Source organism: Cervus canadensis, chromosome 27, assembly GCF_019320065.1.
Source record: "Cervus canadensis isolate Bull #8, Minnesota chromosome 27, ASM1932006v1, whole genome shotgun sequence".
Lineage (NCBI taxonomy): Eukaryota > Metazoa > Chordata > Mammalia > Artiodactyla > Cervidae > Cervus > Cervus canadensis.
In genome coordinates, this window is record NC_057412.1 from 47,927,971 (window position 1) to 48,072,149 (window position 144,179).

Sequence of the window (144,179 nt, forward strand, 5' to 3'; positions counted from 1 at the left end):
GGTCGTGAAGATCTTTTTTGTATAGTTCTTCTGTGTATTCTTGTCACTTCTTCCAAATATCTTCTGCTTCTGTTAGGTCCATGCCATTTCTGTCCTTTATTGAGCCCATCTTTGCATGAAATGTTCCCTTGGTATCTCTAATTTTCTTGAAGAAATCTCTAGTCTTTCCTATTCTACTCTTTTCCTCTGTTTCTTTGCACTGATCACTGAGGAAGGCTTTCTTATGTCTCCTTGCTATTCTTTGGAACTCTGCATTCAAATGGGAATATCTTTCCTTTTCTCCTTTGCTTTTCACTTCTCTTCTTTTCACAGCTATTTGTAAGGCCTCCTCAGACAGCCATTTGGCTTTTTTTGCATTTCTTTTTCCTTGGGATGGTTTTTATCCCTGTCTCCTGTACAATGTCACGAACCTCTGTCCATATTTCATCAGGCACTCTGTGTATCAGATCTAACCCCTTGAATCTATTTCTCACTTCCACTGTATATGCAGAGTGAAAGTGGGAGTGACGTTGCTCAGTCGTGTCTGAATCTTTGCCACCCCATGGACCTACCAGTCTCCTCCGTCCATGGGATTTTCCAGGCAAGAGTACTGGGGTGGGCTGCCATTTCATTCTGCCAAATGCTGGGTTTGATGAAACACAGACTGGAATCAAGACTGCCAGGAGAAATAACAATAACCTCAGATATGCAGGTGATACTACCCTTACGGCAGAAAGTGAAGAGGAACTAAAGAACCTCTTGGTGAAAGTGAAAGAGGAGAGTGAAAAAGTTGGCTTAAAACTCAACATTCAGGAAGCTAAGATCAAGGCATCTGGTCCCATCGCTTCATGGCAAATAGATGGGGAAACAATGGAAACAGTGACAAACTTTTTCTTGGGCTCCAAAATCACTGCAGATGGTGATTGCAGTCAAGAAATTAAAAGACACTTGCTCCTTGGAAGATAAGGTATGACAAACCTAGACAGCATATTAGAAAGCAGAGATATTACTTTACCAACAAAACTCCATCTACTCAAAGCTATGTTTTTTCCAGTAGTCATGTATGGGTGTGAGAGTTGGACTGTGAAGAAAGCTTAGCATGGAAGAATTGATGCTTTTGAACTTGGTTTTGGGGAAGACTGTTGAGAGTCCCTTGGACTGCAAGGAGATCCAACCAATGAATCCTAAAGGAAATCAATCCTGAATATTCAGTGGAAGGAGTGATACTGAAGCTGAAACTCTAATGCTTTGACCACTGATGCCAAGAAGTGACTCATTGGAAAAGACCCTGATACTGCGAAAGATTGAAGGCAGGAGGAGAAGGTGATGACAGAGGATGAGATGTTGGATGACATCACCAACTCAATGGACAAGAGTTTGAACAAGCTCTGGGAGTTGGTGATGGACAGGGAAGCCTGGCATGCTGCAGTCCGTGGGTTGCAAAGAGTGGTACATGACTGAGGGTCTGAACTAAACTGAATTGATCCCAAGCCCGAATCCCTTTGCCTTATCAGCTCCGCACAAATTTATTGTTTCTTTCTCTAAAAGGTATAAAAGCTGCCTGCTTTGGTCAGTTCTTTGAGTCTCATATTTTTATGAGTTTCTGTACATATGTGCAATTAAATTAGGTTTTACTGCCGTTGATCTATCGTATGTCAGTTTAATTATTAGGCCAGCCAAAAAACCTAGAAGGGAAGAAAGAGTTTTTCTCCTTTACAGTGACAACTAAGAAATGGAAACACACATGCCCAGACATGCACTGCTACTTCCCCAGCTGACAATCTCCTCTAAGAGAAAAGTCTGTACTTCTTACCATGGTCTGCAAAGCCCCCAGAGACCCCCGTACCTAGACCCCTGGCCTCCTCACCGCACACTTGGCTGCCTGTTAACTGTGACCGCTGTGCTCTGCCACCTCTGTGCCAGCTCTTCCAAGCCCTCACCCAGCGACCTGCTCACTGCAGAGTCTTGTCCTCCCAGAAGCCTTCCTTGAACACCCCCCTTTACTTGCTCCTCTTTGCCCCTTCCCTCTTGCCCCCACCCCCATTCTGGCACTGCCTGGACGAGAGTTTCTCCTCTGGGTACATGCTGCATCCTGAGAATACTCTCCCAACACCCAGGCTATCAGGTTACCCAGACCTCTTAATGCTTGAAGGCTCCGCGAACGTCTTTGCGGACAGTGCGGAAGAAGACAGATGGGCATCCCAGGTCTTTCTTCAAGGAAGCACTTGCTGTTTGTAAGACTGTCCTAAGGCTGCTGAAACAAAGTCCCCGGTACTAGGTAACTTAAATCAATAGAAATGTGCTCTCTCACAGTTCTGGAGGCCGGAAGTCAGAAATCAAGGTGTCAGCAGGACAACACGCCCTCTGAAGGCTCTAGGTGGAGTCCATCCGGGCCTCTTCCAGCCGCTGTTGGCTCAGGCTTGTGTCTGCATAACTCCAATCTGCGTGTATGTCTTCACGGGGCCTTCTCCTCTCTGTCTTGTCTGCTTTTCTGTCCCTTATATGGACATGTCATCAGATTTAAGACCAACCTGCATAATCCAGGATGATCTCATATCATGATCCTTAGTTACGTCTGTGATACCCTTTTTCTGAAAAAAAGGCATAACCGCGGGTTTAGGAGGTGGACATTCTTTCCTCGTGGGACCATTATTCACCCTGTTCCCCTGTCTAGCTATGAAGAGTGTGCTCAGCAAATAGCCTCTGGCCGTCAGCTCCTTCAGAAGCCAAGGAACCAGCCTGTAGGAGTGTTGTGTTAGACCAGGTTGCCTGGTGGTTGAAAGCTGGGATGGGTCCCTGAAAATTAGGCCACTCGTTACCTGGCAGTGATTGGAAAGACCCACAGTCAGATTGTTTCTCCTGCAATTTTATTACCTTACACGTGCTGTGACCCGCTTTCTCTGTGTTTCTTTCAATAGGAGTCACTTACTGAGAGCCTTTTAACCCTGCCCCAGAGTAGGGAGTTGAGGTTGTGACAGAAGGAGCCTCATAGATCCCTTGTCCTCTTGGAGCCAGGCTGCTTGGTCGGGAAGACGGGAAGCGGTGAGAACACAGGTGGGATGATGACTAAGCACCTTGACAAGCCACTAAGGAAAAGCGACAGCTTCAGAAAGGGAGCTGCGTCTCTGGCCATCGGCCCCATTTTCCCGAGCTGCAAAGAGGGCCGCGTTCTGAAGTCTAGGTTCTCGCAACACCCAGTCTGCTGTGTGAGCTGAGATAGTTAAGGGATTTTTATGAAAGCCTTGAGACTCAAGCTGACCTGTGAAGTATAGAAGACATCAAACAGGAGAAAGAGAAGGGAAGACAGTCTGGCCTGAACAAGAGGCTGGAGGGCCTGGGCATCTGGAAGGAGAGGGCAGGATTTGCCCGCCCTGGAGGAGGAGGAGAAACGGGCTGGGAGGGTGTCAGGGCTTGGATGTGAAGCTGAAAGAGACAGGCTTGATGAGACAGGACAGGACCTGCGGGGCTGCAGGACCCTCTGCTGACAGTGTGCTGGGAGGGTGTCAGAAGAGGAAGGAGATGAGATTGTAAAAGTGATACTGGGACTTCCCTGGCGGTCCAGTGGTTAAGATTCTGAGCTTCCACTGCAGGGAGCAAGGATTTGATCCCTGGTGGGGAACTAAGATCCTTCATGCCACTTGGAATGGCCAAAATAATAATAATAATAAGTTGCATGTGGGTGTTTTTTTTTTAAGTTGCACTGTGCAGTGAGCATGTGGGATCTTAGTTCGCTGACCAAAGATCAAACCCGCGTCCCCTGTATTAGAAGCGGGAAATCTTAACCACTGTACCTCCCAGGAGCCCGGGTATTTGTTTTTGAAGAAAAGAGCTTGAGATTCAGTATAGACAAGAAAAGGGTTTCCCCTGCAGCTCAGCAATAAAAAATCCGCCTGCAAGGCAGGAGACACAGGAGATGTGGGTTCAATCCCTGGGTGGAGACGATCCCCTGGAGGAGGGCATGGCAACCCACTCCAGGATTCTGGCCTGGAGACTCCCATGGACAGAGGAGGCTGGCGGGCTGCAGTCCATGGCGTCACAAAGAATTGGATACGGCTGAAGCAACTGAGCGCACACACATGTAGGTAAGAAAAAGTGAGAGGCCAGAAACTGGAAGGTATCAAGACGCTTTTTGCAGTTGCCCAGGTGGGGGACTTGATGTGACTTGGAATTCAGGCAGCAGTAATACGAGAAACCCACCTCAGCATTTGCTTTATCAACTGGTATGATCTTAAGACCGAGCAATCTTAACTCCAGAGTTAGGATCCTGGGAAACACCCAGCAATAAGAACACTTGGAGGTCATAGAGATCATAAAGGACTGCGCGCTTGCTCTGGGACCTGCAGCGTGTGGCATGGTCAGGACGTGCAGACAGAAGCGTCTGACTGTCTGTTAGGGCCGCCTGATTGACGCCCTGTCACCGCCGCGGTCCTGTCCTGTCACCACTGGGCTCTCATGGGCTGTCTCTCCGAGGCTCCTGGGAAGACAGCTTCCTGTTAGCTCTACAAAGGCATCTCTGCTATCTTGAATGTGACCTTTCTTTTAATTTATACTATCTACTCTTGAATCTTTTGGTGTGTTAGCATCTGTTTTCCACTCTCCAGCGTGGAAAAGATGATGAAAAGAAGCGTGAGGGGTGATCAGGATAGTGTCCATTTTCTCATTTGTTCAATAAATTTTCATCGAGTACCTACTTTATGCCAGTTATTATGCCAGGCACCGGGCATCTAAAAATGAGTAAAACTCCACTGGTTCCTCTCGTGGTGGGAAAGATGCCAAAAGAGGGTGAAGAGTGCAACAAAGGAAAGTGCAGGATACTTCAAACAAAAAGCAGGGATGTCTAAAGAATGCTGAAGGGTTACAGAAGGCTTTTAAAAGAAGCAGCATTTAAGTGACACCCTGAAGAAGGCTTGGGGGTGACCCGGGGCAGCACTGCAGGGCTGTCCGGCTCCAAAGGCACCTTGCAGGGTGTACTGTGTGTGAATGGGAGGGGATGTGCGAGGACATGGCCCAGAATGAGGGCTGGGACAGGTGCTGGGGCTGGGGGACAGAGGAGGGGATCGGTGTTTAGACACTGACTCAGCCTAAAGAAACTCATAAGGCATTAACCAGCATAACTGGTTTGCTAATTTTCATGAGAAATTAGAGTATATATCTTGCACACAGACCGGATTGACAGCTTTGAGGTGCTGACTCATGCCAACGAAACTCTCCAGGCATTAACATATGCAAGTCCACACTCCGGTTTGTTAATTTTCTCTGAGACACAGAGTCGATCTGTCAAGCGGACCCAAGATTGACAGCCCGTCCCCCTCCCTGCATGGGGCCTCCCTGGGAAGCCCAATTATCCCCGGGTTTCACGGCAAGCCTGGAATCAGAGGAAAGAGCAGTTAGTTACATGACCTGAGGACTGCAGGACCTCAGGCTATGTGTCTGATGTGTCCATCTCTTCTCGGGGACGAGCTCGGTGGATTTGTCGGGGGAAAGAGGGCTGGTGAGGGCCCGGCCCACCCTGACCTCTTTGCACCTCTCCTCTCCAAAGCTCATTAACCTTCCCCACTCTGACAGTCTTCCTTGATGTGTGTGAGTGCTAGCTATAGCTTGGGATGAACTGCTTACTGCATCCCTTGATTCAAGCAACTGTGCTGAGGTGTTAGTCATTGCTTGCCAGGGGCACGCCTGGTGTTCAGGTCCTCTGTGTCACCTCTTTGCTGTCTTTTGGTCCATGGGTACAAGCTAATTTGGTATCTTGGGCCATTGTAGTCATTGCTACATGAATGGTTTTAGGGCAAGATGAATGCAAATCAACTTTTAACCAAGGTAAAAAGCAAGGCAGGCCTTGGGATATACTTAAGTCCTCTAACCAAGAGTAGAACTCACACCTCCTGACTTCTACTCTCGCCCCTCTCCCTGGGGCCTGGTTCAGGACTGGTGAAACATGCCCTGCCACCGGGGCAGCTCGGGCCTGACCTACACTGTCTTTTATTCGATCTGGATACTTCGTGCAAAAGGTAGAAGAGTGTCCCCCCCAGGAGAAGTCCACATCCTAATCTCTGAACCTGTGACTATGTACCAAGGGACTGATGTGGTTAAGAATCTTGAGATGGAAGATTGTTGGGGATTATCTGAACCCAATATAATCACAAAGCTTCTTGGAAGAAAAGCAGGGAGGCAGGAAAGCGAGAGAAAGGGTTAAAGTGACAGAAGCAAGAGGTCAGAGAAAGAGATTGGAAGATGCTTCTCTGCTGGCTTTTCAGGGAGGGAAGAGACAGGAGCCTCCAGAAGCAATGGATTGTGCCCTAGAGCACTGCGAAGAAATGCAGCCCTACTCCCAACCGGACAGAGGATTTCTAAAACAGAGAACTCTAAGACAGTAAGTTTGTGTGCTATGACATCACTAAGCTGGTGGTAATCTGTTACAGCCGTGATAAGAAGATGACACAGTCAGCTTCTCCTGTCTCCAGCAGACTAGATGTCTCCTATCTAGTCATGTCCACCCTCCCGTGTAGAGCCCGTCACTCTGGAGAGCCTGCTGGCGGGAGAGAAGGCGCGCGGGGCCTGCGCAGAGTGGGGGATACACTTCTCACAAATGGTGCAACCTTTAAAGCTCTGGTTTATTGCTGCCCATGCGGAAGTGTCGATTCCATGCTCTGGGCCGAAAACGCAGCTGCCCTGTCACTGCCTGCGCTGTGACACAGCCCTCCTAGGGCGCTGGTGGAGACGCGGCTTCCTTTGAAGCTACTCATTCAGATCAGCTCTACGGGAGGCCTCAAGCAGGATGAGAAATAGGTCCAAGATTCTCATCATGATGCAAGTTTCATATCAAAAATGCACAATCAGTTGACTGGAACAGGAAATAATTAATCAGGACATTATAGAGCAGTTAAGTATAATTAATTCAAACAAAAGAATCTGAGTGTGCAGTCTTAGCTACCAGAGTAATTTTATTTCCTTGCAAATTTAGTTCAAGGTAAACAAACATCAGAATAATCTTTTCAGGTTTTTCATGACTCATGGGTTATTTCCTCCTTTCTAGTTATCAAAAATATTATTAAACTCACACGCCAGTACCTCTAGGTTGATCATACTCTGTAGAAAACGCTCCAGACTCCTGGTAAATGAGAAATTAACTCTGACATTAGGAATCAGTTTCCATGTGTGTATGCGTGAGTTTGTATGTGAGGGGATGGTGCTGAATAAAAGCTGGAGGGAAATTTGATTTCTTATCAAATATCTTAAAATCTAAGCACAAATGCATAAAACATTTATGTTGTGAAAACGCCATCTGAGAAAGTGACTTAATCTCAAGGGTAAACTTATTGATACTGTGTAGGTTTTCCTTTCCTCTTATCTTTATTTTGCCCCTAGAGCTGAGAGCTCTTATAAGGAAAGAGGTGAAAAATGTAAGGCAATATGAGCTGGCTGCAGCACAGCATTATTGTTCTCCTGCCCAGGTTTTTTTTCTTTCTTTTTTTGTCATTGTTGGGACATTCAAAAAGCCCATAAGACAGGCCTGTAAGCATGGCTTTATGTAGAGGTGGAAGAATTCATCATGCAGAAAGATTGGAGGGAGTATTTTCTCCCCTTTGTAGCTTCAGAGATCACCCTGAGCCCTGCTGAGCTAGAAAAATAGAATTGGGTTCATGTGATGGGTGATTACTGTTTGGAAGTGCAGATCCATCACGGTAACAATGGGAGAGGAAGGGCTTCCCGGCAGCTCGCAGGCCTGCAGGGCTTCTCTCTCCCTGATAGATTCACTCCCCAGATTAACCTGATCACAAAGTGCAGCCACAGGGCTGTCCGGTCACCTAAGGTGGAGCCAGTAGTGTGCTATTACGTGACAAATGTAAACAGGTTCTAATTTCTGATTTAATTCACAGCGTAATAACAAATCAGTCAAGCTCCCGAGAACTTTTCTCTGTTGCCTTTGATCTCTACCTTCACTGTAGGGGATGGTTTTTGAGATGAAAGCTATGACCCATCGACAGGTTTTGAAATACATTTAGTGTTACTGCACATGAGCATGCCAAGTTGCTTCAGTCATGGCCCACTCTTTGCGACCCTGTGGCCTGACCGTAGCCTGCTTCTGTGCCCAGAAGGGTTGCCATGCCCTCCTCCAGGGGATCTTCCCGACTCAAGGATCGAACCCAAGTCTCAGTCTCCTGCATTGTCAATGAGCTCTTTACCACTCAGTGCTACCTGGGAAGCCATTAGTGGATTATAACCAGCTTTTTTTTTTTTAAATAAAAGAATAGAAAAGAAAACATCAAAGTATATCACACAAAGTAAGATGATGGTGTTTAGTTAGATGACATTGAGTTTGAAAGATTAGTTGGGTGCGTAACTATATATCTATATTACAGCATGTACGTTCACCTCCATACCTGCGTGTTTGTGTGTACTTAGTTACAGTGAAAGTCTATTCAACAGTGGCCAGAAACGTTTGAAAGCATTTGCTGACTGTGTTAGACACTTGAATGCCTATTTCACCCACAGAGAGGTGCAGGGTGGAGCCTCTACGAGCATAACAAAGCTAGTCTCCACTGGGAAAGAGAAATGGACAGAGCTGGGAAGAACTGATGGCGCAGAGGCACACTGATAGTGACGGCTCTGGTCCGGCAGCTGCCCTGGACCCTGTCGAGATTTTCAGGAGGTCTGCTCACCCCTGGGCCCCTTACCAGGGCGCTGGGTGCCTGTGAGAGCCCCGCTTCCCATGCTGCCCTGGGCGCACACAGCGTGAGTTTTCAAACCACAAATGGGACTTAATACGATTGACTAACTAGGGGAAATGAGCTGACACCCAGTATAAAAGTAGCCTGGCTGACACCCAGTATAAAAGTAGCTTGCTGGGGCAGAGGGAAAGACCTGCTGCTTGAGGTCACCACTCTTTGTGCTGCTCAAAGTAATGGAAATGCAGAAGAAATGCTGCCCATTGAGCACATAACACGTGATCCTTGAGCAAGAGCCAGAGGGACTCTCACACTGCATGTTTATGTGTACATTTAAGTATTCTAGCAGCACACATAAAACTATAGCAATGACTATTTTACAGCAATTCCTACAACCCTTGGAGTTCACCCAAGTTCATGTCCATTGAATTAGTGATGCTTTCTGGGAGATGGTGAAGGACAGGAAGGCCTGGCATGCTGCCGTCCCTGGGAGTCACAAAAAGTTGGACACAATTCAGCAACTGAACAACAACAACGGCCCCCATTCCTCCTCTCTTTTGTAAAGATACAAGTTTGTATGATGCTGCCTTTGTTAAGGGAAGATTGCCCAGGCACACAGCTCCCATATCCCTGTAGACAGCTGTCCTGGGGCCCCTGTTATTTGGGCCAAGCCAAGGGAATCACTCTGACTAGTAACCGATGGGATCTTTGACTCAATAGTAACATATCCAATGTCTCAGATTCTTGATTTTTGATGTATATTTTGGGGGGTAGTTCTAGTAAATGAGAAAGTCATCTCAAAAGTGATGGTATGACCTAAGCAATTATCATCGTAGCTCTTGACATCCAAAGATAGAGACAGCCAGGAATGATGAACCTCTTGATGGAAATACTACAAACCCCAAACTAAGTCTGCACAAACCTCCAACTCTAAACACCACTTTATAAGAAACCGGGGAGAAAAGGAAGCTTACCAAACAACATCATGGGTATGCCACCCACAGAGCCAAACTGTGGGGAATTCAACCAGACAATAGACCTGGGTTCTTCAACAACAACAACACAACCAACAGAAAAAAAGTATAACCCTTGTTTGGATCCTGGGGCAAATAAACTACCACAAAAGGAAAATCGAGAGGGACTCTCAGCATTAAAAAATTTGCCTGCAATGCAGGAGACATAGATTTAATCTCTGGCTTGGGAATATCCCCTGGAGTAGGAAATGGCAACCTACTCCAGTATTCTTGCCTGGGAAATCCCATGGACAGAGGAGCCTGGCGGGCTACAGTCCGTGGGGTCACAAAAGAGTCAGACACGACTTAGTGACTCAGCAACAGCAACGGGGAACTGTAGACACTAAACGGGTGTGAGATGATGTTCAGGAATTGTCAGTAGTGATTTTAGGAAGGGTGATGATGCTGGCATCATTGTTTTTTAAAAGCATAAGTCTTGGTTGTTTACAAATATATACAGATACATTTATCACTGAAATGCCCTGACGTCTGTGATTTTCTTCAAAATGACCTGGGTTGGGGAGGGAATGGAGGAGGAAACAAAATCACCTGAGTTGAAAATCCTGACATTGGGTGATGGGAGTTCACTACAGTACACTATCTACTTTGGTATACGTTTGAAACTTTTTCTAATTAAAAAAAATGTCAGTGTCTGTTTTGTTGAGATATTCGTCCTTCTCACAAACATATTGAAATCATACTGCCCACTATATATTGGGGATATAGAAACAAACTAGTGTTCTGGCTAGACTTATCATCATTTCATATTTTCTATTTCTAAGATACCATTGGTTTTAAAACACACAATTATTTTTACTGCAACTTTTGCTATCTCTTGATTAAAGCTCAAAGCCCACTTGGGGTGGGGAGGAGAAAAGACAGCCCCGTTAAATGACACATTGACTTTGAGACACCCAGCTTTCAGACTTCCCCAACTACCTATCTTAGAATCAAGAAAGGATGGTGATTCTTATTTTTCTTTTGGTTCTGAGGAAATATTTGGTTGTACAGCCTGAAGGTTTCCTAAGAGGAAACATTACCGTGTTCAGTGTAACTGTAGGTTTTTGTCCTTTATATACTTTCTTCCCCGCCGTGTGTCAGAATCCAGCCATCAGGTTGAAACAGGTTAATCTGGTCTTATCAGACGTGTCTCAGTCATCCGGAAGAAGATATCGACACAAGGAGTGAGTATGGGTACATTCTTTAGAAACCGTGTTTGCAGTTGGTTGAAAACACTTCCAAGAATTCAAGGTGAATTCAACAGTATGAGACCAAAAAATGTTTCCACAGCACCATCTTTGCAGGCATGCAGAGAACAGAGGGGGCTTTGAGCCAGAAGGAACTGGGCTGAATCCCAGGTGGATCAGTTAGCAACTGAGTGACCTTGGAAGTGTTTCTCACCCTCTCCAAGCCTCACAGGACTCAGGAATAAAATATGTCTGGAGAAACTACCCTTGAGTTCTGGAAGTAAATAGAATAACAACACATAGAAGAGCACCTATGCAGTATTAGAACTTGGAAACTCAAGTTCTGACCGTTTTCCTGGTCAGGCCCCTATATACTCTGGATGGAAGATGTGAGCCCAGGCTTCTGACTGGTTCTCACAGGTTAGTGCTCATTCTGCAAAATGATCATTTGGTGGATTTGTTGCTGAAGAATTCAATTGGGGAGGTATCTTAGCTCAGGCTGCCATAACAAAAATACCACAACTGGGTAGTTTAAATAACAAACATCTACTTCTCACAGTTATGGATATCCTGTGAAGTCCAAGATCTGGGGTCCACCAGATTTCCCAGATCTGATGTCTAGTGAGACCCAGCTTCCTGGTTTGCTGAGGCCTACACAGACTTTATCTTTTTGGGCTCCAAAATAACTGCAGATGGTGACTGAAGCCGTGAAATTAAAAGATACTTACTCCTTGGAAGGAAAGTTATGACCAACCTAGATAGCATATTAAAAAGCAGAGACATTACTTTGCCAACAAAGGTCTGTCTGGTCAAGGCTATGGTTTTTCCAGTAGTCATGTACGGACGTGAGAGTTGGACTGTGAAGAAAGCTGAGAGCCGAAGAATTGATGCTCCTGAACTGTGGTGTTGGAGAAGACTCTTGAGAGTCCCTTGGACTGCAAGGAGATCCAACCAGTCCATCCTAAAGGAGATCTGTCCTGGGTGTTCATTGGAAGGACTGATGCTGAAGCTGAAACTCCAATACTTTGGCCACCTCATGCCAAGAGTTGACTCATTAGAAAAGACCCTGATGCTGGGAGGGATTGGGGGCAGGAGGAGAAGGAGATAACAGAGGATGAGATGGCTGGATGGCATCACTGACTCGATGGACATGAGTAAATTCCAGGAGTTGGTGATGGACAGGGAGGCCTGGCGTGCTGCGATTCATGGGGTTGCAAAGAGTCAGACACGACTGAGTGACTGAACTGAACTGACACTGACCTTCCCCTTTTTTGAAGGCGCTAATCCCATCATGAGGGCCCCATCCTCGTTATCTAATCTAACTCTAGCCACCTCCCAAGGCCCCACCTCCAAATACCATTACAGGGGGATCAAGGCTTCAACGTAGAAATTTTGGGGAGACACATTCAGTCCATAGGAACTGAATCTGCTGCTTCCACGCTGACTTGGAACTTCAGACATAGAAAACCTTGGAACTTTCTTCGGATCTGGCCCATGGTCAGCAAACAAACTCCTCTGTGGCTCCTGTGGCCTCATCCAGGGATGCTGAGGACTGTATATTTTCTGGGTACCTAGTACAGAGTAGACACTCATCAGATAGGGGTTGAGTAGATGATCACCACTGAAGCAAGGCCGCCCAGAGTCCACATCAGGGGCTCTAACGTTGCTGCACCCACACCAGTGGGTGTGATGTTTTGCTAGGATGTTTATGCACCCTCTGAGCGTCATGATGCACTGATTTGGCGTCTGCTCTCAGTTCCACTTCAGAGCTGGGATAAATGTTTACCCGCTTCCCAATGCCCTCTGGACCGGGGTCCAGGCAGCACCGAGCAGCCCAGCCTAGAAGCCTGGGCGAGCTCTGGCCCATCCTTGTCCACGCCTGCTGAGGGCTCCAGGCCCCGGCTCTCAGCGCTCAGCCTCAGGTGCTGGCGGCTGGCAGCGGCCATCCCACGGGCAGCAGATCCACAGCAGGCAGAGGGCAGCTGGCTCCTCTCCCAGCACCACCCCATCTGCTCAATGAGGGTGTCACCAGGAGAGGGTGGGAGGAGCTGGCCAGCTCACAGCCTTACAATCTGTGTTTGTTCATGTTGCCTCTGAGCTGGGAGAACAAGGAAGGGCTGGGTTGGAAGGGCACCCCACTGTCCCCAGGAAAAGGAGCAAGGAAAAGTTCCCTTCTCAATCCCCTTTCTAGACCAGCTGATACTGGGATGCCACCCTTGGGGTATGATACTTACCTGTCTGAGCCTAAATTTCCTCATTTGTGTGAAAGACAGAGAAAGTCATCAGAGAAAGCCCTGTTATTAGTATCAAGCAAACGAACTATGGATTAATTTCCTAGATTCCTACCTGCCCTAAGGCTGATGGATGAGATTTGTCAAGTTTGCTGCAGATGATGACAAAGCAAGGGCTTAAGACAAGAGGACTCCTGCTAAGGTTAGGTGCCGAGCCCACCCCACCATGACCTTACACACCTCCGGAAGAGGAAGGTCTGGAAGAAAGCTGCAGACCATCTGCAGATTTCCATCTTCCCAGTTTTCCAGGGAGAGAAGAAATTCACTGTCTTTGTGAGTCGGGCAGGTAGCGGAAATAGAGTATGCTTGGGGTCTGCAGAGTAAGCATTAACTACCTCCCCCACTTTCACAACAATGCTTTCTCTACTTGCTGGTAAAACAAGTGGTCTTCTGTGTATATGCTTTGTTTTCTGATTTTTCATGAATGTGTGATCATAGGGAAATTATTTCTCTAGTACAAGCAAATTCTAAACCACAGGATCACATTGCACCCTGTGGAAACCCGGGCGCTGGGCCACCGAGCCCGTTGTTGGGGGGTGGGCATGGGAACCAGTGTAGCCAGATCTTCTACTGTGTTTATTTAACAAATGCTGGAAATACAGATTTTTTTTTTTTTTAAATGGAGAGCCTCCTGTTTTTGCAGTTTCGGTTTCTTCTTTTCTTTTAATAGTGCACATGTTGTTTAAATCTTTGTGTACACCACATAAAACCTACCCGTCTGTGCTCTGTTTGTATCCCAGCTTCTGCCTGGTACTCTGAAGTGTTCTTGCTAAATTATTCCAAATTTAGCATTCCACGTGTGCCTCCTCTTGCACCTGGGAAGTTGGGAGTTTTGGGAATCCTCATTGACTAGGTGGCTCAGACGGTAAAGCGTCTGCCTACCATGCGGGAGACCTGGGTTAGATCCCTGGGTCGGGAAGATCCCTTGGAGAAGGAAATGGCAACCCACTCCAGTATTCTTGCCTGGAAAATCCCCTGGATGGAGGAACCTGGTAGGCTACAGTCCATGGGGTCGCAAACTGTTGGACACGACTGAGCGACTTCACTATCGACTAGGGAAGCTGTCTTTGACCTTAACTTGGGCCTCGTGTCCTTAGGGGATGTCAGGGGCTGGTATGGGCTGGACAGAGGTACAGTCTCCTTTACACAGCAGAATTTCTTTCCTGGGGTCTTTCTATCACCCTGAGGCATTGGTTCCTTCTGTGGGCCACCTCCTGGCTTCTCGTACGATGGATACTGAAAAAGGAACACTGCCCTGCTATTTGCACTGACTTCCCAGGAGAGATGTCAGACCAGTAGTGCTAGGGTGAGCCCTTCAGGCATGGAGGCCAAGTCCCTCACTTTACACATAAGGAAGAAGAGAGGCGGAAACCTCCCAACACCTCCGCCAGGCCCACAGCCTGTGGATGACAGCTGAGGATGAATCCCAGGGCTCCTGCCTCACTGCCCACCACTGTTTACTGTCTCCTGCTGTGCCTGGCCACACAGGACACGCTTAGCCCCCCGGGCCTTCTCTGGAGGCTATGGGCATTGCATGCGTGCGGAGTCGTTTCAGTCGTGCCTGACTCTTGGCCATCCCATGGACTGTAGCCCGCCAGGCTCCTCTGTCCACAGAATTCTCCAGACGAGAATGCTGGACTGGCTTGTCATGGCCTCCTCCAGGGGATCTTCCCAACCCAGGGGTCCGCTGTCATCTCCTGCAACTCCTGCACTGCAGGGTGATTCTTTACCACTGAGCCATCGGGGAAACCAGATTGGAGCTGCATAAAATAGCAAACTTTAGAGCAGAGGCTGGGAAAAGTGGGAAGGCCGGAGGGAAACAGAGGTGGGGAGGAACTTTGGAGTATTCTCTCCTGGAAGTGAACAAAATTTTCCTGAGATCTCTCCAAAAGAGGCTTCTTGCTTATTTTGTCCCCAGAGCCTGGGGTTTTTCTTGAGATGAAAAACCACACACTTCTGACTCAGACGAATGATTTGCTTCTTCTAATAGAATGTATCCTAGGAAGGAAAGAGTGGCTTGAAGATTCTGGTCCTGTGATCTCTAACCTGTGATCTGCTGTTTCATCCTAAATGACGCATTCTTTTAAATGAAGAGCTTGAACTTTCTATGAAACAACAATCTATTTTTAAAAAATTGTTAAGAAATGGGGAAATGTGTGAATTTAGTTGTTTTTTTTTTTTTTTTTTCCTTTTCTTGCTTATGATGGGGGTGGGGGAAGTAACATGATTAAACTCTTAGTTATATTCCACTAGACAATTTTATATACACTATCTCAAGTAATCCTCAAAAAATTTCTGGAAGGCATGATACCTATTTAAAAAAAAATTTTTTTTTTTTCCTATGTTACAAATGAGGGGATCATGGCTCAGAGAAAGTGAGAAACTTACTAAATATATAGTCCAGTTTGGAGGATTGTGTTTGTCATTGCAGCTGTATCCTTAGGCCTTTGCGTGGTGCCTGGCCGGGAATAAGTGCTCAGTAGAGTTGCCAATAATGTCATTTCCCCTGTGGAAACCAGTGAGCAATGAGACCTTCACGAAAGATGAAAAAAGACCTTGTAGGATGAAGAAAAGAAAGAGGTTTGCATAATTAATACTGAAATAAGAAATGACTTTGATTTATACCACAGCTTCTTTCTTCCAAGGATTTTGAGGTATTTGACAGTTATCTCACTTGTCTCTTCACCAGTCCTGGCAATATTCCTGCCAAGTGAGAGGCCACGAAGCACGGAATGATTTAGAGAGGACCACACACAGCGCCCCAGGGCCAGACACAGCCACTTCCTGCTCTGTGAGCATCCGGCGCCCCCTGGAATCTCCAGGGCACCCCCGCTTCAGTACCTCTGCGGAGAGGGACTTCTGCCGCCTATTCCACTCCATCGCCTAGGAGATGAACTCAGCAAAGAGGAGCAACTCAAGTTCACCTTGGACTCTCAGCAGGTACAGAGAAAACAGCTTAGGAGAATTGATGTAGAGAAGTGTTTACCAGCAGTCTTCACACTTTTTGGCACCAGGGATTAGTCTTGTGGAAGACAATTTTTCCACGGACTGGGTAGGGGTGGGGGGTTGATTTGGGAGTGATTTAAGCACACTGCATTTATCGTGCACTTTGCTTCTATCATTATTACATCAGGCTCCACTCAGATTATCAGGCCTTACATCGGGAACAACACAGCTGAGAAATGACCTCCCAGACCTGTCTTCTTCCCAAAATCTGATCTTTAATACTTTCTGTAAGACCTAAAACATTGCAGGAAATTGAGCTGAATTGAAGCAAAACCTCATGTAAACATATTGCTGAACATTTCTGTGTTGCTTTTATTATTAGAAAAAAAAAGAACATTCCAATAATTTTAGCTATAGCTATAAGCTTTGCTTTTTTAAGTCTGATATGGTATATTTTTATCAAAATGACAAAGTGAAGGTAATAGAGGAAGGGGCTTTACAGTCTCAATACTATTAGGAGATTTCTGTACCCAAACAGGAAATCTAAAGACCTGTAAACTGGAAGCCGAAGCGAGTTCATTTGAGACTCAAGTACACACACTTGCCACTACCTGTCTCAAAAGCTTGTCTGAGACACAGAAGTCTTAATTAAATGCAGATGAAAAGGTGTCCTGAGTTGATTTTCTCGTTTAACATTAGACTTTCTTGAATTAAGCAGCTCAGTAAGAAACGAGACATAATTGAGTCTTGCTTTTAATTAAACATATAGAGATATATTTATTTATTTACTTGTTCCACTAAGATATTGCTAAATTTTCATTAACGCTGCTGATTTTTTTTCTTTCCATAGAAAAATACTCTTGTTAATCTTGCTTGAATGCAATTAATTGTGCTGTGTTTATCTTCCTGGCTTCACCATTAATTCCAGTGTAGAACCAATTATTTTCCAGTGTAGAACCAATTATTTATATTTTTCACTGCTCCTAACATCCTCCCTACTGAACATTCATCAATAATGCCATGACTCACAGTACACTTTTATTTTGGGTGGAAGGAAGTGAGGAATCAGTTTGGAGGAAGAAATGAGAGAGAGGTGTCTATAAAAGACGTTTCATTGGGTAGCATGGATTGGAAATGTCCCTGATGAAGGACACAAGTGCCTACTTTTGGATATAATTACGGTGCTGTGATTGGCTTTCTGCCTTACTCTTTCTTTCTCCAGATGCAGATGACAGGCTAAGAAAAGACTCCTATAGTTACTGCACCTCTAAACACCCAAAAAACAGGAAGAGTAAAACACCTTAAGAGACTGTGACATATTGATTCACTACACACCTCTGGCCAGGTCGGGAGTCAGGACCTGAAACAACATACGGGGACAGCTCAGATTCTGTCTCTGTGGGAAGTGCCTACCAGTCTGAGCATCCAAGGCTTAATAGAAAACCAAGCCTTCAAACGAACTGGGGGCTTTTAATCAAGCACTCTCTGAAGCACGTTTTGTACTCCACTCAAAGGACTGCAGCCAGACAGCCCCACTTGGCTTTTGATTCCCCCTTGAACTGGGCATCATCCGTGGCCATATGAGTAGGCGGAGAAGAAGTAAATAGAAGTCACTTCCAATTCACAGCATGTCTCCGGCTGCCTTTTTTGCTCTCTGCAGACACCCGGGAACACTGGTAGAGCAGAGACTCTCATCATTTTAGAGAAGAGAGTGAGCTGATTACATATCACCTAAGCCTTATTAAAACCCCTGACTGAAATACTTCCACTGGTGAAATAATATTTACCAGGCCTCTATATTTTCAACATGCACCTTCACGTCCATGTATCAATACTTGGCTTTAGTCTCTGGTAGTTACTAGCCTAAAGGTAGCTCTGAGTTCTCCCATGAATCTAGTGATTAAGGGTCTTGCTCTTAACACACTTTCAGAGTCATGAGCATCAGCCTCTGATATTAATGAATAAATGGGTGAGTTGAGTATTGCTGGCAGGCAAAGTGGGTTCTAAAGACCCTCCACGTGTTTATGAGGACAAGCTCCTGTCTCCACTCCAGGAAAGGGCAAATCAGATCTTCCAAAGCCTTTCTCTTTCCCACTTGCCATCCTCTGGTTTCACTGAAGGATCTGGCATGCATGCATGCGTGCTAAGTCACTTCAGTTGTACTCGACTCTTCGCAACCCCGTGGACTGTGGCCCTCCAGGCTCCTCTGTCCATGGGATTCTCCAGGCAAGTGTACCGGAATGGTTGCCACGCTCCTCCTCCAGGGGATCTTCCCAACCCAGGAATCGAAACTGTGGTTCTTACCTCTCCTGCACTGGCGGGCGAGTTCTTCACCACTAGCGCCACCTGGGAAGGCCCGAGGGAACCAGAGGGCATACCTAACAAGAACATTGTGTTTGGATGGGTCAGGTCTGCAGGGTAGCAGTGCTTGTCCTATCACTTTGTACGCCGAGTCGGTTTACGTTTGATTGGCTTCTTTGGCAGTAACCCAACATAGGGAAGTATAAATTCCATGATATGTTATGCTCATCTCTAGACTATCATGCTAAGTTGTTTTCCTCCCCAGCCAAAGTTTAATAAGAAGGGGAAAGAGAGAAATAGTTGACAGTTCCTGAGCACCTACCATGGGCCAGGTACTGTGCTAAATACTTCACATGCATTATCTTATTTCATCTTCATGTGTAAAAGGGAGACCCAGAGGGCCCAAAGAAGTTAGGTTACTTGCTCAGGACCACACAGCTGATGACGCGCAGGGTGTGGGGCCCTCTGACTGCATACTGCCTCTCCTTTAAGCACCTGCCTGGGGAGCTGGCCCTAAGGTTTACCTGGTGATAGGAAGAGATGAAATCTAGAAGCGTCGGCAGCATCTCTACTCCAAAGAAAAAGGAACTATTGTCAGAAAACACTGCAACCGCTGTGGCCTTCTTTCCAGGATAAGAATAAATTTGCTGAATTCTCCTTTAAGGCACTAATGACTGGGCTGCTGAACTCCACGAGCTATTATTGTTTTCCAGCTGACACTAGGCTGGCTCTCTCTTCTTTACTTTCAGGCTAATAATTAGATCTAAATCCCTGACAGGACTTTAACCACCACCCCAGGGGGTTCTAGATTTCTTTACTATTGCTTGTAAAGATTTCATTAAAAAAAAAAAAAGCCCTTTGAAGCTATAAGTTACACTCAGGCACAGCTTAAAAAAAAAATCTATTATCTATTTGAGTCTTTTGAAGAACACACACTACCATCTCTCTCCTCACCTTGAGAGATCAAATCTTATTTTTATCTCCAATTTGAAGACCAAAGATCCCCAGGAGGACCAGAGAAGGGAGCTTCATCAAATGTCATTTCCATCAGTACCTGTGTCTTTGAGAGGCTCACTGGGGTAGCATCCAGGCTATTGGAATGTCTTAACTATACATTTTCTACATATATGTGAAAATTATGGCGGCGGCTTTGCTCCTCAGGGGGAGAAATATGAAACCGCTTTTTATATGAACAAATGAATCTTGGCCTCGCGCGAGGTCGCTCTGAGCCAGGCCTCGGGGCCTTGCTGTTTACCCAACGCTGCCCTGCTCTCCTCCCCTCCCACGCTGATCTGCAACCGCGCTTGAGTGGCTGTGATCATAGAAAGCAGCCATCTGACCCAAATGGGGCACTCCAAATCCTTGGAGGAGCAAGAAAAGCCACACAAATGTGAAGCTGGCTCAGGTGGGGGATCGTGGGCCTCATTAATGTGTGTTAAAGCCACTGAGTGGCTTCTCGGGGGACCCAGTCACTCAGGAAAAACCTGTTCTGAGACCGTCTCATCATTTTATATGATGACTCCTTTGGAGAATCCCTGGTGCCTTTGAGGAGGGAGGCAAAGCGCCGGCTGGTCTCTCTTGACTAAGTCTGGTCTGTTCACACAGTAAATGATTCCAGCCAGAAGGCCCAAGGAAGAGATTTGGTAAATATTCCAGCCACACATTTCAACCAAGTGTTTTCTGGGAGATTGCATCGAAGACTTTTTCAGAGGCATAAAATCATATGAGTGTTTAATTTTACCAAACTTGTTACTTTTGAAAAAGTTGAAAAAAATGTTTTGTGTAATTTCAAGCACAATGGTTTTAAGGCCATTAATAAATAAACCACTGTCTGTCAATCAGCTTAAAGAATAAAGATTCAATAATTTTTTTTAACAACTTCCCTTGAATGGGAGTGAGAACAACTGATATTTGTTGATGCTTTCAAATATATCCCTGCACAGGACCCAGAGTAGTATTTTCTGTTCCACTCAGTGATAGTTGTTGAGCAGCAACCCCAGGTGATAGTTAGGCATATAGTTAAAGATATGAGGAGGCATGAGTTCTGTTGAATCAAGGATAATAAAACTTAAAAAAACCCAATATATATGCCTACCCATTCAACTGCAAGAATTAAATGACTGTTAACATTGCAATAAAGAAACGTTTCTTGGGATAACCATATTTGCATCCTCTAACTTGCAGAGAGATTTATGAACATTACATGCTAAAAATGTCTGGTGGAGCTGGGGGTGGAGACTCCCTGGAGAGGGAGCAGCATTCCTAGAACGACTTACCTGGGAGGTGGGTAAGTCATTCTAGCAGAGGGCTTCCACGGAGGCGGTGGGCCAGCTACTGCTACACAACTGTTGGAGAAAGAGATGTAGCAGTGGGGACGGCAAAGTGTTCAGTGCCTCCTGGTTGCCCTCAGTAATGAGTGCATGAGCGAAAAATTACCCCACAGAATTTACACAGTGATTGCTATGCACACAAAAACTTCACCCAGAATGCAACCTAACCACAGCACCCCCAAAACAAACACTTTTTAAATAAAAATGACTCAGAAGGCCTTTATGGACTGGCTTAAAAAGCTTAATTATCATTTATTTAAGAGATTAATAAGCAGAGAGTATATCCATGGAAGATATAATCCACGTTTTAAGCAAATACTCTTTAACTCTGAAAATACATTTGTTTAGAATGGAAGTCCACCAGGTTTTATGTTGTCAGTTTGACCTTGAAGAATTTAGCAGGCAATTCAAAGAAAATTAGGAAGCAAACGATAGTGGGTCTTTTTTTGGAAGACAAGTCTATGATTAAATAAGGTCATTTTAAGAGGGGGATCTGGGCGCCCGGTACCGTGCATGCTGTTGCAACATCTGTAAGGGAAAAGCAGTGGCAGATCCGTGAATCCGCCAGATTTGCCTGCTGTCTGGCCTCCAGACTGACATCGGATGGGTTTTCCGACATATAAATCATTTCTCTCCAAACCGGACTCTTTACCAAACATTTCTCATCCTCCAAATTGGGAAGACATGCCTGGTCTTCCACAAGTGACTATGAACAGAGTTGAGTTGAAAAGCTGCTGTCTTATCGCCAAATGACTAAATAAATAAGTGCTGAATAAGTGGAGTTCTAATCATTTAATCCACGATCACTTCTATGCAGTCTCCAGTGCTGTCTTTGGCATTAAATAATCAATCCAATTATCCATAACTTAAATACTTCATTTCCCTCTGATTTGATGAATGGGTCCTTGAGCATGAAGCTTAAATACTCAAAATAAACACCAGGGGTGGAGCCCCAGTATAGTCTCACTTCTAACACCCAACTCTGTCAATTGTGTGGAAATCTCTGAGCTACTGGTGAAATCATGTCCTCCATGGATGGTGTTACCATAATACATTGTTTTCTAAAGCTGTCAGACTTGAGGCCTTGAGCTGGAAGGGTTGCCACACAAAAACGAAATCCAGTTGCATCTGGCAGCCTACACCTCCGTGGGAGTTTGAAACAAGTTGAGTGTTGCTCTGGCTACACAGAACCGCTTTCTGTACTGGAGGCAGGCTATTAGACGCTTTCTGAACTCCATTAGTTACTCCCGCTGAGTGAAAAAAGTCCTCATAAATGCAAGAAAATTAAATTGCCTATGAGGTAAGGAATGAGATGGTACTTCACTGCCAAATATTATTTCCTGTTCAAATGGTTTACAATCACACATAGAATGCAGAATCACAGCACATATCTGCAAGGAACAGGCCTAAAATCTAATGCCATCTCAGTTTGGTTACAATCCCGGTTTTGTTTCATTTAACTCCCTCTCTGACCCCCATCCCTACCCCGGATGGAGTCCACAGCTCCATTCCCTCCAGGCCAGACAGACATGAGGTTCAGACTGGCCCAACCTGGGTGTCAGAGATGCTGGGCCCCAGGGATTGAGAGGCCCATGGCCCAGGCAGAGCTCCGAGCTGCAACCTTGGGTGGATAGGACTATTCAGAAAGGGAGAGACACTGTTTTTTTCTCCCCTCTCCCCTCCCTGAACTCAGGAGAAGGTGGGTACTGGATTGCAGTCAGCCATTCTGCCATCACACACACGCTCTGAAGAAGGCAACAGGAAGGAGACTGAAGCTGAGAGCTGCAGACTCTGATCCTGAGGACACTGCTGGGAGGCCCTCTCTAGCTGGACATGTGAATTGTCAGTTATATGAGCCAATAAATCCCACTTTTCTTAGGTTTAGTTTTACTTTCACTTGCAATCAAACTAGACCTAGCTGATAACCAATTAACATGGAGAACCATTTCAATTTGCATTTCAGTCTTAAAGAGGCTGATCTGATTCTACAGATAAGGTGGGACACAGAGGCAGCTCAGTTGGCTTGCTGAGGTCCTCTGCTAGTCCGGAGTATGTATACCCAGGATTAGGAAAGTGAAGTATTCACTCTACCATGGGGAAGACTAATGCATTAGACTTGCTTGGAACTTTCAGTTAAAACTCTGCTCTGATCAAACATTTACTTATTGGATACTGTTATACTTTAAAAAAAAGAACTTATAAATTAATATTTTAAGTCATCACTTGCATTGGTATGTAGGATATGGACCTGAAAATACATTGATAAACTAAAATTTCTCAGTAATGCACTTGTGGCCTGCTGAGGCAGCAATAGAAATAAGCCCAACAAAAATAGCTTAAAATGTTTTATTAAGTATATATAATATTACAGGGTAATATTTACAAAGTTATGTTTTTTAAATAAAAAAGTATCTTGGCAAAGATTGCAGATATTCAAAGCTTCAAACAGTGATAAATTGATTTAATACATATAAAAAGAAAACCTTTAACGGTAACACAGCTGTAAAACAACTTTGGTTTTTAAATCACTGCAAAAAATGGCTACTGACAAACAGCACACCTTTAATTGCTATGGAAAAAAGCCCCCAGGAGAGGATCTCACACATAGCAACACCAGAGTTTCCTTTATTTAGAATGGTTAATGGATATTTATATGGTGTGGAATCTAATTGTCAACAATGGCTCTTTGTAAATAATGCTCTGTTTAATAAAAACAAAAATGCTTCCGTCTCCCACCAACCCTGATAACAACATTTAAGATTCCACTGATACTGCCTTACAGAGAAGTTCATTACAGATGCTCTCTTCTTTTCAAAAGACTAAATTTATGGGAAAGCTGTTCTTAAATATTAAGGAAGGGCTGTCAAAAGCCAAAGGCAGGAAAGCTTCCTGTTCACTGCTCATCTCTGAAAAGTTACCTGGATTATCCCTATCAGCCATGGAAGATAACAAAGGACCCCGGTGGGTGATGGCAGTTAGTGGCTGAAAACATGACACGTGAAAAACAGCTTCTAAACAGAATCTTCATCAAATTAAACACAACATAATGATAAAGGGTTGCCCAACAATCACTTCTCTAGTTTCCAATAACAGGTGAAAAAGGGGTGTGCCATTCCATACATATACCACAGATGTCTGTTTTTGAATACCCATGTTAGGACAAGAGAAATCTAGGTGATACAGAGCTTGATCCTTATTAACGAGAAGGAAGCATAAACTCACAACTTTTTCAGCTTTATTTTAACTCAGATCACAATTTGGTTGGTCACTTACTAAAATAACTACAACATCTTGAAAAGAACAATGGGATAACCCCATTATTTTCATTCTGACATTCTCCGAAAATTAACAGGTTGGACCTAGGGTTTCCAGGTGAAAAAACGATCACCTTTGAAGGTTTTCAGAGCATGTGAAATTTGTCTAAAAAGAAAAATCTCTGGCTCACTCTATTAACAATATGGGGAAACTGAAATACAGCCTACTCAATCATCAAATTTACAGAGTGAGCATCTAATGTATGCCAACACTGCAAGAAGAGAAAGGAAGGGGGGAAAGGCTCTTGCTTTATGGTGGAATTTTTAAAACTGAATGAGAGGGGCAAGACAAACACCCAGCAGAGACACATGAAGGACCAGGAAAGGTGGGTAGGAGATGGGAGGCAGCAGATAGGCGCAGACCGCAGAGGAGAGCCAGAGGGGAGGACGGGTGGGAGGATAACGTTTTGAAGGAGAGAGAATTGGATTTGTTGCCAAAATGACAAATGTTGTCACTCTGAGAACATACAGTAAATAAAACTGAAGTCGACGGCAAAAATTGGGATCACTGATTAAAACAGCATATTATGGGGGTAACAGATAATATTGATACTCAAAACTGCTGACAACTTTAATTTGGTGTGACAGAAAACTCACTGTCCTTAGAAGTCTAATTTAAAGAGAATGAACTGGCCCAACGATGCCCAAGTAAGGGGGCGCCGGCTGCTGTGGTCCCTCTTCCAGAGAAGTTGACCAGCAATAGTGAGGGTAACAGTAACACACCTGGCCTTTCTCCTGGCACCTCTGTGTGCTGTCTAGGGCAGGGACTGCCTCCAAAGACAGGGAGTGTCAAAGAGAACGCAAAGGACGGTAAGTCCCAAGACTGAGCCCCAAAGAAATGAGAGCTGACTACATATTAAAAGGTACAACTCTGGTTCATAAAAAAGTTTATTATAAGATTTCATATAGAGAACAGGAGTTTGGATCTTTTTCAAGTCCATCTGCTTTTTTCCTCCTTTCATCAGAATTGATTTCTAAATTAACAAACTATATTAGTAAAATACAAATGTTTTCAGAAGGAAGAAGAGCAGTGGGAGCCATGAAATTTGTATAAAGGAATACAGCTCCCTCTACATGTTAATACTTTGGACAGGAACACAATTAGGGAAGAACATTTATTTTTCTTTTTTTTTCAAAAAGAACTGTTTTCATAGTATGTTCACTTTTCTGAGAGGCATCAGCAGGTCATAAATTTTGGTTTGCCATGGGCAAACCTCTTGGTCCCAACGTAAAATATGACAAGTAATTTGGCATAAACAAGGTACATGGGAACATTCAGTGGACTAAGAAATAACTACTAATAATGCAACTACAAATAGCAATGTCTTATTACACAAACAGGAAGAAAAACCAGTATTTTTAGAGGGCACTGGTGAGCAGTCAAAAAGCTTGGCAAATTACCTAGAACTTCTTAAACGTTTTAAGTGATTGAATATTCACATCAAATAGAAGTCCACCCAATAAAGATCTTTGTTTTTAAATGTTTTCACTAGAAGCATGAAATTAACATTTGCTCTCCCATAGGTACCTCACTGTTGTCCATACAGAAGAGGCACGTGCCTATCTTACACATGTGCACATACAAACACACACCCGCAAGGGAAGAAAATCTAATAATCTAAAAGTACTCCAGGCGATCACAACTGTCAGAATGTTAATCTTCTTCTAATGGCGGGTAGGAAACGCGGGGGGGTTTGTTTCACTTTTCAATCTTAGGGTAAAGTGAATACGAGGCAGGACTACAGGAGGAGATGATGAGTGTTTATCATGCAACACAGATACAACAGGAATAAAACCACCCATTCAGGGCTGGCCTGTTGGCCTGACGGAGACGCACGTTATGTTGCCATGCAGGAGACTCATAGTCCAAATCTCAGTCGTGGTTTTTCATGCCCCAGATCAGAAAAGAAGCGAAGAAACACTGTAGATTGTGCCTTCAAATCCGAGGAAGGGAATACATATGTTACCACCATCGCTATTTCTGCTGAAAAGTGTGAACATAGTTCTTTGAGAATAAGTCTGGCTCCTTTCTGAAGTGATGCTACTCTGTCACTGGACCATGTTCAAAGAGGAGAAAAAGCGCTACACCTCGTACGGCAGAAGCAAATAACAGGAGGACAAGACAGCATGTAAAGAGTCATGTGAAAAAAGGAAGAAAACATCCACCAACAAAATTACCCTCGGTCTGGAAAGGGTCTGGTACACTACATGTTGAGGGAATAACATGTGAGTGGCAACCCCCAAGAATGAAGACCATGATCCTCAGCAGCATCACACCCCACGGAGGCAGCCAACAAGATGTTCCTCAATGAATTTCTAGTCTGGACTTGATATTATGCCCCTGACCCAGAAGGGGCAGACACTACTGTGGTTAACACCATAACGGCCAAAGAGGCTGTGCCAAAGTTTGCTGAGGTTTGATGGAAGCCTCTGTTCTCATCGATAGCTCTGGGTAACCAGGGTAGTACCAGGAAATTCTCACCTTGAACCAATTTAAGTTTGTGACCTAGAGTTAAGAGGCCCCCGGATCTGGAAGGCATCATTCTTGGAAGTTGCCCACTCTACTTTTGCCCCTAATTGAATAAAAATAACAACAAAAAACTGGATATCAATTGGGCACACAACACAGATCATAATTCATTTATTAATTAAATTTAAAAATGCTTTGAATAAAAACTTAACAGTAACAATCATTTAAAGGTCAATTATTTACTTTCTCCAATAGATGGAAACCAGTTACTTTTCTTGTTTTCTTCTCCAGGACAATGAATCAAGGCCATGGTGCTTAAACACAAGTGTATTTCTTTCATGTCATACTACTCTCCAAATCAGAGTCCATCACTCCACTTCAGTTACTCTGGAAAATTGAAAAATGAATATATAATTGCTATGCATGTCTATTTTCTATGCCTTAACAAGTTGATGTATTTTAAAAATTGAAAATTGTTTCAGATATATGGTATCTAAAAATAAAGAAAAATTATTTAATTTTAGATTTGCAAAGGTCACAGACATAAACTAGACAATCCATTAGCCTTTTTAGCTGTAGTAAGCAAAAGGCCGATGCCAAATGGAAATGTAAATCAACAAAATCTGATAATCTCCGCTTGCTGGGTTAGCTGAGAAGAAGTCAAGAGATGTTGATTTTTCCAAAGCAAAAGACACTGATCCTAGAATAACAAGCTATCACTTTCATTTTAGATTGACACCATTCATTTAATGTAAGAAAATTAAATACGTGATCAGGTGTTCAGTGAAAGAGGAGATGGGACTGTGGTCCCAAGAGGGCACCTGGTACCTCACTCACCAAAAGGGCAGACACACCACGGGCATTGTGACCTGTCAGTAGGAAAAGCTCACCACACAGACATTTGGGAAAAAACCCAACAAACTCTGAATGCTAAAATGAGCAAAATTAAGGGAATTCAAAGCTTGCTATCGTTTTCATGTGCTGTGAAAATACAAAATCTGCTGTCTGTACAATGGTGCCCAAACAGTCATATATTAAGGGAAATTAATCAAGGAAGAGGCACTCAAGGCTCTTCTGGTTTTCTGAAAATGGGGAAGAGTTTAGTTTCTTCATACAACTACAGAAGAATGATACCACAGTAGGAAAAGGAGAAAAACAATGAAGTTTAAAAAAAAAACAAACACAAAAAACCAACAACAGAACATGAGAAGGCAAACACGGACAAACCATGCCATACTCTCAGGTATCAGTTCTTTTTTAAATGTCATTTAATGTTTTCCTTCTAATCCTGTTTTTTTAGGAGTGCAGTGGTTAGCAGAGCATGCATTCTTTGTAATAAAGGCTGTGACACAAATATACAGAAGTGGGATCATTCTGTGACTGCTTACTGAACACAGTCCCAGCACTGTTTTAAACTTAGTTCGCCAAAAACAACTGGCGTGTTTTTAATCTTATGCAAAAATTAATTGCACTCAGGGGGATATAGCCTCTTGAGTTAAATGCTGCATTTTGCTGTAGAGGTGAGCACGTAGGTCACAGACTTTAGAACAGTAAAACTGAAAGCAGACTATTTACATGATCAAGGAATGACTATAAATATCAAAGGTATGAAGAAAGTTTCGATAAAATGAAAACATAATTATTCAAATGTTAACAGAACTCAAATATCAGAATATGCTAAGGTAAAATTAAAACGAATGCTCACAGTACTCAATATCTCATACTTAATTAGCTTTAAGAACTAATAAATATAGGTCTTTGAAACAGTCATTGAAAATTAAAAATTATTAGCCCAGAGACCCCCTTCAAAAGGCTGGAGTAACTAAACATCTCGCTCTTTTTCAATCCTCTCCCAAAAGGTTAGAACCCAATTCTTGTTTGGAAAAGCAGAGATATTAAGTCTCCACGGGCTAAATGCAACAAAATCACCAAACAGGAGCACAAAAGAAACTCTGTCAAGATGATAAAGATTTGGGCCAATTATCTAAGTGCCTTACAAAGAGCATTTAAAGTTTCAGTCATCAGACACTGCATCTGAAAAATGTTTATTTTTTAAAGCAGTTATTTCTCTTTGTTATGAGCAATATGACTGGAAAGTCTGATTAGTGATACCCTATAGCTTTTATATTGTTAGTTTTGCAACTTGTAACAGAGTAAATAAGTTTTATAAACTGAGAAATGTAGGCCTTTATGATTTGACAGTGTCCCTTAAAAAAAAACAAACAAAAAACCACACTTTCAAGAAGCAATTTTACTTCTTTTCAATGTCCATATTTTTAACCAAGCTATAATTGCAGGTGCATTTTATACTTACCATCGTTCATCATCCCTTTTGATTCTTTAAATGCTAAGAATTAGTAACAAGCCAAGCAGTTAGTAAGATTCCACAATTAGAAATCATTTCTAAACAAACAAATATGCAGTAATAGCATGCCAAGTTAATTTTAAGATTACCATTTGATTACAAAAGCCTTCCTGGGGGTCACACCCACAGGCTCCACAAAGGACACAAAATCATTGGGAATAGAGACCTAGATCTGAGGAGAAGTGAGGTACTTCGGTCTCACTCCATGATGACAGCCTGCATCTGCCTGAAATTTATGATTAACAATGGAAACGAACTGAGATCCTTCTCTACTGGGGGTGTTACATTTCATCTTGGCCAATTAAAAAGGCAAGAGAGTCCCCCCACCCAAAATCACGTGGCTCGAGAGACACAGAACAGGGCATTTTTCTCTCAGAGGAGACAGCACTACAATAGCAATACTCTTAATTCTTGATGGATAATCAAGAAAAGAGCGGTTAGGCAATTAAAAAAAAGGCAAACACCTAGATTCTTCTCAAGGCACAGAGAGCACTCTAACTGCTTTGGGGGCTAATTCAATTTATGATGATCTGGTAATAGATCAAGAAGAACATATAAATTCGTAATAACCACATACCATTAAGAGGTTCCTCTACAGCTTTCTGGAAAATATTTAAAATATATTTACATAAAATAGAATTTATTTCATGTTCTTTCATACTATAATTTATATATGCTAACATTTAAACTGTATATAAACAGTGAATCCTATAGCCAAAAGACAAAGTAAGGCAATAAAGGTTAGGAAGACAAAGCTTGCCAAGTTTAGCTAATAGTCTGATAATAACACAATCATTCTCTTAATACTTTCCGTGCAGAACTTCCCAGCCCACCCTACCTCTCTCTGTTCAAGAAATCCTAACTAAAAAAAAAAAAAAGAAAGAAATCCTAACTATAGCAACACCAACACAGATAGCAACATAATAAACAATACAGTTAAGCCAGACAGGAGAGCAATCATTTTCAAGTCATGCAAATAGAACTGGGTCACAGGAAAGACAAGTGTTAGGACTGAAGGGTCTAATGGCCAAATTATCTTTAACAGAGGCACTCTGAAAAGTTCTAGCTGTTTGGGACCTGTGTGGCTGTGGTACCAATCTTTTCAGAGTGAACACGTGGGTGAGGCGCACCCCCCTTCCCTCGCCTCTCCGGAATGTCTGTGGAGGCTTATCAGCTTTACGGGCATGTTTAGTCACCCCTTCCCGCCACAGACAGGACAGTCTCGCTTTTGGCATCTCAGACAGAGCTATTACTAATCCTTAATCCTTTTTAGGAAGATGGATACAATATAGTCCTTTCCAGATCTTATTTCCATAAAGTAGTACCTGTCCCTGTCACCATGATGAAAAAATGGCTTTTTCCACCCCCCACCATTTATCCCTTTCAGTTTACCTCCTAAATTGCTCCTTTTCTTGGAACTTTCTCAGGTAGCTTATGATACAGAAAAACTACAGTGCAATTTGGAGGAAGAATAATGCTTATAAAACGGGGGGAAAAGGGAAATGAATCAATTCAGAACAGCTATTTTGGGGCCACATTTCCATTTATTTTATAGATTATTGTTTTTAATGAAATCAATTTAATACGAACTTCTCTCCCTCATTTTTAAGCCTGAAATATCATTCTGTATGTGCACTTCAAATGTGTACAACAGGTGAGGCAATATATTGGAACTGGCTTCTTTCAGCAGATAATGACCACTATTCATACGTACAAACTTTCCAGTTCTGGGCATGAGAAAACAGCATAATCTTAAGGAATCATTTATTCTAACCCATTGCTAGTAAACGACCAAGTTTTAAACTAGATTGGATCTATCCATGCAAAGGTCACAAAGTGACTTTGTACGTGTGTGCTAAGTCGCTTCAGTCATGTTCGACTATTTGCGACCCTGTGGACTGCAGCCCGCCAGGCTCCTCCGTCCATGGGATTCTCCAGGCAAGAATGCTGGAGTGGCTTGCCATGCCCTCTTCCAGGGGATCTTCCTGACCCAGGGATCAAACCCGCGTCTCTTATGTCTCCTTCATTGGCAGGTGGGTTCTTTACCACCAGTGCCACCGGGGAAACCCTGAAATAACTCCAGTGTTCTCTTAATTTGATGTCGTGGTGAATGGTGAGCCATGGGGTTCAATATTTCAATTACCATTCCTCAGACTAAACCATCAAGCATCACACCCAATTCATTTAAGAAATTTTAACTTACCTTAGGAGGTTGTATAGTCCTATGATTGGAAGCTGATGACATTAAAAAATAAGAAGATTAATTTAGTAAATGAAATAAATTAAGGCAATATTATGTTTAATTTTAAGATAAAACATTCAGGGCTAAAACTAAACGTGTCAGAAACTCCACTGAAAGAGTTTGGCTTTGATAGACTAAGGGCAGAACACTCTTAATCATATGTACTGACAGAAAAAAACGATGCAAATAACCCCAATCACATAATAAACACATACACACTCTCATTTGTACATGCCACATGTCCCTCGAAATCAGTCACTTGTTACACTTCGTGGTAGAGTCATCTACTCACCCCCGCTGTAGGCTTTGCACCCCTCCCTACTCAACCCCGCTGGAACGGGGAACTGCCCACCCTCAGCTCACTGCTGTTGATCCTGGAGCCCGTCCCCTTTTTTTCTTCTTCCATCTTTCCAGTTTTCAAAGCTCCAGCTAGCTCACAAACTAAAGAAAATATCAGAGCCCTCTGAGTTTAGAGACTTATTTGAGGCCAGCTAGTTTTAGCTACAATCAAGCCCTTCTCTGTCTGTATTCCTTCTTAGCTTTTCAGGTCACCCTTCACTGCCTCTCAGTGGCTTGGTTAATGAAGATGAAGAAATAAGGGCATGAAGAAAGTGACAAGAGAATGGCTCTCACTGCAAGGGGAAGAAGAGAAACATTCCTTAAAAATACCAAGTGAGAAGGCCCAGGAGCAGCTAAAACTGGTCTTAAATACAGAATCAGAGTCCTACAGACACAAAAGCATCAAGGGGCAACACCGTGTGGGTCATTCTGGAGGAAGAGGATGCTACTGGATGGTCCATTCCACTGATCTCTGACTGGATGATGGCCCTGGATTTACTTATGAGCACACTGAGGCAGGCCCCTAGAACGACTCTGGTCTTCTGCGCTTCTCTATGCCTCCTCTACCAAGCTTCCAAAGCTGATGGGAAATGGGGGTGAGGCCTGAGCCAAGGGAAGCCCATCTACAGACAAGTCAGGAGCTTGGTAAGACCTGCTCCAAAAAGGGAAAAGGGCAACTGACTGGCCTGCAGAGTTTCTTTCCCACTGGAACCTGGAGAGGAGAAGAAAGAAGATGAGAAAGCTGGTGAAGGGCAAGAAAGGCAAAAAGGAGACAGAACGTAAGCAAGGAGAAGCTCAAAGCTTAGAGCCAAAGGTAAGAAAACAGACCAGTGAGAAGACATGAATAGGCTCAAAAAAACAAAAACAAAACGTTAAGGAGAGGATGAGCTATCTGGCTAGCAGGTAAAGACCGGAAGAGAGAGAATGTAAGTACACTGGCAGGAGGGCATCCGCTAACTCTTGCTACTGAGAGGGCCAGCCATGACTCATAGACTTTAGAGATGTGTTGGATTCTTCCAATTCCTAAACCGCGTAGTTGTTCCACTCTCTGTGAGGATCAGTTATGTATCTGCTGTCACGAGATTCCAATCTCTGTTAGTGCCATGTGTGGTTTTAAAGTAAATCTCCTTTACTGGAGGCATTTGAAAGTGGTTTGGTCCTTGAGACCAAACTAGAAGAAATCTCTTTTTAAAGTATTATGGAATAAAATGTGTTGGGAATATGGGTAATCACAATGAGCAACCTCTGAAATAAACCAAGCAGAATTACAGAACTTTATTTGGGACAATCATGGTAGTTAAATGTATATACAACTTACTTCAACTAAACCATGCCCCGTGTCTATGTTCTATCAAGGAAAAGAGAACTTAACAGCCACGTAATGTAAAGGGTCAGAAGTAAGATTTTAAAGGTATATTTTTGAGCTCATAAATTGTTAGAATTAGTATTAAGAACTGCCAAGCCACTCTCTTAATAGTCTTAAAAAAGTGTGAAGAAGTTTCTGAGTTCTAATTCTCAGGCCCAAGGAGCATCACATTTGGCTAGCCCATTCTGAAACAAAGAGCTCTATAAAGAACATTGATTCAAAGGGCAGCAGTCAGCTGTGATCCCTCTAATATAAGACCAAACAACGCAGAAGTGACTTTCGCTTGAGTTAATCCTCTCTAATAGGCATATGACCTATGTGACGAAGGAATGATTGTGATTTGTCTGCCGTTGCTGTGGGCCTAAGGCATGACGGCCATGTATGTATGTATATATGTGAGTGTGTGTGTGTGTATAAATCACAAGCCTTAAGCATTTCATGTAAGCTCACTTGCAATGCTTCTTCTCTATCAAAAACACTTGACACAAGAAGCAAATATATTTCCAGGTTTTGGGTTTTCAGGAACAACTTTATCTTTTGATACCAGATTCACCTCTCCCCAACGATGGGCAAGAAAATATCACTGAATTTTACAGATCTATTCTGGGTCTTTCTAAAATATGTGAGATGTGGTCAATATGGTTCCTGACTGCTAGGAGGTTGATTTGTATCAAAATATGACTATATTCCCTTATACAGAACTAAATAGTAATGGCTTAAGAAAATGAACAAGTAATGACCCTTATTAAGAATGAACATAAGCACCCTACATAGGTAATACACCCAACTTCACTCAGTTTAGTTAGTTCTTTTTAATCTTCTATATTTTCTCATATTGTTATTGTTCTCAACCCTTGATTTCATTTTACGAAACAAATGTTTCAGTAAACAAACTCCAACACAGTTAAAAAATAACATAGAAAATGAAATTTAAAACCCTAATATTTAAGGCTACAAATTTAAATTGGGAAATAATAAAATAATGAAAATAATGAAAGTTAAATCTCTCACAGGGACATAAACAGCTTGGATTTAAAAGTCAAGACACATTCTTTAGACTTTCCCAAAATAGAGCATCAACAACAAGTAAAAGTTACATTGAAAGCATTTACAATTTTTACTTCCTGATACAAATGCTCAAATTTGCAACCTTAAATGTTATATATACTCATATTTACACATCCAGTTATATATGAAAAACACATCAACTTTTCTAGTCTACCACATTATCTAAAGAGCTACTTTCCTGTACCTTTTCTCTTCTTGCCCTTCAACTGACCAAAGGCATTTCTCTGAACTGTGGTATCAGACAAGTTGATTTGAAAAGTTAATTTAGAAAAGTCTCAAAATGTAAATAAAACCTAACTTAATTCTTCACTTACATATACTTACAAAACTACCATAAAGAAAAAAACAGTTTGAGGAACTTCCTAGGAATTCAGTTTCACTTTGAATTTAATGTGAGAATAATACGCTTGTAATGATAATGGTCCTCAGGCTTCTCAGGGGTGAGAGCAATGTCAAGTGGGCAGCAGCTAGCAGATGCCTATTTCCACTGAGTCAGCATCTCCAGGCCTGCTGGTCCTCAGACAGGGAAGGCAAGAGGGAGCATGGGAATAAAAGGGAGAGGAATCCAGATAATGAGGGGAAAAAAAGAACAAAGAGCTGACCACCAGTCAAAGGCACCTAACGCTACATCGGCTGCAGGGGTGCTGCAGGTCACATGCTGTTCTCAAGTATTGACAGGGAGCAACATCATTAGCAGAGTCATCTTCAAGAACCAGACAAATGGTGACTAAAAGACCCAACAAAAATAGAATCTGTATCAACATTCATAATGTGATGCCCATGACGGCTACCAAATGGATGCCACTCTGCTGTAGAAGTCTTGTGTTTTATGGTTTGAACTAAGAAAATGTCATTAAGGAAACAACTCTGACTTATGAATACATAAAGATAGGGAAATTTTAGTTAAGTATTTTAACTGTTTAATAAGCATTAATTAAAGGGGGGGCAAAACATATATAACAGAAATGAATTCAGTGACTAGTCAGTGAAAGTTGAAGTTCATAAATAAAGGCAAAATTTCTTTGAAAGTACTATTCAAGTCATGTGGGAAATTATTTGACAATTCAAATTTATGTTAATTTTTAGAAACATACAGAGTTCACCTAAAGCAAAGCAAAAAAAGTGATGTTTTTCCTCCATTAATTTCTAACTTTTGATTTCCTGACAAATGTTTAAGAGTTTGCCTTAAAAAACAGAAATCTTTTATTTAAAGCAAAAAGTGAAAGTGAAGTCGCTCAGTCATGTCTGACTCTTTGCGACCCCATGGACTGTAGCCTGCACCAGGCTTCTCCATCCATGGGATTTTCCAGGCAAGAGTACTGGAGTGGGTTGCCATTTCCTTCTCTAGGGGATCTTCCTGACTCAGGGATTGAACCAGGTCTCAGGGATCAAACCCAGGTCTTCCACCTTGCAGGCAGACGCTTTACTCTCTGAGCCACCAGGGAAGCTTAAAGGGAGACTGATATAAACCAGGGACTTCCCTAGTGGCCCAGTGGGAAAGTACCCGCCTGCCATTGCAGGAGACACAGGTTCGATCCCTGGGTCAGGAAGAGCCCCTGGAAAAGGAAATGACAACCCACTCCAATATTCTTGCCTGGAGAATGCCCATGGACAGAGGAACCTGGAGGGCTGCGGTCCACAAGGTCACAAAGAGTTGGACACAACCGAATGACTAGGCACAAGACATAGCACAAATGATTTCAAATTAATTATTTAAAAAATACAGCGGCATTTGCTGTGTTTTCTCATTTTTGGAACTACTCATGCATTTCTTTGGTTCTAGACAGTAAGAATCAACCAGAAGCATTATCCAGACTAGACACTGGAAATTCCCGGCATAGGCTAACAAAAGTAAGGCTGACTTACCAACACATTTCATATAAACTAATCCAAGTAATTCTGCTAGAGCTATAATACCCAAACCTGAAATCAGAAGAGGACCATGCACTGGGACACATTCTGTAAAAACAAATGAAGTTCTATATTAGAAGTTCATATGAAATAACTGATTTTTTAAAAGAACTAGCAATGACAGTAATAATATTGAGTTTTAAGAAGTTAATCTTTTATTAAGAAACAAAAATTATCTACATTTGTTCATCACTATTAAGTCAGTCAATGAAATGACTTCAAATTATTAAAAGAAAAAATCCTTTGTCTGTATAATATGTACCTTATCACATCAAGACTAATGGGAAATAGTGTGTAAAGCCTAAGGCCCCAACCCACTGGATGGAGCCTAGTTATTTGAAAAGCTCTCTCACAGATAGAGGCAGAGCAGTCTGGCTGCTGAAAGAATCGACCCCCAAGCCATACACAGCCAGTATACTCATGGTGATGTGGAAAGTCGTATGCAAGGATGTGGAGCAACAGGAACTTTCATCCATTGCTGGTGGTAATGCAAAATGGTATAGCCAGCTTCGAAGACAGTGTGGCAGTTTGCTGAAAAACTAAATATGTTCTTAACATACAACCCAACAACGGCACTCCACTGGAGTTGATACTTATGTCCACACAAAGACCTGTGCATGGATGTGTAGAGCAACTTTATTCTTAATTGCCCCAAACTGGATGCAACCAAGATGTCCTTCAATAAGTGAATGGATAAACAAACCGTAGTATGCAATATAATGGAATGTTATTCAGTGCTGGAAAGAAATGAGCTATCAAACCACAAAAAGACAGAGAAATCTTAAATGAATATTACTAAGTAAAAGAAGCTAATTTGAAAAGGCAACATACTATGGACACATTAAAAACACTGGTGGCTGCTAGGGTAATTTTTAGGGCAGTGAAACTTAGCTGAATGATATAATATCTATGACTATGATCCATATCATTATACATATATCAAAATCATAGCATATACAACACTAAGAATGAACCCTCATGTAAACTATGCATTTGGGGTTATAACATGTCAGTGTTGGTTCAATGACTATAACGCATTTACCACTCTGAATGCGGGATGTTGATCGTGGAAGAGGTTGCTAGGGGGGTATGTGGGAACTCAGTACTTTCTACTCAAGTTTTCTGTGAACCTGAAGCTACTCTAAAAAAAATGAAGTCTACAGAATAAAAGAAATAAGGAAAAGAAAGAGGACTCCGTCCAAGAGAAAGCCCTACTAAGACAAAGGGAGACCAGACGGCCGGGACTCTTACCTGAGACACAGAGGCTGAATCCGACCACAGATAGCACATAGCCCAGAATCTGAAGGATCAGTATGCTGATGGTGATGGAGGACATCCCCATAGCTGGGGGAGCAGAAGTGGGTTCAGAGTATTTAAAAAGCAATCACTCCTACTTGTATTTTGTGCAATCAAGAATAATAGCCTGTGACCAAAGACTACCTCTGGATTTCTTGTCAGATGGTAAATTCTTTCCCAGTGACCTATCTCCTATGTCTAGATCTGTAAATTTATAACAAATCAATACTTTTCCAATGTATAGCAGGCCAGAGATAGGCTCTAAGGCTGAGAGTCACATGGGTAACTAGAAAAAAATAGATTCTAACATTAACAAAAATGTTAGTGATTTACTCCTAAAATGCAGTTAAAATGATACCAATTACAGGTTGGATATCTACACGTTAAGATTTGCCATAACTAAAAAAAAAGCTACTCTTTCTTATTTATAATTCTATTTTCTAGAACTAGTTAAAACCTGAAATAAAAATATGATGATAATCATTAGGAAATTATATAGCATAACTTTAAAAATACACTGATATCAAATATACATAAAAATAATTTTTTACAAGATAACTGAATGCCTTGAAAACCCAAGCCAACTTTAAAATAATTCCATATGGGTAAAATATCACTAAGAATAGCCTGGGAAATCTTTTAACAAAGCAACTTCTATTGAGTTGTTAAAAAAATCATACAACAATATTTTAACCAAAAATGCTGTTCTTTAAATGAAAATGGTGGACAAAATCATTCCATAACAACAAATACTCACCTATCATAAACACACAGTAATGAAGTAATATTAATATTACTGTAGGAAGTACAATTAAACCAAGTCCCGAAGCATTCTTCGTTGAATATTCACCTGTTAATAATTAAACATAATAGTTAATATTTTCCTGCAAACCTCCTACTCTTACAAAACATTACTTAATGTATTAAATGTATTAATCTCTATACCACTCTTACAAACTACAAAAGGTTTAAAAATATTTCCTCCAAAACTTCACACAAAATAAATGACTTTTTTATTATTCTAGACCAAATTTAAGACATGTAAATATCGATTCATAAGTCTGATGATGCCAAATCTTGAGTTGGTTCTGCCTCCTTCTTAACTACTTCTCATTATTCCAATGAGAAACTCTGGGATCTCTTACCATTCCCTTCACTTGCTATAGTCAACCTGTCCCAAAGTCAAAGCAATTGTTCTTTAAGTTGTCTTCTGAATTACTCTCCTTCCTCCCCCTGTCAAAGTAGCGCTCAAAATTCTACAAGTCAGGCTTTAACAGTACATGAACCATGAACTTTCAGATGTTTAAGCTGGATTTAGAAAAGGCAGAGGAACCAGAGATCAAATTGCCAACATCTGTTGGATCATCGAAAAAGCAAGAGAGTTCCAGAAAAACATCTACTTCTGCTTTAGTGATTATACCAAAGCCTTTGACTGTGTGGATCACAATAAACTGTGGAAAATTCTTCAAGAAATGGGAATACCAGACCATCTGACCTGCCTCCGGAGAAATCTGTACGTAGATCAAGGAGCAACAGTTAAAACTGGACATGGAACAACAGCCTGGTTCCAAATTAGGAAAAGATTACATCAAGGCTAAATATTGTCACCCTGATTATTCAACTTATAGGCAGAGTTCAGTTCAGTTGCTCAGTTATGTCAGACTCTTTGCGACCTCATGGACCGTATAGCACACGAGCCCTCCCTGTCCATCACCAACTCCCGGAGTCTACCCAAACCCATGTCCATTGAGTCGGTGATGCCATCCAACCATCTCATCCTCTGTCGTCCCCTTCTCCTCCTGCCCTCAATCTTTCGCAGCATCAGGGTCTTTTCAAATGAGTCAGCTCTCCGCATCAGGTGGCGAAAGTACTGGAGTTTCAGCTTCAACATCAGTCCTTCCAATGAACACCCAGGACTGATCTCCTTCAGGATGGACTGGTTGGATCTCGTTGCAGTCCAAGGGACTCTCAAGAGACTTCTCCAACACCACAGTTCAAAAGTGTCGATTCTTCGGTGCTCAGCTTTCTTTATAGTCCAACTCTCACATCCATATATGATTACTGGAAAAACCACAGCCTTGACTAGACGGACCTTTGTTGGCAAAGTAATGTCTCTGCTTTTTAATATGCTGTCTAGGTTGGTCATAACTTTCCTTCCAAGGAGTAAGCATCTTTTAATTTCATGGCTGCAGTCACCATCTGCAGTGATTTTGGAGCCCAGAAAAATAAAGTCAGCCACTGTTTCCACTGTTTCCCCATCTATTTCCCATGAAGCAATGGGACTGGATGCCATGATCTTAGTTTTCTGAATGTTCAGCTTTAAGCCAACTTTTTCACTCTCCTCTTTCACTTTCATCAAGAAGCTTTTTAGTTCCTCTTCACTTTCTGCCATAAGGGTGCTGTCATCTGCATATCTGAGGTTATTGATATTTCTCCCGGCAGTCTTGATTCCAGCTTGTGCTTCTTCCAGCCCAGCATTTCTCATGATGTACTCTGCATATAAGTTAAATAAGCAAGGTGACAATATACAGCCTTGATGTACTCCTTTTCCTATTTGGAAACAGTCTGTTGTTCCACGTCCAGTTCTAACTGTTGCTTCTTGACCTGCATACAGGTTTCTCAAGAGGCAGGTCAGGTGGTCTGGTATTCCCATCTCTTTCAGAATTTTCCACAGTTTATTGTGATCCACAGTCAAAGGCTTTGGCATTGTCAATTAAGCAGAAATAGATGTTTTTCTGGAACGCTCTTGCTTTTTCGATGATCCAGCACATGTTGGCAATTTGGTTTCTGGTTCCTCTGCCTTTTCTAAAACCAGCTTGAACATCTGGAAGTTCACGGTTCACATGTTGCTGAAGCCTGGCTTGGAGAATTTTGAGCATTACTTTACTAGTGTGTGAGATGAGTGCAATTGTGTGGTAGTTTGAACATTCTTTGGCATTGCCTTTCTTTGGGACTAGAATGAAAACTGACCTTTTCCAGTCCTGTGGCCACTGCTGAGTTTTCCAGTCTTTACTGAGTTTTCCAGTCTTTACTAACATGCCCTGTCTTTTCTAACTCCAACTGCAAACAGAGCTACCAAATTGATATTCCTAAACATTATACCTATACTGTATTTTGCTCAAAAAACAAGGCTTCCTCCAGTTTGCACTTGTGAGTCCCAGCATGTCTCTGCTGCTCATTCACGTGCTGCAGACCCTTCCCCCCAACTCACACTGCCGTCCTTCATGGGCAACTGCAAACTCAGACCCATCTGGGTTCCCACATTCATCCCTCCTTCCAAGTCGTGGCTAATGACGTGTGCCTCTGCAGCGGCCTGATGGCTGCTCTACAGGGATGTCCACCTCCCAGATATCCCAGCTCTGTAAATGTTAACTTATATAGTAAAATACATGATGAGGTTAAGGGTCTGAAAGAAGGGCTGTCTCCTGGATTTCGCAGTGGGCCCTGAATCCAGTGACAGGTAGCTTTGTAACAGAGAAGTGCAGGAAATTAAGTGGAGACACAGAGGGGAGGAGACCGCGTGGCCATGCAAGACGTTGGGGGCTTCCACAAGCCAGAGAGACGCACAGATGGCCAGCAAACACCAGAGCATGGAGTAGACTCTCCCCTAGAGTGTCAGGAGGGTGTAAGGCCCTGATTACACCTTCATTTCAGATTTATGACCTCCAGAATGGTGAGAGAATTTCTATGGTCTGAAGATACCCAGTGTGTGGTAGTTTGTTAACAACAGCCCTAGGAAACTAACATGCACCTCTTCAGAAATGTCCTCGACCTTATCAATCCCTCCTTCCCTCTAATAACTGTATATCTTACCTGGGATTAAAAGAAAGGCTCCAACAATGACAAGGACAGTGAGCAGTAGTCCAGCAACTAATAGAAAAATGGCTTTCTCCTTCGTATAATTGGATTTATATTTAAGTGCTTAAAAAAAACACACAAAGAATTACACGAACTCAATCACAAGAAATAAAGCCATTTATGTAACTTACAAGGTGCAAAGATTAAACTGGTAACTTACGATAATTGAATAACCTTTGAATAACAAAACTCCACATCACGTCAAGCCACCTCAAATCTCTTTCATAATGAGTCATTGGTTAAATGGTATCATGGCAATATAAATATGGACGCTGACTTTATAGGTGATACTTTATTCCCCTAAAATGAAGTTATATATACCAGGCTTTCTCAATCATAGCATTATTAGTATTTTAGGTCAGTAAGTTGCCGCCATTAGGCACTGCTCCACACACAACAGAATGTTTAGTATCATCCCTGACCTCTGCACACCTCATACCAGCAATAACCCCCAAACTGTGTCAATTGAGAATATCTCCAGACATTGTTCCCTGAGGAACAGAACCGCTGTGTCCATTTATGACTAATAGACACACTGCTGAGGAGAAATAACTGGCTAATCAGTTTTATCGAGAAAAAGAGAAATTTGTAATACCTTATATAAAATTAGTAGCACGTCTGGAAATCCAGATATTTTGTTTTGAAAAAGTATACATTGGACAAATCACACCCTCTTGAAATCCTGAGGTGGGGGGTAAGTGCTTACATTGTTCAATTAAAATAATTTCATACAAATAAACTACCAATACTCCACAGGTTTTAATATATATGTTACACTTCTGATACTAACTCTGTTGTCAAGAATCCAGCTTCCGTAAAAGAATGATGTAATGCATAAACCTAAAAATGTTATTTTTTTTTATCATGTATTTACCCTTCCAGTTTTGTTTTGGTTGAAATTAATGTTTTACCAAGAAAGTTGCTAAAAGATACACTGACTATCAGAAAGAAAGAGTGTGTGATTGAAATTCAGCTATTTCATCCATGCACGATTTTCTCCATGTTATTTACCAACAGGCAGTTGTCTTGAGAATTTTTTCAATAATTTTATATTTAGCTTTTAATTTTCATCTAGTAAAATGACAGATAAATTACAGTAAGAACAACTAATAAACTCAAAAATGAACATGATAAAATCTATGTTTAAGGTATTATAACCTAGAATTAGACTATAACCTATAGCTAAGCATTTAAAAGGTATTTAAAATCTCTACTCATACTTTAGACTGTAACCTCAACTTTGTCCTCTTTAGGGGGATGGAGGGCTAACTGTAATTAATCCTGAAGCTGAAAAGTGAAATTCACATTAATCAGAAAAAAGTAAGAAACGATAAGCTTGCCAAGCCTTCATTCGATCTATCCAGCCTTGGAACTTATGTGACTATGACTCAGTCATGTCCCTGCCTTCTTATAGGGCACAGATTTTTCCCTATAAGCCTACTTTCTAGTCTCAAACCCTGGCTATGATGATAAAAATTCAGTGCATATGTTACAAAAGGCACAGATAAAGACAGAAAAAGAAACCTTCTCTTTTTGAATTTTTTTTCAAAATTTACTTTTAATTGGAGGATAAATGCTTTACAATATTGGACACACGGCAGGGTTTTCATTTTAATCCCATGTATGTGTGCTCAGTCACTCAGTTGCGTCTAATTCTCTGCGACCCCACGGTCTATAGCCTGCCAGGCTCCTCTGTCCACAGGGTTTCCCAGGCAAGAATATTGGAGTGGGTTTCCATACCCTCCTCCAGATGATCTTCCCAACCCAGGGATCAAACCCACGTCTCCTGTATCGGCAGGCAGATTCTTTACCACTGTGCCACCTGAGAAGTCCCAATCCCATGTATACTATTAACTAAAAAGAGCTTGAAATTTCTGCAAAAGGCTTCTAAAATAGAAGCTGTTTCAGATTACCTCACCATCAAACAAATATTCACAAGATACACTCCTAGGTTTAACTCAGCACATAAAAGAGCTACAAAGATCAAGCAGCCAGACTTCACCCTAGAGTCCAGTATGTGAAAGTTGCTCAGTTGTGTCTGACTCTTTGAGACCCCATGGACTATACAGTCCATGGAACTCTCCAGGCCAGAATACTGGAGTGGGTAGCCTTTCCCTTCTCTAGAGGATCTCCCCAACCCAGGGATCGAACCCAGGTCTCTGGCATTGCAGGTGGATTCTTTACCAGCTGAGCCACAAGGGAAGCCCAGAGTCCAGTATAAGTACATGAAAAATGGCTGATTTATACCATTCTTAAGAAAAATAAGAGTTTGAACCTCATATAAAATTCAATTTCTTCAGGCTTAGCAGAGCTACAGGAGAAAAATAACGTCAACAATAAAAACAAAAATAAAATGCCACAAAATGCTATTACTGACAGTGTTTTGCCATAGAAAGGTCTTTTTAAAACCTTTTGGATGTAGCTTTCATTCCTGCTGATTGGTTCAACTACTAATTTTCAAGGCCACCTAAACTATCCTCAAATTTAAGCAGCAATGTTCAACAAATATAATTAGTGGAGTCTACTTAAGTAATCACAGGCAATGAAAGATTATGTCCATGTTTTCTTTAGTAAACCTTAAAAAGGGTTTCTTTTGACTCATTTTCTTTGCTTATGATGGCCACGTTTTAGCAGGTCCCATAGCAAGTCTGTAGAGCATCTTTTTGTTAGGCTCTTTTGTTTTATAGTTGGAATCACATGGCATGCAGCCTTCTCAGATTGACTTCTTTCACTTAGGAATATGTATTTAAGGTTCTTTCATATCTTTTAATGATTGACAGCTGATTTGTTTTCAGTGCTGAATAATATTCCATGGTCTGGATGTACCACAGTTTATCCATTCTCCTATTGAAGAATATCTAGGTTGCTTCCAAATTTTGGCAATGATGAACAAAGCTGCTATAAACATCCATGTGTAGATTTCTGGACTTCAGTTTTCAACTCCATCTGGGTAAATACCAAGGAGTTGGGCTTCCCTGGTGGCTCAGTGGTAAAGAATTCATCTGCAATGAAGGAAATGAGGCTTTGGTCCCTGGGGTGGGAAGATCCCCTTGAGAAGGAAATGGCAACCCACTTCCAGCATTCCTGCTTGGGAAATCTCAGGAGCCTGGTGGGCTAAAGTCCATGGGGTTGCAAAAGAGTCGGACACAACTTAGCAACTAAACAACTATTACTGGATCATATGATAAGAGTACATTTAGCTTTATATGAAACCACCAAACTGTATTCCAAAGGAGCTGTACCATTTTGCATTCCCACTAGCAATGAATGAAGAGTTCTTCTTGCTCCACGCTCTGACCAACATTTGGTGTGGTCAAACTTATGTTTTTAAGAAAAACCTACAAACGTAGTGCTGACTGACACAGGAATACCAAATACACACGGAGACAATGTCAAGTTTTTTTCAACACATTAGGAATTCCAAGTTCCCCTTTTATACCTTCTATAAAGTAATGAAATCTAGCCAGCTACTTCTCAGAGATGAGATGGGTAGTTCATTCATTTGTTCTATCTTTACTGTGTGCCTACCATGTACTGGGCCTGTTTATTAGCCCAAGTCATATCAACCAAATCGAGGCACAAGTAGAAGTTACTTTACTCAATAATAATAATTGATCACGCACCTACTATGTGACAATCACTATTCTAAGTTCTGGCAGTGAACCAATAATTCTGCCTCAATGCTCCTTATATTCTAATGTATGAATGAATGTGTGTGTGTTGGTGGTGGGGAATGAGTGACGGGAAGTATTGCTCCCAGATATTCTCCTCCAGTTAAGTAAAAGATGTGGGTCTAGCCTAAGCAAGCCCTATGGCGTATTTAAGCTTTCAAATTCAGGTGAACAGAGAAATGACATGTCCCTCTAGCCACCTGAAGAAACGTGGCTAGTACTGTTGATAGATACTCCATTAAGGCTTTTTTTGTGTCTTTATCACTGATGTAAGGACATATACAACAATGCAGGGTGTGGTTGAAGAAGTCTAGTGAAATTACCAGGTTCAACCTGGAGATCAAATAAAACCACCATCTTAGTTTTCATGACATCCCAAAAAGGGGATTCAACAAGCCCAGATAGATCCACCACAGGCTGAAGTCCAGCTAACAAAACCCCAAAATTCATGAATTCAATGCCTGTTCTAGCTGCATGACAATTAAATGATCCACTTACTAATTAAGTGATTAGTAAGTTTAGTGGTGAGATAGGAAGGTTAACCAATGAGGTAAACAACACATCAAATAAAGAATAAATCATGAAGGGAAGACATACACTTGATTATATTATTACAGTGCTATCTTATGATAACTCTCAGAAAGTAATTTTAGGATGTTTTTGGTATCAATTGAACTGCACAATGGTACTCTCTCTGATGAAGGATAAAGCACATCTGGTAAGTTTTTAAAAAAGATTACAACTTCAAAATGTTTATTTAATTATATTAAAATTACTATTTTAAAAGTATTTAACACACGTTAAAAAAAGAAGGCTTTGTGAAACTGGTACTAGATGAAAATGAATAATAATGCCAATAACAAACTGATTACTTGCCAAAAGGCGAGTAAAATAATTTTATAATGAATGCCATGCACTATCCAACTTTCTTTGATGAAACAATTTTGTCAAAATGAAGACTGATGAGAAATCACATTCCTACAGGACAGAGAAATAAAAGAGCCCAAGTTTCATGAAGTCTGGGCTTTGAAGTACTTTGAATATAAAAGATAAAAGAAGGCAACGCCTAACATACTAACTTCTTTTCCTTGGTTCCAAACATTCCTGGTCTTATGGACCGTGCCACACCTTCAGAATAGATGCAGGAAGGTGGGACGTTTGAATTTGGAAAGAGTCAAAGTAATAGCAACTGTATTTCTACAAAAGAGCATATTGCTAAGCTGTAGGTTTGTTCAGTTCCTTCCACAATAAAATCACTATAAAAAACCACATTTTAATAAGCAGAATTTGACAATTATGCAGACAGGACCAGGGAAAAGCAATGGGAGTTCAGGATTCTTTAACAGACCCTTAGTGATAATATTTATGATGATGCTGTTTTGCCTTCCTGGATAGAAGTTTCTAGGACAGTTAGTATGTCTTTGTGTGTGTGCATGCGTGCTTAGTCGCTCAGTCATGTCCACTCTTTGCAGTCCCACAGACTATAACCGGCCAGGTTCCTCTGTCCACAGAATTTCCCAGCAAGAACACTGGAGCAGGCTGCCATTTCCTTCTCCAGGGGATCTTCCCAACCAGAGGACTGAACCCAAGTCTCCTGTGTCTCCTGCACTGGCAGCTGGATTCTTTACCTGTAGTGCCACCTGGGAAGCCCATGTATGTCTCTATTTCCTCAGAATGACTTTTCTAATCTACAAAGAAATTCTGTTCCATGACTTCTTTTCAATGTGGTTTCATGGCCTAATCACTTTCAAAATTAAGCTAGTACTCAAGTTTGGACTCAAAAACGTAGCAGGATCTCAAGGGTGTTGTGATGGAGAAATTTTTTCTTTGAATTCAATAGAGCCTCCAGTCAAAAACCTCTGAGTAGTAACCAAAATCATTGTGGAATCATCTTGAGCAAGGACTAGAAAGTTAGAAAACAAAGTGAAAGATGCCTAGAATGAACAAATTTGAAATTACAGCTGTTTCTCTCCTTCTCTGGTTCTGATATGCATCAATTTCAGTTACCATCATTTAGTTAAATAACACAAGTCCTCCCAAAACACAGTTCACATTTCCACTACCCAAATATAGTAACTGAGTAATTGCATAAAGTGTAAACCTCACTGTTATCTCTTCAATCCACAAATCACTACATAAATAAGAGATGTGCACCACCATCAGTGACCAATCACGTCACCCTTCTCAAAGACTGCTGGTGACTGCTCACTGCACATCTGTTATTCGATTCCCACACAGACAGCAAAACATATGTTGTGGTACCTCCTGTCTCCCAGTCATAAACCACTGTGACATTTTACAATGGATAATCAAAAGAGGAAACTGGGCAATAAAGATGAAGGAGCAAAGAAACGAGATGTGATAATGCTGGAAGCAAAACTCCAATAGACGGTAACAGGCATTATAGAATAGCTAACTATGGAATGTAATATTACTGCCATTCAAGAGACTCTCGATATACAGCCAGAAGAACTTAGTAGAAGTGAACGTATTGGCATACACGAGGACAATGAGGTAGCTGTGACAAAAATGAAGATGTCCCGGAAGAAGTGACTGGCAAAAAAACTTCACATGAAAGCAACTCTTGGAGACAGTTCATGACAATAGAAGCGTAAAGGACAGTTCAAGACATGAAAGTGCTGGGAGCTGATTAGATCTTAGAAAGGAGAGTGACAATTCACCAAGGCACAGACAAGATGTATGCTCTGTATTCAAAGTTATATAACAAGAAAAGGCAAGCATTTTTCAAACTGCTCTTGACAAAATTCACCAATTCTCAATGTTTTTAAGGTTTTACTTTATCATGTACTAAATATTAATTTCACTCTTTTTTCATTTCCTAATACATTTATTACTGACAATAAGAGAGGTTTTAATGTTTTGACAAAAATTTAAAGGTCAGGGAACAACAGTAGTTTTGGCATTTATTATTAGGTTGCTTTGCAGAGTTTTGGCTCACATGATCATGTTTATAGTCCTGCAGTTCTGTGTAAAGCAGGGATTCAATGAATATAACAAAAGTTCTAAAGAAGAAAAAATAAGAACAGGCAATTGTATCACAAAGAATTTCAACATGTTATCCAGTTCTCAACATGGAGTTAAACATTAATCCTATAAAAACCGGATGTCTTGGTGAGAAGCACTTGAAATCATTCATTACACATCTAAATGATGGAAAATACGTCATATTGACAATGAGTAAGGAAGAACAATTCTGAAAATCAGCCAGGAACATAATTGTCAGCGCAGTGGGAAGCTGAGTTGGTATAGTTTTCAGAACAAAAACAAAATGCCTGAAACAAAATCCTATTAGAGATTCATTACTTCAGCCAGCAAATCTCTAATTTGTTAGCCAAAGTAACTCAGTTAGCAGAAGGCTTGGTGTTTGATTCTAGGAGTCTCTGAGCAGTTGGTTTACCATAAGATTCTGTTTAGACATTTGTAAGTTAAAGCTAAAGGCAAAGGTACTTCCCTGTGAGAGACCTTTGTGGTTGAAACATGGGCTAGGGCTCACCATATTTGGGATTCCTTGGCTTGGCTTCCAGGGTTTAGAGGTCTCAAAGTTTCTTTCTCAGGAGGATCAATGGCATCCTAAGACACAGTCCAAAATACAGTTCTGGTATAAAGAAACTTTCTCCTCAAAGTGAAAGCATAATCTGATGTCTTTACTGGATGTTTAGCTGATGGAAGGTCTAGGTTTTATCTTGGGTGACCAAAAAGAATGACACAGAGAGCTAGATAAACCAGAGAGAAGTCCCCTGTGTGGTTAAGTACAGACTATACATGATAATCAGGAAAAGTTAAAAGGAACTGAAAATCTAGAAAGGGAAAGACATGGGTCTGAGTTACTATTAACACTGGAGAGGCTGTAAGATTCTGCACTCTAAAAAAAAAAATGCATAACCAAGCCGTGAGTGCAAAACAGCGGGGTTTTCCTTGGGTGGAATCCCTAGGCCAGAAGCAGGATGTCTCCCACAAACAGTACCGAGAGAAAAGGGGATTTTAGATGCATGTCTATCATGAAGATGTGACAGATGGCGCAGAGCATGTACACTTACATATCACAACGGAGATGTGAACGCTATAGAGCCAGGGGCAATGTACACTTCATTTCCACATCTTGAGCACACAGCCCAGTGCCTAAGAATCAGTATGTACCCTGTCAAAAGACATTTATTAAATAAAGTGGGCCCACATTCTATTCTGTCAATAACGGTTTCACTTACTCAGTGTGTGTACCCAGATACAGGTTCACCCTTGGTGGGGAAAAAACAAAAAACACACTCTTGAAATAATTTCAAGACAAGGAAGCAGTATAATATAGTGGAAAATACCACTGTATCAAATGTCAGTACTACCAAGAAATGGTTGGGTGACTGTGGGAAAACTGCCTAATCTATCCGTCCCTCTATTTCTCATCTACAAAATGGGAATGAGAACCCCAGTATCTATCCCTACAGAGTTCCCAAAAGAAGCAGATGTGATTTCAGGTGTAGAGTACTTGGCATAGTGCTCTCATACAAAGCTTAGGTACTATTATCACAAGCACTTTTAAATGTGAGTGCAGGCTGGGTGAATCAAGTGTATTGGTTCCTCCTACACACACACACACACACACACACACACACACACACACACACACGTGTGCACAAATGGGCTTCCCTGGTGGGAAGACAGTAAAGCATTCTCCTGCAATACAGGAGACCTGGGTTTGATCCCTGCGTCAGGAAGATCCCCTGAAGGAGGAAATGGCAACCTACTCCAGTATTCTTACCTGGGAAATCCCATGAACAGAGGAGCCCGGCAGGCTATAGTCCATGGGGTCACAAACAGCTGGACATGACTGGGCAACGAACACTACACACACACACATTTACCTGCTCTAAGATGAGCCTAAATAAAGATTGCCACAATTTTTCTTTTTTTAGGTTTATGATCACATTTGTTAAAATATGACCAATGAAAGGGAATTCCCTGGTAGTCCAGTGGTTAGGACTCTGTGCTTTGACTGCTGGGGGCAGGGGATCGGTCCCTGGTTAGGGAGCTAAGATCCCACAAGGCATGGCCCCAAAAAAAATATGACCAACAAAATAAATATAAAAAAGAATTACCCTCACTAACACAAAAATGAAAATTAAGACGATTGTTTTTCAACCATTGGATTACCAAAGATTTTAGAATTATAATGATGTCAAGTTTGTGAGGTGAAAGATGGGTGTTCTCACCTGCAGTAGTAATTGATAAAATGGTGCTGGAAAACATGTTGGCAATATGTATTAACATCATGAGCCTTAAAATACCTTCTCTGCCATTTCAAGTGTTACATATCTTTAGCACACTTACTTTCATAACATCAAGAAAATTTGGAAACATCCTTAATATCCATCAAGATGAGAGTTAAGTAAATTACAGTACATCCATAGAAGTAGAGCATATGCAACTATAAAAAGATCTCTGAAAACACAGGAGGAAAATCAGCATTCGCAAGTATATAAGCTATATGAATCCCTTTATGGGTTTTCCTTTTTTAAGAAAAAAAGACAGAGAAGTGGGAGATTCACCAGAATACCTCAATAGTTTATTTCTAGGCTCTGAGACTCTAGATGATATTTGTCTTTTCTTTACACTTCCTATGTTGCATAAGGTATCCTAAAGTGGTATGTATTACTTTTTTAATTCAGAAAAACAATGGTAAAGCTTATTTTTGTAAAAATATGGCTGATAGTGAACACACTGCTGGTTCAGTCAACTAATGATAATGCCATGATCAGCACAGTTCAATCAATCCAAATGCAACAAGTCACACTTCTGTTGAGTGATTTCATGATCTTAGAAAAGGGCTGTTTCCCACCTAAATCATAAGACATAGGCCTTAACACCTGAGTCGGCCAATAGGGTTAAAGGTTTTCCCTAATGTCAGTGGACAAGGTCTTGATGCTATACCAGTCATTTTCTTAATATAAAAAGCTTACTGAAACTCTCAGAAATTGCCACAAGAATTTCAGACATTGTTTTGAAAGAGTTGTGAAATGTCTTGACAGTTGTCTTTCTTAGCCCTTTCTTTGTTTTTTTTGCCTTTTAAGCAAAAGCTGAGAACAGCTTTGAAATCACAAAACATTTCCAGGGTGCTATACATTGAAAAGAGTCTTTAGAATATATAATCAAGTCATCTTACTTCTACTTTTATGTATCACTTTAGATACACATGACTGGAAAAAAAGGAAAGTGAAGTTGCTCAGTCGTGTCCAACTCTTTGTGACCCCATGGGCTGCAGCATGCCAGGCTTTCCTGTCCTTCACCATCTCTCAGAGTTTGCTCAAACTCATGTCCATCGAGTCAGTGATGCCATCCAACCTTCTCGTCTTCTATTGCTCCCTTCTCCTCCTGCCCTCAATCTTTCCCAGCGTCAGTGATGCCATCCAACCTTCTCGTCTTCTATTGCTCCCTTCTCCTCCTGCCCTCAATCTTTCCCAGCATCAGGGTCTTTTCCAATGAGCCGGTTCTTCACATCAGGTGGCCAAAGTATTGGAGCTTCAGCTTCAGCATTAGTCCTTCCAGTGAAAATTCAGTGTTCTGTGTTGCTTTCAATTTCTTTTACCAATGTCTTTGTCTTTAGGGTTTTCTAAATTCAGTATCATGTTATCTGTAAATATGACAATTTTACTATTTCCTCTTCAATTTGGATGCCTTTTATCTCCTTTTCCTGTTTGACTGCTGTGGCAGTCATTCCAATACAATGTTGAATAAAAGTTGTAAGAGTGGGCATCCTATCTTATTTCTGATCTTAAAGGAAAAGCCTTCAGTTCTTCACTGAGTATGATGTTATTAATAGGTGTGGGTTTGTTATACATAGCCTTTATTATGTTGGATATACCCACTCTGTTGAGTGTTTATCATAACTGGATGTTGGATTTTGTCAACTGCTCTTTCTGCATCAATTGAGATGATCAAATGATTTGTATCTTTCCTCCTACTAATGTGGTGTATCATATTAAATTAATTTGTGGATACTAAACCATCCTTTCATTTCTGGGGTAAATTCCACTTGATCATGGTACATGATCCTTTTAATGTATTGTTGAATGTATTTTGCTACTATTTTGTTAAGGACTTTTGCATCTATGTTCATCAGGGATATTGGCTTCTAATTTTCTTTTCTTCTAGTGTGTTTGTCTCATTTTAGTATCAGGATAAATCTAGTTTCATAGAACAAATTTGAGGGTGTTCCCTCTTCAATTTTTTGGAATTTTTTGAGAAGGATAGCTAATAACTCTCCTTTAAATGTTAGCAGAGTCACCTGTGAAGCTATCTGCTCCTAGACTTCTTTCTGTTCAGAGTTTTTTTCCCCTGGTGGCTCAGATGGTAAAAAAAATCTGCCTGCAATGCGGGAGACCCAGGTTCAATGGGTCAGGAAGATCCCCTGGAAAAGGGCATGGCAACCCACTTCAGTATTCTTGCCTAGAGATCCCATGGACAGAGGAGCCTGGTGAGCTATGGTCCATGGGGTCGCAAAGAGTTGGACATGACTGAAACGACTTAGCATACAATTCAATTACATTTCTAGTAATTGGACTGTTCAGATTTTCTATTTTTTTTTTTCTTAATCCAGCCTCAGAAGATTGTATGTTTTTAAGAATTTACGTATCTCTTCCAAGTTGTCTAATTTGCTGGTGTATAATTGTTCTTAGTAACCTCTTACGGTCCTTTGTATTCTTATGGTATCAGTTATAACCTCTCCTCTTTGATGTCTTATTCTATTTGGGTCCTTTCTCTTTTTCTTGATGAGTCTGGCTTAAAGGTTCATAAATTTTATCTTTTAAAAAAAAAACTAGCTCTTAATTTCACTTATCTTTTTAATTGTTTTTTTTTAACTCTTTTTCATTTATTTTTGTTCTGATCTTTACTATTTTCTTCTTTCTACTAATTTTGAGCTTTGCTGAGTCCTCTTTTCCAGTTCCTTTAGATATAAGGTTATATTGTTTGAGATTTTTCTTACTTCTTGACATACGCCTATATCGCCCAAAATTCCCTCTCAGAACTGCTTTTTCTGCAATGCAAAGGTTTTAGATCATTGTGCTTCCGTTTTCATTTGTCCCCAGGTATTTTTAAATTTCCTCTTTGATTTCTTCAAGTGACCCAGTATTTGTTCAGTAGCGTGTTGCTTAGCCTCCACTTGTTTGTGTTTCTTCCATTTTTCTTCTTGTAACTGATTTCTAGTTTGATACTGTTGTAATAGGAAAAGATGCTCGTTGTGATTTAGATCTTTTATTTTAATTAATTAATTTATTTTAATTGGGGGCTAATTACTTTACAATATTGTGGTGGTTTTCGCCATATATCAACATGAATCAGCCATGGGTGTACCTGCGTCCCCACATCCGCTGCCACCACCCTCCCCACACTAGGCCTCTGAGTCATCCCAGAGCATCAGCTCTGAATGCCCTGCTTCATGCATCAAACTTACACTGGTCATCTGTTTCACATATGGTAATATACATGTCTCAGTGCTGTTCTCTCAAATCATCCCACCCTCACCTTCTCCCACAGAGTCCAGAAGTCTGTTCTTTACATCTGTGTCTCTTGCTATTTTGCATATAGGGTCATTGTTACCGTCTCTCTAAATTCCATACATATGTTTTAATATACTGTACCGCTGTTTCTCTTTCTGACTTACTTAACTCTTTATAACAGGCTCCAGTTTCATCCACCTCATTAGAACTGACTCAAATGTGTTCTTTTTTAATAGTTGAATAGTATTCCATGATGTATATGTACCACAGCTTCCTTATCCATTCATCTGCTGATGGACATCTAGGTTGCTTCCATGTCCTAGCTATTATAAACAGTGCTGCAGTGAACACTGAGATACATGTGTCTCTTTCCATTTCTATTTCCTCAGTGTGTATGCCCAGCACTGGGATTACTGGATCGTATGACAGTTCTATACCGTTTTTTTAAGGAATCTCCACACTGTTCTCCATAGAGGCTGTACTAGTTTGCATTCCCAACAACAGTGTAAGAGGGTTCCCTTTTCTCCACACCCTCTCCAGCATTTATTGCTTGTAGACTTTTTGATGGCAGCCATTCTGACTGGCGTGAGATGGGTACCTCGTTGTGGTTTTGATTTGTGTTTTCTCATAATAAGTGATGCTGAGCATCTTTTCATGTGTTTGTTAGCCATCTGTATGTCTTCTTTGGAGAAATGTCTGTTTAGTTCTCTGGCCAATTTTTTGATTGGATTGTTCATTTTTTCTGGCACTGAGCTTCATGAGCTGCTTGTATATTTGGGGGATTAATACCTTGTTAGTTGTTTCATTTGCTATTATTTTCTCCCAATCTGAAGGCTGCATTTTCACCTTGCTTATAGTTTCCTTCACTGTGCAAAAGCTTTTAAGTTTAATTAGGCCCCATTTGTTCATTTTTGTTTTTATTTCCATTATTCTGGGAGGTGGGTCATAAAGGATCTTGCTGTGATTTATGTCAGAGAGTGTTCTACCTATGTTTTCCTCTAAGAGGTTCACAGTTTCTAGTCTTACATTTAGACCTTTAATCCATTTTGTTTATTTTTGTGTATGGTGTTAGAAACTGTTCTAGTTTTATTCTTTTACAGGTAGTTGACCAGTTTTCCCAGCATCACTTGTTAAAGAGATGGTCTTTTCTCCATTGTATATCTTTGCCTCCTTTGTCAAAGATAAGGAGTCCATAGGTGTGTGGATTTATCTCTGGGCTTTCTATTTTGTTCCAGTGATCAGTATTTCTGTCTTTTTGCCAGTACCATACTATCTTGATGACTGTATCTTTATAGTGTAGTCTGAAGTCAGACAAATTGATTTCTCCAGTCCCATTATTCTTTCTCAAGATTGCTTTGGCTATTCGAAATCTTTTGTGTTTCCATAAAAATTGTGAAATTATTTGTTCTAGTTCCATGAAAAATACCATGGGAAGCTTGATAGGGATTGTGTTGAATCTACATATTGCTTTGACTGTTGTACTCATTTTCACTATATTGATTCTTCCAATCCACAAACATGGTATATTTTCCATCTTTTTGTGTCATCTTTGATTTCTATCATCAGTGTTTTATAGTTTTCCATATATAGGTCTTTGTTTCTGTAGGCAAATTTATTCCTAGGTATTTTATTCTTTTTGTTGCAATGGTGAATGGGATTGTTTCCTTAATTTCTGTTTTTTCATTGTTAGTGTATAGGGATGCAAGGGATTTCAGTGTGCTGAGGTATGTTCCCTCTATGCCTGCTTTCTGGAGAGGTGGGATTTTTTTTTTTTTAATCATAAATGGGTGTTGACAAAAATGAATTTTGTCAAAAGTTTTCTCCGCATCTATTGAGATAATTATATGGTTTTTATCTTTCAACTTGTTAATATGGTGTATCACATTGACTGACTTGTGAACACTGAAGAATCCTTGCATCCCTGGTATAAAACCCACTTGGTCATGATGTATGATCTTTTTAATATACTGTTGGATTCAGTTTGCTAGAATTTTGTTGAGGATTTTTGCATCTATGTTCATCAGTGATATTGGCCTGTAGTTTTCTTTTTTTGTGGCATCTTTGTCTGGTTTTGGTATTAGGGTGATGCTGGTCTCATAGAATGAGTTTGGGAGTTTACCTTTCTCTGCAATTTTCTGGAAGAGTTTGAGTAGGAGAGGTGTTAGCTCTTCTCTAACTTTTGGTAGAATTCACCTGTGAAGCCATCTGGTCCTGGGCTTTTTGGTTTGTTGGAAGATTTTTGATTATAGTTTCAATTTTCATGATTGTGATGGGTCTGTTCAGATTTTCTCTTTCTTCCTGGTTAAGTTTTGGAGGGCTATACTTTTCAAAGAATTTGTCCATTTCTTCCAAGTTGTCCATTTTATTGGCATATAGTTGCTGACAGTAGTCTCTTATGACCTTTTGTATTTCTGTGTTGTCTGTTGTGATTTCTCCATTTTCATTTCTGATTTTGCTGATTTGATTCTTCTCCCTTTTTCCCTTAATGAGTCCAGCTAATGGTTTGTGTATTTTATTTATCTTCTCAAAGAACCAGCTTTTAGTTTCATTGATTTTTGCTACAGTCTCCTTCATTTCTTTTCCATTTATTTCTGCTCTGATTTTTTATTTCTTTCCTTCTACTAATTTTGGGATTCTACTGCTCTTTTTCTAGTTGCTTTAGGTATAAAGTTAGGTTGTTTATTTGATGTTTCTCTTGTTTCTAAGATAGGCTTGTATTGCTATGAATCTCCCTCTAAGCACTGCTTTTACTGAATACAGGAGGTTTTGGGTTGTCATGTTTTAATTTTCACTTTCTATGCATATTTTGATTTCTTTTTGATTTCTTCCATGGTGATCTGTTGGTTATTCAGAAGCGTGTTGTTTAGCCTCCATATGTTTGTGTTTTTAGTAGTATTTTTTTTGCTGTTGCTGACATGTAATCTTACTGCATTGTGATCAGAAAAGATGCCTGAGATTATTTCAATTTTATAAAATTTACCAAGGCTAGATATATAACCCAGGACGTGATCTATCTATTCCATATGCACTTGAGAAAATGTTGAAATCCACAGTTTTTGGGTGAAATGCAGATGTCAATTAGGTCTAACTGGTCCACTGTATCATTTAAAGCTTGTGTTTCCTTGCTAATTTTCTGTTTGGTTGATCTATCCACAGGTGTGAGTGGGGTACTAAAGGCCCCCACTATTACTGTGTTACTGTTAATTTCCCCTCTCATACTTGTTAGCATTTGCCTTATGTATTGAGTTGCTCCTATGCTGGGCACATGTATAATTGTTATATCTTCTTCTTGGATTGAGCCATTGATCACTATGTATTGTCCTTCTTTGTCTCTTATTATGGTCTTTATTTCAAAGTCTATTTTCTGATATGAGTATTGCTACTCCTGCTTTCTTTTGGTCTCCATTTGCCTGAAATATCTTTTTCCAGTCCCTCACTTTCGGCCTGTATGTGTCCCTAGGTTTGAGGTAGGTCTCTTGTAGGCAGCATATACACAGGTCTTGTTTTTATATCCATTCAGCCAGTCTTTGTCTCTTGGTTGGGGCATTTAGCCCATTTACATTTAAAGTATTTATAAATATGATCCCGTTGCCATTTACTTTGTTGTTTTGTGTTCGTTTTTATAAACTTTTTCTGTGTCTCCTGTCTAAAGAAGATCCTTTAGCATTTGTTGAAGAGCTGGTTTGGTGGTGCTGAATTGTCTCAGCTTTTGCTTGTCTGTAAATCTTATAAAATTTATTGAGACTGTTTTGTGGCCCAGCACATTATCTATCTTGGAGCATATTCCACGTGCACTTGAAAAGAGTGTGTATTCTGTCGGTTTTGAATGGAATATCCTATATATGTGTGTATGCTCATATATGTGTGTGTGTGTGTGTGTATCTGTGTGTGTATCTGTATGTATATATAAATTACATCAAGCCTGACAAGTAATTTTCTGTGCAGATGATCTATTCACTGATGTAAGTGGAGTATCAAAGTAACCAACTACTGCATTACTGTCAATTTTCCTATTATTTGTTAATACTTGCTTTATATATGTTAGGTGCTCCTTTGTTGGATACATAAATACTTTCAAATGTTATATCCTCTTCTTGGGTTGAGCCCTTTATCCTTATGTAACACCTTTTCTATTTTTGTCTTCTATTAAAGTCTTTGCTTTAAAGTCTATTTTGGCTGATATGAGTACAGCTATTCAGCTTTCTTTTTGTTTCCATTTGCATCAAACATATTTTCCCAGCCTTTCACTTCCAGACCATGTATGTCTTTGGGTTTGAAGTGAGTCTTTTGCAGGCAGCACATAGATCGGTCTTGTTTTCATGTCCAATCAGCCATCCTGTGTCTCTTGGTTGGAGCATTTAATCCATTTACATTTAAAGTGATTACTGATAGGTACGCACTTTTATTGCCATTTTGTTAATTATTTTCCAGTTGGTTTCGTAGTTCTTTTCTGTTTCTTTGTTCTTTTAGTTTCTTCCTTCATGGTTTGATGATTTTTAGCTTTGTGTTTGGGCTTCTTCCCCTTTACTTTTTGTGTATATATTATAGGCTTTTGGTTTGTGGTTATCATGAAGTTTACATATATGGATCTATCAGCAGACTATTTTAAGCTGATAGTCACTGAAGTTCAAACACATTCTGAAACTATGTTTTTACTCCTCCCTACTCTCAAACCATATTTTGTTTTTGATGTCACATTTATATCTTTCTATTCTGTACATACAAATAACACTCACTGTATACAGTTACATTTGATTTTACAATCATTTTACAAAAATTATTTTTTGTCATTTAACTTTCACTTTTTAAGTGACAATCCTTTGCCACTTAGAAGATGACCGAGGACAAGATAGATGAATGGCATCACTGACTTAATGGGCATGAGTCTGAGCAAGCTCCAGGTGATGGTGATGGACAGGGAAACCTGGTATGCTGCAGTCCATGGGATCACAAAGAGACGGACATGACTGAAAGACTGAACTGACTGTACTTTTCACTTCAGTTACTGTATTCTTCAGTTCTGATGGATTCTTTTCTTCTATTCTCCAATTCCTTGTTGAAGTTTTCACTGTTTTCATCCATTCTTCTCCAGACTAGTAAGCATCTTTATGATTATTATCTTAAACACTTTATCAGTCAAATTGCTTATCTGAGCTTTCATTTAGCTCTTTTTCTGAGAGTTTCTCCTGTTTTTTCATCTGAAACATATTCCTCTGTCTCCTCATATTGCCTAATTCTCTGTGTTTATTTCTAGATATTAGGTAGGTCCATGACATCTCCTAATCTTAGATAGGTGGCCTTATGTGGGAGATGTCTTATGGGGCCCAGCATCAAGGTTCTCTGTGACCACCAGAGCCAGATGCACCAGAAGTATCTCTCGTATGTGTGGCCTTCTATTGTGGTGAGGCTGATTTCCTGCAGGCACTCAGGCAGGACAGGCTTCCCAACACTGCTGGCTGTGAAACCTGGCAAGCTAAGACTATTACAAGTCTCATGACCGCTGGTGGGCTGTGCCAGCCCCAAGTGCTAATATGTGAGAGAGGCAATTCCAACATGGTGCCCCCCAGCTCAGGCATCCAAAAATGGCTGCCACCAGCATCTCAGTTCTGGGGGGAATCCCAGCTGCCTACCATCTCCTAGCAAGGCTCTCCATGAAAAGTCACTGGGTCTGACCCAGACAGCTGTCAAGCACTGCCTCTGTGCTGGGACTTGAAGCAAGGATGCTTTTGGACACACCCTTTAAGAGCAAAGTCTTGGTATACCACAGTCTTCTGGTTCTCCCAAACATAAGCCCCACCGGTACTCAAGGTCAGATACTTTGGGCACTTGAACTCAACTATTCTTGCCTGGAAAATTTTATGGACAGAGAAGCCTGGTGGGCTACAGTCCATGGGGTCACAGAGAGTCGGACATGACCAAATGATGCATGTGCGTGCGTGCGCACACACACACACACACACACATACACATACTTGGTTTAGGACCTCCAGGATGGGGAGCCAGATGTGGGGCTTGACCCCTCAGGGAGGATCTCCACTGCTGTGACTTTCCTCCCACTTAAGGACCCCAAGTGTGGGTTCCGACCAGACCACATCTCTGCCCCTCCTACTCATCTTGTTGTGGTTTCCTCTTTACAGTTGTAGAATATGTTCTCTATCAGTCTTTGGGTCATTCTCAGAGACAGCTGCTCTGAAAACAGTTGTAATGTAACTTTGATGTGCCAGGGGAGGTTGTAAGCTCAGGGTGTTCATACGCTGCCATCTTCATTCCTTCTTCTACAATATCCTATCTTATCACCAATGTAGACTGTAACCATATCTTTACCAAAGAAAATAGTATATGTATAAATGTTCTGTAAACATTAAAACCAGCTGAGTCAAAGGTACTGTTAATATCAGGATTCACAATGTTAATTCTTAAGAAGTTAAAAAATGAAAACCTTCTGTGGAATTAAAAGTGAACCAAAGTAAACTATGAAGGACAATATAGACTTCAATGAGAATATTAATATTGATTGTACATTCTTATCACAATATCATACTTGCTAATACAATTCAGCTAAATTAAACATTTTGCCAACATTGCCTCCCAGAAATGACAATTTAACCACTAAAACATAAACGAAAAACAGAAATAAATACTTACTCACAATACCAAACTGTCCCCAGAACAGAAGTATAGCCAAAACTGGGAAAATAACAATGAGGATATTTTCATTTGGAGAAAACCATGAAACTGGGAAGAAAGAAAACAAAAATCACAATTAACACTCACTATAATCACTTTAACTCCTAACTGTGACTAGTCAACAATATATATTATTGTGGAGATGGAAAATAAAAATAATTGAATTAAAACTTCAGCTTTAAAATAAGTAACAAACTACACATATCATTTACTTATACAACAAATTTTACTTATGAAACAAAAAATTATTTACGTAAGAGCTTTTCACCCATTTCCTAACCTATGACTTCTAGAAGGAGGCAGTATGGCACAGGAATTAAGAACAAGGCTCTAGCTCTAGAACAAGCCTCAGTGTCTGGCTTTGAAAAGCAACCGTAACTTACAATCTCTGTGACCTTGAACAGTCTTAACCCTTCTTGTTCTTCAGTGTCTTCATTGTTACACTGGACTGTTACACTGTTGCATTGTTATACTAGACTATTGTGGCTGTTACACTGTTGGGCTGTTGGGCTGTTACTGGTGGATGTTACACTGGACTGTTGTAACTGCTAACAAAGTTAATACATAAAAAACCTTGGCACTTACCAAGTGCTCAGTAAACATTAACTGCAATTATAATTACGCACTCCTACAGATAGCATATTAAAAAGCAGAGACATTACTTTGCCAACAAAGGTCCGTCTGGTCAAGGCTATGGTTTTTCCAGTGGTCATGTATGGATGTGAGAGTTGGACTGTGAAGAAGGCTGAGTGCCGAAAAATTGATGCTTTTGAACTGTGGTGTTGGAGAAGACTCTTGAGAGTCCCTTGGACTGCAAGGAGATCCAACCAGTCCATCCTGAAGGAGATAAGTCCTGGGTATTCATTGGAGGGACTGATGCTGAAGCTGAAACTCCAATACTTTGGCCACCTCATGCGAAGGGTTGACTCACTGGAGAAGGCCCTGATGCTGGGAGGGATTGGGGGCAGGAGAAGAAGGGGATGACAGGGGATGAGATGGCTGGATGGCATCACTGACTCGATGGGCATGAGTTTGAGTAAACTCCGGGAGTTTGTGATGGACAGGGAGGCCTGGCGTGCTGCAATTCATGGGGTCGCAAAGAGTCGGACACAACTGAGCAACTGGACTGAACTGAACAGTGAATACCTGTTATGTGTAAATGCCAAGAATTTATCTTAAGCCAACAGTGGCGCCTTTTTATAAAGCCTGACTCAGGGTATCAAAATGAGGAAGTTGTACTACTGGGTACCTTCACCTTACTCTGACTAAAAACAAGAGAGATGTGAGCCCTAGCTTTTCTCAAACTTACTCTAGATTAGAAGATGCATTTATGGATAATTAGGCCTCAAATGATTGTTTACGTGTAAAGTAACATGAGGGGCTTTAGGTATTAAGTGAAGTGAAGTGAAAGTCACTCAGTTGGGTCTGACTCTTTGCGATCCCGTGGACTTTACAGTCCATGGAATTCTCCAGGCCAGAATACTGGCATGGGTAGGCTTTCCCTTCTCCAAGGGATTTTCCCAACCCATGGATCAAACCCAGGTCTCTCGCATTGCAGGCAGATTCTTTACCAGTTGAGCCATGAGGGAAGCCCAAGAATACTGGAGTGGGTAGCCTATCCCTTCTCCAGTGGATCTTCCCGACCCAGGAATTGAACATGGGTCTCCTGCATTATAGGCAGATTCTTTACCAACTGAGCTATTAAGGAAGCTTCTATTAAGTGTGCCAAGAGCCGACTCATTTAAAAAGACCCTGATGCTGGGAAAGATTAAGGCAAAAGAAGAGGACGGCAGAGGATGAGATGGTTAGACAGCATTACCGACTCAATGGACATGAACTTGAGCAAACTCTGGGAGATAGTGGAAGACAGGGAAGCCTTGCATGCTGCAGTCCATGGGGTCACAAAGAGTTGGATATGACTTAGTGACTGAACAACAGCAATTAAGTGTGTTACAAGTTACCTAGAGAATGATAATATAAAATGATACATTCCACATAAAGGAAATTGTGATGTTAAGTCTTCAAAGAAGGTTTGTTGAGAACTTTAAAAAAATTAAGTTTAGCTGCATCTTATTAACTCTTAAGACCATAATTTTACCTGTGAAATTTCTTCTCTAACAATAAAGCAAAGCAAATGCACTGAAAGCATTTCAGAGTTTGTCTGTATCGAGGGAAACGCTAATTTTGTCCAAAGCAAGCACTCATGTTCGTCTAAAATTAACTCTTTCAAATCTTCCACTGTTCTGCCTCTTTATCAGTATGTAAGGAAACTACTGGACTTCCATACAGTAATGCTAGCTATGCATTTCCCAAGTTAGCTTATAATGTTAAGCTCTGGTAGATGCTAACAATAATCCACAGAATATAATAATGTTATAAATTCTATACCACAGATATTAGCTTTCCAAAGTCTAACATTTTGCCCTATACATGCAGAGACTCGATTGGTTTCTTGCTGAAGGTCCCAACAGTCAAAAAACAGTGAGTGAATGAAAGACAGCTTTTTTGGGTGAAGGGTGGATGCTTTCATGGTTGCAGACCTCTACCAAAAGACAGATGTCCTCTGATTTAATACCTTAATTTCCAACAATTACTGACCATCTTCCTTAACCAAGGAAAATCCATTTCAATTCAATCTAAAATCCTACCAAGAGAAACCTTTATGAATTATCCCTAGGTTTTCACATCTAAATGCCCAAAGGATTTGGTAAAAGCTCTATGATTTAAGGATTATTCTTAATTGACTTATTTTTCTCTACTTGCTTTACTATTTTGAGTTGTGTATATCATTAACTCCCCAAATCCTCACAATTATTACAGGAGGATTAATTAACCTCTTCTTATCATATGGGAAACTGAGGCCTAGATAATTAAGCCACTGACTTCTGACACAAGTTCCCCCTACTCCTTCACCAAACCTACCCTCTCAGTTTCCCCATTTCTCCAGCTGCTCAAGCTAAAAGCCTTGGAATCATCCTTGACTCCATGGTTTCTCTCACACCCTACTTCTGGTCTGATAGTAAATCTTGTGGTTGCTGCTTTCAAGGTACAGCCAGTATCTGATCTCATATTCAAGATGGGCTGAGAAGGTAACGTTATTTCATGGGCCTCCCTGCCTACACAACAGAACTACATTCAACAGTCTTGGCATTTATTAACAGAAATCTACCAGTGAAAATAGGAAGTATGTTTGACCTGGTCTGACCACTCATTTTTCATTTATTACACAGACATTTATTAAAAGCCCACCAGGGTGGGTTTCCCCAGTGGCTCACTGGTAAAGAATCTGCCTCTAATGCAGGAGACAAAGGAGATCAGCTCCTTGATTGGGAAGATCTCTTGGAGAAGGGAATGGCAGCCCACTCCAGTATTCTTGCCAGGAAAATCCCATGGAGAGAGGAGTCTGGCAGGCTACAGTCCATAGCGTCACAAAGAGTTGGACACAACGGAGCAACTGAGCATGCATGTGTGGATAGGATTTCTTCTAGGCATCTGAGACTCAGCAGTGAACAAGCTAGGTGGAGCCATAGACTTGAGGAGGGGGAGGGGCTGAGGGGCAAGATTCTTGTGGGTAGTAAGGAAGGGCCTCTGGGGAGAGGAACTGGCCCCAAACCTTGGCCTGGAAATAGCCTGCCATTTCCAGACAGGGGAGAAGATACACCAAAGGAACAGCAAGTTTGAGCAACTCCATGATGGCCAGTGTGACTAAAATTTAATGATACACGATGAGATGGAAAGAGTGCTGGGATTAACATCATGCTGGGTCTCATCAGCTTGTTAAGAAAGTCTGGATTTTATTCTACAAGCAATGAAAAGTTATTGGAAAGCCTCAAACAGGGCAGAAAAATGATTCACTTAAAATCTTCCTTGGTAGCCATGAGGAGAATGGATGATAGAGAAGCAGGACCTATCAGAAAGTTAATGCAGCAATCAGCTAGGAGCACAAAGGTAGGAGGTGTTTGCCAAATGCAGTCCAGTCCTGTGTTCAGATTACTCATCAAATTTAAGGACATAATAGGGAACGGTTACAAAGGAAAGTGACTAGAATGCGGATGCTGAAACTATGAGCAATGGCTGAAAGAACTGGGGATTTTTACCCTAGAGAAGAATAAACTAGGATGAGAAATACCACAGCCCTCCTAGTGAGTGAGAAATTGTAGGGTTGCAAGCTCTAGTTTGACGTCAGGAAGAATTAGAACTGCCTAATAATTGGCTAAAATCCTTTGGGAAGTAACAGCCTCCTCATGTCAAACATTTATGTAAAAAGTCTGCAACGACCAACTACTTAGGGTATGGTAGAAAGAAATCATGAATTAGATGGAGAGACAGAGTAGATGACTAACAGCTGACTCTACGCCTCTATGCATAAATAATAAGTATAAGAGCTATTTCAAAGATGGGGGGTAGGATTATGAACAAATAACATTACTGACTAAGTGATTCTTAACTGAAACTTATCAAAACTACCTGGGGTTTATCCAAACATCATGTACTCTCTAGGGCTTCCCTCATAGCTCAGTTGGTAAAGAATCTGCCTCCAATGCAGGAGACCCCGGTTCAATTCCTGGGTTGGGAAGATCTCTGGAGAAGGGATATGCTACTCACTCTAGTATTCTTGGGCTTCCCTTATGGCTCAGCTGGTAAAGAATCCACCTGCAATGCTGGAGACCTAGGTTCAATCCCTGGGTTGGGAAGATCTCCTGGAGAAGGGAAAGTCTACCCACTCCAGTATTCTGGCCTGGAGAATTCCATGGACTGTATAGTCCATGGGGCCACAAAGAGTTGGACACGACTGAGTGACTTTCATTTCACTTCACTTCACATGCACTCCCCTCTCAGCTTTTACTCCAACAATAGTGTGTGTGTAGCTATGCGGGTAGGGGGGCCCACAACTTACTCAGTTTAAAATCACTACTGTAATTCACCTTCTCTCATTGACATAAACATGGTACCTCTAACTGGTAAGATGGGAAAAGTATGATGATCACTGAATTGGATATCCAAATATAAAATGAGATTCTGGGGTAAAAACAATGTTTTATATAAAATTATGTATAAGATCTAAAAGATGATGCTGTGAAAGTGCTGCACTCAATATGCCAGCAAATTTGGAAAACTCAGCAGTGGCCACAGGACTGGAAAAGGTCAGTTTTCATTCCAATCCCAAAGAAAGGCAATGCCAAAGAGTGTTCAAACTACCGCACAATTGCACTCATCTCACACGCTAGTAAAGTAATGCTCAAAATTCTCCAAGCCAGGCTTCAGCAACATGTGAACCGTGAACTTCCAGATGTTCAAGCTGGTTTTAGAAAAGGCAGAGGAACCAGAGATCAAATTGCCAACATCCACTGGATCATCAAAATAGCAAGAGAGTTCCAGAAAAACATCTATTTCTGCTTTATTGACTATGCCAAAGCCTTTGACTGTGTGGATCACAACAAACTGTGGAAAATTCTGAAAGAGATGGGAATACCAGACCACCTAACCTGCCTCTAGAGAAACCTGTATGCAGGTCAGGAAGCAACAGTTAGAACTGGACATAGAACAACAGACTGGTTCCAAATAGGAAAAAGAGTACGTCAAGGCTGTATATTGTCACCCTGCTTATTTAACTTATATGCAGAGTACATCATGAGAAATGCTGGGCTGGAAGAAGCACAAGCTGGAATCAAGATTGCCGGGAGAAATATCAATAACCTCAGATATGCAGATGACACCATCCTTATGGCAGAAAGTGAAGAAGAACTAAAAAGACTTGATGAAAGAGGAGAGGGAAAAAGTTGGCTTAAAGCTCAACATTCAGAAAACTAAGATCACGGCATCTGGTCCCATCACTTCATGGGAAATAGATGGGGAAACAGTGGAAACAGTGGCTGACTTTATTTTTCTGTGCTCCAAAATCACTGCAAATGGTGATTGCAGCCATGAAATTAAAAGACGCTTACTCCTTGGAAGGAAAGTTATGACCAACCTAGACAGCATATTAAAAAGCAGAGACATTACTTTGCCAACAAAGGTCCGTCTAATCAAGGCTGTGGTTCTTCCAGTAGTCATGTATGGATGTGAGAGTTGGACTATAAAGAAAGCTGAGCACTGAAGAATTGATGCTTTTGAGCTGTGGTGTTGGAGAAGACTCTTGAGAGTCCCTCGGACTGCAAGGAGATCCAACCAGTCCATCCTAAAGGAGATCAGTCCTGGGTGTTCATTGGAAGGACTGATGTTGAAGCTGAAGCTCCAATACTTTGGCCACCTGATGTGAAGAGCTGACTCATTGGAAAAGACCCTGATGCTGGGAAAGATTGAGGGCAGGAGGAGAAGGAGACGACAGAGAACGAGATGGTTGGATGGCATCACCGACTCAATGGACATGGGTTTGAGTAAACTCCGGGAGTTGGTGATGGACAGGGAGGCCTGGCATGCTGCGGTTCATGGGGTCGCAAAGAGTCGGACACGACTGAGCAACTGAATTGAACTGAACTCATGTATGTGACCACTTTCCCGGTTGCTCAGTGGCAAAGAATCCACCTGTCAATGCAGGAGATGTGAGTTCCATCCATGGATCTGAAAGAAACCCTGGAGAAGGAAATGGCAACCCACTCCAGTATTCTTGCCAGGAAAATCCCATGGAGAGAGGAGTCTGGCAGGCTACAGTCCATGGGGTAGCAAAAGAGTTGGACAAAACTTAGTGACTAAACAACAACAACTCCTTCAAATATATACAAGGTACACCTCCATGCACAAAGAACACATTTCCACAAAAGAAGAACACAATAAAATTTCTGACAAAATTCAAGCCACATTTTTACTGATGCTTTAGGATTGTGAAGGGTTTTTTTTGTTTCGTTTTGTTTTTGATGTATTTACTTGGCTAAGATATACTCCCTAGTTACTTAATCAAAGCCATAATTCTAAGATGGTTCCCAAAACCTGCCCCCTGCAAGCCTTTTTTAAAAACTCCTTCCCCTTTAGGGAAGGATGGGCCTGTGAACATGATGGATTTCATTCCCATGATTATGTTGTGTCATATGGCAAAAGGGATTCAATCAGCTGACTTTGAAAAAGAGTGATTAGTCTTAAGGGAGAGAAAGCAGACCTAATAAGACCTTAAAAGGATCTGGGATTGTTCTAGCCTCTCCTCTCCCCCACCAAAAAAAAAAAAAATCAACATGTGCAAAGGAATCAGCAAGAAGAAGATTAATCTTAGCCGACTTTAAATGTGGAAGAGCTCCTGGAGCAAGCATAGAGCAACCTCTAGGAGCTAAGAGAAGCCCTCATCAGATGTCCAGCAAAGAAACAGGGACCTCAGTTCTAAGGAAATTAATTCTCCCACAACCACGTGTGCTTGGAGCAAGACCCTGAGCTTCTGATGAGAACACAGCCTGCAAACATCCTGATTTTAGCCTCATAAGACCGAATGGAGAATCTAGTTATACCGTGACCACAGCTGTGATCTACAAAGTGGTGAGCTAATAAATGGGTGCAGTCTAAAGCTGCTGCATTTGTGGTTGTTTGCACATGCACTAGAAAACCAACACAAGGATCTCAAAATGCCTTCACGTCAATGTTAGGAACATAACATATTTCATGTTGATGATAACGGAAATGGCAACTTTTCTAAACTTGAACAGACCTTTTAAAACAAAACCCTAAGAGCTTACTCAGAAAAAAGTAAAAATTTAAGCTTCTAAGTTTTTGTATCACTATACTATAAATACAAATATGAGTAACACATTGCACAACCATTATTATTTACATTTAGTAATTTGGTTGTTTACAAGATGTTTTCATAGCAACCAAATACAGTGGTAGTAAACATACTGGTTTTAAAGAAAGACAAAACTAGGTTAAAATCCTGGCTATGACACTGATTTTAAACAAGTACTCTAAATCTCCCTTACTTCATGTGTTAAATGGTAAGACTGATAACTAACTCCCAGAGTTCTCAAATTCAAGACACAATAAACATAAACTACTTGGTATGTGCCCTTATAAATGTAAGATTATTTTCCTGTGGCACTGTACGATCACTTCCCCGAAATCAGGGATTACGCCTTAGTCATCACTGAGTCCACTGTGCCCAGCACATGGCCCAGCACATAGTAGGTGCTCAATAAATCTCTGGTTAAGTGAGCAAGACTTTGATGAAATGGTCCCCACGAGCAGGTAAAAACAGAGGGCCTGACAGGTTGACTTTCTTATCCAAATTTTCTTAAACTAGAAAATAAAAATGTATTTAAAGAGCTTTCTAAATTCAAGTCCTATGCTCTGTCCATGGTACCATACTATACATAGGCACCAGAGGCATATAATATACACACACATATATACAAAGGATTTTATATATATTTGACAGGTAGTATTTCTAAAATACTGTACTTAAAAGAATGGCACAAAGAATAGCCACCTTTAATTCACATTCTACTAAGTAGAATTCTCTATGACACAATTTCAGTTCCTCATCTATGTCTAAAAAATTGGTTTCTATTGCCTAAATCTCCGATGTCCATATGATGGGCAAGTTCCATTATGACAATACATTTGTATTCCACTGCAACAGTCCTGCTCCAACTAACTTTTTGTTGGAAGAAGGGTCCTTTTTTTCCCCCCAGTAAAAAATGGATGCAAAACAATGACATGACAACAGCAGATGCCAGCAAGGATGTGAAGAAACGAGATCACTCATATGCTGCTGATGGGAATATCAAATGGACCAACCGCTCTGAAAAACAGTTCAACAGTTCCCTTAAAAACTAAGCATACACATGCAAACAACCAAATAATCTCTACTTATTCAGAGAGATGAACACTGTGTCCACCTACGAAACCTGCACATGATTAATTCACTGCAACCCCAGTTGTAATAGCCAAAAAACTGGAAACACTCAAGATGTCCTAAAACAGGTGCACTGTTAAACAAACTGTGATATACCCATACCATGGAATATTACTCAGCCAAAAAAACAGAGAAAGAGAAGAAACTACTGATACAGGCAACAACTTGGTTAGATCTCAAGGGTACTGTGCTGACTGAAAAAAGCCAGTCTCAAAAGATCACATACTGTATGATTCCATTCACATAACAGTGCTAAAATGACAAAACTACAGACAAGGGGGACAAGTTAGTATTTGCCAGGTTAGCGTGAGGGAGAGCTTTGTGCTAATGAAATAGTTCTACGTCCTGACTGCAGTGGCAGTTACCCAAATACACATATCACAAAATGAAAAAGAAATATACATACACTGTCCCACTGTCAACTTCCCAGTTCTGTTTTGTTTTTTTATAGTTACACAAGATGTAAGCATTAGGAGTAACTGAGCAAAGAGTACACAGCACCCAGCACTGTTAGGTTTTATTTTTGTGAATCTTTTATTTCTGTGAACTTCCTGTGAATCTATAGTTATTTCAAAAAAATAAAAAATGAGTGCAAAGCCAAATGTCTGAGACCTCTGGTAGAATTTTCTACATTCTCTACAATGAAACAATACTTCCTCATTTGAATGGTCCCAAAGTAAACATAGTTCATATTTTTATAGGGTACTTTGAAAATAAAGAAAAATGAAACAATCACAGACACACAAAATTATAAATTTTCACTTCATCTCCAGATGCTGGTATTCCTTTCCCATTCATCTTCATTCCATCTTCTGGTCCTTCAAGTCTCATATCTTGAGAATACCTCTCAGTGGCCTAGACAACTACCAAACGATTGATCCCTATGTTTTTTTTTTTTTCATTCCAATGAAACTGTACATTTCTTCAGAAAAAACTTCAACTAGATATTAGATTATGCAATTCCAGATTCGACCCCCTGTCGAAAGGTATGCTTTAAAATAAACAAAACAATAAAAAAAAAAAGCTCTTCAGCCTAAATTAGTACCAATTAATACAAGTTACAATGTAAGCGAGATTTCTGAGCAGAAAAGCCTTCCAGATTCTGCTAGCCTACTCTAAGCCATCTCTCAGCCTCTCCTCGTGGCACAAGAATCCCTCTCACAACCGCAGGCCAGCTTCACAACTTGACACCATCCCTCATAAAACGAACATCCCAAGAAGACGATTCACACCTGTAAGCACTTCAGTTCACACAGTGCTTGTGCACAGGGACCCCATTTGGTGCTCCTCAGACTGTTAGGATAAGACAGAAAGGCGGGAATCTATCTTCATCCCCACGTGAGAGATGAGGTAACTGGACTTGGCAAAGTAACTTCTCAATAGCATAAAGATGAACAGTTAAATTGCAGAACAGGGGATAAAACCCAGATCTGCTGATTTTCTAATACAAAGCAATGTCAAAGTAGTCTATCAACCCAAGCACCTCATTCCCAGTGTGGTAACAGACATTTATTCATGGTAAATGCAAGAAGAACAGAGGCAAATAGTGGATCCAATGGAACCGATCTGAGTCCACAAAAAGAGCAGGTTCTCAAAGTATGGTCTAATCCTGAGATCAGTAATATAGCTAGCAATTCTAAATAGAGATTTCAAAACAGTAAGCTGAAATGTACCTCTGTGTGGCTGAAGAACTTAGCTGGCACTGCAAGGAATAGGAAAGAAATGAAAACTTTTTACTCAGCTAACTTTACTGCTTTATGCAACTCAGCAACTCAGAAAGGGCAGGATCATGCGACTATAATCAAAGCTGAATTTAAAGATATCAAATTGAATCCCTAGCTCTCCCACATCTTGGCCAAGGTTGGGGGGGTGGGTGGACAACACCAAAACAAGGTTAAACACAGGAAATCTCAAGGAATCAGCTATCATAACATGATTTTTAATATTCTTATTCTCCTCCTAATCTGTTTTTTCCAGAGGAAGCATGTTTGGGACTTGGCAACCCTTGATCAAAGTGTAAGGTTAAAAAAAAAGGTGAAGTAATTGGGGGAAAGGATTGAAAATTAATCATGTGAAAGAAAGTACTTCTGATGGCAGCAAACAGAAATGCAGAGGAGATGACCCCTGGACTGCTCCCTGCAAATGTAACAGTCCTCAGACCTAAAGGTTGAGGACCACACAATGCACAAATTATCAACCAACAGAGGAGATTTATTGAGAAAACCAAAAGAGCAAATAAGATAAAACTCATGATCTTAATGCTGCTAAACACTCCAACAACATTTAGTATTAATAGTATGCTTTTTGATTCAAAGAAGTTCCTAGCCCCATTTTACCCTCCTTTAACAAGATCATGTTGCTGCAGAAGAAATAACAGGGAAAGTTTACAGAAGTCTTACCAACACGATATTTTAGTTCTATGATGGTTTCCCCTTCTCTGCTCAATTCTGTTACTTCGCAAGTGTAGTTTCCTGAGACGGCATCACTCTTATCCATCTTCAAAGAGGCAATGCCACGCAGTAATTCCGATGGTGTGATTTTTGCACTAGAAAAGTTACTGCTGGACTTGGACATCCGCTGACTTCCATCAAAGATGAAAATGTTTTCTCCTTTGAATTTCCATCTGACATACAATTCAGTAACGTTCTTCGTCTCCACATTATTAACAAAACATGGGATGACAACGGTTTGATTGCATACGGTATATTCTACAGATTTGATTACATTAAATATTAGTTGAGCTGAACCTGGAAAAGAGAAATAAAATTGTTACATTTCATTACAGAATACTATGAGATCTTAGGTATGTTACAAATTCTTAAGATAAACAGAAGTGCTTCTATTGTTCACTTAAGCAAGCAAGCAACTATAGAGAAAATGGGTGAAGCGAAAAGAACAAATTATTTTAATATTAATGTGCACAGCTGACAGACGACACTGTACCTCTTCTTTATTCATTCCCACTAACACAAAATATACATTCTCATGCATCCTGGGGATAAACTCAGCAACTGAGTTAGAACATGCAGATGTAGTATCTGGCTTTGGAAACTCTGAAGCTTGTGTCTTCTGATATTTAAAGAAAAATACGGTCTTTACTATGAGAAAATTTTTAAATTGAAAGTAAAACCAAATAATATATTCAGTCTCAACTTCTATACACTTTCTCCAAATAGAACTTGCTAAACTGATAGGAAGTTTATTTCTATCCCTAGGTTGCATTTCCAAAAAAGGTAGCAAGCTCTACTGTACTTAAATATAAAAAATAAATCACATGAATCACATCACATCTTTCCACTAGGATGGTAAGCCTTAGAATGCTAAGGATTAAAAAAAAAAAAAAATTCTCTACAGCTATTTTCCCATTGCAAAATACAGACAGCAACAGACATTCGGTATGCAAGTACCATAAAAGGATTATACACAATTGAATGGCACTTTCCCACTCCCACATTTCACTGAAACTAAGGAACAACTTCCAAATATATATTACAGGCATCCCCTCCTTCTAGAAACCATAAACCACCGAAAACAATGCTAAGGTGCAAGCTGAAACCAAGAGCAGATACTACTACTAAGTTGCATGTATCCAATCAACTCTTTTCCATAGTATAAGCTACTGGTTGTTGCCTTATAAAAGAGGTTGAGAAACGGGTCCTCTTTCATGTGGAATGTGCAAAAATGTGGACAAACTGTAGTTGTCCTCCATATTCTTCAGCCATTTATCACTTCTTTCATGTAAGCAGTGAGCTGGTGTTTCCTTTAAAAAAAGGATTGACAGATATAAACAAAACCTTAGGTCTAATCACTCATCTTTAAGATGACCCTTTATCAGGGTCACAGGGTGTTATCACTCTAGGGACATAATTACTCTTCAGTAAATGCCCACTGAATTGAATGCTGGGTTGCAGCATGGAATATGAACTGAACAAAGTTCAGAAGCCTGAGAACAAATCCCGCCTCTGTCTGTCACTTTTCACGGTGCAAGCTTAAGCAATTCGCTTAACTTTCTACACCTTGGTTTACTCTCTATAAGTAAGAGGATCAAAAAATGAACAGAATTGTGCATGCTAAGTCGCTTCAGTCATGTCCGACTCTCTGAGACCCTATGGACTGTAGCTTGCCAGGCTCCTATGTCCATGGGATTCTCCAGGCAAGAATCCTGGAGTGGGTTGCCACGCCCTTCTCCAGGGGATCTTCCTGACTCAGGGATCGAACCTGCATTTCGTGCGTCTCCTGCAATGGCACGCAGGTTCTTTACTACTAGCGCCACCTGGGAAGCCCCTCACAGAATTGTGGTTGGCATCAATGGAGAGAGCATACTGCTAAGTGCTCTATACTATGCTATAAATATGTAAGGTCATACCATAAAAACTAGGCACTCCAGCATCTTAATGGAATGCTCTGAACCTTCTCTGACTGGCAGGTCTAAACTGTTACATTTCTGGGAACTGCAGTCTAAACCAACCCTGTGGTCATCCACAGCTCACCTTCCCCCAGTTCTCTCCATTTCTAGCCACCTAAATATCAGGAAGCTCCAGGCAAAACCTGGACTTCCAACTGCATTCTTCAAAACGCTGGAGTTATGAATTACTTCCCCTGAGAAATATAGTCTCCACTGGGTGGTGGTTATGATGCTGGAGTTAGAAAGGAAGGAAAGTGTCAGAAACTATGGTCAACAATTTTGAAATGGACTAAAAGATTACCGGGAGTCCTTTCAACGGGGTGCTGGGCCTTATCGGACAGATCCGTTTGGAATAACTCTATAGCAGCCTGGGCCTCTTGCCAAGACTAGGCTGTTTTTATAGTTTTGTAAGATGTAGAAAACTGATGGTAATGCAACCGATTCATAGCCATAGAGATACAAACAAACTTTGTTCTGCAGTTGATTTGGACCTGTTGGAAAAGAGGAATTTTTTAAATAATTACATTTTAGGGACTTCCCTGGCAGTCCAGCGGTTAAGACAGCGCTTCCACTGCAGTCGGTATGGGTTTGATCCCTGGTTGGAGAACTGAGACCCTACATGCCTCACAGCATGGCCAAAAAACAGAAAAAGATTTTATTGCCCTGAGGACACTGACCAACTTTGCATCTATCCACAGATTCATTTCACCATTCCTGACTGCCTATATGTACATGTGTCTATTCTTCCAATTTTCTCTTTTTTTAAATTAACATTTATTTGGCTGCATTGGGTCCTTAGCCACAGCATGCAGGATCTCTAATTGTGGCATGCAAATTCCCAGTTGTGGCATATGGGATCTAGTTTCCCGACCAGAGATCAAACCTGGGCCCCCTGCACGGGGAGCGCAGAGTCTTAGCCATTGGACCACCAGGGGAGTCCCCTCCAGTTCTCTTTTAAAACCAAGATGGTTGTACCATCTTGTTGGTTTGCTTGTTAATTAATGTGTGAAATAAAAACCTTGACACGTGAGCATTTCGTATTTGTTTGAGTCAAACTCCTAAAAATTATCCTTTAATTAAAGAGATACAAGTGAAGAGCTAAGTTACCTCAGCAGACTTTTTTAGAAGCCTCCAAGTGAGTACAAAGTGGTCAGCAAGCACTCAGTGACTTTATAACTTGTGTTTAGAAAATGAATTTTCTAAAGAATACAGAAAAAGCATTGATTCCACGGCAGTATTTGTTGTAATGTTAACACAGCCATTTTTATAGCGGAAGCAATTTGAGTTAAATAAATGCTGTCAACAAAATTCAAAGTGAAATTGACCTGGATCACCTGTAACTTGACTAACCCTTGCACTAACAATGAATAAATACAGTCCAAAAATGTTGCTTCATCAGCTGTTAACTACAACTTCACCCTCTATCAACATTTGTTAGACAGCTATTAAGCAGTAAAATTATTTGATTTGGTTTTTCTCTATTTTGCCTACTGCCTTCTGATGAAACAGCAAAGTGAAGAAAGGATCTAAAATATACAGAGCAAATAAAGGATCACATAGATAATTATCATGAATAAGTAAATTCTGAATTATCAAGAAATGCCTACAGCAGTCTAATCAGATAGGAATTGATAAGTATAACCATCCATGATGCCGGAGTCCCAGATAAATTAACAAACGAAATGGAAAAATTAACTTATATCAAATGCCAAAAATATTGGACCTTACAACTTTTGTGAATACAGACTACCAGCTCAAACCGTCTCACCTGATCTGAAACACTTAGCAGGAGGTGTGGATACAATAATGAAAAAAATGTAGGAATCCTCTTTAAAAATCTTAAAAATTCTCACCTGGGGGACTGATGAAAGTGAAAGTGACAGTCGCTCAGTCATGTCCGACCCTTTGAGACCCCATGGACTATACAGACCATGGAATTCTCCAGGCCAGAATACTGGAGTGGGTAGCCGTTCCCTTTTCCAGGGGATCTTCCCAACACAAGGATGGAACCCAGGTCTCCCGCATTGCAGGCGGATTCTTTAACAGCTTAGCCACAAGGGAAGCCCTGGGAGACTGACACACACTTTTTATAACCCAAGGTCGCAAGTGCTTTCTTTCCTATATGAACAACGTGCTGTGGATGGGCAAGAGAGTGATCAGTCTTCAGACATCTAGGAAAATGTTTGTTGCTACTACAGGAAAAACAGAAGACTATCACAGACTCTGCCCATTTATTTAGGCCTTCACTCTTACCTTTTCACATGTTCCATGAAAAATTTCTCTCCTTTAGAACAACTCTGAAAATACTCTCCTTTTGTAAGAGCTTACCCAATACTCTCCAAAGGAGCCCTCCCTTCCTATTACTTCAAACTGAGTCCTCCAGATAAGAAACCAGAAGCTTCCAACACTTCCCCCTAGACATTCTCCTGCTGCCCCACCTATCCACACCTCTCTTCCCCTCACTGCTTCCTCTTCAGAAATGAACTCCTTCACTTGAGAGCTAGTTTCTGTGTCCATCTCCACACTTATCAATATCAAGGGCTTCCCATAGTTGCTTGCCATCCTCTGACATCCCCCAAGTTCATTTACAATAGGTTTAAAAAAATTTTTTTTTAATATTTGAATATTATCCAACTGGGGGGAAAAAAATCCCTTGTACTTGTCTCTCTCTTTCCTAGCATCTAGAAAGATAATCTGAATGCATTTCTTCACCTCTTACCTCCTACATCCCTGCTACCTGGCCTCTACCTTGCCCTCTTCACTGCAACGGCTCTTGCCAAAGTTGCCAAGCATCCCGTGAACATGGAATGCATGTGGCTCACTCTCCATCTTGACTTCTCTACAGTTCTTGAGTCTGTGGGGAGCCCTTTTCTTGTCTCCTGGCTTCTGTATCTCTGAATTTCCTGCTAGTGCTTTCTCCAACTCATCGCAGATTGCTTGCTTTACTGAAACCTATTCCTTGACTCGCAATACACATTAGGTTGCTAAGGACTTCCTACCCTGACCCCCACCCCTCCCTACTCCAGTATTCTCCCTTACCCCAGGTATTAACTACCCACACATCTTATTTAACTAGGTTCCACCTTTCTCCTTAGCTGCAGAGCTTGGGAAGCCAACGATGTGCTATGCGTTTCCCCTTGGATGTACTACAGCTACTTCAGAATCAACATGAACAAAAATCTGTCTACCTTCTGCCTACGTTCATCCCAGATTCTCACCTCCCTAAAGTGCTTTTCATTATCTACCAGTCGACCAGACCTAGACCTAACAATCATGCTAGATTCCGCCCTCTCCTCAGCCAGGCGAGTTCTGGGTGGGCTCGACCTATGTAACTGTTCCTAAATCCAAGGTCTGCTATATGAATTAACTAGACATGCATCATTTCTGCCTTGAACTATTGCTGCAACCCCTCACTAGCTCCCTGTCTCCAGCCTCAAAGTTTCCCCATCCCAGTCATGCATTTTGCACAGTTCCCAAAATAACTGTTCCAAACACAAATGTGCACTCCTATGCCTAATATACTTTAACAGCACTCCTTCCCCCACTTTCAGGCTAAATTCAAGAGCTTCAGCATGGAATACAAACCAGGTCCTTCCGGATCCTGTCGGTCCTCACCTCCTACACTCTTATTTCCCAAGTAAGCTTCAATCGTAATGACCTTCTAGCAATTCCCTGGATATGCAGAAGTACTCTCACTTCCAGGCAGTCCCCCACTCACACAAGCTGTGACCCAGCCTCAGGAGGCCCATACCTTCCACTGGAGGTACAGGTAGCGCACACACTTGGCTCAAGACTTACACTTCCTAGGTGCATAACCTTAGGCAAGTTACTTAACTTCTGTATCTCAGCTTCCTCACCTATAAGATGTGGCCAGTGATCATGTGCACCTCATAGGGATTTTGTTGAGATTTAACGAGATAATGAGCATGGAGTTCCTACTGCAGCGCCTTTCACTTACACAGCGAACGTTCAATAAAGGGCAGCCACAATTCACTGACTTTGGCTCTTCCTGAAGGCACGGCTGAGTTGTTCAATCCTGTCCCCCGTCGTTGCTCCTCAACCCTACTCATTACCCAACTCTGTTCATCCCTCCTTACTGCTCCTATTTCTGCCCCCGCCCCCACCGTTCAAGCGCTGTTGCTCAGTACCAAATCTTGTAACTACTGTTTCACTCTACTGATTTCTCCATTAGGATAAAAAGGTAGAAACACAAGGACAATGTATTCATTTGATATCTTATGGATCTAATTCAGGGTCCAGCCAGCAGGGCTCAATACATTCCTTCTGAATGTAAAAATTTAAAGTGTGAATCCCATGAAAGGAAAACCTAAATATCCTATCAGGGAAGATTCACTCTTCTTCCATATTTCAAGAGACTCCTCCACTGTTTCTTACTTCTATAGCCCTAATTATGGTATCATGAAGCTACATATTTTAATGAAAAATCTAAACCAAGTCAGATGCAGATTGGATGGAACAGTGCCTTTAAAATTACTTGACATCTCTAAGAATGCTCCTCCTACTGGGTGGTGTTTAAACTGGATGAGTTGTAATGTCCTAGAAAAGGAAGGGCTTTTTAGGTCATAACAAGTACAGAGGAATAAAGAAAGAATACCCAAAGGCCAATGATTATTTGACAGAGCTCCAGGAAAAGTGGCCGGAAAAGATGGTTAAGACTTATTGTAAAGGCTTCCTTGAATGTCACTGTGGGAAGTCTGGAGCTGATAACCTAAGTAATGGCAAACCACTCAGACTTAATTACATTTAAAAAATAATAATAATACAGCAGTATGAAGGGTGAATTGAGGACAGGAAGAGCTTTGGGAAAGGAGATTCATTAAGAGATGGCTGCAATAATCCAGGGAAATGACAAGTGAAGAGAAGGCCAAAAATAATAGAGAAAGAACAAAAAAAGCAAATGGATGTAAGTCAAATGTGAGAGGTAAAGTAGGAGAAGTGAGAAGAATTAGTTTTTAACTAAAATAGTATGCATAACTAGTTAGATTGTGGATTAACTATAGAGTAAAGATACTTAAGAGATTCAGCAGTAAATATTCTTTCAGTATTTAATAGGCTGAGTATTAAAAGTACCGGTGGTACACTGAAATGGAGGTGTCCAGTAGATCCTAGGATATGTCAATGTGGATTTAAAGAGAAAGGTCTGAGCTACAAAGACTTGGGAATTACCAAGAATATAGCTGGTAACTGAAATTGTGAGCATAAACAAGATCACTCAGACAGTTCCTGCAAACAGAGCAGGTACCAGAGAATAAAATGCTGGGGAATATCAATATTTATGGAGCAAATAGTTAAAGAGGAACAAACTAAGGATGCGAGAGAAAGAGGTGAAGAAAAAGAGGCAGCAAAGAACACCACTGCAGACACAATGGAAGGGTCTTAACTATGGACAAAATAGATGTTAAGCAGGATGAGTTTAAACAAAAAAGCCTCTAGATTTAAAATTTCATCCTTAGCTTCTTTATCTGCAGCAATGTCAGCAGACGAGGGACTGGAGTCAGACTGAATTTTGGAAGTGAAGGGGAGGGGAGAAAGAAGAGGCAGTGATTCTCTATGAATAAATTTGTCAGTATAAGAAAGCAGGCTTCCTTCGTGGCTCAGCTGGTAAAGAATCCGCCTGCAATGCGGGAGACCTGGGTTGGGAAGACCCCTGGAGAAGGGAAAGGCTACCCACTCCAATATTCTGGCCTGGAGGACTCCATGGACTAAATCATGGGGTCGCAAAGAGTCTGACATGACTGAACAACTTTCACTTTCACTTTTGTGTGCTTCCCTGCTGGCTCAGATGGTAAAGAATCTGCCTGCAATGCGGGAGATCCAGGTTCAATCCCTGGATCGAGAAGATCCCCTGGAGAAGGGAATGGCAACCCACTCCAGTATTCCTGCCTGGAGAATGCCATGGACAGAGGAGCCTGGTGGGCTATAGTCCGTGGGGTTGCAGAGTTGGACATGACTGAGTGACTAACACACACAAGAGAAAGAGGCAATGATGGAAAGCGCATGGAGCCGCTCTTCTCGCTTGTCTTTAATATGGAGTCAGACTTGAGCATGTCTGCAAACTGAGATGAAGGAACCCAGGAAGAGGGAAAGATCTAAGGTACAAGCCTGAAGGATTAAGGTGATTAGGCAGGTCTCTGAGATGGTGGAAGTGAAAGATCTATAGACGGGGGGTCTTTCCTTGGAAAGGTGACAAGGAGCACTTCTGACACTGGGTGAAGGAAGAGAATGAGACGAATGTTGCCTAAGATATTACAGACACGTTTAGTAATGGTGGGTGGGAAGTTGAAAGAGTCCACACCACACATCACTATTTTCTGCAGCAGAGTAGGAACTTAATTATTTGTTCAGGATGGATGATCAGGAATGGGGTAAGAAGCCCCAGCAGACACTAAGGTAAATGAAGCAAAGCTCATGCGTTGAGACACCTGCTTAGAAATGAATCCATCTAATTTCTGCCATCAGGCTTGGGCTCTGGTATGAAGAATTGGAGTCTCAAACTGACTCAGGTTAAAATTAGGGTCAAAGCGAGGATTTAGTCAGATCTCTCCTAAACAGAGACCAAATAAAGTCGGGTAAAAAGGCAGGTGTTCACAGGTGTCTACATCTGACTCAAACTGATCTCCCCCTGGGGTTTTAAATGGTCCCCATAAGAACAGAAGTAGTCCAGCTAGAGTTATAAGGCCCAGGGCAGCTTAAAGGCAGTAAGATCCACAATTACAGCCTTTTCAAGCATTTCAAATATATTAAGTACTATTGAGGTATAAAAACAAAAAATCCCTTCTCTTTATAAGCTACACTTTAAGTTATTAAGAGGCATACAGTCTGAAATTTGTCTGTATGCCCAAGAAGGCCTTACAAAATGCTTAAAGCCTGACACGGGTTCATACTTCCCTGAAACAGAATAAGCAATGTTGACAAATCCTGCACTTACCCAATCTCCTGGCTTGGTGTTTAACTTGTGTGTGTGTGCGTGTGTATGAGTCACTCAGTGTTTGCCTCTTTGCAACCCCATGGACTGCAGCCCACTAGGCTCCTCTGTCCATGTAATTCGCCAGGGAAGAATTACTGGAGTGGGTTGCCATTCCCTTCTCCAGGGGATCTTCCCAACCCAGGGACTGAACCCAGGTCTCCCACATTGCAGTCAGATTCTTTACCATTTGAGCCATTAAGTTGAATCCTAATTTAAATCCTAATTTAAATCTCAAACCCTGGGATTGACCAGATTCTGGTGGCTCAGTGTTAAGTAATCGGCCTGCAATGCAGAAGACACGAGATGAGGGTTCAATCCCTGGGTCGGGAAGATACTCTGGAGGAGGAAGTAGCAACCACTCCAGTATCCTTGCCTGAAAAATCCCATGGATGGAGGAGCCTGGTAGACCACAGTCCATGGGGTCGCAGAGAGCAGGACTCAAATGAGCAAGCGAGCACACACACACACCATGGAGATGGAATAAAATATTCAGAGCAGAGTGCAGCTTCTAATTCCTGTTTCATGTAACCACAGAGAATGTTCCATGTAACCACAGAGAATGAAAACCCAGATTCTACTGTCTTAGTCTAGGTATACCACAATCAAATTTCCTGAGTGCTCTATACATTTTTTCACTTTAGTACTACAATGTGTTTAGCAAAACTGATCCTACACCATCATTCTTGTTCTTTTATCGTAGAAGAAATATCAGCACTAGTACACAGAGTGAAATTTGCTTTATCACAACCCAGGAGTGCGTTATATTAGGCTGAGCCACAGGTACAAAAATACAGAAATTCTTATCTTGTATCAATACATATGACAGCAAAATAACCTAAAAGAGGGGTAAAATGGTTACATGAAAACTATGTCTCTAAAAGAAGATGAATGTATTTTTAAAAAATGACACCTATACTAGCTAGAGTTGATTTAATATTAAGGAATGCAAACTTAAGTTTTAATAATGCATTTTGCATTTAGAATGTTTATCAATTTGGGGGGAACCACCTATTTCTCATCTTTAGAACCTGGCCTTTCAAATCTTCATTAACAACTCAGTGGCAAACATAAAGCACATGCCAAAATACAACGATAGCACAAGCAGGTGTCCTAATAGTAGGCATCTAGTGCAATGCTGTAGCACCCTGCCTCTCAACTGCTGGGCGGACCCGGAAATAAGTGCATTTAAGGAAGCATTTACTTCCTTAAAAACGGCAAATTGTGGTTCAAAATAATATATCTGTTAGAAGAAAAGAAAACAGTTTTGTTTAAGCCAGTCAAATTACTACTAGACTTAGACAACAAAAATGTTTTAAAATCATGTGTACCCATGATTTTAAAAAATCACTTTAAACAAAGAAAAATCATTCAACCACTGAAAAGACGGTTCCTATCAGTATCATTATCTGAGTAACCTTTTATTTACCAGTTAGTGAATATCACTGAAACTGATGATGTGCTTTCAAACAACGTATAATTGGGCATGTGGGGGAGGGAGGAGGAAAGGAGAATAGTAATAATTCATTCTGCATCTTGTAAACCAAAACAGAAAACTGTATTTTGCCTGTAATTAAAAGGAATGGGCATTTTAGATAACTTCCCTTACTATAAAGATCAACTGAATCTGTAGTGGCTACCAGGAAATAGCCTTTGACTACCAATCATTTATAAGTGAAACCAACAGCAAAATCAAACCAGAGTACAAATAAACGTACAAATCCATGACTTTCTTACTCATTCGAGAATCTAAATTCAGCCTTCCAAATACTTGGGTTTATAATTGCTTGTGTTCTGAAATGTAACATTTCTTCCTACGTGCTCTTTTAAAACTACATATTAAACACAAAAATACAGTATAGCTTATGACAAACATTATCCCTTCCTGTTTTATATTCAACACTTAACAACTCAAATGTATAATACCTCTGTTTTGGTTTTTTTTTTTAGATCATTATTAGCTAAGTACAATAAAAGACCATAAATTCTGAATTCTAAGACTCGGGAGGGACTTGAGCACATTAATATTGCATGTAAATGAATGCTAATCATACGTTATCATACCTATTACTAAAGGAGGCCTAACCATTTCTATCCTCAAAAGTATTATTCTAGCAGTTTTTTCTAATCTACTTGAAAATAGGACCCTTGTTTTTAAAACAGTGCATGATTCACATTTTTTAATGCTTCAAACTAGCTTTGAGACCATCGGTCTGAATTAGCAATATTTTATTACAAATTCATAACCGGGTTCAGTATAAGGCTTTCTGATCATACAACAGGTTTCTGAAAGCAGTATTATCTGAGCTATAATGATGGTGACAGGCAACAAGGCGTTAAGGATGATAACAGAAGACACTACCTTACCTAATATCAACCCTTAGATAATAGAGATTGATTATTAAGAGCTCCAACATCCCAGGAGGTTTCACAGAGCAGGAAGGAGCAAAGTCGGGACATAAGGGCATTTTGTAAACAAAGCGTATTTTGTAAAAAAAAAAAAAACAAAACTTAAATCACAAGCCTTCACGAATGGTAGAGGTAGCCTAATAACCCATTTAAAATCTAATTAATTTAGCATTCCAGAATTAAATGTAACAACTGCCTGGTACTACTACTCTAACTCAATTCTGAATTTTATAAAAAGTTCACAACAGAATGTACAGATGTGAAGTGTGACGGGCACTATGCTGCTGCTGCTAAGGCGCTTCAGTGCGACCCCAGAGACGGCAGCCCACCAGGCTCCCCCGTCCCTGGGCTTCTCCAGGCAAGAACACTGGAGTGGGTTGCCATTTCCTTCTCCAATGCATGCAAGTGGAAAGTGAAAGTGAAAGTGAAGTCGTGTCCGACTCTCAGCGACCCCATGGACTGCAGCCCACCAGGCTCCTCCGTCCGTGGGATTTTCCAGGCAAGAGTACTGGAGTGGGGTGCCATCGCCTTCTCCAGACAGGCACTACAGAGCCACGAAAATTCCTATCCCTTCCTCAGTTTTTACAGGCGAAGAACACGTTTCAAAAAAAGCGAAATGGATTCCAAAAGCTTGAGGGGCCAAAACGCCTTTGGCGTTGAAAGACACCAAATCCCACTCTACCGCAAATGTGTTTTGACTAGAGGTTAGTATCTGCATACTTGAAGCGAAATCTGGATTACTTTTAAAACGGTTCCCCTAAATAAAGTAGCAAAACTTGAACGCGCAATTTAGACTGTATTGAAGTGGCTGATGGTGGTGGGGCGTGGGGGTAGAGTTCCATCCAGTAAGCTTTATTTCTAGGGTTTGAAAAAAAAAAAAGGCAGCCAGAGAATCTTCTGATTAAACGCTGAGTTGGAAATTAAACTTAATTGTGTCCTTTACGTCCCCTTAACTCCTCTGTTCGTGTGGGAGGGCAAGCGCAGGAAACCCCTTCTGGCAGACTTTGCCAAAATGCGTACTTGCATCACAAGAGGCTCGGGCCCTCCTACTCTCCTTGCTTCAACCCCCAAAACGTTTAAAGCAGGGGGAGACGCAGGGGTACGAAAGAGGGGTACCCTACCAGCTGCCCACCCCTCGCCTCCGATCGCGCCCCGTCTCTCCACAGCTAATTTTTGTGCGAGGTGCACGGCTGGAGTCTTCCTCGGCGGTGGCAAACAGGCGAAGATGTGCCCCGCTCTCATCACCCAGGGCGAAGAGGAAGAGGAGGGAAAGGAAGGGGGTGCCGATGACCCGCCGGCCCCCCCGCGTCCGCACCCGGGGCGTGCAGGGGCCCGCTCGTCCCGCGCCCCGGCCACCCTCTCCCGGGAGCCGCGGGGCCAGCCGGGGCGCAGCCCACACACAGCCGCCCGAGCGCCGCTGGGGCGCCGAGACCCACGCTGCAGAACCGAGAGCTGGTGACCACTCACCGCTGCGCAGCGAGCCCAGCAGCAGAAGCACGACCAGGGGCCACATCTCCGCGCCCGCCGCCGGGTCGCCGCCGCCGCCGCCGCCGCCGGCGTCTGGAGCAGGCGCCGCCGCAGACACAGGCAGGACCCGCCGCCACCTCCCGTCACACGCAGGACCCGCTGCCCGGGCTGCCCGGCCGCGCGCACGCGCGCTCCCGCCGCCCCACACCCGCGTGGGCCGCACACGCGCACTCGGCCTCGCCTCCGCCCCGCCTCGGTGGCTGCTGTCGCCGCGCCCTCCAGACAGACGCGCAGCTTCCAGCTCCCGCTCCCGCCTGCTCCCTGGCGGTGGCGCGCGCGGGGCTTCGCGGTCACGCCCCGCGGCCCCCGGCCGCCTCGGCTCGCGTCAGCGTCCACACACCGGCCCCCCGACCCCCGCTGGAGGCTGAGCGTGTGTTCTCCCGCTCGCCGGGGACCTCGCTGCACCCGTCCCCGTCTGCCGTCCCCTTTTTCCCTCCCTGGGCACCCCCTATCTCATCTCCGCGGCTCCTCCCCTGCGCTCGCACCCAGCCTCCCGCTTCAGGAACCCCCTCCCCAGGCGCCACCTCGGAGCCCCCTCCCCTCTGGAGCCCGCGATCGCTCGCCTCTCCCTCATCCCGCGTCCTCCCGCGCGGTGGGACCTCGGCGGCTGCACGCTTCTCACCTGGCTCCATTTCCCCCCAAAGCTCCGCCGCCTGCAGTGGGAGCGCACACCGCGCGGGGGCGTCTCGACACTTCCCCCGCCGCCGGCAGCGAGCCCGCGGGGACCACGCCTGGGGCAGGTCGCAGGCGGCCGCGTGTCCGCGGGGAACTTCTGCTCGCCGCTCGCGGGCTGCCGGGCCCTCCGGGCTTCACCGCGCGTCCAGTCTGCTTTGGATTTCCCCGGCCGCTCTCGGATCCTCCGTTCTTTTTCTCGCCTAGTTCTGGAATGTTTTTCAGCCTTTGAAGGGGATCACCCAAGTTTCCATCCGTGGTGGTGAACACTTTGCTGTTGTTCAGTCTCTGGGTCTTGATGCTGAAACCCTAGCAGCCATCAGGGGTGGTCGCAACGGTTAGCAGAAGTATCCTCGATGACCCTTCCTGCAAAGTCACTGGGCCTGGTTAGTGACCTCACAGTGGTCCCTTGTCTATGCTGTTTGAGTTTAACTTGCTTAAAAAATGGGTTCAAAGTGTGTCTCCAAGCCACACTGTGGACAAGGTCTTTGATTAGCTCTCTGAATCACACAGACCACATCGTTTATAGTGAAGCAAATTCCCTTTTAGAACTCTCTTTAACATTTACCCTAGATGATGAAAATGCTTGCTGAAAAGTCATGCTTGGTGACTACTGTATTGGCGTGCATCTTGTCAACTTAAAATGTACATGCAATCTGAATGTTGAGCATTAGGTTTTACTCAGCGGAAATTTTTAGAAGGTAACCCAGGGAGGGAACATCTCAAGTAATCTGGGGAGAACTGCGGCAGGCATGCGAGGGAGGAGGAGCCAGGTCACACAGAAGCTTGGCAACAAAGGGCAGGTAGTCTGAACATGGGAAGGTTATTGTTAATTAAAGAAAACCAGATATCCCAAGTTAAGGAATTTAGTACTTTTCTATGTATGGAAGGGGTTTCCCTGGTGGTTCAGAGGTAACAATCTTCCTGCCAGTGCAGGACACTGGGGTGTGATCTGTGGGTTTGATCAGTGGGTGGGGAAGATCCCCTGGAGAAGGAAATGGCAACCGTTTCCCAGTATTCTTGCCTGGGAAATTCCATGGACAGAAGAACCTGCTGGGCTGCAGTCCATGGGGTTGGGTAGCAAAGAGTCAGACACAACTTAGTGACTAAACCAGAACAACTGTGTATGGGAAGATGCAAGTCTGGGCTCACTGAAATCATTCCTTTTATAGGCGCCTCAGCTATCTGGGGAGGAGGCAATGGCACCCACTCCAGTACTCTTGCCTGGGAAATCCCATGGACAGAGGGCTGCAGTCCACTGGGTCGCAAAGAGTCGGACAGGACTGAGCGACTTCACTTTCACTTTTCACTTTGACGCATTGGAGAAGGAAATGGCAACCCACTCCAGTGTTCTTGCCTGGAGAATCCCAGGGACGGGGGAGCCTGGTGGGCTGCTGTCTATGGGGTCGCAGAGTCGGACACGACTGACGCGACTTAGCAGCAGCAGCAGCAGCTATCTGGGGCCAGCATCCTGTGTTTTCATTCCCGAGCTTCCTTTCCTCGGGGCTCGTAGTGGAGTGTGGCCATAGTCTGCTGGCTGCTAGATGGCAAGTATTCGTCTACCTCAGTTCCCGTAGGGCTCAGCTGCTCACACTGGATGGGTGCCATCGCTGATGACTGTGACATCGTTGTGCACCAGCATGGCAGCAAGTATTCCATTTCTCCATATCCACTGCTCCCGTGGTTGTTTTTCACTCACCTGGTGGAAAACAAAGGAACTTCCCACCACAATATTCCAGTCCTCCAAATCCTCTTCCCATGGTGTCTCCTTCACTGCATCCCCATAGTAATAAAATCCAGGAAATAAAATTACCACTCTCTGAGCTTCTGTAGCATTGTATTACACATACTGCGTAACTTTCCCTTTGATTGGTGTGTGTGTGTGTGTGTGTGTGTGTGTGTGTGTGTGTAAATCTCTTCCCCACAGCTTTATCCATTTTCTACAGTCAGAGAGGGTATATTAAGTGTTCCCTTCTCCAAGACTTCCTGTTGAACTAGGCAAACAGAAGGGGTTTTAATAAACGTGTTGATGTGACTTGAGGCAAGCGTTGCTCCAGTGAAATTTGATTGTTTTTTAATGATTAAAAAAAGAATGAAAGAAAGAAAAAACAATTGCCTGGCAGATATCTTACTAAAACAATGGTTAATAATTATGATGGTAATGATGTGAATGACAGCTTTGACACCCTGAGGCTACCAAAGGGACTGATGGATTCTCCTCCAACTGCTGCTTCTGTGGATACAAAAGAATCATCCATCAGACTTTGAGCATTCGGGACATTGTGTATCACAGAGCAGCTGGTTGGCTAAATAAGGCTGTCAGCTGTCCCTGAGGTCCACCAACCCCCCTAGAGCTGAAGAATGACCGGGGAGGACTGTCCCCAACCTTCAGGGGTGGAGATCAGTGACGCTCTGCCTGATTGTGGGAACCGCTGATGTCATGTGTTAAGGCAGTTTGTGAAGAAAATGGAATAGCTTAAGTCAGGTGAATGAGAGGCCACCTGGGTGAGCACCCTTGCTTTGGGAATCTGACCAGGATGTGTTTGATGGTGGGGCATGAGGAGGTCTGTTCCAGAAGAGACGATCCAAATCAACCTACCTAGGTTGGATGATTTTCTCTTTGAGATAACCTCGGGCTCCTTTCTCAAGTACCTAAGTGCCTCATAGCTGTGTTTCCCTTTTAACATTTGCAAGCATTTTTGGGGGGGGATTTTGAGCTCATCTTATCTTTACATAAGGAGTTTTCTTGGATAGAAAGCAAGAGAGTAATGCATAGAATGTTTTGAACAGAGGTAATACACACCAGGTATACTACCTAAATCTTCACAGCAACCTTGGAATGGATTTTATGATCTTCATTTCAGTGACGAAGAATCAAAGGGAAAGAGGGATGATGAGCACGTTGCCTACAGTCCTTTGTGTCTAACTCACTCTCCCTCTTTTTCCTACTTTTTCTTTTCACTCTGTAACATCAAATATGTTATAGTTTCCCCTTCGTAGATAAATAAACTCACAAGCCCAAACAATTGCTACCCTTTCCCATCATCACTACCCTTACAGATAAGGAAGGTGAACTTTGCTCAGGGAGGGGATGGTGGTTAGTCTGACTCCAAGGCCAGCGAAAATGTTCACAAGCTTCCCTTCTCAATTCATGGTCAGCTCCCCTTTCTTTCACTTTCTATCTTGACAGTACATCTACTTTTATCTTCCTCCCCAAACTATACCTACATCCTACCACATGGCCATATTGTTAGGATGTTATCTAAAAATTTGTATTGATACAGTTGTAACCTTACTACGGTTTTTCATTCAACTAGAACTGTTTTCTGTTCCCACGTTGGTGTGCCATGCATGATCCTTGATACTCTGGAGAGTTAGCTCAGAACTGTACCTGCCTAACCGTGCAAGGCCTATACTTTGTGGAGGGCTAGATACACCTTTTTATGTAAGTGAGCTACATCACATGATCCCACAGTAGACCAAAGCCCAGGATCCCCCTGCTGTGAGTTCAGGGCCCCTTCTGTGTATTTCCTGTTGTTTGGTGCGTATCAGTTACTTTGTTGTATTAAAAATACCTGTTTGTGCTGCTGCCTTTCTGTTCAGTAGTAACTCCTTCCTAAGCCCAATGAGGGGAGAGGCCCCATGAATCTTGCTCTCTGCTAGCCCCACTGCCTGGCACACAAGAGGTGATCAAAAATCGGCCGTTAAAATGATGAATGAAAGAATGATCAATAACCTCTCCAGGCCAGGAACTCTATTTTCCATGATTGTCTGGCAAGGTACCCATGGTAAGGGGATGCTCGGTGAACTGCACTAACGAGCTAACCCTGATGCTTGTCTGGCACATCAGAGGCTTTTATCACCACTAAGCTCCATTTGAGGGCTTATCAGTCATCAAGTTAGCTGCAGTATATGATGAATATTATCTCTCTTAGTGTTTCTGAATATAACTTGAGAGGGGGGGCTATTTGCAATGACGATTCTTGTATTTTTAACACTTCTGGCCAATGTGATCCTAGCTAATTTTCATGCCCCGGTCAAGCACTTTACACCCGGAACAGTGGACTTTTCCTTGCCGGGACTATTCTATTTTCAGGCTTCTGTGTCTCAGTCATGCTGTCCCCTCTTCCTCATGTGTCCTCCCCCACATTTTTTTCCTTCTCTCTTCAAGCCAAAGAATTCCAACTCATCCTTCAAGACTAAGATCGAACTTTACCTCCTCTGAGTAGCCTTTCTCAACCTTATTTTTCCCTTTTCTCTTAAGTCTCTCTACCACTTTTAAGGTCTAATGACCTTTTCTATTATATTTTGCACATGCCTCAATAAACATCGTGGCATGACATAGTTGCGTTCGTGACACAGTAAAATGTGTCCATATATATTTCTTTCTATATACCTGTCCTCTTCTATCATGTTATCAATGGGAAAAGGGAAATGTTTCTGGGTCTATTTGTATCTCCAGGGTCTGGCACAGTACCTGGTTGAGTCCTAAGGGCTCTGTGTATGTTAAAACAACCAGGAGAACTCAGGGTGCTATGTATGTACAGAAATGCCCCATAGCATGCTGAAACACATTAGCCTAAGTTTGTGTTATAGCCATGTACCACCAGCCAACCTTGGACAAGTTATATAATCTTTCTGAGTCCTATCTTTCTCTCCTCATTTTAAAAGTTAGATGATAAACTGACACAAATAATAGAAATTAACCCTTCAAGTTGCCTTGAGAATTTAATAAGTTAACACCTCTATAGTTACATGGAGCTGTGTACACTGTAATCACACAATCAGTATCAGCCCTTAGGATTACAGTCTTCTTATGGTGAGATGGGTCTCCTAGAAGGGCAGTGAAAAGTATTTCAAAAGGATCCCCAACCGCTGATCTGGAGCCTTGAAAAACCACTGTAGGTGGTGAACTATCTACAGTTTAGGCTTGAGGCACAGGTCTGTGCCCAGTGGGAAGTCCTTAGTCCTCTTGCTCTTCTGCACCCTGTGTTGACGATTGAACGCCGAGGATCCCTTGTCTCTCTCACCTAGCTCAGGGCCCAGTGTCCTAGGATGTTACTTTAATTTGACCCAGTTATTGAAGCACAGGTGGTGGTTTAGTTGCTAAGTCATGTCCGACTCATGTGACCCCTGGACTATAGCCCACCAGGCTCCTCTGTCCATGGGGTTCTCCAGGCAAGAATACTGGAGTGGGTTACCATGTCCTTCTCTAGGGGATCTTCTCAGCCCAGGGATCAAACCTGGATCTCCTGTTTTGCAGGCAGATTCTTTACCCGCTGGGCCACCAGGAGAACACAGGAGTCCTGGTCTTTGAATAAAGCTGGGTAGCAAGGAGGAGCTGTGTTCTCTGGGTTTGGGTTAGGCAGCTGAAAAGCATCCATGTGTGGCTGGGGAGATGGATTTGGTGAGGGAAACGGAAGGAAGGCTCCAGCGGCAGGACATGATCTTCTTCCTCACCTGTGGTTCGGTTAGAGGTGAATACTGGAAATAGAAGCTGCCTCCCTGGAGGAGGATGGTAGTAGGACTGAGGGTTTCCGGTAAGAGATATCCTACCAGAGAGATGGCAGCCTGCTCTGGTGTGAATTTCCCTGCAGGTGTCAGACGTGCACGGGCTTGTGTTGCTTGGGTCACAAGGAAGCGCAGCGCGTCCTGCTCTTCCTGCTGCTGCTGCTGGAGGTTGCCCCTGTAGGAGGCCCATCCTCATGACAGCTGGTAAGTGCTAGATACAGACAGCCTCCACATTAGGCTGCAAAATTGCCGCAGGCTCATTTCTTTAAGAGCTCATGACTTTTGGGGTCCTGGGAAGGCCCCTTGTATCTTGTCTACCTCCCCTCTTTGAGGGCAGGGAACATGCAGACGGGGGTCACCTTGGGTACCAGACGCCTCCATGCCAGTGTGTCATTTCCTGTCACTGAGGGCGATGCGTGCCTGCTCAGTTGTGTCTGACTCTTTGCGGAGACCCCACGGACGGTAACCCACCAGGCTTCTCTGTCCATGGGGTTATCCAGGCAAGAGCACTGGAGTGGGTTGCCCTTTCCTCCCCCAGGGGATCTCATCAACTCAGGGATCGAACCCACATCTGAGCCTCTTGCATTGCAGGCAGATTGTATTGCTGCCAGAACAAATTACCACAAATGTCGGGACTTAAAACAACACCCATTTATTATCTCACAGTTCTGTAGATCAGAAGTCCAGTGGCTCAGCTGATGTCTCGGCTTCTGGTCTCACAAGGCCAAGATCAAGGTATCGACTGGGCTCCTTTCACTCCTGGAGGCACTATAGGAGAATCCGTTTCCAGCATCACTCCCACGGTTGGCAGAATTCAGTAGCTATAGGACTGATGTCCATATTTCTTTGCCTGCTGCCTTCTAGGGGGGCTCCTTAGCACCTAGGCCTCTTTGGGGTCATTGAGAATAGTTGGTAGTCTCAGAACATGTCGGAACTAGCAACGGTACCCAAAATCCTTTTGTTTTCTTACTTCTGCCTTCTCACCTTCTGCCACATTTCTATGACTAACTCTTCTGCCTTCCTCTTCTTTTAAGTGCTCAAGTGATTAGATTGGGCCCCTCGGGTAATCCAGGATAAGCTCCCTATTTTAAGGTCTGTAACCTTAATCACATCCACAAAGTCTCTTTTGCCATGTAAAGTAACGTAGTCGCCGACTCCCAGCGATTAGGGGCTGAAATCTTTGGGAGGCATGATTCTGCCTATCACAGTCAAGCCATTTGCTATTTATGTCCCTCAATCCTCATCAGAGCCCAATAAGGAAAGCATGGTTATACCCATTGTGTATGTGTAGAAACTGAGGCTCAGAGAGGTTTATACCACAGGTAAGAGATGGTAGAATTGGAGCTTGGATCTTGCTTCAGAGCGCGCACCCCTTCCTCGGCTAGGGCAACGGAACAGTGGGAGCAAAGCAATCGTGTGATCTCTTCCTCTCACTGTGGTTCCCATGATTGTCTTGCTAGTGCTGTTTCTCAGCTTAGTGAGGTAGTCACCACTGTGTCCAGCACGTTTTCGGTTCTTCTCCTGGGTCCCAGGGAGGTGTATCCACTGGGCGTCAGCAGGAAACAGGTGGCACACGCAAATGAGTGACTTAGAAGAGACTGGTTAAAGGACTGTTTACAAGGATGTGGGGATGCGAGCAGAGAAGAGGGGCTCTCAGCCAGCAAGAGCGATTGCTCCCAGGTCCCTCGTCCTGGAGGGGCAATAGGAGGAAGTGATTACAAGAAAGAGAAAGGAGAAGCTGAGGGAGGGCTTCTGGGCGAGAGCTGGTGGCCTTTGATAGGGGAACACAGCCACTACCAGCCTGGCAGAGAAAAAGGTGTCAGAGTAAGTCAGTCTTCACCCCCATCCTCTGAATTCCTGCCATGGGCAGTTCTCAGCCAGCAACCACAGGGGGAGAGGTCTGCGTAGGCAGCTCTTGAAGTTATGTTTTCCAGGCTCTGCAGAGTATGAAAAGGTGGAGAGTTGGTCTGAGAGAGACTATTCAGCACAGCAGGACTACCCCTCTCCATTCCCCTGAAACTGGCTGAGACTGACTTTGCCCAGAGTCTTAGTTTTCCTAGGGCTGCCCTAAGAAATTACCATTAAGAGGGGGCTTAAAACAAGAGGAATATATTCTAGAAGTCTGAAGCCAAGCTTCAGCAGAGCCAGGCTCCCTCTGATGGCTCTAGAGAAGAGTCGTCTCTTGCCTCTTCCTAGCTTCTGGTGAAAGTGAAAGTCCTCAGTTGTGTCCGACTCTTTGTGACCCCATGGACTATACAGTCCATGGGACTCTCCAGGCCAGAACACTGGAGTATTGGAACTTCCTGACTCAGGAATCGAACCAGGGTCTCCTGCATTGCAGGCAGATTCTTTACCAGCTGAGATGCCAGGAAAGCTTCAGGTAGACCCCGACTGTCCTTGGGATTCCTTGGCATGGGCGGCAACACGTCACTCTCCGCCTCCATCCTCACGTGGTCTTCTGCTCTGCCTGTGTCCTCTCTTCTTACGAGGACACCAATTGTTAGATTCAGGGCCCAACCGAGATTTAGTATGCTGTCATCTCCAGATTCTTCACTGAGTACATGTGAAAAGGCCTGCCTTCCGAATAAGGGCACATTCTGAGGTACGCGGAGGGGACGTGAATTGGGAGGGGATACCATGGGATCCCAAAGAGTGGGACAGGACTGAACGATTGAGCATGCATGCAGGCGCAATTCAACTCACCAGAGCCAGTAAAGCGTGTCAGATCTGAGCATGGGATTTGCCGCGCTCTCTTCCCCTCCCCCGTGGCAGTCAGCAGCCCTCCAGACAGCGGTGCTCCTGCAGCCCGGGCCCCGGAGTGAAGAGGCAGCACAGCGGCGCCCCAGCTGATCTACAAAGGAAGCTCAGCGCGAATAGAAATAAATGTGTCATCTCTCCTGGAGGGATCACATCTGAAGGGTTTAATGACACCGTCAAGCCTTTCGCAGGTATTTCCAGCAGCTAATGCGGCTCCCCCATTCCCTGCCTTACCTAAAAAAGAACACCCTTGAATACCGGCATTACCCAATAGGACTTTGCAGGCTCACTGTTCCTGTTAGTCCCAAGTCCACTGGCAACATTTTACTGCTTATCCTTCCTCTTTTGGGGGCCAAGGGGTAAAAAGAGAAAGGTTTTATTTTATTTATTTTATATTTTATTTATCTTATATTTATTTATTTTTAATTTATTTATCTTATATTTTATTTATTTATTTTCTATCTTATTTATTTATGTATTTGGCTGCGTTGTGTCTCAGTTGCGGCACACAGGGTCTTCATTCTGGCTCATGGACTCTCTAGTTGCAGCACGCAGGCTCTGGAGCTCAGTAGTCGCAGACTTCATTGCTCTGCAGCACGTGGGTTCTTAGTTCCCCACCAGGGATCGAAACGACCTGCATTGCAAGGCGCATGCTTCACTGCTGGCCCACCAGGGAAGTCCCAAGAGAAAGATTTTACAGCCTTTGGTATCCTTAGAGGAGCAAGTTTTCTAGAAAGACAGAAATGAAGGCTAGAGCACATGGGTGTTCTTTGAAATTAGCTGCAGAGGGACTGTGCACATTTCAGGCTGACAGTCTCACCTCCAGTTTCAGCAGCGCTCCCCGCCTGCCGCAGCTGGGACTGTCTGCTGAGGAACCTTTGTTCTCCACCAAAACCAAGACCCCCCAGTGTGCCCCTCCCTGCCCCACGACGACCAGGACACAAAAGGACTCAAGATTCTTGTGCCTGGTGAAGTTTGCTCACTGATGCTACAGGAGTTCTACTTTTATGCCAGCCTGTTTTTCTCTAATACTGGCCTAATTGCTATGGGCATGGATCAGAGACCCAAGCTATCATCAGATGAGCTTTAAAAGTGACGTGGATGAACTAGGATCAGACTGCCAGACGAGACAGACGTGTGTATTTGGGATCATGAGAAAGGCTGACTCATTCCATGTGCTTTTACTCTCACTTATATGTGTGCCTTGAATGGCAGCCTGGACTTGAAGGCACCACATGCCCCCTGCTGCTGCAGCTGAAATTTCTATCGCTTTCCCCCAGTCACAGGCTCCATGAACCCCAACAGCAGGAGAAAAAGAAAAAGTTATCAAAACACTGTGCTTACAAGGACGGTTCTCCAAGCTTGGTATCTGGATCAGCAGCTGCCGCAGCACTTGAGAACTGGTTGAAATGCAAATTCTTGGACCTTACCCCAGAAACTCTGGTGTGAGGCCTAGGAATCTGTGTTTTAGGGTGTCCTCAAGGAGGCGCTGGTGCATGTGAGAATCTGAGAGCCACCAGCTAGGGCTGGATCTCAGAAGTCAGGTGGCCTGCCTAGGAGGTCATCCATCTTGGTGAAAACATCACCAGCTCCTCTGTTCCCCTTTGACTTGGTGGGAAGGCCCACATGTAGTACCGTGGAGAATCCCTCTGCACTAATGCAGGTTGCCTACAGCAAATTCAAAATGCCCCAGGTTATTTCCCGGCCTCCGGACATTAGGTCACAAGTGCAGCTGGGCTAAGGCGGTGCCCTGGAGACAGAATCACAGCAGCCACAAGAGAAGTGTCTCTCACCTTGGGAGGAGGCTTTCTCTGATATCTCATGGTGAAGGAGCTCATCCTCTGCCCCTTCCCGAGAGAGACAGATGTGTATTCCAAGTAGCTTGAGGACCTCTCTAGTGCTATATTGAGTGAATTTAGAAACTGGTTTTGTTGTAGTTTACCAATGGCCTTTCCTGGGTGTCCATCAGGGTACTTAGGACCTGAAATCTGTGCTAATCTCTTATGAGTCTCCACATACAAGATGCCGTTTCAATAAAAATGCAGAAAATTTCCATATGGTTAAAATTTCCGTTGTGCTTCTTTGTCTAGAAAACAAAGTGAATAAAACCGGGGGATTCCCTGGAGGAAGGACACATCAGTACCCGTTACACCAGATGACAAATTCAGAGGTACTCACAGGCCAGCGTGTAAAGTCGGAGAGAAAAAAATCATACTCTAATCGTAATTCAGAAGAGAATGAGGTCTTCCTGTTCAACAGCTACGCTGCTAGGCCACCTGGGTCAGGTTCTGGTAAACTAAGGTGCAGGGCGTGTCTTAACCTTCTCTATCACTAAGGGGTAAGTGACATCTCTGTCCAGGGGGCATGCCTCTGGAGGCAAGAGAAGGGCTCTGGACAAATGAATCGGTCAGGTTTGCTAATGGATATGTTCCTCTCCAGTTGTTTGGATAGCTCTCTTAATTTTGTTGGCAGTACTGGAATGCCAGAGACACCCCTCCACTGGTTTCCTTGCATAGCCTGAAATCTTGTGCACTAGGAATTTTATTTTTTGTGACTTTTTGGTGAAAAGATTGCATTTCTCATGCTCTTCCTCCTTCCACTCTCAGAACCCGCACTCTGTTTTGGAGCGTGGTAGATTCGCTCCAGAAGCCGTGGCCCCAGAAGGCCAACTGAACATGCCTGTGGTTTGTGCTCCAAAAGTCAGTTCGCCTTTCCCCATCTCCCCTCTTTGGGGAGTTAAGTCTATGCTCATCCAGCTTCTTTTCCCTCCCCAAGAAGTGGCTTTGTGCCAGTGGAACTGTAAGCTAGATGAAAAGCTATCAAAGCACGAAGGGAAGGAATCGATAGTAATATGTGTAAGTGCGGGTATATATCACAAGTGACAGGCTCGTTTCCATGCAAGTTAAGATATTCTCAGTGCATCTAATTGATGCCCTGCCTATCCGTGCATGCGCGCGCGCGCACACACACACACACACACACACACACTCTGGTGGGGATATACACAGCTGGATTCACCCAGAGGTAAGTGGACAGCTGCCCACGGGCTGGGATTTGATTTTGCTCTAGAGCCCTCTCCGTGACGACCCCAGATGGCCCAGGCCTTTTGCCTGCTGGGAATTCCCACATCACTGGCGTCTTTGGATTCAGGCACTGAAAGCTGTTTAAATGCAAATTATTTTCTAGGTGGTAGAGACATTATTATTCATTAATATTTGGTCTTTAATGAGTTTATCAGCTTAGAAAAGAACAGGCCAGAGTCTTTCAGTAATAGAACCCAGAGAGATACGTTTTAATAACAATAGGTGGAAAAGACTACAGTGAAAGTGAAAGCCTGTCAGTCAGGTCCAACTCTGCGACCCCATGGACTATATAGCCTGCCAGGCTCCTCTGTCCATGGGATTCTCCAGGTAAGAATACTGGAGTGGGTTGCCATTCACTTCTCTAGGGGCTCTTCCCAACCCAGGGATTGAACCCTGGTTTCCTGAATTGCAGGCAGATTCTTTACTATCTGAGCCACCAAGGAAGACGGAGTGAGAATGAAAATACTACAGAAACCATAGCCATAGGCTCAAGGAGTTGCATGAGGACATTAGTTACATGGTAAGAAACAAGATGAAAAAAGGGAGCGTGGGGAACAAGGTGGTCCCCGGAGCCCACGGGTCATTGCAGCCAGCTACTCCTAGAGATTCTTCCCCAGATAGGTGTGTTTGTAGAAACCCTTGCTGAGACACTGGTACATTTCACATTTTGCTGTAACATCACTATTTCCCAGGATTTATTTAGCTATTCACAAATATTTATTGAATATCTAGTACACGCCTAGACACTGTGAGTGTATGGGAACAGCGGATGGGACAGAACTGAGGCCTTAAAGAGCTTGCATCTTAGTGAGAAGGGGTCTGGGGTGTGGGGAGAGACAACAGACACACTGCCTAAGGGAAGCGTGGTAGGTTAAATGTTGATCGGAGCTCTGGAGAAGAAGAAGGCAGTGAGGGGCTGGGGAAGAACTGCCATGGTAAATAAGATGGTCAGAGACGGCTCACTGCAGGTGGCACTTGAGTAAAAAGTGGGCGAGGAGTAAGGAAGCCCCACACGTGTCCATGAGGAGGTCATTTCCAGCAGAGGGGAGAGTGAAAAAATGCAAAATCCTGCATCAGGAATCTGTCTGGCTTATTTGAGGAAGGGCAGGGGGTGGGCGGGTGGTCAGACAACAGTGAGCATAGGGGAGAATAGCAGGGATGAGGCCAGAAGATCATGGGCGGGGGTGGGGTGGGGTCCAGTTCACACAGGACCTTGAAAGACTCAAACTTTACTCTGAGTGAGAGAGTTTTGAGGGGCGGTGTCGTTATCCAACCTTCAGTTTAATAGGCTATGGCTGGGGTCGGCTCAAGACGGCGCGTGCTCTGCTCAATCGCTTCAGTTGGGTCTGACGCTGTGACCCCATGGACTGTAGCCCACCAGGGTCCTCTGCCCATAGGATTTTCCAGGCAAGAATACTGGAGTGGGTTGCCATGCCCTCCTCCAGGGAATCTTCCCGACCCAGGGATCGAACCCGTCTGCTGCCCTGTAGGCAGATTCTTTACCACTGAGCCCCCGGGAAAGCCTAGAGATGGCAGGTATCCTTAGCAGGTCACAAGTATCTGTAGTGACTCCTCGGTGATGCCGCCGCAGCAGAAGGGAAACCAGTGAGGGTGGCTGTGTTTCCATAAAACTCTATTTACAAGGACAGGTGGCAGGCCAGATTTGGCCCCTACTGATCCTCGTGTTGTTGCAGTGATGCGCAGGAGAGATGGAGGTGGATTGGGCCAGGCTGAAGCAGTGAAGTTAGATCAGATATCGGCTACCTTCTGAAGCTAGTGTCCTCAGGACTTGCTGTCACACGTGGGGTGTGACAGAAACCAAGGAAAGTGAGGAGAGAAACCAAGGATGACTCTAAGGCATTTGGCTTGAGCAACTGGTTGAACAGAGTCACCACTACTGAAATGAGGGAGAAAACCCCGCGGGGAGCTTTGGTGTAGGACTGAGAGGAGGGTATCGGGAGTCAGTCTGGGAAGTGATAATGCAAGATGCCTTTGGGATAAAGGGATCGGTTCCCTCTAACTCTCCGTCCAGTCCTCATATTCTTTGATTCCACAACTGTGAGAGAATAAAGCCCCAGTGGCTTCTATGCTAACTGTGTTCTTCAGAGAGACCTTCCGCTCTGTCTTACTCAACTTTCCCAAATGCAACTGGTGATTATGCTAGCTAGAGATCCGTGGCTGGAAGGCAGGCACATTGAAAGGGAGCAACTGCCAGCTGAAACTAGCAGGGGCGCTTGGAAGAGGAGCAGGGACGGTGTGCGTGCTGAGGAGGCTCTGAGAGCTGGAGGCAAATTCCTCTGTATCTTCGTCTCCTGGAGGTTACTCATAATGGAGGGTTGTCAGCCGACCAGGCTAAGAATGTTCAATTTGTTTTCAGAGAAAGAGCAAAACATCTTCTTCCCCTTCACCTCGGCGCCGCTCTTGGAATGGCCACACTTCAGACCCACTCGCCCTCTGCGTAGACAGCCGGGGCCCGGGCGCTGATCCCCATGGCCCCTGGGGACCCTCAGGACACAGACGTGGTCTTCGCCCCTAGCTTCTGCAGGCAAGCTCCCCCCTTTTTTCTCTCCTCCCTGGGAGTTATATCCTCTGTCTGCCCGAATTCTTTCCACCCAAGAAGTGGCTCGGCGCCAGCAGGGTTGTTTGCTGTGTGGGGAGCTGGCAAACCACTCTGAGAGTGAGCTGATAGTAATATATTTAAAATATGAGCATTTATCAGAGCAGCAGATGGAGGCAGCAGAGAGGGGCTCCCAGAACGGAGGGCAGGGAGTGTTTCACTCAAGTGTAAAGCGCGCACCATCTAGACTCAGCTGGCACCAGCTTCTGAAACCCACGAACAGGAGGAAAACAAAGAAGGCCACCTTTGTGCTGGGCTTCAGAGGTCACAGCGTTCCCTGACCGGCTGTCCTCCGCGCCTCAAAGGCTGCATTCACTACAGAATGGGAAGGAACACCCTTCTCGGTGGTTTTCCTTAATATGTTTCATTTCCTTAAAGCTTAGCAATTTTAATAGAAATTCCAAGCCTTGGAGCAAATGGAAACAGAGACCAAATTAATGCATTTATGTATGCGTGCATTAATGCATGCCACAAGCACTTATTACCTGCCTGGACGTGCCAGGAGCGGCGGCATATTCTGGGACAGTGAACCAGGCAGATGGATGCCTTGTTGTGATTCCTAAATATTACAGCTGTCAGAAGTATTTTCGTTTTAATTTTTTACCACCATCTCCACAACCCATTCTGAAAGTAAAAATATATTTAAGACCCATTCTACACACTATTTGAACTACATAAAGGAGTGCATTTTTTTAGTGGAAGCTTTCCTGAGGGTCCAAGTGTTATGCTCAATACATTAGTGTGAAAAAAATCCATGATATTAATTTCAAATTGCCTGTTTGAGAAGCATATTATTTTTATCGTGTCAGGGTAAGGTAGATATATTAGGTAACACTTCGTTTTTATGGATGACTACATCTCTAATCTTCAATCTACGTGCTCTTAAAGCTCTATTGTTCTTTCTATTTTGCTTTTTGTTTTTAAAGTCATTTATTCAGCAACGTTTCTGAACATTTATTCAATTTCAGATTGCGTGATTCCCTGGGCAAGTATGATGGTGATCAATTGGCATTCTTGCCGTATACACCTGCCATTCCACACTACAGGAAGTTGGGCCAGCACTACATTCAGGGGAGCTAAGGACCGTGGAAGGAAAGAGCCAGGAAGTACCAGGGTTGGAGAAGGAGACTGTGTTGAGAATGATCAAGGCTTGAAGGAAGCTCTAGAGTTGATCAAGTTGACTAAAATTTCTCAGCAGGACAGATGTTGCTCCCTCCAAGAGTTTGAGAATCTTAGAGGGTATTACCATTGGTCACTGATAGGAGGCATCGAGTGGACAAAGGCCAGAAATGCTAGATGTTCTGCTCTGTATGATTTGATCCTACTCACAAAGACCCATCCTGCATCCAACAGGACATTTGAGTGTCCCACCAGACATTTGTCTGGGTGAAAATTTGGTTACATTTGTCTGAGCCTAATATCCAACTCACGTCACATGTAAACACAAAGTATGTTTTATCTTGTTTTAATAAAAAGTGCATTTCCAGGAATACAGCTCCCTTATGAGTCAAAGAAAGATTGTTTTCTGTTCTTTTTGGAATTTTGCCAAGAGTCGTTCACCAGCCTGAAAAGTATCACTGACTGTCTCATTGCTCTTGGCATTTGTGTCTCTGAAACAATACACTTGAATCGGTTCATTTGTACCTATCAGTCCCCTGTGGTTCTAGGCAAACATTTGTTATGTCTTTGAGTGTAGGAGTGCCCAAGCGTATACATACAGAAACATCCATTTTATTCCATACTACTTGCGTTTTTTCCTATTACAGTTGAAGTATTATTTTGCATTTTTTAAAATTATGAGTGTAGATATCTTATCTGCAGCATTTGTTGCAAGATAGTAAAAAGCAGGATGCCTTTAAAAAATATATAAAATGGGGGGCATTCCATCTCTAGGGCATGTAGGCAACATGGGCAAAGTAGGTGGAAAAAGCATTCTAAAATTTTAATGTGAATAGAATCACCTGGAGATTTTGTTAAAACATGGATTCTGATTCAGTAATAAGCTCTTGGGTGATGTTGATGTTGCTGGTCCATGGTCCATACTTTGAGTGGCAAAGTATAGAAGATTGTAGGTGCAAACATATGAAGTCTTGGAAGAGTTTTTCTGGGAAACAGCCAGGAACTTGGTATAATCAGAGCACAAAATGTGGAAGGTTGTGAGGTGGGAAATAAAGAGGGAGGCAGGGTCAGAGCAGGTGGGACCATGGCCACCCTGTCTTGACCTCACTCTGTAGACGGTAGAGTGGCCTGAAAGGGCTTCAAGAGGAACTGTGTAAGGTCACATCTCTGCCACCATGGGCGATGGCTCTGTCGGACGTAGGAAGTCGTGAGAACGGCTTTCACAGTTAAGTCCCATGAGAACACAACAAAAATAAGGACCTGAACTGAGGAAGCCACAGCAGAAGTGGAAGGAGGAAGACAGGTTTGATGATGTGAAGTTAGATTTCCTGGGACTTGACGACTGATTGAACACAGGGAGTAAAAGACAGGAAGGATCAAGAATGACTTTCATGCTGCTGGCATGAGCTTTGGGTGTATAATGATGCTATTATTGACGAGCATTGGGAGCAGAGAAGGATGTACAAGTTTGAGGGCAGTGTTTAGGGAAACCGACTTTCAGATAAATGAATTCCAAGTGTCTTCCCAGTCAAAAACCAGAAAGATGTCCAGTTGAACTTTGATGTGAGGACTTTTATTGAGTATATCATGGAGAAAAAGATACCCTGTTGAAAGGAATGTAAATTTGCATAATCACTATGGAAATTAGTTTGAAAGTTCCTCAAAAAAAATAGAAAAAAAATACTATATGATCCAGCAATCAATCCCACTTCGGGATATATTCTCAAAGGAATTAAGATCAGGATCTCAAAGAGATATCTGCACTCCCATGCTCATTGCAGTGTTATTTACAATAGCCAAGGGATGGGTGCAATGTAAATACATTGTAAGTGTCCATCAACAGATAAATAGATAAAGAAAATGTGGTATATACATACAGTGGAACATTTTTCAGCCTTAAAAAAGAAGAGAATCCTGCCATTTGTGACAATATGGATGAATCAGGAAGACATTATGCTAAGTGAAATAAGCCAGACACAGTGGGACAGCACATGATACTATTTATATGAGGAATCTAAAATAGTCAAACTCACTGAAGCAGAGAGTAGAACGGTGGTTGCTGGGGCTAAGGAGAGGCAGAAATGGGGAAGTTATTTGTCTAAGGGTACAAAGAGAGTCCTTTGGACTGCAAGGAGATCCAACCGGTCAATCTAAAGGAAATCAACCCTGAATATTCATTGGAAGGACTGATGCTAAAGCTGAAGCTCCAATGCTTTGGCCACCTGATACGAAGAACTGACTTATTAGAAAAGACCCTGATGCTAGGAAAGATTGAAGGCAGGAGGAGAAGGGGACAACAGAGGATGAGATGGTTGGACGGCATCATCAACTCGATGGACATGAGTTTGAGCAAGCTCTGGGAGTTGGTGATGGACGGGGAAGCCTGGCATGCTACAGTCCATGGGATCGCAAAGAGGTGGACATGACTGAGTGACTGAGCTGAACTGAACTGACGAAGTTTCAGTTATACAAGATAAATAAGTCCTAGAGATCTACTACTACAAGCAACGTGCTTATAATTTTTGATACTATATTATATACTTAAAAGTTTTCTAAGATGGCAGCTGTTACATGCTATTACAAAAATTAGAAATAGTAAGAAGGCAGGAGAAAACTTTTAGAGATGATAAATTTATAGATATTTATGGCATAGGTTTTGGTGATGGTTTCATGGATGTATATATATCTCCAACTCATAAAGTGATATACACAAACTATGTAGAGCTCTTTGTACGTCAATCACACCTCAATCAAATGGTTTTTAAAGAAGCATATTGTATTTCACTCTAATAGGCACCACTTCCTCCTACGGAAGTCATACAGGGAGTGGGAGAGGAACATGTGCAGTTCCTACAAGCTCCATGGTTGGCGAGGCCAGGTGTTATAATGAGAAGAAAAGGGGCAGTACAACATATTTATTTTATTATGAAAAGTGGATGAAGTTTTGCAATCATCTGGGAGGTGTCAGAGACTCTTTGGATCCCATGGACTGTAGCCTTCCAGGCTCCTCTGTCCATAGAAGAATTCCCCAGGCAAGAGTACTGGAGTGGGTTGCCATCTCCTTCTCCAGGGGCTCTTTCTGACCCAGGGATTGAACCTGGTCTCCTGCATTGCAGGCAGATTCTTTACCGTTTGAACCACCAGGGAAACCTGTAGAAGACACAGGTGGAATGATAACTCCTGCTTCCCAGGATCCATCTCTGTCTCTATCTTCTTGTTTGTGTCTCTGTCAACACACACACACAGACGCACGCGCACACACACACACACAGACGCGTGCGCGCACACACACACACACACATGCAGACACACACGCACGCACACACACACACAGACGTGTGCGCACACACACATGCAGACACACACACACACGCGCGCACACACACACGTGCACACGCACACACACGCACACGCACAAACGCGCGCGCACGCACACGTGCACACACACACACACACCCCAGAGTCCTGTCTCTATGTTGTTGCCAGCTTACAGACATTGGCATGGCAGTGAGTTTGAGGTGGTCCCTGTGAGGTCATGGGCCTGGCGTTCCGCCTTTTGTGTTTACTTGTATCAATCTCCACAAACAGCAAGAACAACTAGTCTACCGTGAGAGCTTGGGACCAGTCCTTGCCATCATCTTAAATTGCTTTATCTTACGTGATTTTATACAAAAAAAAATTCATAAGTGAGAAAACTGGAGCTTGTAGAGGGAGATCAGTCATATGCCTGTGGTCACAAAGAGCACAGAAATGAGGCGTCTAGCCGGGATCCCGCTTCCTTTCTTAGGCACCCTGTAATTCCCTTCCTCTAACCCCTCCCAGCCACAGCTAACAATGGCTGCTCCGTAACAGCCCATGCTGCGTCACACAGCGGCACACTTCTGCTTGGACTCCGCCGTCTGACATTCAGCTGTCAAAGTCCCGCCTAGTGTTACGTCGGAACTCTACCCAGGGACCCCTGGATCTGTGGACGCTCTCCTGGGCCTCCTGTCTCGATGCCTGGACACATCCTCCTCTAGCACGCCCCAGGCTTCATTGTGATGATGTGTTTTCACACCCTTCCCGCTGTCCCGGCTGTGGGCTCCTGACTGAGCCAGTAGATATAACTATCCAGTAAGGGGATCTGAACCAAACTGCTGAGTACAGTCATTAGTGAGTTCTCACTAAATGTTGCTGGACATAGTAGTGCCTGGGAAGAACACACCAATTTCTAGAGAATGTAAACATTAGAAATGAGAAAAAAAAAAAAAAACCAAAACAAGGCTTGGAAAATCATAATCTTTGAACGTATTGTTTATGTATAAAACTTTTAATGAATGTCTTCTTCTCCTGTAATCCTTCACCATTAATAGTAGGCTTACTTATTAAGTTTAGCTTATTGGGAGTCAATATTTAATTTAAAAATTTAATTCTTATAAGGATTTTAATAAATAACATGTAATAACTGTTAATGATGTTTTAGCAAATAAAGCACATAATTTTAACATAATTAATTTTTAATAAAATGTAATAGAAAAAGTACTCTATGTGCGACTCTACACCTTGAACGAGTTTGAGGTCTAATCCTACCCTTGTCTCTTTGTATTGCTCATTCTACAGCTTTCTCTCTCTTTCTTCCCCCTATTATTTCTTCAGTAAGGTTCATGTGAAAGAAGATGGACTTTCTTCAGGTCTACAATAAAGTGGGGGAAAACAACAATGACTAAAGAAAAAAAACAAAATATAGTTATTTTAATATATAGGAAGATATAAAAATTTCTACAAATAAACATTTTATGTTTAAACATTAAATTCCATTTTTCTGTAGCCTCTGGTTAATTTTATTACAAATTAACATGTATTTAAAATATCTACAATGCTGTCTTCCTGGCTTTTGTGATTCAGAAGAGGTTCTGGTGCTTGGGGCATACATACACACACACTTTCATATTAATATCTCTAAAAGCATTTAATTAACAGAAACACACTACTGTATATAAAATATCAATAGATAACCAACAAGGACCTACTTTATATCACAGGGAACTAGATTCATTATCTTCTAATAACCTATAATAGAAAAGAATCTGAAAAAGAATATGCGTGTGTGTGTGCGCGTGTGTGTGAGTGTGTGTGTGTGTGTGTGTGTGTGTGGTTTCCCTGATGGCTCAGTGGGTAAAGATTCCGCCTGCAATGCAGGAGACACAGGAGATATGGGTTTGATCCCTGGGTCAGGAGGATCCCCTGAAGGAGAAAATGGCAACCTACTCGAGTATGCTTGCCTGGAAAATTCCATGGACACAAAAGCCTGGCAGTCTATAGTCCTCAGGGTTGCAAAGAGCCAGACATAAGTGAGCATCTGGCATAAATATATGTGTATACATAAATATATATAGTTATATATATGCTATATATATAACTGAATCATTTTGCTGTATGCCTGAACCACTGTAAATCAACTATTACTTCAATTAAATAAGTAAATAAAGCAAAAATCAAACCAAACCAAATCCAGTTGCAAACTAATGTCCTTAGCAACGAAGCTCAAATAGTAAATTGCAAACTTTCACTGTCAACTTAAAAAAAAAAAACCCTAAAAGCGTGTATTAGAATCTCCAGGGACCAGTCACTCAGATAACCTCAGGTAACGTTAGTGTATCATGCAAGCATGTTTCTCAAGCTGAGGTTGCCACACCTCCAAGGATTACAGGAGTTACTGGCCAGGAGTTATGGGAAGCAACTTAAAAATTATGTGACATATCTCCCTAAGATATTAATTTAAATTAATGGGTTGGACATCATATTTATGTAAAAATCAGTGCAGATCTATTGAGGAAGAGAATGCAAATTTCTCATGAAATTTTAAAGATTAAAAATAATGAGACCACAAAGAAACGTTGAACTTGTGATCAGCTGCACGGACTCCATCCCGGACTGCTAGTAGGACACAGGCTCTTCTTTTCTTTGGTTAAGCGGAAAGGTCAGAGAAGTATTGCCTAGGACTCACACACAAATAAGGACAAACTCAAGAGCTGCACAACAGTTATGTCAGAGATTGGAATAGTGTTCAAAAAACAGAGGGAGCTGAAAAAAAAGTCCAGGATGGCTCTAGCAAATGAATTATCTTGACGTCACCTCAGCAGCAGACTGTCTCATCCTCTGCCCATAACATAACTCTGAAGGACTACTTCAACAGTCCTTATCCCCCAGCCAGCCACCCTCTCCACTCTTCTGTGTATCTTTTGGTTTCTCTAAAAATTTCAGTATACCCAGCAGTCTTTCATATCGTTTATAGTCCATTTTCTTCCAGTCCATCTTTTCTTCTGTTCCATCTTCCAAATGCTCAAACCAATTTGCGTATGACATGAGAAACTCTTCAAAAAAGGGACCATAATTCCTCCAATTAATTACCATTACATTAACCCTATTTTGATACAGATTTTGTGCCACGTTGCCTCGCAGAGCACCAGCGAGCTTACACGTCGAGTTCGGCTCCCACTTCTGGGGAGGCTGTCTGTTGTTGTGTCAGGGGAGTAACAGCTTTTGGATTAAACACACGTCAGCTGACCAGGGTCATGTTTCTGCAGGAGACCGTGGAAGTACGTCGTGGGCATTCTGATGCTTGCCTTTTCCAAAACAGGTTCCATAAACAATATCAGAAATGGATGCCTTTGGAAGGATTAACAGCTGATAAAACAAGATAAAGGTCTGAACAGAAACATTGTTTGAAGAGACCACGCAGGTAATGCAGGTATTCTTTCTTATTTATTTAAAATATTTTTTTCTCTTTTTTTTGTATTTTAGTTATAGAGGGTTGAGTTAACCACACTCCTTAGTTCCCAGCCCACCAGCCATACTGGTCTGAGCAAGACCTCCCTTGGTTGATTTATTGGTTAATTGGAATCCTCTCCACAATGTCTCTGACAGATGTTTTAACCTACTTCGGGAACTCACTATCTCTAAAGGGAACAGCTAATATCCATATATAGAGCCCTCCAACTCTTAGATAATTCTTTCTTACATTATACCAAAAATAGGTTTTCTATAACTTTGCCCCAATGTTCCCAGGTTTTTTCTGTAGAATCATACAGGAAAAAAATCAATTGTTTCCTCAACTGATAGCTTTCCAACCCCACCACGACAGCTATCATGAAGAAGTAAATCTTCACTTTTCTATATGAGATACATTCTACTTCTTGAGTCTTCACTGACGTGGTCTTAAGACACTTTATGACCTAGTCAACTTCCCTTGGACAAACTCTAGTTTGACAATGACTTTTTAAAAAACAGGTGTTTAAATATCTTGAAATTGATGTGCTCTGCCAATGCAAAATATAATGAGTGTAACTCTCCCCCTCCCTTCCTTAATTTCAACTTCTATTAATGCATACTAAAATTTGTGTTAGTTTTTTTAAAAAATAATACCATATTTTTGACTCTCGCTGAACTTTATATCTTTTCAAGTGAACTGCTGTCAGCCCAGAGCTTTTCCACCTTATATTTAAGTAGTTGATTCTTTGACCTTAGATGCAGAACTTAACATTTAACCCTATTAAGTTGTATATCATTAATTTCATTCCACCTTTCTCCTTTGTCAAGGTCTTTTTCAAGTTTGATTCTTTAATATGGTTTATCAATTTTTGCTCCAACTTGGAATCCACCTAACTTACTGATTAATATATTTGAGATTTCAGAAAAGAGAGCAGAGAACGTTAGTGTGACTTTCAGATTTTAGTGTACAAAAGAATTATCTGGAACATTTTTCAAACATGCAGATTACCAAGTCTCATTTCTGGAAATTTTGACTCAGTCAGTGTGGGATGGGACTTCAGATATACATGTGTAACAAGCACTGCATGTGATCCTGACGCTTTGGCCCTGGAGCACACTTTAGAAACTTAGAAATTTCCTTTAAGCCTGAGTTGACGTAATGTGTTCATTTATTCTAATAGGGTGGTTGTCTCTGCAGTGCTGAACCCATGGTTAATGCTGAATGAATGAGTGAAGGGATGAAGGAATGAAGAATGGGAAGGAAAACTCAGCTAATCATCCGGTTTGTATTTTCCATTTTAATCACAATACCAATATGATTGACTTTTTCAGATACTCTGTTACAATGAAACTGTATCTTTGATTCCCCTCTGGGAAAGGTGTTTTGCATGACTATTCTTCATAACAAACATAGACAGCATATTAAAAAGCAAAGACATCATCTTGCCAACAAAGGTCGGTACAGTCAAAGCTATGGTTTTCTAGCAGTCATGTACAGATGTGAGAACTGGACCATAAAGAAGGCTGAGCACTGAAGAATTGACACCTTTGAATTATGGTGCTGGAGAAGACTCTTGAGAGTCTCTTGGACTGCAAGGAAATCAAACCAGTCAATCTTAAAGGAAAACACCTCTGAATTTTCATTGGAAGGACTGATGCTGAAGCTGAAGTTCTAACACTTTGGCCACCTGATGCAAAGAACAAACTCATTGGGAAAAAAACCCGGGTGTGGCAAAGATTGAATACAAAAGGAGAAGACAGCAGAGGATGAGATGGTTAGATAGCATCAGCGACTCAATGGACACGAATCTGAGCAAACTCCAGGAGATGGTGAAGGACAGGGAAGCCTGCCATGCTGCAGTCCATGGGGTCACAGAGAGTTGTACATGACTTAGCAGCTGAACAACAACAAAAATTCTTCATAACATATGTCATCTCCTAATGGTTGTTCTTTTCCTTTCTAAGTGCTCACACATCATGTATTTAATTCCTCTAAAATTTTACTGAGAATTAAGTGGTGTTTAAATGGCAACCCACTCCAGTACTCTTGCCTGGAAAATCCCATGGACAGAGGAGCCTGGTAGGCTGCAGTCCATGGGGTCGCAAAGAGTCAGACACGACTGAGTGACTTCACTTTATATTAAAACCCAGAGATCTCCCTCTACTAATTCCTGCTTGACTTATAAAAAATTAGGGTGTATTTTTAGTGTTTGACTTATTTGCTCCCATTCAGGCCATGCTGTTCATCTTTTCTGTTTTAACAGGTTTGCAGATAAATAAGAAACGAAGCGCCAGACACTTCAACAAGAAAAGGTTTCTTACTTTTCCCCTGAATTTATAGTTTTGAAAACGTCAACGTGCACAGAAAAACTCAAAGACTAATACATACAGTGTGCTTTACCTAGATAACCAATTACCAGAATTTTGTCACACTGTTTTTGGTTTTTTTTTTTTTGTATCCATAGATTTCTATACGCTCAACCAACTAGTCACCATATTTCTTTGGCCTCTTTTAGTCTTGAACAATTTCTATACCCTGTTCTCTGTCTTTTGGGGTGGACATCTGAATTATCTAAGTATGCATCTTGCTTTTGTTTATTTAATATTATAAGTGTTGCCTTTTGAATCACATTGTTTTACATATTCAAAAAATAAAATTAAAGAGGATTTTTTTTTAAAGTTAACTTTAAAATTTGTTCTTAAAAGGGGATTGGAGTTGCACATCACAGGATTCACCATAGATTCGAAGAAATCAGATCCTGAGTGCAGGAGAAGGGGACAAAAAGCTGGGTAAAAGCTTCTGAGACTCTGTGAAACCTCAGGAAGCCTCAGCAAAGCCATGGGGGATTTCTCCAGACAAAGTTAGTCATCAGATCTGTGCCCCTGCTGGCCCAAACACAAGGATGGATTTCAGACCCCAGCCTGGGACTGTGAGAGGGGACCTGGGGGGGGACACAGGCTGCCCTACCAGAGTCCTTCCTTCTCCCCAGGGTGGTCCTCACCTGACTGGTTGCTGGGGTCCTAAGACCACTGCCCTCCCGCCCCAACTCAGGACAGATCTGGAGGGTTCCCACTGAGGCTTTGCTAAGATTTCACCACAATGTCCCACTCTGCTCAATCCTTCTTCCTTCCTTTAGCTACACTGGTTGAGAATTTGAGGCACATTCCCTAATAAACTCGCACACACCCATCTCCAACCACTCTCCAAGCACGGCGTATTAGCTGTGAAGGTACGTGATGCACAGATGCTATGAAAGTGAAAGTGTGATTCACGCAGTCATGTCCAACTCTTTGCAACCCCATGGACTGTAGCCTGCCAGGTTCCTCTGCCCGTGGGGTTCTCCAGGCGAGAATACTGGAGTGGGTAGCCATTCCATTCTCCAGGGAATCTTCCCAACCCAGGGATCAAACCCGGGTCTCCTGCATTGCAGGCAGATTCTTCACTGCCGGAGCCACCAGGGAAGTCCCTGCATACCCATCTCCAAGCCCAGCATGTTAGCTATGAAGGTGTGTGATCCTCAAATGCTATGATGCAGGTGCTATTAGCTGTTTTATATGTGAGGACATGAAGACACAGGTGACTACATGATTACCCAAAGGTACAAAGGCTTGACTCAAACACAGACCACTGCCAGCCCTGTCACTTTCTGGTCTGCCACAAGCGGCTCTCCTCCGTGATAAGAGATGGTTGTTGGCACACACAGTACGTTAATTCTATCATTTTTTCTAGACACTTCCTAAGCAAAGATGTAGAAAAACTCCCTGTAGATGTAGCATGGGAGGGGATTTGTCCCAATGGTTTAAGAAAGGCAGGTAAAGGCAGTCTAACCTGAATCCGTGTTCTTCCAGAGGGCTTTAGCCCTAGCTGGGAGTTCACCTCCCCCTCTGAGCTGACTCCCCTTAGCTTTGCTAATCTGAGTTCAGTTTTCCTCTGGTTACATGATACACCTGCCGCTCCCACTCTTGCAAAAGGAAAGAATATGCTCAGCACAAAAAAAAAAAAAAATGAAAAGAGAGATAAATAAAATAAGCTTCTCTTCTCAGACAAGAGGTAGTTGTTTCCTGACCTATTTGGGTTTGCTTTCAGAGCTTGTGTAATGTAGCTTAACCAGCCTATTTAGCATTGATGCAATCTGGTCTGCTTTCAACAAACTCGATAAGACGTGACTTGTTTAAAACTCTTCATAAAAATCTTCAAGGTCAAAATAGCCACTTCTATCTATAGGGAGACTCAAGGAATCATCGTGACTGCTTTTGCAATTCACAGTTGGGAAATCTTTCCACTCCACTGATTTTTTTCAAGCCGAAAGATAGGATGACCAACTGTCCTGCTTTTGCCTGGGCTGAGAGGGCTCCCAGGATGTGATACTCTCTTTGTTAAAACATGTGAGTCCATCACCCTACAGTAGACACTTTATGATCCAGGACTATTGTGTTACAGGAAATGCCTGTTTATTGTGTATGCTTTTATCTCAAAAATATTATATTTTATTATTAAACTAGAAAATTTAGAAACCATGGAAATAAATGTAGGAGAAACTAAAAACCGCACAAGTCCATAATGCAGTGATCACTATTTAAACATGTCGGCAACTTCCATGCATTCTCCTTCGTGTGTGTGTGTGTGTGTGTACATGTATTTTACAAATCTAAATTGTGCTGTATGAATAATTCTGTATCCTGATTTTCATTTGGCATGAGTGTGCCTCCATATCAGTAGATACTTTTTTAAAAACACCATTGCTAATGGTATATTCTTTCCACTGAGGATTGCTACACTTTATTTAACCATTCTCCTATTCCTTTATTTAACCATTCAGCATTTGCACAGATTTTTTTCCTGTTAAAGATAATGTTGCTTTGAACATGCTGCTTTCAGTTTCTAATGATTTCTTTTGGAAAGGTTTCTAGGGCTGAATTGGGCAAAAAATTATGGGCTTAGTTAAAGCTACTGAATTCTGTCTCTAAAATGCTTCCAGAAACTGTCGTACATCAGTAGTGTTTACTCCTGCTCCGCTGACCTCCTGCCAGCACTAAGGATTTTTTCAATCTTCATCAATGTTACAAATTTTAAAAAAGTTACCCTGACAAATCTGCATTTTTTGTTTGCAAATAAAGCTTAAGCCTCTTTCATATCTTTCTCATGTGAATTTTTCTGTAAATTGTTTGTTCACATACTTTCTCAGATTTTATATTTAATATCTTGCTTCTCGGTTTATATGAACTCTTCATAGACTAACTATAATAACTTTTTATGTCGTACTTGTTTCAGATACTTTTCCTGATTAATTTTTGGATGGATGGTTTTAAAATACCCTTAAAAACCTTTGATGTGTATGACCCTTATGCAGCATATCAAATTCTGATTATATACAAGCACATACATACAACCCTTGGCAGAGGTATATGGACCTCTAAAAGTCCATTTTTTTAAACTCTTGGTTTATCAGATTTAAAATTGCTTTGCAATATTTGAAAATAATATGTGTAATATATATGTGCCATTTTTAAGAAAAATGGTACACCAAAATCACATGAATTAACCACTCAATCTAAGAACCAAAACCTACTAATGACTCATTGTTCCTTCTTGTGGGGGCTAATTTTGTGCATCAACATGATTGTGACCCAGATTAAACATTATACCCAGGTATATCTGTGAAGGTGCTTCTCTAGATGAGGTGGCATTCCAGTTGATGGACTTCTATTATTGCCCTCTTCTGTATGGGTGGGAATTATTCAACCTATTTCAGTCAATCAGTTCAGTCACTCTGTCGTGTCCAACTCTTTGCAACCCCATGAATCGCAGCACGCCAGCTTCCCTGTCCATCACCTACTCCCGGAACTTGCTCAAACTCATGTCCATTGAGTTGGTGATGCCATCCAACCATCTCATCCTCTGTTGTCCCGTTCTCCTCCTGCCCTCAATCTTTCCCAGCATCATGGTCTTTTACAATGAATCAGTTCTTCGCATCAGGTAGCCAAAATATTGGAGTTTCAGCTTCAGCATCAGTCCCTCCAATGAACACCCAGGACTGACCTTTAGGATGGACTGGTTGGATCTCTTTGCAGTCCAAGGGACTCTCAAGAGTCTTCTCCAACACCACAGTTCAAAAGCATCAATTTTTCGGTGCTCAGCTTTCTTCACAGTCCAACTCTCACATCCATACTTGATCACTGGAAAAACCATAGCTTTGGCTAGACGAACCTTTGTTGGCAAAGTAATCCAACCTGTTTAGGGCCTGAATAAAACAAAAATGTAGAAGAAGGAAAAATTTGCCCTTTTTGCTTCCTGCCTGTTGAGCTGAGACGTTGGCCATCTCCTGCCCTTGGACTGGGATCTCCGCAGTTGGCTTCACCGACTCTTGGGCCTTTGGACCAGAACTGTACCACCTGCTTTCCAGGGCCTCCAACTGGCAGATGGCAGGCTGTGGGGCTTCCCAGCCTCCATAGTCTCATGAGCCAGTTCCTTATAATGGATCTCTACCTATACATATATTATCAGCTCTGATTGTCTGCAGAACCTTGACTAACACGCTCTCCCATCTCAGATTTCTGTCTTTCCCAAGATGTAGGTACCACCACCTGCTTTTGTCTTTATCATCCCCTTATTTTTTAAAAAACAGTTCTGTCCTGTATATGTTTGTGCCTCTGAGCATATGTTTAGTTCTCATATTTTTGAGCTTTACAAAAATAGATTCACTTCTTAGTTTATCTACTCAGTCTTGCTTTTTTCCTGTTAAGTACTATAGATAAGATTTATCCATATTTTATGTGAATATATGATTTATTCATCTTCACCCCTAGGTAATATTTCACCTCATGAATCATATATATTTTATGTATACCTATTTGTTGTTGTTTAAATGGCAATCCACTCCAATATTCCTGCTTGGAAAATATCATGGACAGAGGAGACTTGCGGGCTATAGACCATAAGGTCACAGAGTCAGATACAACTGAGCATATAGTACATTTGTTGCTGTTTAGTTGCCAAGTCATATTGGACTCTTTTGTGAAAGCCCAGGCTCCTCTGTCCATGGGATTTCCCAGGAAAGAATACTAGAGTGGGTAGCCATTCCCTTCTCCAGAGGATCTTCCTAACCTAGGGATCAAACTTGAGTCTGCTGCACTGTAGACAGATTCTTTGCAGCTGAGCCCCCAGGGAAGCCCAGGTATACCTATACATACATGTGTATATTAACACACAGGAATGGAATGACTGGGTTGAAGTGCATGTTCATGTTCAACTTTATAAGCTATTGCTGAATTGTTTTCCTGTGTGGTGGTACTGATTACATTCCCAACTGCAGAGTATGATTCCTGTTGCTTGACTTCCTTGCCAATACTTTGATATTTTCAAGTATTGAGATCTGGTTGCCATTTTTCACTCAGAAGATTTGCACTCACTTTTTAGGTATATTTTTCCAAGCTCCTAAAGTCTGAAAACTAGTTCTCAAAACAAATCCAACCTCTTTGGATTGGGGCTTCTAGTTTCTCCAGGAGGTCAGTTCACCTTGGCATGGTGACTTTCCAAGGAAAACACTTAACAAGCAGTTTGTAACTTGTCTTGCTGGGTCTGACTGTTCAAGCCCTTCGAAGAAGAGGCCACATCAGTTTGGACAAGTGAACGGCAGATGGAGTTAGAAATTGGGAAGCTTGGGCTCTAACTTGGTTCTGCCCCTGCCGCTTTGCAGGGCAGGCTTATAAGTCATGTCACCTCTCAGCATTCCATCTGCTCACTAGGCAAAATAGAGCTGACCTTCCTCCCTGCCCTGCAGTGAAGATGAAATCCTGTTGGGGAGCACTTTGAAATCTTTGGATGAAAAGCATGACAGAAGCGCCAAGTGTGATTGTTACCCATGCCAGCAACACTATAAGACAGAATAAAAATAGGAAGCAAAGAAAATTTCATTTTACAAAAGCATCAGGGAGAAAATTGGCTGGTCAGAATGTCAGTCCCTGTTTTTGGTTCACATAGACATTGGCTTTTATAAAATTTAAAAAAAAAATGGAACGTACACATTTTTGTCTTTGCCAGGCGGAAACCCTTTGATCATCGCCCTCCCTGTGACATCAAATGAGTCACTGATGCAGAAGGGAGATTAATACCTTAGAATATTCTGTGAAACCAGTTCTTTGTAGTTAACCCCAAATCTTGCCTTTCATTATAAGGCAATAAAGCCATAAAGTTTGAAGAGAGGTTACAGGTTGAAGTTTGGGGAGGGTCTAAGCCTCAACACTGTCATAACACCCAAGATATCTTCAGCTGAAATAGACACCTGGCCTCTGCTAAGATGTTCTGACCCCTGTCTGCCCTTCATACGAGCGCATGAAATTTATCTCATACAGGACATTTGTGACAAATTTTGACATATTAGGAACCTCCCAAATAAAGGGAATCAAGCCAATTAAGGTTCAGGTTCATTCCAAAAATGACCTAGGCATAATTTTGGTAGCTTAGACCCATCTTAGGTGTAAAGCCATCAGTGACCTGTGAGGAGCTGTAATCACTTTACTTGTGAATTGACTGCGCCGTGGAGACAGTTTCAAATCCCAGAAACAAGCATTTCAAACCCTGATCTTGCCAGCGGTTGGACATCAGAGGCTTTAGAATGAGAGATTTTTTATTCTTTTGCCGCTTCTTCATTCCCCAAGTTTTTTTTGTGGTGAAATTTTAGAAAGCCAACCCCCTCCCCCAGGGTGTTTTGGTTGCTGCCCCACATTGAGAAGCTGAGAAAGGAAAAGGTTAGAAGGTGTAGCCACGGGCGTGAGGGCGGACATGAATGACAGGAGTCCACCCACAGCAACTGTTCCACGAAGTGATGAATCATTGTGCTCAGCAACTCATTTCCACCCAGGAAGGCAGAACGACTGAGCCTATGGAAACGTTTTGTTCAGATTTTCTCAGAGAGAGGGTCCTCACAGTGTTCTGTGGAATAATTTCTATTCTAAATGGCATGATTAAATTATTTCCCCAGAATTGGCAAGGTGTGACTTTGGTAGAAATACTTTCCATTAGGAAATGCTCCTTGAGAAAAAAAAAAAATGTCCCCTGTAGTACTCAGTCAGATGGCAATCTCTGGCAATAGAATAGTTTATTCTATTCAATAACCTCGGGGGAGGAGAAGAAGATGGCAGAGGAATAGGACGGGGAGACCACTTTCTCCCCTACAAATTCATCGAAAGAACTTTTGAATGCTGAGCAACTCCACAAAACAACTTCTGATCACTAGCAGAGGACATCAGGTGCCCAGAAAAGCAGCCCATTGTCTTTGAAAGGAGAGAGAAGAAATCCAGTTCCACGCACCAGAACACCGACGCAAGCTTCCCTAACCAGGACACCTTGACAAGCCAATCGTCCAACCCCACCCATTGGGAGAAACCACCACAATAAAAAGGAACCTCAGACCACCAGAATACAGAAAGGCCACTCCAAACACAGCAATCTAAACAAGATGAAAAGGCAGAGAAACACCCAGCAGGCAAAGGAACATGAAAAATGCCCACCAAGCCAAACAAAAGAGGAGGAGATAGGGAATCTACCTGAAAAAGAATTTAGAATAATGATAATAAAAATGATCCAAAATCTTGAAAACAAAATGGAGTTACAGATACGTAGCCTGGAGACAAGGGTTGAGAAGATGCAAGAAATGTTTAACAAAGACCTAGAAGAAATGAAAACGAGTCTATTCAATAACCTCATGAGAAGAGCCCTTCGCACTGGATTTTCAATTGCTTACCTGAAGAAATTACTTGAAAAGTAGAAGTCCAACCTGCTGATGGTTTCTTTATTTGCCCACACCTAATAAATGTTTTGACTGATTTTTCTCTTTAAATTGACAGATTATTTATGCCTCTGCGAATTAAAATGTTAGCAGGGTCTTTCTTCAAAAAATATTTTTTTTTTTGCTTGTTAGAACTGTCCATGCTGTCTGTGTGTGCTCAGACACGTCTGACTCTTTGCAACCCCATGAACTGTAGCCTGCCAGGATCCTGTCCATGGGATTTCTCAGGCCAGAACGCTAGAGTGGGCTGCCATTTCCTCCTCTGTGGGATCTTCCCCACCCAAGAGTTGAACTTGAGTCTCCTACATTGGCAGGCAGATTCTTTACCACAGTGCCACCTGGGAAGCCTAGAACTGCCCATAGCCAGGGTAAAACTCCATTGTCCTCGTCATCGTTCTTGTTTGTATAATATAAATTTCTGATAATGGCAAGAGAGTGGATAACTGTCATCCTGGAAGTACCAAGTTGATAAAGACACTAGAGCACCATAGGGAAATGATGGCATGTTAAGAGAAAGAGAATATGAAACTGTATCTGTACCATGATTTCAAACACATATGCTATGTCCAAATGAGCATGGACTGAAAAGGGAACATGGACAAAGGAGAAAGGTGGTTGGTTAAGATGGTGGGATTATTAAAGTTCCCCCCACTTTTTTTTTTAGTGCTCCATTGACACTCTTACAATATCACTTGTATATAACTGTTCAGTTATATATATATATATTATATATAATAAGTACAGTTATAAAAGTATTCTATTATCTGGGTGGCTCAAATGGTAAAGAATCTGCCTGCAGTGTGGGAGACCTGAGTTTGATCCCTGGGATGGGAAGAGCCCCTGGAGGAGGGCATGACAACCCACTCCAGTGTTCTTTCCTGGAGAATTTCATAGACAGAGGAGCCTGGCGGGCTACAGCCCATGGGGTCACAAAGCATCGGACACAATTGAATGACTGACTCACACATAAAAGTTTCAGCTGGGTGCAGCAGAAGATAAATCATGAACCAAGTAAAGTGTATGCATCAGACCCCCTCACTTATCTGAGTTGCTGAGCACTGTAAAGCGTTGCAGGTGGAAAGAGGAGCAGCTTGACAATCAGAAGTGTTTCTGGTAAATTGCCTGACGAGATCTCAGAAGAAAGGGACCTAATTCTTCAGGGATCCTGAAATCTGTCATGATCCATTTTCTTATTCGAAGTAAATATTCACTCGCATGCCTAATTTTGTATTTGTAAATCTGTAATTTTTTGCCTTAAAGAGGGCTCTCGTAATTATATAAGCTTCATGCTCACAAACTCTGAAGGTGCCTTTGATTACTTGGGGCCTCAGAAGGTCCACTGAAGACCGCCAGGTGTGACGTCAGCCACCGGATTCCCTCCCTGACTTTTCCTAAAAACCACTGAGAAAGCGCTGTTGTGTTGTGTCACCACACTTCTGATTCCACCTGTCTCCTCCGAAGCTGTTTTCGGTTCTTCTTCATGGGAAAAGCAGCTCAAAATACCAGTTCAGAATCTCAGGGTAGGGAAGGGACCTGTGCATGCGTGTGAAGTTGCTTCAGCCTTGTCCGACTCTTTTGTGACCCCACGGGCTTTAGTGCTCCAGGCTTCCTTCTCCATGGAATCCTCCAGGCAAGAATACTGGAATGGGTAGCCATGTCCTCCTCCAGGGGATCATCCCAAACCAGGGATCGAACTCAGGTCCCCTGTGGCTCCTGAATTGCAGGCAGATTCTTTACCGCTGAGCACTAGGCAAGCCTAGGGAAGGGACCTGCCTGAGGGCAAAGTTCAGTCGCTCCTCTGAAGCTCCACTCTCCTCTTCAGCATGTCTGAGCCTGAGCTGCAATGCGTAGCCAGAAGCAACACATTCAGCTCAGTTCTGTTCAGTGTCTCAATCGTGTCCGACTCTTTGTGACCCATGGACTGCAGCACGCCAGGCCTCCCTGTCCAGCACCAACTCCTGGAGTTTACTCAAACTCATGTCCATTGAGTCAGTGATGTCATCCAACCATCTCATCCTCTGTCGTCCCCTTCTCCTCCTGTCTTCAATCTTTCCCAGCATCAGGGTCTTTTCCAATGAGTCAGCTCTTCACATCAGGTGGCCCAAGTATTGGAGTTTCAGTTTCAGCACCAGTCCTTCCAACAAATATTCAGGGTTGATTTCCTTTAGGATGGACTGGCTGGATCTCCTTGCAGTCCAAGGGACTCTCAAGAGTCTTCTCCAGCACCACAGTTCAGAAGCATCAGTTCTTCGGCACTCAGCTTTATTTACAGTCCAACTCTCACACCCATACATGACTACTGGAAAAACCATAGCTTTGACTAGATGGACCTTTGCCAGCAAAGTAATGTCTCTGCCTTTTAATATGCTATCTAGGTTGGTCACAGCTTTTCTTCCAAGGAGCAAGCGTCTTTTAATTCATGGTTGCAGTCACCATCTGCAGTGATTTTGGAACCCAAAAAATAAAGTCTGTCACTGTTCCCACTGTTTCCCCATCTATTTGCCATGAAATGATGGACTAGATGCCATGATCTTAGTTTTCTGAATGTTGAGTTTTAAGCCAACTTTTTCATTCTCCTCTTTCACTTTCATCAAGAGACTCTTTAGTGCTTCTCTTTCTGTCATAAGGGTGGTGTCATCTGCATGCCTGAGGTTATTGATATTTCTCCCAGCAATCTTGATTCCGGCTTGTGCTTCATCCAGCCCAACATTATCATGATGTACTCTGCATTTAAGTTAAATAAGCTGGGTGACAATATACAGCCTTGATGTACTCCTTTCCCGATTTGGAACCAGTCAATTGTTCCATGTCCAGTTCTAACTGTTGCTTCTTGACCTGCATACAGATTTCTCAGGAGGCAGGTCAGGTGGTCCGGTATTCCCATCTCTTTAAGAATTTTCCAAGCAACACACTGCTGCTGCTAAGTCTCTTCAGTCATGTCCAACTCTGTGTGACCCCATAGATGGCAGCTCACCAGGCTCCCCCGTCCCTGGGGTTCTCCAGGCAAGACATTAGGAAGGCTTTTTTCTTGCCTTAAGTCAAATCCTGTTTCTCTTGGTATTGCTCTGTGCTTCTGGGCTCAGGAAAACAAGTCCAGCCTTTCAGATGATAATGGCAGAGCCCAGGGGAAAGGAAGTAACTCAATTCTCCCTGGACTTCACTGTGAAGGGTTTTAGTACAGTGCTGACTTAATCTTTACAGTCACTCTCTGAGGTGGGTATTATTAACGTTATTACCTAGGGTTATTAGGGTTAGTAAACAAACTAGAGAATGCACAGGTAAAAATTCAAATTTCAGATAAAAGGAAATAATTTTTAATATAAAAATGCCTCTTCCCCTGTCCCCAAATTGTGATATTAATGTGTGCATGGAGAGCAGCTACCAAAGTGTCATGCATTTTACTGGCATCCCTATTGTTATGTCCATTTTGGAGTCCTTTCACTCTCCTCTTTCACCTTCAAGAGGCTCTTTAGTTCCTCTTCACTTTCTGCCATAAGGGTGGTGTCATCTACATATCTGAGGTCATTGATATTTCTCCTGGCCATCTTGATTCCAGCTTGTGTTTCATCCGGCCCAGATGTGAATTTTAAAAATAGATTTTCTGGGTTTTATCCTAACACCTATGGTCTATAGACCTATTTTTGTAAGTATGATCTACAATGAGCAATGCATACATACAGAATAGGGCCTTGGAGGCATTCAATCCAATGGCTTCATGCAAATCGGAGGACATGAGGCCCTCGGAGACTGTGGGACTTGCCCAGGGTCACACAGCAAGAAGGATGGATTAGGAACTCAAATTCTGCCTTCTTCTCTGGGGGTCTTTCTACCAGGTTTCCATGGAACATCCTGCTAATGAGTGTTCTACTATAAAATTCATTTTAAAATTCATGCCTTACTACATTTCCCTCAAACAGACATTTAGCTATTGCAAGATCCCAAGGGCCTCATAAAATTACCCTGAGGAATTCTAAAAAGGCAATTGAAGACAGACTTCTTCATCTCAAAATCTCTTTTTTTTTCATGAAGACAGCTTTTTTTTCCATCAGATAAAATTAAATTTTTCTTTTTCTCTCCTGGTTTTCTTCTAATTGTGTTTAGGTCTTCCTCTTAAAAATTCTTTGAAATAGTTCTTTCTTTCTATACATTAGTCACCTTACAATACTTCCTTTTTAGCAAACAAAATTCCAAAACTTTTTTAAGCTCTTAATCCTTTTCCCTTATCACAATTCATTTTTCCTACCCTGTTTAATCAATTATATAATTATTTTCTCAGCTTCCAAATAGTTTGCTATTGTATATGTCATAGTTCTCTTCTGGATGAGAAATCTCTCATTTCACACAATAGTGACATTGCTTTTATTACTCTTCCTGACACTGAGCGGGGACAAGATCAAGAACCAAACAATAAGACTTTTATTTACAGTAACTGGAGAGCTGTCTTGAAAGTTATCACAGGCTTCTGCCATTGTGTGCTTCCATCTTGGACGTGCCCTCTAAGATGCGTAGAATGGCAATGATCTTGGTCTACTGGACCATGGAGTCTAGTCTTGTTATTTCACATAGGAGACCGAGGCAACCAGGTCATCCCACGTAGCTCGCTAGAGGCGGATACCCGGGCCTCCAACTCTCAACACACTTTTTGTCCCTTGTGTAATAAGTCCCTGGAATTCCTCCTGAACTCCTTGAGCTAAACTCCAAACCAGGATTGCAGTCCGTTTGTGTTTGGGTCAGCAACATGGAAGAAAAGAGGATGTCGTGACTCCTGGGTCAACAATAAATATACACACTAATTTGCATAATCTGGCTGATTAGTTTCAAACTGGTCCAACTGCCACCGTCAATCCGTCTTCGGAAGTCCTTCCATCTATCAGAACCCAGAAATGGTCGTAAGGATCCTGCACATGACTTTGTATTGGCCAGCAGATTGAACCAAAGCAAACTACTAACCTCTTCTTGCCTCAGTGTCCACATTTGTAAATTAAGGATGCTGAGAGCACCTCTTCACGCTGCTGTTTTTGAGGATTAAATGGAAAAATGTATGGAAAGTGCTTCACGTCCATAACAACTCAGTAAATATTAAGAACTGTCATTCTAGCTACCGATGAGAAAATTACTTGATAGTATTTTAATAAAAATGTATAAGGAAATGTAAAAGAAAAACTAGTGCAAGAGTAATAGTAAGGAGCATCATGGTACCAGATCCAAGCTCTGCCTCTAACCAGCTGTGGGGCCAGAGAGAAGCAGGCACATCTCTCTCAATTTTGTAATCAACAAGTCAAATTCTAATCTCTAAATGGGAGAAAAGGACTCCAGAGAACTATAATTTAATGGACTCAAAATCTGTCAAACCAACCCCATCTCAAGCCAGAAGAAGGTAAACCCCTGCCAGGAGCCACCATCCTCTCCGCAGCAAGGAAGCTATTTCCTTGATCCACCTCCATGACTGAAGCTATTGCTGGGACACTGCTCTGAAGCACCGTGTCCCTGAAGCAACCCAGAAATAATTCCATCCTTGCCTTTGCCTGAGCCACCTGCCTGAGCTCCAGCCAGAGAAGAGAGCAGATGAACAATGAATGTCACAGCAATTAGTTTTGGCAATTAGGCAGGCAATTAGTTCTGCCGCATGGAGAATGGGAAGAGAAAGTAAATCAGTGCTGAGAGGTGACAGGGAAATATGATTAGGACATCAGGTTCCAGTGACACCAGGTGGAAAGGCGTGCATTCGCAGTCCAACCTCCCTTTTCCCTCCACTTCCGTGATAAAGGAGGGTGCTTTCCAGAGGCCCTGGAAGCAGCTTGGTATGGAAGGGGCTTCCCGCCCACGGTTCTTATCTGTTCTCAGGGTCACCAAACACCTCCAGCGTTCACGCCAAGCTAAAGCTCTTGCTGGTTTCTCACCAGGAATTCTGCCCTCAATGTTAAGTAAACGGAGCAGGAGTTTCCTCTGGGTTGTTTTCTCTTAGTTGAAAATATGTTTGATTTCTTTGTTTGCTATTTTCTGGCTTGATGTTTACTTGTTTGTTTTAATTGCCTTGGTAGTTCTCTGCGTGCATGCTCAGTCGCTTGAGTCATGTCTGACCCTTTGCAACTCCATGGTCTGTAGCTCTCCAGGCTCCTCTGCCCATGGAATTTTCCAGGCAAGAATACTGGAGCAGATTGCCATTTTCTTCTCCAGGGGATCTTTCTGACTCAGGGATAGAACCCTGGTCTTTCATAGTTGCTGCACTGGCAGATGGGTTCTTTACCACTAGCAACACCTGAGGAGCACAAGAAAACAATACAACATTGAATTTGTTACAATATTGTTTCTGTCTTATGTTTTGTTTTTTTGGCCATGAGGCATGGGGGATCTTAACTCCCCTATCAGTGACTGAATCCTCACCCTTTGCACTGGAAGGGGAAATCTTAACCACAGGACCACCAGGGAAGGCCACATTCTGTTTGGAGTGGGTCAGAGGGAGATACAGTGTAATTGTATCATGTGTTGAAAGAAGAAAAAACAGGACTGAACTTTAAAACCAAAGACCTGGGCTTGGATTCCAGCTCTGCTTCTTGCCAGACTCTGAACCTTAGTTTCCTCAGCTCCAAAATGGACATAACAATAGGGATGCCAGTAAAATGCATGACACTTTGGTAGCTGCTCTCCATGCACACATTAATTTCACAATTTGGGGAGAGGGGAAGAGGCATTTTTATATTAAAAATTATTTGCTTTAATCTGAAATTTGAATTTACCTGTGCATTCTCTAGTTTGTTTACTAAACCTAATAACCCTAAGTAATAATATTAATAATACCCACCTCAGAGAGTGACTGTAAAGATTAAGTCAGCACTGTACTAAAACCCTTCACAGTGAAGTCCAGGGAGACTGAGTTACTTCCTTTCCCCTGGGCTCTGCCATTATCATCTGAAAGGCTGGACTTGTTTTCCTGAGCCCAGAAGCACAGAGCAATACCAACAGAAATAGGATTTGACTCAAAGCAAGAAAAAAGCATTCCTAATCTGTTGCTTGGAAAATTCTGAAAGAGATGGGAATACCAGACCACTTGACCTGCCTCTTGAGAAACGTGCATGCAGGTCAGGAAGCAACAGTTAGAACTGGACATGGAACAACTGACTGGTTCCAAATAGGAAAAGGAGTACGTCAAGGCTGTATACTGTCACCTTATACAAGGCTGTATATTTAACTTAAGGCTGCTTATTTAACTTAAATGCAGAGTACATCATGATAATGCTGGGCTGGATGAAGCACAAGCTGGAATCAAGACTTCTGGGAGAAATATCAATAACTTCAGATATGCAAATGACACCACCCTTATAGCAGAAAGCGAAGAAGAACTAAAGAGTCTCCTGATGAAAGTGAAAGAGGAGAGTGAAAAAGTTGGCTTAAAACTCAACATTCAGAAAACTAAGATCATGGCATCCAGTCCCATCACTTCACGGCAAATAGATGGGGAAACAGTGGAAACAGTGACAGACTTTGTTTTTTGGGTTTCAAAATAGTGACTGCAGCCATGAATTAAAAGACGCTTGCTCCTTGGAAGAAAAGCTGTGACCAACCTAGATAGCATATTAAAAGGCAGAGACATTACTTTGCTGGCAAAGGTCCATCTAGTCAAGGCTATGGTTTTTCCAGTGGTCATGTATGGATGTGAAAGTTGGACTGTAAATAAAGCTGAGCACCGAAGAATTGATGCTTCTGAACTGTGGTGCTGGAGAAGACTCTTGAGAGTCCCTTGGACTGCAAGGAGATCCAGCCAGTCCATCCTAAAGGAAATCAACCCTGAATGTTCATTGGAAGGACTGGTGCTGAAACTGAAACTCCAATACTTGGGCCACCTGATGTGAAGAGCTGACTCATTGGAAAAGACCCTGATTTTGGGAAAGATGGCAGGAGGAGAAGGGGACGACAGAAGATGAGACATGAGTCTGAGAAAACTCCGGGAGTTGGTCATGGACAGGCGTGCTGCGATTCACGAGGTCGCAAAGAGTCGGACACGACTGAGCAACTGAACTGAACTGTTTCATATTTTAGACCAGAAGTTCTATGGGCCTGTTAGAATGCTTCTAGAGCTGCCTGCCCATTCTCAGGCCAAAGAGGAAGCAGAGTCTTCTTTTTCCTGTTTCCTTCTTTGTTCGGGGGAGGGCTCACAGTTTTGCGGCAAATCACAGCCGCAAACCCGTGGAGAAAGCGCCTGCGCGGGTCAGGGGGCCCGGACTTCACTCCTCCCGGAGGCCCTCGCTGAGATGTTCGCCGCTGGGGTCGCCGCGCCCTCTGCAGGGCCGCGCGGCCGGGCTGGGGCGTCGGGGACGGCAACCTGGGAGGGACTGGGCGAGGCTGCCTGCGGCGGGGTGGAGGCTCAGCCACAGATCTAACGGAAGCACCTGTCGCAGCAGGGTCACTGAAACTTGAGAAATAAACCACCGGGACTCTGGGCTGCACCGTTTTTCTGGTTAGAACGCGCCTATCAGATCACAGTGCCTGTAGGAAACCAGGAAAACCACAGTTGCGACCACTGCCTTGCGAAGTTGATAAGCCAGTGAAATAGGTCTGCGGTGGGAGCCGGAGGGGCTGGGACCCAGGCCAGTCTGGGAGTGGGAGTGGGGACATTAGGGGGCCAGACACAGAAGTCCAGGGTCTTGTCTCACTTCAGATGTGTGAGCTAAGACCTGAATGTGTGTGTGTGCGCGCGCGTGCACACGGGAGGGGCTGCCACTGGAAGGGAAGACGGGGAAAGGGAGGGAGAAGGGAAAGACAAATCCATGAGAGGATGAAAAGCATCTGGAACATTGCATTACTGCAAAGCATTCTGAGCCTTTGTCTGCAGTCCTCGTTTTCATACTGCAAGCTGTGGCTTGCAGACGGTCGTTAGATCAATTTAGTCAAGCAGAGGTTCTTGACTTGGGTCCATGGATGTGGCCCTCTTTTCCCCACAGAGGTCCAAAGATAAGACTGTTTCAATACCGTTGATTTCCTTTGTAATCCTATGAGTTTTGTTTTGCGTATTTAAAAACATTAGTCCAAGAAGGGAATCCATAAGTTTTACCACGCTGAGTAGAAACGGCACCAAAAAAATGTTAAAAATCCCAAGGTCAAGACCAGTATATTTAAAAAGTTATTATTGATAGACTAGATTAAAAAGAAAAAGAACAATTTGAGCTCCACACATAATAAAGGTGATATTGTTTTGTGAAATTTCAGTTTCAGATATATAAAAATATGTATGTGTACAAATACACATATCTATGTGCACATGCGTGTATTTATACATATACATATTTATTTCTGGGCTTCCTGAGTGGTGCTAGTGGTAAAGAAAGCGAAGTGAAAATGTTAGTCACTCAGTGGTGTCCAACCCTTTGTGATTCCATGGACAGAGGAGCCTGGTGGGCTACAGTCCACGAAGTATTCTCAGGCCGGAACACTGGTAAGAATACTGGAGTGGGTTGCCATTTCCTTCTCCAAGGGAATCTTCTTAACCCACAGATCGAGCACGGCTCTCAACCTGCCTGCCAAGGCAGGAGACATAAGAAATGCTGGTTCAGGAAGATCCCCTGGAGGAGGAAATGGCAGCCCACTCCAGTCTTCCTGCCTGGAGAATGCCATGGACAGAGGAGACTGGAGGACTATGTCCACAGTGTTGCAAAGAGTCGGACACAACTGAAGTGACTTAGCATGCACACATATTTATTTCTAATAGCAGAGTATGGTCAAAAAGTTTGGCAACCACTAATCTATTGGCTTCTAGACATGAGTATAAAATTTTTTCAAGCCAATTTAAAAATTGGGTGTAGAATGTGATAAACTATTTTGGACCAGAGTTTTCTGCAGACATTCTACAGACTCTCTATACTCCACACAGTGACTTCATCCCAGCCAGCCTCTTGGTGAATGGTGACCAGCTAACACTGACCACAGTCTGTAATGCATGGGTACATTCTTTTCTATCTTGTTGAGGCCTGAGTTCATCTGAAGTGAGGAAACCTCTTAGAGACGCATGTTGATTCCTGTGGCTACAAAATGTGCCAAGAAGTGTTAGAAACTGAGGTCTAATTTCCTGAGAGGTGTGTCTTCTGCTGTTTTCTGCCAGAAAGTTTGTTTTTTCCTGCCAAAACAACAAGGCCATCTGAAGACACAGAGAGACCGACTACCACAGAGGGTGGCCCCAAGAAAAGAAATGCCAACGTGAAGACAGGGAAATAGGGGCCAGAGAAGTGAGATGTGCAGATGTTCAGGAAAAGAGGGGGAAGGGCCACCAAAGAGAGAAAGGCAAAGAGAAAAAAAGAAAAAAGTGTGTGAGGCAAGCCGCAGGCCAGCTGAACCGCAGTGTACTGAGAAGTCACCGCTCTCGTCTGTTAGCCCCCTGCAGGATTCACAGCGTCAAGGATGGTGAAACTAAAAGCAAGAAAAGGCAGTTCAGCGGGAAAGACCAACGAAGACAAAGCCTGGGACAAGAACAAATTGGGATTACACTTGAACCAAAACAGAGATGAAGAGGGCATGGCGAGCCACTCCAGTGTTCTTACCTGGAGAATCCCCATGGACAGAGGAGCCTGGCGGGCTGCAGTCCATGGGGTCACAAAGAGTTGGACACAACTGAGCGACTAAGAACGAAAACCAGACATACAGCCTCCAGTGTTTGTGACCTGTTGCTAACTAATTAGTATTTTTAAAATGAAACTCATATTGACTTGGTTAGCGCAGAAAATGTAAGCTTCACCAGGGCAGGGACTTGGTTAACCTTGTTTCCTAGATCAGCGCCAGTGTCCTGGTAAAGGCACAATCAATATTTGCAAAGGAATGCTAATTGATCTGCCAGTAGTTGTTTTTTAAGATTACTTGGAGCCACGAAGGAAGCCCAAGAACACTGCAGTGGGTAGCCTATCCCTTCTGCAGGGAATCTCCAAGCCCAGGAATCAAACTGGAGTCTCCTGCATTGCAGGCGGATTCTTTACCAAATGAGCTATCAGGGAAGCCCAGTAATAAATAGTAGTGATAAGCAAAATTTATGCAGCACTTTTTTTTTAAAGTCACTCAGTCCGACTCTTTGTGACCTCATGAACTGTGCCCAGGCTCCTCTGTCCATGGAATTCTCCAGGCAAAAATACTGGAGTAGGTAGCCATTTCCTTCTCCAGGAGATATTTCCCACCTAGGGATCAAACCCGGGTCTCCTGCATTACAGGCAGATTCTTTACCATCTGAGCCACCAGGGAAGTTGGGAAATGTAGGGCTTAATAGTTTAGAAATCAATTTCATGGATATTATATCATTCAGTCCTCACACGGTCCCATCAGCTATCCCCATTAGTATCCTCATTTTAAAGATAAGGACACCAGTTTAATGCCATTCGATGGTAAGTGTCTGGGATTTTAATCCACATTCTTGGATGCTGAAACCAATGCAGCACGTTGCCTCATTTGGAATGTTGTACACTTAATGTAAAAGTCTTGTGAATGTAAGTTGTTGTTGTTTAGTTGCTAAGTCGTGTCTGACTCTTTGCAATCCCGTGGACTGCACCCCGCCAGGCTCCCCTGTCCACGGCACTCTCCAGGCAAGAATGCTGGAGTGGGTTGCCGTTTCTTCCTCCAGGGGATCCTCCTGACCCAGGGATCAAACCTGAGTATCCTGCATTGGCAAGTGGATTCTTTACTGCTGAGCCCAGGGAAGCCCTTGTAAGGGTGAGTAGCTGTGTCCATACTAGCATCATCCCAGGTGGCTCAGTGGTGAAGAATCTGCCTGCCAACTCAGGAAATGCAAAGAGACACAGGTTCGATCCCTGGGTCGGGAAGATGCCCTGGAGAAGGAAATGGCAACTCACTCCAGTATTCTTGCCTTGAAAGTTCCATAGACAGAGGAGCCTGGCGGGCTGCAGCCCATAGGGTTGCAAAGAGTCGGACACGGCTGAGCAACTACACACACACATATCCATATACTAGGTCTGTGTGCGTGTCTGGGGCCTCCCGGAAGCAACACTCGATGGAGTCAGGAGGACGGGAGGAGGAGGGAGTCCCGCATGCGAAAGACCAAGAAGGAGGGAGCAGGATGTGGCAGCATTCCCCGCCTGTGAGAGGAAAGGCGGAAGGAAGCCGAGCCAAGCTCTGAGTGCCTCAGACCGCGATGCAGATCCAATGACGCCTTGACCAACAGAACGGGAACCTCAGAGCCGAGAGTGGTGGAGCCCCACCTTGGCTGGAAATGGTGAGGCCCTGACCCCTCGCCTTGCTAATCAGGGTCTGAGTGCTCCAGAAGCATGTGTCCTCGGCTTGCACGTTGAAGCGGATCCTGCAGGCTCCGCCTCTGGATGTTATCAGCCCGCTGCACATCTTGTAGCTGAGTGACAAGGTCCTCCTCAAGGGGAGAGGCAAGTGGTGCACCCCACGGTCAGTACAGCAAATACTGAATGTTACTTAAGATATGATATTTTCTCTGCAATGCCAGTTCAAGCACGCTAGCTGGATATTGTTTTATTTACGATACTCTGAGGACTAAACGTCCCAGTGTGAAAATACTGAATTCCTACCTACAGAGTTGAGAGAAGAAAAGGATTACACTAGGCTGAGCAATTAAAATCTGATACACTGGATCAGGTCAACTGTTACAAAAACACAGGTGCTGCTGCTCCATTTTTCAAACTGTATGGCGGCCTTGGCTGATGGATCCACTCTTCCTCTTGAGTTGTGTTGTCTGCCTCAGAATTATTCTCAGCATAGTGATCTGGACAGCCACTACCAATCTATCAGTGTTGGCACCTGACATGAAAGCAATTTATCATCCCGGCACTAGGTAATAGGGGCAAATATAGGTGTTTGAGTAGGTGTGTGTGCACAAGTGTGTGTGTGTGGGTTAGTGAGAGCGTCAAGTGGAGGGAGATACCATGAAGACGAACACTTGAACCTGCTTAGCAGTTTGGGCCTTAAGTTCAAAAACTTTGTGAAAAAACATCTTCATTGAGGTACAGTTGACTTACCATGTTGAGTTAGTTTTAAAAAAGTTTGAGACATTTTAAAACAGAGTCTGAACCCAGGACACTTTGACCTCTTGGAAGCAATGCTATAGAGAAGAACTATATACAAAAGTCAGCACATGAATTCATATTTTCTCATTCATAACTATTAATAGAGATGCTTTTGGATCCTAAGACTCAAAACTCATTGACCTTATCGAATAGGGATTTACTTTTTCTCCCATAATAAGAAATTTGTAGATAGGCAACCGCCGGCATGAGCTCAGGGTTTTAACAGTGTAGCCCCGTGAATCTGCTGCTACTTTCCTCATAGTCACACAACAGTTGTTTTTGTTCTGGGTGTTGCTTTCAATGGTAGAAAAATTTGGAAGCGAGGGTGCTCTGATTCACCGGAAAAGAAGCAGCTTGCTAAGAAACCTCCCCTAAAACACTTCCATTTACATCTCATAGGCCAGAGAAGCTTGTCTCTAGCTTCAAGAAAAATGGGGAAGGCACAGGTTTTGTTTTCCAACATCAATAGTGTGAGGTGGAAAGAGAGAAAGGATTGGGAGCAGCTCTAACCAGTAGTAAATGATAGCAGAGAAGGCAATGGCACCCCACTCCAGTGCTCTCGCCTAGAAAATCCCAGGGACGGAGGAGCCTGGTGGGCTGCAGTCCATGGGGTCGCTAAAGTCGGACACGAATGAGCGACTTCACTTTCACTTTTCCTTTCATCCATTGGAGAAGGAAATGGCAACCCACTCCAGTGTTCTTGCCTGGAGAATCCCAGGGATGGGGGAGCCTGGTGGGCTGCCGTCTGTGGGGTCGCACAGAGTCGGACACGACTGAAGCGACTTAGCAGCAGCAGCAAATGATACACCGTGTGTGTGTGTGTGTGTGTGTGTGTGTGTGTGTGTGTGTGTGTGTGTATGTGTGTTAGTTGCTCAGTCCTGTCTGACTCTTTTGCGACCCCATGGACTGCAGCCCGCCGAGCTCCTCTGTCCATGGGATTCTCCAGGCAAGAATATTGGAGTGGGTTGCCATTTCCGCCTCCAGGGGATCCTCTCCACCCAGGGATCCAACGCCCATGTCTTGTCTCCTGCATTGGCATGCGGGTTCTTTACCACTGGTGCCACCTAGAGGATAGTAATAGATGGTAAAGAATCTGCCTGCAATGTGGTAAATGGGGATTCAACCCCTGGGTCAGGAAGATTCCCTGGGGACAGAATAGCAATCCACTCCAGTATCCTTGCCTAGAGAACTCCATGGACAGAGGAGCCTGGCCGCCTACAGTTCCTGGGATCAGAGTCAGACAGGACTGAACGACTACACTTTCACTTCTCCTTTACTTATTCATAGATTAAAGTGACTCTCAGATATTCTTGAGCACAGGTGGAAAATGCTGTTCCCTCTTCTATTCATTTCCACTTGCCAAATGAAGGGTTCATGTATCAGTACTTTTGTTGGCTAAGAGTGGATTCTGCATATATGTGCTTCAGCAAAATAATGCTTATTTTGAGCTTCAAAGAACCTATGCCTTAAAATCCAGTCATTAGATAATTCTGACCCCAAATATTGTTGATAACTCACTATTTGCTATTATTATTATTAACTATTAATTTGCTAAGATTAACCTAACAACTCACTGCAAACTAAGAGAATTCTAAAATTAAATTATCAATGAGTTATAAATAAAGATAATGGTGGCAGAAGTTGAAATCTCCAGTCCACTCATCATAACAACACTAAAAATGTAGAGCGTATTTACTCAAAATCGCAGAAGCTCCAAACTATCTCCATGCATTTCAGTAGGTCACAGGCCAAAACTGACAATCCTTTGGTGCTATTCAGTCTTCTTAGTAGAATACAGGAGTAAGTCCTTGGTAAACTCTAATACTGTAATTATTAGTAACATACTTCGTTGATTATTAAAAAGAAAATCTCATCATATGTAAAAAAGAAAGTCTAAGGCATCTTATGTCATTTGCTTCCAAGAACTGGAGGAAGGAAATTTTGGGGATTCAGTTTTGGCCCAGTTTTGCATAATATATTGAACCCTATTTTAAAGAATCAGGATGTAGTAGAAGAGAGAATTTCTTCCCTGGTGACTCAGACAATAAAGAATCTGCCTGCAATGCAGGAGGCCTGGGTTCGATCCTTGGATTGGGAAGATCCCCTGGAGGAGGGCTTGGTAACTCACTCTGGTATTCTTGCCTGGAGAATCCGGTGGACAGAGGAGCCTGGCAGGCTACTGTCCATGGGGTTGCAAAGAGCTGGATGTGACTGAGCGACTAAGAGAGAATTGTTTTGAAGTCAACTCTGGGATTTGAATTTTCATTCCAGATCTGACTGATTTAGGGCAAATCTCTTCACTTCTCCAAACCCCACTTTCCTCATCAGTAGACCACATGTTAATACAGAAACTCTACTTACAATCAAGTTGTAAGTGAATCCATTTATTGGAAAGTTCCCAGGTGGCTCAGATGGTAGTGTCTGCCTGCAATGTGGGACACCCGGGCTCGATCCCTGGGTGGGGAAGATTCCCTGAAGAAGGACGTGGCAACCCACTCCAGTACCTTTGCCTGGAAAATTCCATGGACAGAGGAGCCTGGTGGGCTACAGTCCATGGGGTCGCAAAGAGGTGGACACGACTGAGCGACTTCACTTTCTTTCTTTCTTTCACTTTCTAAACGACTAAAAACTTCCAGTCCCAGGGGCATTGCTAGCAACAGGAGAATGAATCAGTTTTGTAAACTTTTAATTAAGGCTGGTCTTGTTCATACATGTGCTCTACCATGAATGTCTACCTGAGATAATAGAGCTTGGCATGCAGAACGCATTGAATAAATGTATTTTGAATGAGTGAGTGATGTATTTTCTCCAAACCATCCTTGTGTGTGTCTAATGGAGGGAGATGCAGGGAGATGACTGCTCTTCTTGGGAATCTCCGGGGCCCCTCACTGGCCCTTTGCAGCTGGTCCTCCTTCTCACCACCTTTGCCCTTGCGTGGATTTAAGACAGACTGGAAAAGACTTTTTCTTTGGTGAGAGACAAGAGTTTCAGGAGTAGGACCGCATCAGCTAGTCCTTAAACTTCTCCAATGCTTAGAATTACACAAGGCCATGAATACCCAGCCCATGTCTAGCCACTTACTCAAACAGTGCTCCACTCTGTCCCTCTTCCTTTCTCTTGGTGTTATTGTCCATTGGACTATGCACAGCATTTTTATGTTACGTGACTTGCTCTTTGTCCTTCAGAATCATTTCTACTCTGAATAATTCATTCTATATTCACACGAAACATTCCTCCTTTTTTCACCACTTTAAAATTTAAAGAATCTATTCTGTTTCCATGGTGACTGTATATCTTGACAATGACTTCTAACACTCTCATGCTCTTGGACTTCCTGGACCTGATGTGGATAATAATGTTTGCGAAAATGTCTTGAAATAAACACAAACACAGCAAAACGCACTCATGGCAAGCAATGTGGTTTTAGAGTCCAAAAGGCAGCATCCCACACTCCAACATCACCTGCTGGTACCACGCGGGGTGTTCTCACAGGAGAGTTTGGTTTTTCTCTGAGCACATCCATAGGTTGAAAGTCGGCAAGCGAAGAGTGACTGCAACTCATCTAGTTTCTTCACAGGTTTGTTGTTGGAATAAAGTGAAAGTGGAACTATGACATGTTATCCAGATCTTTGTTATCATTTCCATGAAATGTGTCCCGTTTCCACACTTCCACGTGGGACACCAGCTGCAGATGTTCATCCCACGGCAAAATCGGAAACTCCAAGCGCAGGCCCTCAAAGTCATCTACTTTTCTTTTTTCCTTTCTCTTCTCTTTCTTCTCTCTTTTTCTCTGTATCTTTTACCTGCCTCTGTCTTAATGATATTTCAAATTTGAGAACCTTGTTGATGCTGTTGTAGATCAATATCTATATGGACTAGAAGGACCAGTAGAGGAGTCAGGACATAAAGTGGCTAAAGTGAAAAGTGAAAGTGAAGTCGCTCAGTCGTGTCCGACTCTTAGCGACCCCATGGACCGCAGCCTACCAGGCTCCTCCATCCATGGGATTTTCCAGGCGAGAGTACTGGAGTGGGATGCCATTGCCTCCTCCGATAAAGTAGCTAAAACCCAATACAAATATCTAACTTCTACCTATCTGTTTCAGCCTGAAATAATAATCGGGGGAATTAAGTGAGATTGTGTGTGTATGTGTGTATATGTGTGTAAATAAAACATGTACCACACCCAGGCTGAGACCTATCTGTTTTAGCCTGGGTGAGGTACATGTTTTATTTACACACATTTACACACATACACATACAATCTCACTTAATTCCCCCAATTATTAACTCTATAATAATTTTATGACATTTTTGCATGAATAAGCAAATCAGATAAATTAAACAACTTCACACACACACATCCTGCTATCAGGAGGAGGGGTAGGGCTCCTGGTTCAGAGTTTACATCTCTCGCAGCAGGAAGAGGAATAGAGACAAAACTCCCAGTTGCCTAGTTGACAATAACTTGAGAACTCTCTTCATTTTCATAGGAAAACCATTCCTATCATTTACTTAATGTTGCTGTTGTTTAGTTGCCCGGTCGTGTCCAACTCTTTGCGACCCCATGGATTGTAGCCTACCAGGCTCCTCTGTTCATGGGATTTCCCTGGCAAGAATTCTGGAGTGGGTTGCCATTTCCTTCTCCAGGGGATCTTCCTGACCCAGGGAATAAACCACATCTCCTGCACTGGCAGGTGGATTCTTTACCACTGAGTCACTTAATAGAAGAAAGCAAATCATTTGATAAATGTTTTGAGATGGACTCAGTTCAGTTCAGTTCAGTCACTCAGTCGTGTCCAACTCTTTGTGACCCCATGAACCACAGCACGTGAGGCCTCCCTGTCCATAAAAGACGCTGACTCCTTGGAAGGAAAGTTATGACCAACCCAGACAGCATATTAAAAAGTGGAGACGTTACTTTGCCAACAAAGGTCCGTCTAGTCAAGGCTATGATTTTTCCAGTAGTCATGTATGGATGTGAGAGTTGGACTATAGAGAAAGCTGAGCGCCGAAGAATTGATGCTTTTGAACTGTGGTGTTGGAGAAGACTCTTGCAAGTCCCTTGGACTGCAAGGAGTTCCAACCAGTCCATCCTAAAGGAGATCAGTCCTGGGTGTTCATTGGAAGGACTAATGCTGAAGCTGAAGCTTCAATACTTTGGCCACCTGATGCGGAGAGTTGACTCATTGGAAAAGACCCTGATGCTGGGAAAGATTGAGGGCAGGAGGAGAAGGGGACGACAGAGGATGAGATGGTTGGATGGCATCACTGACTTGATGGGCATGGGTTTGGGTGGACTCATAAAGGACACAAATTGAGATTAAGGTGAAGGATTTTTTATTATATCCAGAGTGCCTGTGTAAATTATGTTGCAATTATGTTTGGCTGAAAGTTTTTCTAGATAATAAAAAGGAGATTCACTTACTGGCATTTCTGAAATGTTATAGGGATGAGGAAGATATAGATGCCAAATCATGTTCATATAATGTAACCAAATAATGAACGACCAATTTTTATGTTGAGTTATAGAATCACACAGTTATCAACAATTTACATAGAGGGAGGGTCACAGAGATAACCTACAGGGAAACAAGATGGATTTTTCCAGCCAAACTTGTCTTGGCTCTCAGATACCTTAGACATATTGTCAGATGTTTTAAAGATATTTTTCCTCTCACACTTCACTTTCACTGTGCAGAAGCCAAGTTGAGGCATTTTCCTCGTTGAGTGGGACTTGTAAGGACTAGCTCAGGAGTGGAGAAGGCTTTCGGCAAAACTAAATGTGGAGGAAATGATGCTGCAGCTGCATCTTCTTTCAAGGTCTTGAGCCCCAAGCCCTACTCCCACCTCACCCCCACCCGGCTGCCTCAAATCTCTGCAGACACAAAAGCCTCCACAGAAGTGGCCCCTTGCTCTTTTAACAGTGCCACCTTAGGCTTAACTTCCCTTCTGCCACCATCCAATATTTAACAATTCAAACATTTCTTTCTTTCTTTCTTCAGGGCCTCAGTTTGTGAAAACTAGTTTGAACTAGTTCCCATAGTTCTTATGATCTAAAAGTGTTTTTCTTTCAAGGCAGTGGTTTGCGTTTTGGTATGGTGATGGTTTGTGCTCAGCACTTCTGTTGTGTCTGACCCCTTGCAGTCCCACGGGCTGTAACCCGCCAGGTTCCTCTGTCCATGAGATTGTCCAGGCAAGATTTCTGGAGTGAGTTGCCATTTCCTCCTCCACAGGATCTTTCCCATGCAGAGATGGAACCCATATCTCCTGCATCTCTGCATTGCAGGTGAAATCTTTATGACTGAGTTGTTTAACAAAGGTTAAAAGAAATGCCTTAGTTCAGAAGAGTGGTGTCATAGGACTGTTAAAATTCCACTTCCTCCAGGAAGCATCTTCCACCTCCCTCCACCCCCACAGCCTAAAAGTTTCTAGAAAGGTTCAGGAGAGAACTGTGCTTCTCCTGCCATGGCACTGAGCACCCATTATTGTCATAATTGCTTAATTGTCCCCCTCCGCTACCCACTGTGAGTTCTATGTGTGCTGCAGCCTCATGTGTATTGATATACATATACTGCTATATGAGTTTCCACCTAGTTCTGTGATGAAATCCTTGGAGGACCTCAATAAACACTTGTGGGTTGAAGAATGAATGAACAGTGCTAAGAATTTCAGAGGCTATAGAAAAGTGAGGAGAGAGGAGAGCAGCATTTTGGAAGCCAGATGGTTTTCACTTATGCCTTCTACTTAGTCATTTTACGAGGCTAGAAGGCCCTGCTGACAAACCGCTGAAAATGGCACTTGAAGATAGCAGACATAGATTTCAGTATCACTTTATGTGCCTTGGAAGCCCATTCAGCATCAGATGTAAATGGTTAGTTAAGGAGTGTGGTCTTGATCTACTACAGCCCTATAGTACAGTTCATGTGCAGAAATTACACAGAAAGTATTGTGGCATCCATGTCTTATTCAATGAGAGAATTCATTGTTCAGGTTGAAACCAACGTGAAAACTTCCCCTTCCATCAGCAGCAGGAGAAAATGAGAAGAAAAACGAAGTTAAAACCTCTCCAGTATGACATAGGATGCAGTAAGACCCTCCTTACAAGTTGTTTTGGTTTCTGAGACTTCAATCAAACACAGTCACCCTTGGTCAGAAAGGATTAAATAGAAAATTTCAGAAATAAACATGTCATATGCTTTATGTTGCATGTTGTGGAGAAGGACATGGCAACCTACCCCAGTATTCTTGCCTGGAGAATCCCGTGGACAGAGGAGCCTGGCAGGCTGCAGTCTGTGGGGTTGCAAAGAGTCAGACGTGACTGAGCAAGTGAACACACACAGACACACAAGTTGCGAGTTGTTCTGAGCAGCGTGATGAAATCTTGCTCCATCCCTCCCAGGAGGTGAGTCACCCCTTTGCTGAGTGTATTCTGCTAGATAGTCATTTAGGTTATCAGACCAACTGTTGCCGTATCACACCGCTTCTTTTCAGGGAACCCTTATTTTACTTAATAATGGCCTCAAAGTAGAGATGCTGGCAATTTGGATACGCTAAAAAGGAACCATAAAGTGCTTTCCAGCTTTAAGTGAAAGGGTGAAAGTTCTTGACTTAAAAAAAAAATGGTTCTCTGTGGTTGTCAGAATCTATGGTAAGAATGAATCTTCTTTTTGTGAAATTGTAAAGAAGGACAAAGAAATTCAAATTTGACACAGGGCTTAAGTGGTCAGTTAATATGGAAAAAATTTTAAATCTGTACAAGAAGATACTTTGAGAGAGAGACCATATTCACATAAATGTTATTACAGTGTATCATTACAAGTACTCTATTTTACTATGCATTATTGTAGTCCATCTTTTACTGTTCCTAGTTTATAAAGTAAACTTTATCATAGCTATGTATATATAGGGAAAAAACCTAATATTGATGTATATAGGGTTTGGTACTATCTGTGCTTTCAGGCATCCATGGAGGGTCTTGAAATGTATGGCCTATGGATAAGGGCAGGGGGCTGCTCTAGGCAAATACAAAAGGGAAGGAAGCTTTTAGGGAAACAAAAATAAAAAGGACTATTTCAACACTATCCCGAGTAAACAGTGGCTAACATTTTGACTCAGTCACTGGAGAGGATGAGCCCTTCCTTCTCAATACTAAGGAATGCTCTTATCAGGAGTGATGGGAGCTGGCCGACCAGGCTGCCGCCTCTCAAGGCAGGCAGGAGAGCCTTAGCTGACCTAAGAATACAAAGAAGAAAGGAAACTTCACCCCAAGTGGGAGACTATTCGTCTTTCCTGTGGGAGGTCTTCAGTTCTCAGCGAGCAGGAATTGCAAGTTATATCAAAACTCCACCACATGGAACATATAGTTTATTAGCACAGTTACGGCTAAGTCAACTGCATGTAGCTCTCAGTAATATAGCATTCAATCATTTTAAATTATTTCTTTTTTTTCTATCGCTTTCACATCCTTTTGTCTTTATGATATTTCAAGCTAAAGAACCTCTTTGATGCTGTTACAGATAAATATATACGGAACAGGTGAACCAAGAAGTTAATACATAAAGTAGCCAAAACACAGTAAAAGCATCTAACTTCTACATGTCTATTTCACTCTGAGTGTTTTTGTTTTACACACATACCATCTCATTTAATTCCTCCAACAGCCTTACTGTATAATTTATTGCCTCTTAAAAAACTTTCTATTGAAATACAGTTGATGCACAATATTATATGTTATAGGTGAACAGTATAGTGATTCATACTTTTTAAAGGTTATACTCCATTTATGGGTTGCCCTGGTTGCCCAGCTGGTAAAGAATCCACCTGCAATGCAGGAAACCTGGGTTCTATCCCTGCTTTGGGAAGATTCCCTGCAGAAGGGAATGGCCACCCGCTCCAGTATTCTTGCCTGGAGAATCCCATGGACAGAGGAGCCTGAAGGGCTACGATCCATAGGGTTGCAAAGAGTTGGACACCAATGAAGCAACTTAGCATGCACTTCATTTATAGTTATTATAAAATATTGGCTATATTCCTCATGTTATAGAGCATATTCTTTTTTTTTCATTTATTTTTATTAGTTGGAGGCTAATCACTTTATGATAGCCCTATATGCAAAACAGAAAAAGAGACACAGATGTACAGAGCATATTCTTATAACTTATTTTATATCTAATGGCTTGTGTGTCTCAATCTCCTGCTCCTATGTTGTCCCTCTCCTGTTCTCTCTCCTCGCTAGTAGCCACTAGTTTATTCTTTATATCGGTGAATCCGCCTCTATTTTTGTTATATTCACTAGTTTGTTGTATTTTCTAGATTCTATTTCATTTGGAATCTTAAAAATGCCTATTTTGAGATGAACAAACAAATCAGTAACTTAAGAAGCTCAGTCAGTGACAACCAGAAAGGTGGAGCGTGAGTTTACAGCCAGCGGCTCTGGCCAGGATGCCTTTACCCTTTTTCCTGCCTATCTTGGGAGATAATAGGTACAAAGTAGCACACATTCGTTGTTACAATTATTGTCTAGTTTAGATAAAGATGCAATATCCTCTTTCACAGGGAATACATTTCTCTAGTCTGCAGAGGAAATTGTTTTAAAGCTACAAGATACAACTGAAGACTCAGAGGCTATCCATGGGTACGTTTTCAACCCACCTTCTTCATGGTTTCCTACTTCCTTTCGCCTGGGCCAGTGGGTAAAATGGCCACATTCCTGGCATGCTGACCTCATCCATCGTAGGTGCTCCTGAATGGGCGCCTGGAGGTCCCAAGATTTGAGTGAGTTCCTCCGGGATGCTGCACACCTTCCGCCCTTCCACAGCCTGCCTGCCCAGGTGAGCGGCACGCTCTGGCACCCGTTCAGGGTCTGCTCCTCCTCCTTCTCCTTACTTGACTTACAGTGTGACCTAGATCAGGATCAGCTTGTTGGTATATTTTAATTTGCTCATAGGCCAAATCACAGTATTTATACTTGCAACTCCAAAAGCTGATGGAGAGAACAAATGGAGTTAAAATTCCTCTATACTAACACCATGAAGTACTTTGAGTATCACTAAGAGGGGAGATATACATTACATTTAGAAACTGTTTAGGAGCAGCAAATGGAGAGAAGGAACATTTTGCTTAAAAAAAAAAAAACAAAAACCCACATCACAACCCCTTCATTATGTGCAGCACACAATTTAACAGGTGTGTGATTTATTCATTTATTTGCAGATTCATGGCCAAAGCATCCCATCACAGCACTATTGTCTGGGAAGCAAAACACATTTAACAGCAAACTGTATCAGCTTCTTCAGAGACACCACATTAGCTGATCTCCAGAAGTCCTTTGCTGCCAGTTGAAAAGGGGGGTTAATAATCATCAAAATGATGAACATGAATGATTAAACTTGACCTCAGTAAACTTTTTCCGTCCTAGTATTTCTAGGTCATCAATAACCAGTGCTTGACATGAAAGGAAAAAGTACTTCTGTGCATTATTTCCATTGGGAAAATAGTGAAAACTATCAGTTTCTCTCCATGGATCCGGAATGGCCAGTGGCCCTGGTGGGAAATGCGCTCTGGCCCTGCCCTTTCCTCCTTTCCGCGTTCTTCTCTTGGAGGAAGATGGTCTTCTGATTGGTGCGAGGAGGGACACATTGCCTTGCTGGGCAAAGTCTAAGCGCTGGCAGGTCACGGCTCTTTTTCTCCGGGCCACTTAGACCCAAGGGCTCCTAGGAGCTCCACTTGCCTGTCTCAGGTTTCCAAGCGGTTAGCTTGTCCCTGATGGTCCAGCAAAGCCCCTCGTTCTTGCTTCTCCGCTTGCAGATGGCTAACAAGTCGCGGGCCAGCAGGTTCCCAGGTATGAAGTTATGGATAGGGCCGGGCTGTACTTCCGCACGGGTTGCCCAAACGCCGCGTGCTCCCTGGCTGGTAACAGGGCGGATCCGGTGCGGGGTCTGCGCAGGGTGACTCTACCCGGCTTTGCTGCGGCCACTGCTGATCTCGCGCTTGGATCCCCCACTTGCTTCTTTTGCCAGGTTCTTAACTGCATGGAATCGGAAGGTGAGGATTGGATGAGTGATTTTTTACTCCCAAACTCCAGCGAAACGGGAGGATTCCAGCAGAGAGGCAAATCTCCCAAATCTCCCATCTTGCCCCCCTACCTTCAGCAGCAAGGAGACGCGTGGGGAGTGTGTCGTGGAGGCGCGCGTCTGCCAGTGGGTGTATGTGGAGAGAGAGCTGCTTGTCACTTTCCGCCTGTCTTTAGTACATTACAGTGCCCTGATTTAAAAAACTAAAAAGCTGCCTTCAAAAATGATCCCGGGGACTAGAAGGCTGTCGGCACACTGGGAAACATGCAGTCAATAAGTAAACAGACCGTGTCAACCCGAGACCTTTCAGAGCAACACTTCTACTCAAGGCGGGGTGTGTGTGGGGGGTGGGGAATGGTAGATTTAGTCTCTTTAAACATTTCCCAAGGTCTCTATTAAATTTCAGGTAATAATGTTTCTTCCTTTGAACTGCATTGCATGTTTGCCTTTGACTGAAAATAGATTGGACTGGAGACCATTTGATATTCACCCTGTGACTATTTTAGTATTGGGGCTGGACCAAAAGAAATCCATGCTCAATGAAATGATTTTCACTTACTGAGAGGAATTCGCTTTTTGCTTCCTTCAGCAATTCATCAATCTAATGGGAGAAATAGAAGCAATCCTAATAATGAGAATAGACTTTTGGGAGCAGGAGCCAATATCAATACTTTAATAATGCAAATTCTATAGTTATATATTTGGTTTCAATCCAAATTTGCCTTTAATTAAGTTTTCTTGCCATGCATACTCCTCTTGCCCTCTCTCTCTCTCCACACACACACACACACAAATTTATATATATATATATATATATACATATATAATTTTTTTCATAGCATGGGTGTCACATTTGACCAGATCCCACTGTCTCTGAACAACATTGATAATGACATGGTAGATATCACTATTACCATCATCATTATCATCATCTTGATAAGCATTTTTACAACATTTTGAATGTGGTTGTCAACTGGGTTTTTGGATAAAGTAAATAAGTCTTATCTGATATATTATAGCCCAAAACAATAACACTAGTTGAAAATAGCAGAAACAATGTCTTTTTAAAGTAACATATTAACATAATATATATGTATCAAAATTTCATACTGTGTCCTGCCTAAGTTTATATGACATAGGACGCTCTTAAGCTCTTAAGCTAGAAGGGCTACCAAGTTCTGTTATTTCATTGTTTATGTATGCATGCCTGCATGTGTCTGACTCTTTGTGACCCTGTGGACTGAAGCCCACCAGGCTCCTCTCTCCATGGGATTCTACAGGTGAAAATATGAGAGTGGGTTGCCCTTTCCTTCTCCAGGGGATCTTCCCGACCCAGGGATTGAACCTGCAACTCCTGAGTCTCCTGCATTGGCAGGCAGATTATTTACCACTGAGCCACCTGGGAAGCCCCCTGTTTATATATAGAACCATTTTAAATATTTTTAGGGTAAGGGGTTCTGAGCAGCGGGCCTCGATCTCTCTGAGGACGGTGTGAAATCCTGTGGCTTCTCCCATCTTGTCCCCCTACCTTCAGGAGGATGCTCTGGGAATCCCATAGTTAGCAAGCATTTCCCAGTCTTTCGCTCTTTCATTTCTGATCTGCTCCTGGGCTATTTCTGGCCTGTTCTCTGCTTTATCGTCCTCTACTCTGTTTCCCTTTATTCCTTGAGCTAGGCCTTTGATTTGGGGCTCCCTTCAAGAACTCTTGCCTCCCTTTCTATCTGCCTGAAATGGGATAACCTACTCAAGCAGAATTCAGATCCAGCTGCCGACCTCGATTCTCTGGTGGGCGGATTCAGACAGCACAGATTCAGACCATAATGTGCTTGTTCTTCATCCTTTATCCAGTCATTAAACATTGGATTTCCACCAGGCTTAGCCCTGGGTCCTACTTACTAACTCTGGGAGAAGGAAAGTCCACACTAGTTAACAAAATCGTTACTAGATTCTGAGAACCACACTCAGAGTTTTAAATACCTTCTGCCATTTTATATTCCCAACAAGGCTATAAGATAGGAAGTGGTGTTGTCTCTGTATTATAGATAGGAAAATGTGGTTCAGAGTATTTGAGTCATTTCCTCCTGGTTGCTAGGAGGTAACTGAGCTGGGATGCAAATCCAGGCGATTTTACGCCCGGACTCCTGCCCTTCACCAGCACTCTGCGTTAACACAGGGTGTGTGGACTCTCTAGGTGACCTCGTTCACACCTGTGGATGCAGCTGCCATCCAAGCATGATGACTCCTGGACTCAGGCACCTCCTCTAGGTCTCCATTTGGGCTGTCTCAGAGACACTTCAAACTAAACATACCCCGAAGTTTATGCAATCCCCCCCCCCCCCCCCGCCAAATCCCATCCTCTTAAGTGTTCCCTCCGTCGGGGAAGGACAGTCTTCCATTTGGTGGTGTGACTCAGACACCTGGACATCATTCCTGACTCATCCCTCCCCTCTCCTTCAGTCCCATATCCAACCCATGGTTAGGTCCTGTCATTGATGCCTCTGAAATACGCCTCAAATCCCCTTCCCCCATCTCCACGCCCCCCACGCTGTGCCCAGGCCACTGTCATCGCTCATCTGACCTGTTGCCGTCGGCCCCCGAGTCGTGTCCTCACTTCCAGCCTTGGCCCTCTTCATCTGCTCCTGACACTGCTGGATAAGAGGCCTTTTAAAAGGCAAGCTGACCATATTATCGCCTGCTTTCATGGCTCTCATTGTTTTCAGATAAAGAACCTCACGGGGACCCCCTTCTCTCTGCTGGCTGTGGTCAGGACCACTGCCTGCTTCACGTGGTTATCTTCATCCTGCTGCTCCCAAAGGCTCTCCTCCCCTCCACCCCCAAGTTTGGTTAACTTACTCATTCTTCAGGTCTTAGACCACATGTCACTTCTTCAGGGACTCCTTCTCGCTGCTCCCCGACTCCCCACCTTACCAGATGGGGACAGGTCTCCAGTAATATATCCTTATAACACCCTGAACCTCATTGTCATAATGCCTTTGCTTCTGTGTTTATTTACTCAAGGACTTTCCTCCTCTGGTAGAATATAAGCTCCCTAAAGGCAAGGACCAAGTTAGTTTTTGCTGACCATTGCATCCCCTGCAGGCATTGATAAATATTCACGGAATCAATATGAGATGAATGACTTTTACAACACAACAGAATTAATTTTGAATGCAACAGATTAAATGGCAAGAACTAAATCTCTGTTGAGTGATAGGGAATGTATTCAATTTTAAGGTAGTTAAAATTTGTTGACCCAAAACTCTCTTCTTCTGGTGTAAGCTTCTTGCCACACTCTGAATATTTCACTGTATAATCCTTTTAATTTTCTCAGTGACATATGACAAAATCTAGTCTTTTCCACCCCTGGGTTTTGAAACTTGACCTCACTGTAGTGTGTGGCAGTCAGAGCGAGCTGCTTTGGGATACGCCTGGCTGTCCCTCTTTCTACCACACTCACCAGACTTCCCTACATCCCCAACTTCCTGGTTCTGCAGCTACCCTGCCTTCAAGTCAGAGCCTATGGCTGGCCCTTGGTTGGGGTGATTCTATTTTTGGCTCCATCCTTGGGTTTTGTGTCCCTACAGCTTCAGCAGAGGTGGAGAGTGCAGAGCTGAGGGTAGAAGGAAGAGAGGGTAGGAGTAAGGGTATTGATGATTGGGTTCATTCCAGGTCCCTGGCAAGAGGGTTATTTGAGGAGATCTGACCTAGAATCCAAACAGCCTAGACGAAAGAACATGGAATGATGAGAACTGCATGAAAGGATGAGATACTAATAGGATTCAATATTTTCAGTGTGCTTTGGGGAAATGATTAAGTGCCAGA

The 144,179-nt window shown here is 42.7% G+C and overlaps 1 protein-coding gene and 1 long non-coding RNA gene across 5 annotated transcripts; one reads left to right on the plus strand and one right to left on the minus strand.

The window, feature by feature from the left end:
- Positions 1–23,045: 23,045 nt before the first annotated feature.
- On the minus strand, positions 23,046–84,748 carry CD47 (CD47 molecule). Of its 4 annotated transcripts, none has more exons than XM_043448618.1 (11): positions 84,592–84,748; positions 71,043–71,390; positions 59,769–59,858; positions 40,898–41,005; positions 37,842–37,934; positions 37,040–37,132; positions 35,744–35,836; positions 31,066–31,097; positions 29,440–29,464; positions 28,812–28,844; positions 23,046–26,884 (listed from the first exon to the last, which is right to left on the minus strand). In XM_043448618.1, the coding sequence occupies exons 1-11, from the start codon at positions 84,599–84,601 to the stop codon at positions 26,880–26,882; spliced, it is 930 nt and encodes a 309-aa protein (XP_043304553.1). In that variant the 5' UTR covers positions 84,602–84,748; the 3' UTR covers positions 23,046–26,879. The 4 variants fall into 4 exon arrangements, with proteins under 4 accessions (XP_043304553.1, XP_043304551.1, XP_043304552.1 ...); XM_043448616.1 differs by lacking the exon at positions 84,592–84,748 and adding an exon at positions 83,910–84,098; XM_043448617.1 differs by lacking the exons at positions 28,812–28,844; positions 84,592–84,748 and adding an exon at positions 83,910–84,098.
- A 16,287-nt stretch (positions 84,749–101,035) lies between these two features.
- On the plus strand, positions 101,036–118,278 carry LOC122428612. The gene is made up of 5 exons (XR_006265777.1): positions 101,036–101,046; positions 102,776–102,778; positions 105,762–105,770; positions 109,341–109,343; positions 118,137–118,278. It is a non-coding gene; the product is annotated as an uncharacterized LOC122428612 (long non-coding RNA).
- Positions 118,279–144,179: the final 25,901 nt, after the last annotated feature.

Bases quoted from the DNA above. Each gene is read 5' to 3' on its own strand.
- CD47 (XM_043448616.1), bottom strand. From the start codon at position 83,955: ATGTGGCCCCTGGTCGTGCTTCTGCTGCTGGGCTCGCTGCGCAGCG. The intron at 37,133-37,841 runs GTGAGTATTTGT...CTGCTCCCCCAG, and splicing joins TTACTGTGTGTTTATGATAG to CTATGGGGATGTCCTCCATC. The intron at 35,837-37,039 runs GTAAGAGTCCCG...TTGTTTTTACAG, and splicing joins ATTCAGCCTCTGTGTCTCAG to AATGTGTCCCAGTGCATGGT.